The 121,896-nt window shown below is 42.9% G+C and overlaps 11 protein-coding genes across 20 annotated transcripts; 5 read left to right on the top strand and 6 right to left on the bottom strand.

The window, feature by feature from the left end:
- Positions 1-944: 944 nt before the first annotated feature.
- On the bottom strand, positions 945-22,361 carry map3k3 (mitogen-activated protein kinase kinase kinase 3). Its single transcript, XM_071900919.2, has 17 exons — positions 21,023-22,361; positions 16,048-16,124; positions 15,340-15,461; positions 14,503-14,543; positions 13,950-14,049; positions 13,256-13,369; positions 12,929-13,049; positions 11,863-11,996; positions 11,353-11,426; positions 10,759-10,826; positions 9,981-10,076; positions 9,654-9,815; positions 8,916-9,064; positions 7,297-7,428; positions 6,150-6,279; positions 5,765-5,942; positions 945-4,251 (listed from the first exon to the last, which is right to left on the bottom strand). The coding sequence occupies exons 2-17, from the start codon at positions 16,049-16,051 to the stop codon at positions 4,023-4,025; spliced, it is 1,854 nt and encodes a 617-aa protein (XP_071757020.1). The 5' UTR covers positions 16,052-16,124; positions 21,023-22,361; the 3' UTR covers positions 945-4,022.
- A 1,265-nt stretch (positions 22,362-23,626) lies between these two features.
- Positions 23,627-36,712, bottom strand: limd2 (LIM domain containing 2). The gene is made up of 4 exons (XM_071900904.2): positions 36,561-36,712; positions 27,312-27,356; positions 26,897-27,033; positions 23,627-26,797 (listed from the first exon to the last, which is right to left on the bottom strand). Exons 1-4 carry the CDS (start codon positions 36,561-36,563, stop codon positions 26,638-26,640), a joined length of 345 nt encoding a protein of 114 aa, XP_071757005.1. The 5' UTR covers positions 36,564-36,712; the 3' UTR covers positions 23,627-26,637.
- Positions 36,713-39,071: 2,359 nt separating this feature from the next.
- ddx42 (DEAD (Asp-Glu-Ala-Asp) box helicase 42) lies at positions 39,072-49,017 on the bottom strand. Of its 3 annotated transcripts, none has more exons than XM_071900911.2 (18): positions 48,956-49,017; positions 47,455-47,674; positions 47,166-47,316; positions 47,006-47,067; positions 46,523-46,559; positions 45,971-46,123; positions 45,746-45,850; positions 45,179-45,298; positions 44,902-45,078; positions 44,628-44,756; positions 44,387-44,486; positions 44,247-44,294; positions 44,048-44,145; positions 42,749-43,025; positions 41,810-42,036; positions 41,590-41,700; positions 41,068-41,175; positions 39,072-40,671 (listed from the first exon to the last, which is right to left on the bottom strand). In XM_071900911.2, exons 2-18 carry the CDS (start codon positions 47,670-47,672, stop codon positions 40,015-40,017), a joined length of 2,778 nt encoding a protein of 925 aa, XP_071757012.2. In that variant the 5' UTR covers positions 47,673-47,674; positions 48,956-49,017; the 3' UTR covers positions 39,072-40,014. The 3 variants fall into 3 exon arrangements, with proteins under 3 accessions (XP_071757012.2, XP_071757011.2, XP_071757013.2); XM_071900910.2 differs by having other exon boundaries at positions 47,455-47,679; positions 48,956-49,013; XM_071900912.2 differs by lacking the exons at positions 46,523-46,559; positions 47,455-47,674; positions 48,956-49,017 and having other exon boundaries at positions 47,166-47,181.
- A 64-nt stretch (positions 49,018-49,081) lies between these two features.
- On the top strand, positions 49,082-59,550 carry strada (STE20 related adaptor alpha). 5 transcript variants are annotated; one of them, XM_071900906.2, is made up of 13 exons: positions 49,082-49,199; positions 49,941-50,007; positions 50,991-51,048; positions 52,728-52,756; positions 54,768-54,870; positions 55,235-55,356; positions 55,645-55,753; positions 55,882-56,005; positions 56,291-56,462; positions 56,725-56,829; positions 57,254-57,507; positions 57,611-57,653; positions 58,516-59,550. In XM_071900906.2, the coding sequence occupies exons 2-13, from the start codon at positions 49,996-49,998 to the stop codon at positions 58,669-58,671; spliced, it is 1,287 nt and encodes a 428-aa protein (XP_071757007.1). In that variant the 5' UTR covers positions 49,082-49,199; positions 49,941-49,995; the 3' UTR covers positions 58,672-59,550. The 5 variants fall into 5 exon arrangements, with proteins under 5 accessions (XP_071757007.1, XP_071757009.1, XP_078140808.1 ...); XM_071900908.2 differs by lacking the exon at positions 52,728-52,756; XM_078284682.1 differs by lacking the exons at positions 50,991-51,048; positions 52,728-52,756.
- A 37-nt stretch (positions 59,551-59,587) lies between these two features.
- Positions 59,588-63,259, bottom strand: rnf113a (ring finger protein 113A). The gene is made up of 10 exons (XM_071909807.2): positions 63,148-63,259; positions 62,686-62,765; positions 62,506-62,604; positions 61,287-61,394; positions 60,688-60,797; positions 60,483-60,589; positions 60,291-60,380; positions 60,103-60,196; positions 59,918-60,024; positions 59,588-59,759 (listed from the first exon to the last, which is right to left on the bottom strand). Exons 1-10 carry the CDS (start codon positions 63,251-63,253, stop codon positions 59,692-59,694), a joined length of 969 nt encoding a protein of 322 aa, XP_071765908.1. The 5' UTR covers positions 63,254-63,259; the 3' UTR covers positions 59,588-59,691.
- Positions 63,260-64,279: 1,020 nt separating this feature from the next.
- On the top strand, positions 64,280-79,536 carry rundc3aa (RUN domain containing 3Aa). 3 transcript variants are annotated; one of them, XM_071909799.2, is made up of 12 exons: positions 64,280-64,386; positions 73,672-73,799; positions 74,263-74,396; positions 74,507-74,592; positions 75,201-75,290; positions 75,924-76,004; positions 76,089-76,254; positions 76,395-76,552; positions 76,948-77,061; positions 77,686-77,788; positions 78,427-78,584; positions 78,632-79,536. In XM_071909799.2, exons 1-12 carry the CDS (start codon positions 64,280-64,282, stop codon positions 78,690-78,692), a joined length of 1,386 nt encoding a protein of 461 aa, XP_071765900.2. In that variant the 3' UTR covers positions 78,693-79,536. The 3 variants fall into 3 exon arrangements, with proteins under 3 accessions (XP_071765900.2, XP_071765903.1, XP_071765901.1); XM_071909802.2 differs by having other exon boundaries at positions 73,672-73,787; positions 77,686-77,792; positions 78,427-79,536; XM_071909800.2 differs by having other exon boundaries at positions 77,686-77,792; positions 78,427-79,536.
- LOC139919921 (uncharacterized) lies at positions 67,117-71,113 on the bottom strand. 2 transcript variants are annotated; one of them, XM_071909803.2, is made up of 2 exons: positions 70,613-71,113; positions 67,117-68,429 (listed from the first exon to the last, which is right to left on the bottom strand). In XM_071909803.2, exon 1 carries the CDS (start codon positions 71,069-71,071, stop codon positions 70,823-70,825), a length of 249 nt encoding a protein of 82 aa, XP_071765904.1. In that variant the 5' UTR covers positions 71,072-71,113; the 3' UTR covers positions 67,117-68,429; positions 70,613-70,822. The 2 variants fall into 2 exon arrangements, with proteins under 2 accessions (XP_071765904.1, XP_071765905.1); XM_071909804.2 differs by lacking the exon at positions 67,117-68,429 and adding an exon at positions 69,215-69,436.
- zwi (zwilling) lies at positions 71,895-73,054 on the bottom strand. The gene has a single exon (XM_078284884.1). It carries the CDS (start codon positions 73,052-73,054, stop codon positions 72,806-72,808), a length of 249 nt encoding a protein of 82 aa, XP_078141010.1. The 3' UTR covers positions 71,895-72,805.
- Positions 79,537-81,799: 2,263 nt separating the features above from the next.
- fam117aa (family with sequence similarity 117 member Aa) lies at positions 81,800-91,112 on the top strand. Its single transcript, XM_071909808.2, is given in 9 exon segments — positions 81,800-82,275; positions 83,279-83,424; positions 86,086-86,181; positions 86,417-86,530; positions 87,047-87,163; positions 87,817-88,042; positions 88,530-88,731; positions 89,440-89,621; positions 89,624-91,112. Coding segments are annotated over 9 exon segments (1,329 nt in total). The 5' UTR covers positions 81,800-82,157; the 3' UTR covers positions 89,752-91,112.
- Positions 91,113-91,610: 498 nt separating this feature from the next.
- On the top strand, positions 91,611-98,337 carry slc35b1 (solute carrier family 35 member B1). Its single transcript, XM_071909805.2, has 9 exons — positions 91,611-92,182; positions 93,333-93,436; positions 93,736-93,866; positions 93,992-94,022; positions 95,057-95,217; positions 95,316-95,442; positions 96,429-96,535; positions 96,724-96,877; positions 97,279-98,337. Exons 1-9 carry the CDS (start codon positions 92,058-92,060, stop codon positions 97,329-97,331), a joined length of 993 nt encoding a protein of 330 aa, XP_071765906.1. The 5' UTR covers positions 91,611-92,057; the 3' UTR covers positions 97,332-98,337.
- A 1,136-nt stretch (positions 98,338-99,473) lies between these two features.
- ndufa4a (NDUFA4 mitochondrial complex associated a) lies at positions 99,474-101,793 on the top strand. The gene is made up of 4 exons (XM_071909806.2): positions 99,474-99,617; positions 100,485-100,573; positions 100,883-100,943; positions 101,505-101,793. Exons 1-4 carry the CDS (start codon positions 99,576-99,578, stop codon positions 101,559-101,561), a joined length of 249 nt encoding a protein of 82 aa, XP_071765907.1. The 5' UTR covers positions 99,474-99,575; the 3' UTR covers positions 101,562-101,793.
- The last annotated feature ends 20,103 nt before the right edge of the window (positions 101,794-121,896 follow it).

Below are 121,896 nucleotides of genomic sequence, written 5' to 3'. Positions count from 1 at the left end.
GCAAATACCTCAAAATACTAACCCACACTGTCAACTAGGGTTCGACCGATATGGGTTTAGGAGGGCCGATACCGAATCTGCTGATAGACAATATTTTGTGCCGATATACAATTCTTTAAATTTGATGGATTTTGTGCTCAAAAATTACAAGGAATCTTTGTTTCCCCAAGAATTTTATTCTTGTCAAGGTGGAAAAAGCCTATGAAACATCATTTAGAGATACACTAAAATTCTTCATTGAAACCCATAATAATGAAATTCTTTTAAAGCAGCAGGGTGACCCATGACACCTATTCAATGGTAAGGGAAAATAACCATCTTTCCATCACTGTATGTGAAAACAGAGAGGCTGCACATACAGTGGAGCTGCTGAAATCTTATTGTGGAAGTCAATTAAGAAATTTGAGACCAAAAAATACAAAAATGCACCCTTGGTGTTTTCACCCTACATCCTAAAATCTTGTTACACTGTTGTATGTGTTGTTATTGTGTTCACAATCTCAAACTCTTGCTTGTGTGTCTGCACACACCGAGGGAGAAAGAGGGCGAGGGCAAGCTGGAATTAATCAATTAATAAAGGCAATAAAAGCCAAACCTGCCCGAACTAATCCATCTTTGTGTCACCCTGGCTCAAGAAAAGGGCCCTTTGTTTGATACAATCTGTTTTCCCAGATATGGTCGTAGAAATCTCTCCTTCCTGTGTCCGCTCCTGTTTTTCCTCACAGAAGAGAGAAAGAGAGAGGGTGAGAAAGAAAAGGATGAGGGAGAGAGAGAGGGGGAAAAAAACGAATGCATCAATCAAGCAGCTTCTTACGTCCAACAATGAGCTCAGTCTACTGTGGCCTTTTATTTACTGGACTCTCTGGTCTGGACGAGCCCGGTGCCTTGCAGATCCGTCCTCCTCCTGCATATAAACAAACTAACAAACCCATCCTGACATCAGAGAACCAAAACAATTTATTTGTTTTTGAGAGAAGGCATGATATATTTATATATATAAAAACACTGTCATTAAACATATTGTTCTTTTCTTACTGTAAAATAAATTTGATACACTAGACTTTGCACTGCAAGTCCTGTCATGGTACATAATCATACATTTACATATATAGATTTCTAAACAACTAGTTCGTATTCATTTGCTTACCCCAGGGTTCTTTTCTCACAGCTGGCTGTGTTTTTATTATAAGAACCACGTCATTTCCAATACTGAACTGACTTTAGCTGCCTTTAGCCTGTAGCAGCCCCAAAGAAAATTAATACATTAGAGTTAAGGCCTTAGCAAGCCTTTTGCCCAGACAATCGTTCAATACTGGTTGTCCGAACCCTGGGCTAAACAAAGTCGTCTTACTGGGTGGAACAGCGGACTCTGACATCTAGCACCGGGTCCAGTCCTGCTCATCTTTGGCTCACACACTCATCCTGTTCGAATAATACTGAGACCTCAACAGTTAAAAGATGTGTTTTCATTTTTTTCTTGTGTAACTTACGCCTTCGACACCTACAATGGTCTCATTCATAAGAGCTCAAAGACGTTTAACACAGCAGTATGGCCAAATGATGCAAAGTTTCCAATGCATAAGTTATCTGTCAGGTAATAAAGTTGTTTAAATGTATAGCTAGGAGTGTGGGGAAAGTCTTTTTTTTGCACTGGAACAAGAACTAGGCAGCCAGAGTTCGTTTTCCACCCATTTTTCATTTATAAACCCCAATTCTGTAATCTCTGCAAAACCAGCTGCTTTCAATGTACTACTTTTAACGACATTATGTCCTGAAAGTATCATTAGATTTGACACTGTCTATATATAAAAAATATATTTATACATATATATTTGCTTATAAAATCAAATTGAATGGACACGGGGATATAAATAAAAAGTGAAAGAATTTTCACATTTAAAGTAAAATAAAAAAGAAGAAATTTGGTAAGGAGAACAAAAACCCCACAACATTCATTTTATATCAAAGTGCATCTGATTTAAATGGATCCTTAATCCAAGGCTTCTCAGTCAGGGATGTTTGGCCCAGACACACGTTAACAGTATACTGTCAGGCAAAGGCAATGGAAAATCACTTTCAAATCAAGGCCTTTGGGTTGTATTTTCCAACCATACAAAGCATCATTTGCTTCTTCGTCACATATCACTGAAACAAACTCCATACTATAATCCTATGTCACCCCTCTTTGGCACAATCTAGGCGGAGAACACTTGTGATACTGAGGAGCTGCAAAAGAACGACGGCAGGTAGGAGGATAAGGCACACTGCTGTGGAAGGTAGCATTGGACTGGGGGGAGTCGTCGTAAAAAAAGATCTTCAAAGGAAAAATCCACCCTCAGATACTCTCACACTGTTAGATATCAATCTGTGATGTTCAGTGCATTCAAGGAGTTATTTTGTGATGAAGTGTTGTAATATACTTTTTTGGTGAACCCACTTTCCCTCAACCTGCCTCGTCTACTTACATTTCAGTTAGTTATTTCCTACATTTCCCTGAATGCATTTCAACAACCCCCAGAGAACGGACGCGAAGCTGTTGCATTCAGCTGTGGGTTATACATGTAGGTGGAGAGAGCAATACTGATAGTGATAGAAAAAGAGAGCGAGAGTTTTTCCGGTGGAGAAACAACTTCCTCAAAACTCAACCTGTCTTGTGGCTGCATTGCATTCTGGTCTATTGAAGCTACAGTCGGTGGAGAAATTGGCCTCTCTACGATGGATTTTCCCTGTGTGATTGTGGAACATTAGTGCTAAATGCTGAGTCTAGAAAGAAGCCCTCACTCTTTGAATGTGAGGGACTGACACCAAAACCTGATGTTTACCGTTGATGTTTTAGAAAGTTGAACATTGTTCTGCTATCATACTGCGTTGTAGCTGAGTTGAAAATATCTTGATGTGACGTCACGTTGTCTATGTTTGGCCAGTTATCAGTGGGAATAAGACAAACACAAAATACTATACTATTATTATACTATACTACACTACTAGCAGAGCCGACACGTCTGGCTGTTCTTTTCTGTTACTCATCTTGAGATGTAAATAAATATTGAAGAGTGCGGCCTGTGCATATAGTACTTTGTGGATTTCCTGGGGTCTCCGCACCAAGAAAAAGTTATTTACGGAAGCAGTCCCTCGAGTGAGCACATTTGTCTACTAAGCAAATAAGACAAAAACACACCACCAAACAACAAAATGGACCCAGCAATGAAAGGTACATCACCAATAGCTGTTTCTTAGCAGTGTTAAAGTGTATTAGGGTGGATTTTTCCTTTAAAAAAATGATCTTTGTCAAAAGGAAATTTAGGGACGGAGATAATCAGTATCACCAAAGGAACAAAAGAGCACAATCCTATCTTATTAACACTGTTTGTAGTGCACCAGGGGTGTACAACATGCCAGCCACTGCACTGGGCGAAGTTCAGCTGTAGGCGTGCTGCGGTTCGGACACGTTGCTCAGATTCGAGCCAAACACTGCAGGGCTGCAGGCATTTCTCGTAACGGCTCGGCGACTGAATGTAAACACAGGAGTGGATACTTAAGTATGTTTATAAGGACACGACTGGTGCATGACCCATGACTTGCATGAAGATGTCTTTGGAGTGCATCATTTTTTAAGTGTGTGTGTGTGTGTGTGTATTTGACCCTAGGTCTCACAAGGTCCCCCCAACCCACCAGGTACTTAATAATCTGCGTTTTGTTTCCCCCTGGTGGTGACTCTTGTAAGAACACGTACTGGCATTGGGTTTTCAAGGCATCACATCGACTGTGGTTGTCTAATGTTAAACAGCAATAACAGGTTTGCTCTCTGGAACTGTGTGACTGGAAACTGAATCTTCTTTGAAGCATCTGAATGGCAGCACAGGCTCAGCGGGTTTGAGGCGACATCTAGATGACCAGGTCCGTGTCCCGGAGAGCCTGGCTTTCTGCCGCAGGGTCGTGGAAGCTGCGGATGACCAAGACTACCGAGCAACACCGAGGTTTAAGTTCAGAAACCTGGTTTAAGTTCAGAGACCAGGCGGGTCTCAGCACAGGATCTGGGAGAAGGGATGTCGGAGCAGCTCCTCGGCGCTCGGCCGGTGCTTGGCCTCCACGAAGATGCGGCGGATGAAGTCCCGCGTCTGGTCGGAGGTGTGCGAGGGAAGCAGGGGGTTGGTGGGCTGGGTGGCTATCTTAAATATGGCCGCCATGGCCTCGTATTCGGCCCAGGGAGGCTTCTCCGTCAGCATCTCCACCACCGTGCAACCGAGGCTCCTGTGAAAAACACGCACGATCGGTTTTGCTTTTGCCGTTCATGAAACAATCCAACTTGTTTAATCTGTAATGAAATCAAACTCAACAAGCTGAAACAAATACCACATATTATGACTCCTCGCCTTAGGCTGACAGAGCCGCCGTCTCAGCTGCTCACCTCTAAAGCTCAGATGGAATATTTTGTGCTGAAACTTTTCCCCTGTTCGCACGATCAACAATAACTTTGCTGCAGCCGGCCGCAGTGGGCCTCCTCAGCACCAGACCCAGACAGGCCAGGAGACCGGGGGCTTTGGGAGGTAAGAGCTCTCCTGGGGAGCATTAACCCCCCCCACAAAAAAATACCAACCTCTGTTATGAGCTGTCTGGCTGGCCTTCAGCCAATCACATCTCTCGCCTGATGGGTAACCACCCAATCAGATTGCATAGGGGAATGCTTGGGCAGTAGGTAGATTTATCCCTGCTGTTGGCTCTGTGTGTGGGAGTGTGGTGGTTTTCTTCTTGGAACTGGGTTAAATATAGCAGGTTCCTTACTTTATTAAAATGGTTTTCCCTTTAGGAGCACAGTGTTTCTGACATTTTTAGATGCTGTTTTCCCTTCTTTCACATTCAAGTTGTCTAGCCAAGAGTCATCGTAGCGGGTAATTCAGTCAAAGAATGACCCTCCTTATTAGGGCAAAATGGCAACTCTGGGTGATTTGGGGTCATTTCCCCCGAGTCATGTAGCCTTTAGCCCTACTCAAACTGAATCAATTTTACTGGGAGACGTCCTGTAATGTAATTTTATATGCTATGTATGAATTACAAGAAGAGCGCACATAATTTCAGTGATTTCCTTCAAATTATTGCTTGTACCCCAGATGTAAAACATCATGATCTGCACATCTGCTTTTATGTGCACGCTGCGCAGTCAAACAAGTATTAGTTTCACTCCAGCACTATTACCAGCAATCATTTTCCTTCGCAGGAACAAAATGCTCCATTGTCTGTGACTGTCATTTTTACTCCTCCTAAATGCTGCCATACAAGAGACAAATCACATGAAGTTAAGAAATTTTGATCTCCAAAAGGATTTTATTTGTTTTATTCCTCCTTTGTATGTGTCTCCATGATGAAGTTTTATGGTTGATGCATTTGCACCGACATCAAAAATCTTCTGCACTACAGCCTCTACAAAGCTATGTGAGCTAGTATCTTGTTATGACAATCCGCCAGCTGCCAAAGCTGTAATGCATTATTACATTACGGAGATGTCAATTCCAATTGGACTGACATTATTAGATGACCAGGATTTTTTACTTTCTGGATTTGTAAAAATTATGGACATGGCAAATTCATACTGGATTAAAATTATGGATGCCATTGGTAATAATTACAATTAAAAAACCTCCCCAAGTAATACTAATGCAGCTTGAATGGGACTTTTGCCTAAGAGCTGAGACAAAGCAGCTTCTGACCATAAATAACACTGGTTTGATAAGATAGGATGAAACTGCTGTGTGTCTCCTGGTCTCACCAGACGTCGGCCTTCCTGCCGTAGCCCTCTCCACTGATCACCTCCGGACTCATCCAGTAGGGGGTGCCGGTCACAGAGCGGATGCCGGTGCCAGACATGCAGATGGTCTGAAGCCTCTTGCTGGCGCCGAAATCTCCCAGCTTCACGTTGCCCGCTGAATCCCGCAGGATGTTGGCACCTGAGGCCCGGAGTCGTCAGAGAACACATAAATATTATATTAAACCAATCACCTTCCACACGCTGAGAAACACAAACATCTATATATTAAGCCACTGTCAAAACATTTATCCTGTATCTGGATATATTTATCCAGTGTCTAAACAGAGTCTTAACTCATTTTGGTACAGTGCTAAGGCCTCTGTGGTGAGCTGTGGTACAGGACTACCTTTGATGTCCCTGTGCACGATCATGTTGCTGTGCAGATAGGACATGCCCTCCAGGATCTGTCTGGTGTACTTCCGGGTCACATTTTCTGTCAGAGCCCCATAGGCCTTCAGCTGGTCTTTGACTGAACCCTGAGAGGAAGGAAGCATATGGTTTACATTCCAACCCCCAAAAGACACCAGGACAACAACCCACAGGCAGTGAATACATCCAGGACTAAAGACCACAGATCCATCCTATCACCATCAAAGCTCTGAGCCAGCGACCCGGGGAGGGGGGAAATTAGTGAGGAGCCCGGCCAAAACCAGGCACCTGAAGGTGACTGTGATGCGTTCAAAGCCAGGGCGACGTAAGTGTTTCATTTTAAAAACATTGGGCATAAATTCAGGTGGGGATTGTGGGGACACGTCCCTCCCATTCCATTCTTTTTTATTAAAGTTGCACCTTTCGGGGTTCCTAGCCCATAAAGGTTTACAGGACACCATACATCCAGCAAGCATTCACTGAGTACAGCACTACCACTTTTCTAATGGACTAAAATTGTCCTTATCACCAATTTGATTCCATACACGTTCACACAAACTAGTTTCATTCACTCCACAAAGGGTTAACTCACTCATGTTCCAACTTGTCTAGGAACAAAAAATACCTTCATGCTCTTATGTGATTGGCTGAGTCGCTTGACTTTGACTGTGAAATTAGCTGCTGCAATAAATGCTGTAATAGCCTGATAGGAATATCAATTTGTATCTCCACCACTTTTTAAATCAAACTTATTCCCACAGTCAGCTGGAAACAGTCTCACAGTGGCAGAATAAATTCAATCACGTTACATTTTCATCACGCAAAAGTGGTGAAGACTAGCGAGTCAATCTCATAAGGCATTTTACACATATTTTTGTGTGAGACTGTTTTTTCTATTGGGGTTACGTGACTTGCAGCACAATGCAAGACAATCAGTGATACGGGACCAGCGGAGAATGTTGAAGGAATGTATCCACAAGGCTGACATATGATAACACAAAGACTGAGACAAGGGAATTGATTTGTCAGGGTTTTTTTTAAGGGGGGGTAGATCTGAGGAAGCCAGGTTTCTACTGCTACTACTGAGTTAAACCTGGATGGACATGAACGCTGCCAGGACTCACCCCTGGCATGTACTCCATGAAAATGGTGAGGGTCTTCTCATTGTGGTCCCTCAGACAGCCGTAGTACTGAACGATGCGATCGTGATGCAGATTCTTCAGCAGCTGGATCTCGCACTCCAAAGCGCTCACCTCCTGCAGAGACACAGCGAGACGCGGGGAAATGAAGCACCGACGATTTGAACTAAACAACGCTGCTCGGAAATGAACGGAAGAGGATAGCTGTCATATCCGAACCACACATCTTTGTTGATTTACTGTTTTCATTTGCAAACAAAGATGCATTTTTCAGGTATGACGGAGGCCCTGAGATGCAAAAAAAAATTTAACCATGAACACAGAGACAACAAACAGTGGTGAATGACTGCAGGTAAATGCTGCCAAAAGTGAAACTTAAAGCAGAGAATAAATGAGGGCCAACAGTTCAGTTCCTCAAAAGAAGTTCCTGTGTTTACCTCAGAGAATGTGGCCACAAAGGTCATATCACAGGGGACAGAGGAAAAGACAGAGAGAGAGAGAGAGAGAGAGAGAGACAGAGACACAGAGAGAGAGAGGTGGAAGAGGGGAAGGGAGAGACACACAAAGTAATCCCAAAGTCCCAACACAAAAGCCCGCTAAATAGATAGAAACAACAACAACTGATTCACATCCGCTACAGGCTGGGGGGGAGCAGCAGTGGGGGGGGGGGGGGGGGCTTTGGGGGGGTGATGGGAGGCCAAGGCAATGCTGACCCCCCCCCCCCCCCCAACGACACTCCACTCAGATACAGGAAGTGACAGTGCATGTTTTCTCTGCGGCAGACAGGAAAAGACATTAAAATGGGGATGGGGGGAGAAAGAGGAAAGAAAACCCCTTCGATACATTCCACTTCTTGAGTTGATTTGTTTCTTGCAGAAGTGTTTCATCACTGTGTCAGCAGTAAAATACATGGCTTAAATCCTGACCTCAGATCTCGAAACTGTAACGGAGCTGAATATAAGCGGGTTTATTCATTAGCCCAGCGCTCAGTCAGTCATGCTAACTACCTGCGTTCCAGCATAACGGCCTCAGCCGATTAACATGCAGGACATATGACCTCATTCTTGGCTGTGTTGCAGCTGAAAGGTGGCACAGACTCAAGATCAGTCATTAATCAACAAACTGAGGCTCAATTTAAAAAACACTGTGATGTTTAGAGGCATGAATGAATGCTATTTCCTAACTATGAGAGATGACTATTGAATGTGCAACCAGAATGTCGGACCTGGGCTGACCATGAGTAGGTCCAAATTGAGTTTAATCAGCAAATTTGGCATATACAGTGTATTAAAACATTGCTTATACAGTATGTTTTGTGGGCTGCACTAAACCACTGCAATGTCCGGAGAGCAATTTAATACTTTACATAAACATGACAGTAACAAAATAGTACATGGCAAAGAAATTGATACAAAAGCCTTATTTTAGGCATTTGTGTAGCAGCGACATCAATTAACAACTCTCAAAACTGCTACAATAGCAGGTCAGGGAATATTAGCGATAGTGGAATCAGTCTAAACAGAAACAAGAGTAGAAATTACAGAAAGAGAATGTAGGCAGGCTATCTACTGGCTGTCTGTGCTGCTTTATAACAAGCGTCTCACCTTGCTGGTCTCAGGACTGTCAGGGTCAAACTGGACCTGCTTAGCAGCCAGCTCCCTCCCTGTGTCCACATCGTAGCACAGATAAACTCTGCCGAACGCTCCCTGGCCCAGCAGCTTCCCCCGCCGCCACGTCACCGGAGCGCTGGGCGCTGTGAAAACACACACACTTTGCTGTCCAGTCGTGTCTCGCCACAGATCAACATAAAATATGCAATGTGTTGTCTTACATTTTACATAAAAGGTCAGTAAACAACCAGCGACATAAAAAAAACAACTATATTTTCGGAAAAACATTTTGATTGATTTATGCTTTCTTACCCAAGGCCCTAAACCCATATAATTTATGTTTGCTTACAGATTTATTGTAGAATTGATCAATACTACACTGGTTGTCTATGGGAAACCCTTAATCTGAATTGATTTTATTGAGACATTTTAGTGAGAGATCACATTCCATACAAGTATCCGTGAGTATGTTTTTTATACTTATTAGTTTATTATCTTGGGTTTCAATGGAGAGTTTTAGTGTCCCTTGGTTTAAATGCTGTTTCAGAGGCTTTTCCAAATTCTGGGGGAAACACTGTATACAAACATTGGCATCGGTGTCAGCCTCTGAACCCAAATGCCTGTTATCAATTTGTCTCATAAGGGTTTATGTCAACCTATAAAAAGGTGAGTGAAGTCTATTCTCCAAATAAAAACCTCGGTGTAAGTGAGTTTAGGTGGGTCAAGACTTACACTTATGGGCGACGGGGCGCTCCTGGGGGCGGAGCCTGCCCTGGGCGTCGACCAGCTGCCAGCTGCCCAGACTCTCCTCGCTGCCGTTGAGCGAGCGCCGCGAGGGCACCAGGGTGAACAGGTTCCCCTGGGGGCGCCGTATCCGCGGGAACGTCCTCCGACCTGGAGGACGAGGGGAAAAGAGGTGGGATGAGGAGAATATGAGATGATGGAGAGGAGAGAGAGGGGTTGGAAAAGGGTTTATATGTACAGAGAGTAAGGGACAGGCACATACTACATTGATAAAGGGAAATAAGAGATGTAGTAGAGATGGGGAATTCGTCTTACCTTCACTGTGGTCCTTATGATGCAGGGAGACGTGGTACCTGCGGGGATAGGTGCCTCCCTTCCCCACCACCCTGTCATACACATGATTCTCTCGGTCTGAAAGCAAACCAACAGCCAGAGGTCAAAAGTTAGCAGGATTACGGCGATTCAGCCGCAGTTTAGCTCAGTCACACACTCTGTCACACAGCATCCACGTGAGCTACTTTGTTTCTCTTTTTTGTTGCTTATGCTGCATTCATGTCACATGGGGAAGACGATAGATAAGAGCTTCCTACTTCAAAATACAGTTCATCAGAGCTTCCAGGTGGTAAATACTACTTGGTAAATTGGAGTTTGGTGATGCATTCTGACTTATATTCATAAAAAAAAACCCACAAACAATATGAATGATTTTCATTAAATAAATCATTTTGTGCTCACAACTTTTAAAATGCCATGGCAGGACTGTTTCGTTTTGTTTATGGCTGATATTGCAATGATTGATATGCTGTTAAACATGAACCTCAATGCTTCTCTCAATAAGTACATGAGTGTTAAGTGTGAAGATGCTGATCAGGAGCAACCAAAGTCTACAGAAAACTTTTATCATGTCGTCTTGACGGCTTCAAACAAGTTTGAATGTGTGAACACTCCCAAGTTGTTGCCTCCGGGCATCAAGTCATATCGATGATTAATCCCATTATTGCATTAGGACACTGAGAACACTGTTGCATTGTTACTGGCAGAGATGAGGTGGCTGGAGGTGCGTTGCTGCTCTTGGTGTTGTGACGGCGCTCACCTGAACACTCCTGCCGATTATCAGGATAGCTCTTGGCTCTGTGCATACGAGACTTCCTCAGCGAGGGGCTGGATGGGAGGGGAGGGAAAAGAACATTGAGAGATGCAGAGCGGCTTTCCAAACTAAACGTGACATTTCTTCATACTGGGTGTTAACGTGTAACTCAATAACACAATATTATTACAATAATGAATAGTGTAACTGATTGCTATTTCAATTTCAGTAATAATATTTAAAGAAATATGTTTGTTATTACCCCCTCTAAGTGTCAGATTTAAGTTGAATTATCCAAAAACTACATTCCACCAATTTGTCATCATCAGAATTAAAGTTCACTTTCTCTAGGTGGATGTATTCACATTACATTGATTTTATTGACCAAAAGGAAGAAAAGAACATTGTGCATGAATGATATTTCGTTCCGTGATCACTGACAGTAGTCACTGAGTTTTGAAAGTAAGAGAGGATGCAACCGCCAATTTTGTGGGTGTAAGGGAAACGTAATAAAACAAGTAGTGTAATGAATTACTGCTCCTGGGAAGTATTATGTAGTCACATTACTTTATAAATGAGGAGGCTTTGTCCTCTCCTCACCTGTCTGAGCTGCTGTCCAGCGACTGACAGCTTCCAGAAACAGAGTTTTCTGCACTGCTCCAGGGATCCAGCACCTATCACACGGGACAGTGAATCATGGACTTTGTGTATGCACATACTCTTTGTATACATATGTAATGTTTAATGGAGGAAAATCCATCCTAAAACAGAATTCATATTTGTGTATCAATATTTGTGACACATGTGGACTCACAGAATGTTTCTTTTTGACCTTTTATACCCAAATTAACTTTATTTCTTAGTAGTCCTACTTCATTCTTAACCAGAAAATATGCCTATAACCACAGAAAATCAGCCTGGGTACTGTCAAAGTGTCCACAATCAGCAGGACAGCTCCAGAAAATCGCCAAAAAAAGTCTTTGTTCTCTTGATTCAAGAGAAAGACTTGTTTATGTGCACAAATCTTAATTGTCTGAGATCATTAAATACACCATGTGAATTCTATTTTAGGGTGGATTTTTTCCCCTTTATTGTGAAGATATGACTCACACACTGATCGCTGGTCTCGGGGATGAACTCGCCCTCACTGTTTATGCTGGTGTATGAACCCTGGCGGGCGATCCTCTGCTGGCGTTCTGGCACATAGCCAGGCGGCGGGGAGCTACGCCCCGTGTTCTGAGAGCCTGGGATTAGACAGGAGTTATGAGGATAGAGAAAAACTTTACAAATATGAAAAATGATAAATTGAGAATTCTACAGCTGGACTTCGCTCAAGGCATGGAAATGTCAGGGGCTCATTTTGGTTTGATTACAAACGGCTGATTACATGATAATGAAGGAAACACATGCTCTCTATTGATTGTGGAAGCTAGAAGGCCCCGTCCCTCTCTCTTGAGGTTACATTTTTTTCATTTTCCACAGGAGTACAGGCAGTACAGCAACAAATAGTTGAGACCACAACCACACACTTCAGCCACACAATAACTGTTTTGATATCAGTCACCACTGTCAAAATATAAGAAAGACAAATATGCAAAAATTCCCTCTCTCTCTCTCTCTCTCTCCTGAGCCACAAAGAGGATGAATATGCTGATTGCTGCCATTCTGCCTGAACGTAGCTGTTGAGGACCTATTCCAGTTTTTACAGCTCCCATCATGGAGTCCTAATCTCAAGCCCCCCCGCTCCCCAAAACAACCAACATTTCTAAACCAGGCCATTGGCCCACCGCACTAATAGCATCCCGCAATCTGATTGGCTGCAGGCCAGCAGGCATTGTAGAGCAGCCAGTGATGGTGAACAGGAAAAGGAAGAGGACCCACTGCTAAGAGGGGAAGCCAGAGAAACAACAACCAGAGAGAGAGAGAGAGAGAGAGAGAGAGAGTGTGAGTGAGTGAGAGAAAGAGAGATACAGAGTGCAATGGAAATAAAAATAAAGTAAAAGCCGGAGAAGCTCCTCTGGCACTACGACATGACAGCAACCCATAATCCAATATCAACAAACGTTAAGGTCTCTGAGCAAAATGCCACTACTCTTCCCCTTCTGAATGTGTGTGTGAGCCAACTTGTTGCAGACAGATCAGAGAGGACGCTCAACGACAGCGGGGAGGTGTGTACCGGTCGATAGATGGCGCCCCCTGGGCTCCGAGGCCTGGTACGCCGTGCTGACGTCCCCGGTGGACTGAGAGGCCTTGATCCTCACCTGCTTACACACCGTGTGGTGGGAGGAGGGAGAGGCCTGCAGGCGGAGAGGGGAGGGGAGAGGAGGGGAGGGTTAAACATGGCTGCATGTTGGCAAACCAGCTTGTGTAATAGAAATGAATGAGGAACTTTGATTTTTCACAACATGGCCCATAGTGAGGAAACAATAATGGTGTAACGCTACGCTGTAAATGCACGCCTAGTGTGTGTGTGTGTGTGTGTGCGTGTGTGTGTAGGTCTCACATTGCTGTGTTCCTGTGTGAGCAGCAGGATCTTGATGCTCTTCATGTTGGAGCTTCGGTCCAGCAGGTCGATTGCCTTGTCCAGGTCATCCTGACCTCGCAGAGGGATGGACAGCTGCCAGGATACAACACACACACATTCAACAACACATATGCATGAATACATGCACAGACAGAAGCATACATACACCCACACATATGTGCACATATCGAGAAGACACACACACATGCTCGCACACATACATATACAGTATATGCAGACACACAGAAGCACACATATGCACACAAATACATATACATATATATATATATATATATGTATATATATATATATATATATATATATATATATATATATATATATATACATATATATATACACACACACAAAGACGTATGCTCAGACACACATACATACATGCAAAGATAAAGACACACGTACAAAAAATCCCATACAGGCAAAGAAACATGCGCACACACACACACACAAACACACATGGGCACACAAACATGAAAAGACATATGCAAACATACATGCCAAGACACACACACACACACAATAAACAATCAATGTCTACTACTTCTACTTTGACCGCGTCTAGACTCATTGATCTGGCGGGTCTAAGAGTGACAGAGTTGGAGAGAGAGGGGCGAGAGAGGACAGAATGAGTGGGGAGAGCGAGACTCCACTTTACCTCGTTGTTCATATAGTGCAAGTCTAGCAGCTGGCCAAAGACAGTCTTGACTTTCTGCTGGATTTCCTCGAACAGCACAGGCCGTCCAAACATCAGGATTCTACACGTGTAATCACACAGACAGACAGATCATGGGAGATTTATATCTGTTGGTCAGCAAACTGCTTTTGAACTACATGCATACAAAAAACAAACGCGGGTGAGCAAAACACACACACACACACACAGTCGTTTTTCAGTGAGTGCAGATTCCAGTACACCTTGCATAGTTGTGGTTTGTGCCGGCAGCCGCAGCCTAACCACAGTCCTTTCCCCTTCCATTCTCCAGTTCACATACCAAGTTAAGTGCTGGATTGTGTGTGTTTGTGCTGACTCCGGAGTGCACTCTGTTTCTCATGAACTGAGACATGTGACTGGAGAACGGCATGTGTGAGAGTGTGTGTTTATGTCTGTGTGTGTACGCTCACATATTCGCTTACTCACATATGGAAGTATATGTACAATACCTACACACACATGACATGCAGGGAAATAAGGAAGGAAACAAACTCACCTCCTCTCTCCTGAGAACTCAAACTTGATCCTGACGTCGTCCTGAGGGATAACGCAGGCAGGCCAGTCCAGGAGGGGTCAAAACGAGGTCATGAAGAGGTCATGAAAGGGTCATGAGGAAAAAATCAATTAGTCAGCAAGTAAGGTCTTGACTTCTCAGCTGAGTGTTGTTTATAGTGAACTGCGGGGCTGCAACAGTGGGGGATTTTGGGGCTGCTCTCATCCTGCTATTATTTTCAAAGTGATGCAACTGTGTGCAAAAGGATGGCTGAAGATTGAATGTATCACCCAGAAGACCGTCCACTGATCCAGCTTGCCACAGTCTGTGGGTTTATCCCCCCCTTACCGCCCGGCTGCCTCAACTCGCCTGCTTAGGACTGCTGTCATTTTATTTACATTTTCATCGTTAGGCATTTAGCAGGACGCTCTCATCCGGAGCGACTTGCAATGGAAGAGGTTCAGTATCTCGTTCAAGGACACTTCGATGAAACACATGGCTGTTCACTTTGGAAGTTGTGGAGATCGAACCTGTGAGCTTTTGGTTACAGGATTCTCTCGCTAACCACTACACCACGCTTCAGCACTAATTTCAATATATATAATTTTAAGAAAACAATTGTGCAATTGTGTTTGTACTCTGGGAACAAAATGATAGAGTTAGAGCTCACAGAGATGTCACAGGACATTTGGTTGTAATTGAATATTCTGATTTATGACTTTTGGGTAATAACAAAGCTATTAGCCTGCCACTCACTACTATTTCCATTAACTCACATTCAAATTCTGGATTATGGACAATTTTAAACAAGCCAGTTTTAGATTTTCCATTCTTCCGCACCTGTCTGTTGGCCTGGGCCGGTGTCTTGGGCTTGCCGGTGTCATAAGATGGCACAGGCTGGCGCCGCGTCATCTGGAGGGCAACCAGGTCCTTCATTATAGAGTGGAGAGCCTGTCTCTCATCTGGAGAGGATAATGGGATGGGGAAAATACACAATTACAGTGAGGATTGGAAGATGGATGCCTCGAGTGTGTGTGTGTGTGTGTGTGTGTGTGTGTGTGTGACAGACAGAGAGAGAGAGAGAGAGAGAGAGAGAGATAAGAGCCCCTAGCACTTAGCTTTGCACTAAAAGGTGTGTGCAGACAATTAGTCAGTCATCTTTAACTAAAGCCATATTGAGAGTATCCCATGACAGGGTATTAGAGGCAGGGAAAGGACTGCAGTGTTTTTGATATGCCTATTCCCATGTTTGATCTCAGGGCAAGCTCTGCCTCGGCTGTGTTAGCTCACGAAGGGAAAATATTCTCCTTGTGTAGCTTGGACAGACATCATACAGCCCCGGGGCAGCGGAGAGAACCAGACCCCCGTCTCCATAACACTGAAAACCGATCCTTCACCCGACAGCGTCTGGAGCACCAGCTAACACAGCCTTTGGCCTCAGGGACAGTGTTTGGTGTGAGTGTGTGTGTGTGTGTCTGTTTTTATCTCATGCTGTAAGGAAATCATGTAGCAAACGTCTGTCTAACATCAAGAACGTAGAGAACTTACTCATTTTGGCGATGTTTGCGTACGTCTATAAACCAATCTTCAGAAACTGGTGTCTTCGGTGCCAACCCACCCACAGCCTGCAGTGATAAACACCAATACCAATTAGTTATTAGAACAAAGCTTCTAATGACAGTCACAAGTGAGGTTGTCACTCTTGTCACTGTCATTCATTCAGTACAAGTCATTTCTTTTTGTTAAGATGACTTTTTTTTCCCCCTCATGGAGGCAGAGCAGAAAGATGTGAGACAGAGAGGAGCTGACATGTGACAAAGGCGATCAGCCAGACTCAAACACATTGTCAGGACGTGATGTGCACCTTCGCCCGCTGAGCCAGAGGGACGCTCACAAGACGTACTGAGCAGAAGAGGCCATGAGGAGAGGGAACCACAGTATTAAGTGAACTTGAAGGCCCGCATGATAAAGTGGCTGTACTGTACCCTAACTAAATAGTATGTAATTCATTTGCACGATGGGGTATTTTAATGTGACACTGGAGAGAAAACCTAATTTGTCCTCTACAGAGCAGGCTATTTCTCATGCTTGGTTCCTTGCAGGCATGTAAAAAAAAAACAAAAAAAAAAGAACAGAACGCAGACTAAAAGACTTTTCTGGTTGCAGGCCTGCGTGAATGGGAAAGTGTGCGCTGCACGTGAGAATGTGCGAGCGTGTTTTGCCCATGAGAAAGAATGACAATTGGAAAGGCTTGAAACTCAAGCTGCACTGGCACTGATCAATCTGGCACGATCCATATGGGAAGAAAGATTTTACGGGGAGCATTTTGCCATTCTAAATATCTGCCAGCTTTACACGTCTCAGATTGCACGAGCTGTAAAACACTTACTCAGCTGTGTCATAACTCTACTGTTGATGTTAAGAGGGCAATATTATTTTTTAAAGAGAAGGCTGCTTGGTGCCAGATACACATTTTTCAATGATCCGCCATATCCCTCAGCAAGGTACTGTATTAAAGAGCGGGCAATTTATTGACCAGGGTATCCAAGGCGACAACAGCATTATAAACTTAGGCATTTCCTTCAATGGAGTGGGTTCCCAAATCTGTAACAATACACCATGGGATTCAAACTAACTAATTCAACACAGAATACAAAAGGACTTTTGTGTTCTTGTGACTTGGAAGTCCTTAAACATGAACACATCTTTCACAAGTAGATGACAGGATGAATATAAGACTGTAAAGCAGACTGTTACCACTTTTAACACTTTAACACTTTTAATATCTAATTAAATTATAGGGACTAACAAATGAACAAACTCTACAATAACAATTGTTGTTAGGGCGCAATGTTTGCATGTTTTTATAGCGCAACAGACCAACAATTCCATGTTTGGTTTGAGCATGGACCACAGTGAACCACAGTGAGTCATATTAAAGAGTTTATATCTTTGTAAGGTACAATTATAACCCAAAGTACATCACTACCAACAAGATTAGCCTCTCAGGCCTCCCTGCCTAACGTCTCAGGCCTCTCAGATCAATAATTTCTTAAGATTGGCCCAAATAGACAAGCAGAAGAGATGGATATAAAGCAGAGTCCACTGTAAACAATCGCAATCGCTTCAGCCTGACCTGAGCTTCACCTTGAGCAGGAATATGCTGTAGCAAACATGAATGTTATGTTTAGGTGCCTGGTTAGCACAGAGAAATAATGACTAAAATTACAATACAACAGCTAATAAGAAAACAGCAGGATGGAGAAATACCAGAGACAGAGATGAACAGAGTCTGAGGATGTATAGAAGAGGCTGTAGCTGTCTGTCTGAAGCTGTACTGTAGAGTGAGGAGGCCGTCTGAGGAGAAAATGCGGACGGGGGAAACTATTGCTGTACATGAAGTGGGCAGCATCGGCACCTGAGGCAACTCAGTGGCTCTCTGGATTTCTGGGTAATAATCACCCACAGGAATGCCGGGCATGTCCGTCTGTGGTCGCCGGAGCGTTGCCACGTTGCTTTCAAGCTCCCTTACCACTCTCATGTTCCACTGCCAACACACGAGGTGCCAAAGACTTTTGTCCTTCAACCCTTCATGCCTTTGCCGTTTGCTTCCTCACTAAATAACATGGAGTTTATGAGGTGTGCAATTCCCACTGTTGCATGCATACAACTTTAGGAAACACCAAGCAATTATGGTCTCTCTACCTACAAAATGCTGCAGTGAGGGCACCTGAATTGGAAAGAAGAGCTCAAATCGTGCACCACCTTGTAGTTGATAACACAACAAATAACCTCTGTCCATCTCCCCGGCCGCTCCGCTCTCTCCCCTGACTTCTCCTGATTTTAATTACCTCCCAAGCGGAATGCGGGGAATTCAGTGGAGAGAGAGGCTGCTCTCGACCAGTCCAGTCAGCTGTGCCCGCTTTATTTTCCTTGTATCACATTTCCAGGACTAGCAGGATTTACATGGATTTTCCTCCCCCCCCTCTCCTCTCTGTCTGCTTAGAGAGGTGTTTAGTCTGAGGCTGTTTTTCCCAGCCACAGTCCTTGCTCTGTCTCAGGCTAGTGATGCATCTGGAGTCAGTGCCTTACAGCAAAATCCCCTGGCCTGACGTCTCTCCTCGCCGTAGGTGTTCGTGTGCTCTGGGTTCGGGACAACCCGCAACACTTGTACGTTCACATCTTGAACAGCTAGAGCCTGGCCACCTACGGTTATAATAAACGATACACTTTGCAAAGTTTTTGCAAACACATTCAAGCATTCATTTCAAACGATAACTGCATGTATAATCTGAATAAGATTTCTAAATAAGTAGACTGCCTGCCTTCCTAATACTGCAAAACTGTACAGCCATGTCAGCACTAATCTGCTCAGCCTCCACATTTCTGATTTCTACATTTTGCAAAGTTTTAACACACACAAACTCATTTCAAATGGTAAGTGCATACGCAATCTGAATAAGATTTCCGAAAACGTCGCTTGTCTTGGATATTCAGATGGCACCAACAACAATATTGCGTTAGTAAAGGTCTATAAAGGCTTTGTCCACAAAGGGCCAACATTCCTTTGTCCTTAAGATAAAGATAAAGCTTATTTTTCCCGTGGCAGTATCACATCAAGAGCCAAATTCAGATCAGTCAGTGTGGGGTGAGATGTTTCACTCCTCTATACCTGGGCAATATTAATCACAGTTTACTTTAGAAAGTAATTTTCGACAAATCATGCTTGTTCTTTCTTGAGCAGTATCTAATTAATGAAAGGAAGTAAAAGTTGTATTATTGTGAAAAGTTAACTTAAGTAGTCATCTTTAAACATTGGCTGTGAATTTTCACACAAATCCCACAATCCTCCTTGTGCATTCTGAATGAACTACACGTCATCACCACGAATGTGCCGCAGCACTGTACAGAATCTGGACTTGTTCATAGAAATAAAGAAAACACAAAGGCGACAGTCATGTTAGACAGAATAGGTGGAATTGTTAGGATGCAACAAAGCTGCCTCCATACATTCGATATGTATGGTGGGTGATTAATGCCACAGAGAAGAAGGAGAAGGACAAGGAGGAGAAGAGGGAGAGGCAACGTTGACACTATTTTGAATGGTTTTAATAGGACACACGTTTCCTTTGACTTGCGGTGACTTGCTGCCATGTCTTATATTGGTGGCAGCAGTTATGACGGCAGATTTTCCTTCTGTCTGAGATTATGTTGTGGCACATCACGTTCAGATTAGCGCGTGGATAACTGCCACCACCATGAGAAAAAGATGAAGTTTCTATTAAGCCTTGTCACTGTTGCTATTAAGCAGTTAAAAGGGCCATTAAAGAAACAGTCCATCCCAAAATAAAAATTCTATTATTATCTACATAATCTCTTTCGACTTCTATCTGCAACCAGTAGGAATTGCAACAACATTGAAATAACTTGCCTCCTCCTACACAAGTCTCTGGCAAAGCCCCTGCCCCTCTCTCCCCTCCTGTCCCCTTGAGTTACTATGGCCTGTAATTGGCACAAACAATTAAGTCACACTTTCACATTAGAGACAAGTAAACTAGAAGGTGGGGGGTGGAGGGGAGATCAGGAGTGACTTGACATTGCATTGGGTTGGGAGGTTTTGTGCCGAGTGAGTACCTGCAGAGAGCGAGTTTTGAAAGCTAGAAATCTCAGCACCTGGCAAAGTAATAATTGAGTCATTGACATTGATCAAAAACCCTATCAAGCCCCACAGATATATTATGGTTTACCAAGCTGTTCTTTCGCTCCTTCTTGTTCAATATAAACGTAACTCGACCACTTGAACACATATCCAATATTACACAATCTATATACTCACCAGGTAACAGATTTTATTTTTAGCCTACTTCATATCTAAACTAATCTAGCCTACATACACCAATAAGTTGTACCTCTTTTTCGATATCACTCACTTTCCAAGCCCAATCTTGGCTATGTTGGCAGCTGTGTTGACAAGCTAGTAGTTTAGTTTCCATGACAACGATGCTTCTCCTGCAACTACTTGGTGGCAAAATGCTGCACTCATGTCACATGGGAATAAGGAATAAACATAGGAATAACTTGATGGCTAAAAGCAATAGCTTGGAAGTGTTTACAAGTTTTAACTTGTGTGAAGCTGTCAAACACCATGAATAAAGACTTGGGTTGCTCCTGATCAGCTTAACAAATACACACTTAGTGAGTGTTACATTTGAGTTTATTAAAGCAATTTTAAAGCAAAATAAACATTGCAATGTAGTGTAGTGTCCCACATGACAATGTATGAGTTGTAAAGACAAAATGCCTTATGTCATGAATAAAATTAATGATGATGTTTTTTTTTTTGCTGGTGGCCTCAGAATTCAGGAAGTTGGAGATGAACTGTATCTGTAGTGTTTCCCACCTGAGAGCTGAGGTTAAATGCATTTTCAAGCAGAAAGCTAATTACCATCTTTCCCATGTGACCTGAATGCAGCATAAATCACGCCTCATACCTGTGATTCCTGTCACGTGCAACAGCCCTCACCTGTCGCCTTGACGACCTCGGTCGCGAGGACAAGGCTTCTCCTGTTTAGCAGCTGACTTCTGTCACCGGTGTCGCGCGGCAGAGATGACGCAGCCGGTTCAACCGTTCATCTCCGTCGTCTCTTCAGTCGGACCGGTACACCGAGGAGTGTGCGGGCGCCATGGCGGGGCTGACCCCCCAGGTAACGGGTCTCGTCTTCAACGGAAAGTTAGTAAAACACAAGCTAGTAAAAAATACAATGTCACATCAGATAGTTTGAGTTTTTCAGAGAGTATGTTCCAACGGAAAAGTCTACATCAGACTGCTCCAACTATAGCCCCGAGAGAAAGTCCTGCTCAACTGCCGCGACGGAGCTTTTGAAAACATTATTTTCCAAAACAACATTTTCCAACGGTCCCGCTGGATGTCAGCTCGTTGGGCCTGTGGGTCAGAGAGCCGTTTGATCGTGCTCAACGCGAACGGAAAGTTTTTCGTTCACAAAAGGTGTAACAATAACCGTGTGGCCTTTATGAAATCCATTTGTAACTAACAGCACACCAGAGAAAAAGACCATGCGATTTCCGTGATTTTGATGGCCTCTCTTCCTGCTAAGCTTGCAGATTTTCCCTCTTTGGGTTGCCAGTTTTTCACTTCAAAGTCAAAAGTATCCTCACTTTTGTGAATAACCGCATCGTCGTGAACTCTGAATTCGCCTCTGAACATATCTGTAGAAGAATCCATACAGGCCTATATATGGCCTATAACAAAAGTATGGGGGGAAACTGATTCAGTGCGCGACATGATGGAAGACGAGATAATTCAGACTTGTAGAAATAATGAAAGGACAATGGCAGCACAGCTTACTGACTGCACATTATCTGCACATAAACTTGCACCGATATGTTAAGCGAAGCAAAGTTTGGTCTCTTCCATCGACGCTACAATCCGCAGAGCATCGGACTGTTGCGATTCCTGCAGCATTCATGAGAAAGCCAAACAGTCATTAAAAGTGGAAAAAACGCTGTCTTTTGAGTACAACATAAATATTCACAAACTTGCCGAACGGCGACAGGAGCCAGCGATAGTACATAACTTTCCCCCAGCCAAAACAAAGTAAAAAATAATCTTTAATACGTCAAACTTCCTGACAGAAAAAAAAATATCGCCACCGGAACCCGCTTTTATGCTTCCAACAAAACATGAAAAGTGTACTCCGAGCTAGGATCCACGTTAGCCCGATGCCTTGACTGTTTGTGCTCCATATGTCGGTTGTAACATGGATTTAATCCCAGGAGTATTTCTGATTACTGTAACTAAATTAGCGCCGTGCAATCTCGGGGACGCGCTGTTACTCGGTCGATGTCTCTATCCTCAAGAGCGCGCACAGTATTATTAGTGGGGCGTACCAGCTGTGACGTAGAAATGCAAGTCAGGGCTTTTGCTGCCTTCAGATACTGCCGGAAAATCGGAATAAAAGATTTTAGAGCATCCCAATGCATTAAATTTCTTTGACACCCGAGTTGCTGAGATGTGACGTTTAGGGTCTGGAGCATGAAAGCCATCTCAACAGCTGATGGTGAAAGAGACGTTGGCTATTACACATCAACCTCCACCCTCATGCCTTGATTTTTTAAATAAAACAAAAGCTGCCAAAAAACTTTGGTCACGTTTGTTACTATTTCGGACTAAAAGCACTTACTTGCACTGATGTCAGAACTAAGAGGCAGATATTCTGAGGGGTACTTGAAGGCAGCATTTCACTTATTCTCGAATCAGGTTTATTTGTATGGCCCTTAATCACCGTTGCAGTCTCAAAGGGCTTCACAACGTCCACAGCATCAAACAAATGTAAACTACATCCCCAACCTCAGGCCCTCAATGAGAACAAGGAAAAACTCCCACTTATTTTAAATCTATACCCCCTACCACCTTTAACTAATTAACACACACACACACACACACACACACACACACACACACACAGACAGTTTTAGTGTTAAGACTTACCTGTCAACGTAGGACCTTTGAACTTCCAGTCTGAGTGATTGTTTCTGCCTGAGGCTTGGACACTGATCATAGGATGGGAACAGTATTTTAGGGTGAATTTTCCCTTTAATGTGACTGTGGCGGCAGGGGAAACAAGGGTTTCGGAGACAGATACTGATATTTTTTGGATTGAAGCTGCCGATAGCCAATACTTTGTGCTGAAATTCAATGACATTAAAACAAATTACTAGACTATTATTGAGTTTACCCCTTCAGTTTATTCTGTGCAGGGTGGAAAAGCCCCTGAAACAGCATTTGGACCAATGGGGCCCTACAGCTCTCCACTGAAACCCATGACTACCAGTGTAGTACTGACCAATTCCACAATAGATATGTAATCAAACAACTGGCCGATATCTGTGTGACCCAGTGAAAACCATGTAAAGGGGCATTTGAGGCAGGAAAGTAATTGTAAGACAGTGAAGTGATAGTATTTCAGGCATAGTGATCTAAAGAACTGGCATAAGGGTTTCTTCTAAACCAATCAAAACTATAAAGGCGTCCAACCATCAGTCTCCTGTGGGAATGAAAGCATTTATCTTTATTGAACGCTGTACAATAACAATGAACACAATTGCATTAAGTCAACACCAGCATTTTTATTTTTTTCCAAAAGCATGTAAAAAACAAAAATAAAAATAAAAAAAAAACCTAAAGAAAATGCACAAACATGATTGTGTGTGTTGTTGTAGAAAGAGGGCGCTTACATTTTAAAATTGCTGTACTTCCATATCACAACTGAGCTATCAGGGAAGGGAGAAGAGAGGAGAAAGACAGCAGACACAGCCCAAAGCGTCCTTTTGCTGTAAGGCCACCTCAATCCACAGGTCAAGTCTGTAATATAGGATACATTTTTAAAGATGCGTACATTTAAAACTTCCCAATGACAACAGTGACACCCGCACTGAAAACCAAAATTAAAAAGTCCACATCAAGTTCAGCACAAAATGAAATGACTCACAGACTAACAGATAAAAACGTCACACTGCTATCATTCACCTGAGCCTCTTGGCACCAGTGTAGAAAAGTGTACCTTCTCTTTTCTGTCGCACTTAAAAGACAAGTTGCAATTCACAGATTTTGCAGTTGTACCTTGGCGCACTGCTGACAGAGAATGACAAAGACAGTATGGACATGGTGCACTTTCTAAATACAACGCTATTGGTTTCAAAGGATTCTTGGAAGGAAAAAGGAAAACATAAAATACATTGTCACACACAGGATAATTAGAATTAATTTACACTATGTGGATATCAAGTGGGTAGATAAGAAAAATGGCTGCTGGTTGAATGAAGTCATCCTATGTTAAATAGTGGGACTCTGTAGAATAAGCAGTTCTGGTTTTGACAAGGCAAGATCAGGAGAGTTTTTTTTAAAACGGGATCTGTGCACTCAGCAAATGTCTTGTTTGAAAAAGCAATAAGGTCAGCTATTAATTTCTAAGGCTTCTCTTTTAAAAAAGTAGCAAATATCTTTCTCTTAAGTTTAGCTTTCTATTCTGCACAGCATGCTCAAATTCACAGTAAACCTTCAGTCACAAAAAGTATTTTGTGTCATTCAAGTGTCAGTCAAGTCAGTGGTATTTAGATATTTCCTAAAAAGGGATATTTGAATGGCTTTAGACTCATTCTTTGTGAAGAATAAAATGACATGGAAATCTTGTCTGACTGGATTAATTTCTCTTAGGTGTTGCAATTAAATGAGATCAAAATTAAAAGTGACTGGAGTGCAGTGGCTGCACTACAGACTGAGGCAACTTAATTATTCAAAACTTTGAATAAAAGCTATATAGAGACGTTCAAGGGTACAGTTGTTTTGTCTTTCTCTCATTCTATAAACACACTTCCCCAGCAGGGGGGGCTCTGCACTGAGCTTTGTGTGCAGCAGCACAACGGGGGACCAAAGCTCTGACAAGCCCTACATCAACAACCTATGTTCAATTCAATTCAATAATAAGGAATAGGTCCTGGTGCTAAGAAGCATTTAGCTAGTAAGACATGAGATGAGAACAGGAAGGCATTTAGTTAAAGGGGAAACGTGTCCATGCTTACTGGGGGAATCATACAAGAGTGATGGAAAAGACGATGTGATTTGATACCGAGTCTCCATAACAACTGTCCGGCTTAACGAACACACTCAAACACCGCACAGGGACAAAAAAAAAAATCATCACAAGAGGCCAACAATTGACAAGCATGGAATGATGAAGTGACAGAGTTTTGTGGTTTCCTGCGAGGCTTAAGCTCTGTCCAGAAACATCCCCAACTGTGACTCTTGTGGGTCAGAAAGAAATGTAGTTACGGTAACTGATCCAACCAACATTTTTCAGCTCTACTTAAACGTTTCACATCGGGGAGTAACGGATGTTACAGACAGGACCTTAGTTTCCCTGTGATTATCAACATCTTGCCTGGTGATCATGCGTGTTCATATGTGCAAGACAAGAGTATAATATAGTGTGGCATGTTCACTAATCACAAACTACAGCTCTATGTACAGATAGTATACAAATGACAATCTTAGAAACCCATTAACATTTCAACCATAAAAGCTCAGAGGATCAACTTATGCCATGACATCAATCAAATCCAGCAAACACACAGAGCAAGAAGTGCTTCTCAGAACTTTAAAAGTGATATGCTATGCATAAATGAAACGAGACACATTTAAATCATCCACAACACAGATTAATACAGTCATAAGATGATAAGGCTATTAAGACCCATTCATACCAATCCACATGCAAGGTTACAACCAAAGTCACACAGGTCATTAAAAAATAACGAACCATGGAATGAAATGGAAAACAACAATAAAACCAAAAAGAAAAACAAAGAAAACACGAGTGGTGAGCTATTGCCCATGTGTGCGGTTATTTTACAGTACGTTGTACCCTGTTTGTTCCCCAAATATTTCAAACCTGACAAAATGACAGAGTTGTCTCTGACAGCAAAGTCAAAATACTGAGGACTATTATCTTAATTTGTGTTTGTGTTAAAATGAGTGAAGCTAATGTAAAAAATGATTTAAAAAATCCTTGGATAACATTGCAATTGAAACCCCTCTGAAAATTGACCTGAGTGTATGCTCTACTGCAAAAAGTGGATGCTCTGTAGCCCCTCTACTGATATGTCTGCCTGAGCATACAGTGTTACTTATGCAGAAAAGAAAGGGTGCAAATTAAGAAAAAAAAAAAAAAAAACAAAACTAAAAGCAAATGTGATTATATTCCCCATACTGGAGAAGGCGTTTGGTCACAATCAACAACCAATTCCAACGAGGAAATTGGAAAATAAAATTAAGAAAATAAAGATATCAATAAAAATCAAAACATATCCCAAAAATTAATTTGAAGTAACATGGGATTACGACTGGCCAGTCATTTCCTAGGTGTTTGTGCATGTGTGTGTGTGTATCTGTTTTGATGGCGTGGAAAAAGCGAGTGAGCGCGTGGGAGATTTAAGAGCGCCCCCTCCCCCCCCAAAAAAACAAAATATGAGGCATGTGTTGATCATGATGTATAGGAGGTGTTAAGAGGAGGAAAGAGGAGGAGAAGAGGCGGGGCAGCGATGGGACACAGGCAGACACGATTATGCCGTCTTTGTTATGTTCTCTGTCTCCTTGGAGGCCCAAAGCTCCTTGTGCTGTTTGCGTCCGAAGCCCTCGTCGTAGTTTCCTTTGCTTTTGAAGAGCTGCTGGAAATGGGGTTTGCAGTAAAATTCACCCTGAAGAGCTGCGTAGGTGCCAAGGCTGCCGGGGAGAGTGGAGGGATTGAAGGGTCAGAACACAAACAAATGGAGTCAGGAAGACGAGGTAGAGAAAGAAAGTGAAGTAAAGGAGAAAAGTCACCTGAGTTTGGTGTTGCAGTGCTTGCAGCAGAAGCAGGTTGAATGGAAGATCAGGTTGTTGGCAACCAATCTCTCCATGGGGTAGACCGTCTTCTCACATGACGCACACACTTCCCTTTGAGTCTTAAAGCTGAAGGACTGAGCACATAAATATACTGTTTTACCACCAGGCTTACAAACGGGCGGCGATCCAGGCCGAGATCCTTACAAAGATGAAAGCTATAGCATTTACAAAAGATTCAAAAATGCGGGAAGACTTTCTTTGCTCTCCACTGAGATCAAAGGCTGATGGAAATGGAGGGACTAAGAGCAAGAGTAATGCAGACATGAATAAGGGGCCGTGAATTTGAAATGTAGTGAAAATGTAAATGTAAACAAAGTGCAGCAAATGGAGTAATTACAAGACACATATTTACCTTAGATCGCTGGACAGGTTTCTCTTCAGTGGTGTTTCTGGTGTCCTGGAAAAGAAAAGAAAAAACATTAGCTAACATTTACACACAATCATTTATTCAAATATACGCACAGACTCCACTAGATAGTGCAACTGAAAATAGTAATTGCAATGAACAGTATCAGTGCCTTTCCTATCAGATTACAAGCAATAGAAGCGCTCCGCATGGATGCAAGAAAAACAATCACCGATATATTTTTCCACTGTCCTCTTGTTACCTTTAGCAGTGCGTCAATATTGTCAATGTGATCTCTCCCCCCCTCTTTCCATTCTCTCCATCTGTCTCTCTGCACCCCTGAGAGAGGATCAGGTGCCTTCTGTCTAGTCATGTGAGCCGAGCTGTGGGACGCTCGGCATGGGGCCGCCCTCAACATTACAGCACAGAACCAGCCTTCAACATAATAACCTCACAGGGCAATATCACTTGTTAGTGAGCCATGTGTACACTACAGGCCTACAAGTATGAGATCCTCAAGTGAAATATTACTACGGTCGGCAGCGTTAGCGCCAGCTGAAAGTCTCTTTCATCTTCAAAATTAATAATGGGTTCTTGGTGAATACTTTGATGTGATTTTCATTGATGAAATGAACAGTAGGCCAGACAGAAGGGGAAACCAGGTGGAGTGAGGGGGATTTGCTGAACAGATGAAATTAATTACTTTGCAAGTTCATAACGCATATGAACCATCTCTATCACTCATCTCCTTGTCCATAGTCCTACAATCATGAGCCAACATAGGTTCACTTTTTACTTCTCTGGCCGCCCCATCACACAGGTCACCAAATTTCCCTGCGGCACACTGTAGGCCAACAAACACACGTTGTCAGCACATAACTGCAGTTGGGTCAAAAGTTCAAGTTGAGAGGAGCAGATGAAAAACCTCCCCAAGGCACCAAGGAGGTCAGGAAGAAAGAGAAGCTCCCTGGGTCTCCAGGTGTCACACTGAGGAGGATGTTACACTGTCCTAACGGCTGAATCTGCCCTCTGGACTGTGGCGGTCTCTCCCCAGCAGCGACATGCATGACCACGTCTTAAAGCAGGACTAACAGGTAATTGAAGTGGATAATAAGCAGACAGAGAGACACATTCAGACGTGTACATAGAAACGGCCACTGAAAAGCCAGTGTGCAGGGAAGAAGGGCCGCCTCTGTTTAGGCAGGGGAAAAGTCCACTGCGGACTTTGCTAAAACCCTGTTATGTAAGGCGGTTGGCTCGAGCTGGAGGAAGGGGGTGGGGGTGACGGGTGGGGGTGGGGGTGGGGGGTTGTCTACCAGAGTTGTAAAGAGAGGGAGAACTCCACATCAGAGACAACTGCTGATCTACACGTTTGCAGCTCTATAACTCTTTCATGGACTTGCGCAAGTGAATGGATCTACCATCAGTGGAATCAGTGGATCAGATGGAAACTAGTTGGAGAGGCTAGGCTAAGTGCACCCATCTCCCGCATTCAAAAATGTCGAGCTGTTAAAATCAGTTGAGATCAAAGCCCATGCAATCGACCATGATTCAATTATGTTGCACTCAAGGTTAATGCCACTGGGCCTGGAGGAACGGGGTGCAACACATCACCCCTTCGTACATCACGTAGAGATTACAGCAGCACTCTAATAAGCAAAACACAAAACAGCATGAATGTTGTGTATGCAGTTAACATCGGCTTATGTGAATCTGATTTATATTTTTCCTCATTTCCATATTATAATTGTCAAAACGATTCTTGAGCTTTTGCCTTAATGCACCGATGTACAATTGAGCAGGAGGAAAAGCGAGGGTGTTGTCTGCATTCGTGAGAACCGGAAGACATGCTTTTGAAATGATTGGCTCATCAACAGTGTGGCCATGCAGCTTCCTGTAGATGCAATCACCATCCAAAGTGTCCCTACTCCTCCTCATCCCTGGGTCCACTTCCGATCTGTTCGTATGCTAGCAAGACGGCTCTCACTTGGCTGGTTATCTCGCAGGCTGCATGCTAGACTGCATACAACCACCACTTCCTGTTGCTCTAACAAACAACTGCTGAGCCAACACGACTTTCCCCAACTCAAAATTATTTATTGACTTTGTGGAAAACTCGAGAGTCAATATGTAAAGTCCCGATATGTGTCTGGAAAAAGTCTGGCTCAGCGAGAGGCTATGAGGCCATGGAAATTAGGTCAATGAGGGCTTCGTCTTTGCATGTGAAATAAATTTAGCCAAAAAAGGCAACTTGCACTGCAGCAATGTTGATCTGAGTGAGGGCACAGAATTACCATGTCCTTCTAGTGAAAACAACGAAACAGGATTAGTTACCATGTCAGGGGTAGGCACGTATTCCCCACACACACACACACACACAATCCTGGAAGACTTCAGAATAGCTTGTGCCATCTGTCTTCTTTTGCCTTATTTGTACATGAGAATCTCACGATTGCCACCAAGGAGCTCAAATGTGGCAGGAAGTTGTGATGACACATCTGACTTCCTCTGTCTTGCAGAGTCCCAGCGGAGACGGCCTAACTGACTTCCATCCAATGAATGACTACTAACTAACATCACTGGGGGTGTACAAGTGTTTTAGCTGCTGACTGGAATAACTTAGAGAATTATGACCCATGTCTAGACCAAACAACTGACAAAAAAAACAACAAATTAGGGCAAGAGTACTCCTGACTGGCTAAAGAGATGATGCATACATGATTGCACAGACGAGGGGGGAATCGAGGACGTTTATCTGTATGGAACAAGGTGTTCACAATGTGAAGAAAACAAGGTTTAATGAAGAAGGTTTTGCAATGGTGAAATTAATTAGGTCTGCCACAGTTAACACTATAGTTCAACTGTGAAGCAATTTAACATACCAATGTATGTGAAGCTGGAGTGTCTTACCAAACAAAGAACACCTTCATACCAACAAGTGTGGAAATCAGTCTCTCGCTTTTGCAACAGAGGTTCAACTCTTACCCAATGGCATCAATCCCTCGCGCTCAGTCTTCTCTTTTCATTTTAAGAACACCTGCATGCATCCGGCTGTGTGTGTGTGTGTGTGTGTGTGCGTGCGCTCGCGCATGCTAAACGTGCAACCATCCGGCAGCTTTTTGCAGGACAGTGCCAGGTTCCCTTTTCTCTGTGGATTGGTTTGATTGGTAAAGGGCTAGTGTGCACAGATCAGGGTTTGACACTCATCTGCTGAGGATCCTCTAAAATCTCATTACTGTGACAAATCCCATTGCCTTCTCCCCCAGAGAACAGACCACCCATCTAACAGCAGAGCTCAGCCAGTGACCCCCGAGTCGACGCTTGCGCTTTCAAATCAGGGAATGAAGTAACGGGGTGGGAATGCTAGGCCGTAGTTTAGAAAGCATGTGTGCATTATCAGCATGCAACCTCAAAATGATGTGTGTGTGTATGGTAAGCCCTGAAGAGGTCACAGTGAAGTTTCACTGTTAAGACAAATAAAAGCTGTGGAAGTCAAAGCAGGCGCCAAAACTACAAACCAGACCCCTCTCGTCAAAATCACGGTGTTTACAAGAGATATCAGCTGACGTAAATCGCAGCCATTTAGAGCGGTTACAACAACACTGAGGAATATTATGAGGGTAAAGGGTCAATGTGTTCGTGAAGAGTGCAAAGAGGAAGAAGTCTCTTGTCTTTGTAGTGCTGCTGGACAGAGTTAACAAGGATAACTACCCCCCCCCCCCCCCATTTGCCTGTGTGACAGACAGACCGTTGAGAGCTCACTGTGGTTGTGGTGGTGCAGTTCATTGCAACTGGCCCTACAAGGAAAGAGATGCGTTATGTTAACAAACGTCTATGGTCATTAATTCAAGCAAGACTCCCACTCTCTCATCCCTTATTTTTAGAACTGTGATCATTGTCTGATCACTTGGGACGCCAGGGTGGAAAATCAACAAATCAAATGCGAAGCACCTCATCCTTCAAACACATCAAAACAGTGTTAATAAGCCCATATATATAAATATATTACGGCTACCCAACTTCAAAATACCTATAAAACAACATTTTCCAAATCGTGGAATGTTTCAAGTTGCAACATGACATGAGCATTAAGTTAAATATTTTGCAGATAGCACCTTGGATTAGGATCTCTGGTCTAGTCCTGCGAGCACTGGCACCAATCCCACAGTGAAAACAGCCGCTGCAGGGTAGATATACAGCCTTGCCCTGACAGTAATCTCCCATCTCTCACTCTGAACATGAAGAGGCCGAGCAAGTTATGTGAAAAACATACCTGGGGAGAAAAACATGCACCGACACAATCGAGACTGCTAAGGGACAAATAAAAATGTTGTTATGCAATAAACTGACTGGGAAAATAAGGATAAATTCAAAGTGAGGGTTTGACACTCGACTGGGTAAAGGGATGAAAACTCAGTCTGCAGATGAAGGCTCACCAGACTAGACTGCAGACTAATCACAATTGGTGATGTGTTGGAGCGTTTGGTCAACCAAGCTACTGCTCTTCCCTTTCTTAACTTCCTCTACTCAACGACAAAGTGATGAGGCATTTTTCTGTGCAATGTATAGTTTGTGTGCCATCTTTGGTCAGCTGACTGACACTTGTTTCTTCACTTCCTGTCTGGGGAGGCTACTTGCTGGGAGGATGAAGATGAAACCTCACAAGGGTTTACCCAAAAGATATCTTGAAGTAGGACAGCCAGCACTCAAAGACCGACTTTGATGCTTATTTTAATACAGAGCAATAGCACAAACTCCTGGTTCAAGATGGGTCAAGAGCCTGCACTGGGTGTGAAACAAGTTTCGAGATGATTAGTGAAATGCTCACATTCATCATTTTGTCTTACTCAAAGACAGAAAACCAGAAGTACTGACAAGACAGATAATTTTCAAAGTAACAGAAAGTTGACACAAAGGAGAACTGGAGTCTTTGGATGACGGAAAAACCTCATTCACATTTTCACACAGAAGTGGTATTTCTGAAAAGCAAACTGCCGTGTCAGATGGTGAGAGTGAAGTTTCACTTTCAATCTGCAGCACGCAACCTTTTGCTCCCAGGACTCCGCTCCTCACTGCAATATTTGTCTATCTATCCCTTCGCACGAATGGTTTCCCTTCGCACAATTACAACCTGGGATCCATATATCGTAGTAGTAGTATCGGAGATCGGTCCAATGTCAAACTAAAATATAGTGCTGGATAACTTCCCTAGTGGTAAAATCAGATAGTAAAGTCACAAATCAAAGCTAAGTGACTTCATGTCCTCCCTTGCCATACATAGAAAAATTGATTGTATCTCTAATTTCTGTCCAGTGAGCCCAAACTAATGGTCTCCATATCTATAATGTAATCGATGGTATTTTTACTCTGGGAAGCCGATCCTGAAGTTTAGAAGAGGAATGTGTTTATGCTCCCTTCACGAAATTACAAAGAACAAACCAGTGATGGCCTGTAAAAGAATGTGTTGAAGACCCAGAGCTTGTGTTGACTTGAACCTATGGGAACGCAGCGAGAGAGAGGCCGCTGATATCTGGCACCTGAAGGAACTGAAGAAACAGCCTTCAGCGCTACGACTGATCAGATGTTATCACAGACCCGGGAGGAGAGGGAGCATTTCACAACCAGAAGCCTGCTCAGGGATTGGAATTCAGGACAACATGCCCCATCCCGTCTAAAAAAAAAAAAAACTCACATGCAAATATATCTGCTCTGCTATTCCAGCCTATTTACATCAGACACTGAAGATTCCTTGACTGCGGATTGAAGACGCTCGCCCATCTTTACCTCAGGTTCCACTGGAGGAACGAAGGCAAAGGGACAATGAACATTTTAAACTTTATTCATAGTGCTTCTTGAGTAGCCATGTCCCAAGACTAAATGTGGGTGGTTTGAGTTATAGTAGGGAGACTTCGCACTAGGGCTGCAACTAACGATTATTTTCATTGTCGATTAATCTGTCGATTATTTTCTCGATTAATCGATTAGTTGTTTGGTCTATAAAATGTCAGAAAATAGTGAAAAATGTCAATCAGTGTTTCCCAAAGCCCAAGATGACGTCCTCAAATGTCTTGTTTTGTCCACAACCCAAAGATATTCAGTTTACTGTCATAGAGGAGTAAAGAAACCAGAAAATATTCACATTTAAGAAGCTGGAATCAGAGAATTTTGACTTATTTTTCTTAAAAAATTACTCAAACCAATTAATCGATTATCAAATAGTTGGCGATTAATTTAATAGTTGACAACTAATCGATTAATCGTTGCAGCTCTACTTCCCACAGCAAAATACGACTCTTTAGACGTCTCTGCAGCTGACTGTTGATGCTGAGGCCTGTGGGAAAAGTTTCACGTTGACTATTTTTCTGAACAGTGTGTCCTTAGGTCTTTTCAAAATGGACAGCCTACATTTGATCGGCGCCGACAGCCACAGAGAGGAAAAGCAATAATATATAAATAAATGGTTGTCGTCACAGTCCAAAGTACAGTTAATATTGAGCGATTTTACAACGAGCTGTAAAAGACACAATGCTATATTTGACAGGCTCCCATTCCATCCCACATTACATATACAAAAAGGCTGAGGAGTTTGGACTGTACTAACAGCCTGGATGAATCTGATACCGCCATGTGAATGAAGTCTCTTGTATTCCTCTACAGGAACAAATTGACAATCATTAAATTATGCCGTCTTACTGAGAATGATTCATTGCTGGGCTGGTAGTGTATTCGAACCTTTATTATACAACATTTTCTGAGATCTGATCTTCAGTAGAGTTGCATTGCAGTGTGTCAGAAAAATGACAACGGCCTTTTAAATGAGACAAATCAAAGTGAAAGGAATGTACAAAGTCATGGCCTTGAATGTCCGAGTCAGAGCGCTTAAATGCAGGTTTACAAAGAGTAACGCGAGAACAAAGCGCACTCACAAATCGTCTTTTTCTAGTCAACAGTTAATGCTTTTATGGGGTGAATTTGCGAGCACTCGACAATATGTGTGGAACTGACAATCAGACAATTGTTCAATGACTGGAAAATAATGACCTCTTCTTCACACAGCTGAATTGACAGGCTTGCATAGATGTGAGGGTATGATACAGTATTTGTGTCCATTCAGCAGCGACAGTGGGTGCTGTGTTCGCTGGGAAGAAAGCAAACAACTTCCAGTAAAGTTCATGTACAGCACACCTTGATAAACAACATAAAGGAAACAAAAAAAAAGACGCAAACACCAGCCCTCCCCCCAAAAAGACTAACCACATCTCTTTGAAGCATGAATACATCTTGAGAAACAACATCTAGTACATTTTTTTCTGGCCTGATTTCTGTCTGTCTTGCCTTTCACACAACCAGCCTGAAAAACCTTTCACTCATCATCAAAGCCGATCCTACAACCGCTATACAATAAAACAACATGGGGATTGGGGAAAGGAGGGGGTAGTCATGCAGGTAGTGGAAACCATTCATCTGAACATTTTTGTCTGCAACTCTGTGGCCTGGACCTGCTGGCGACCCATTTATTATTGTTGCGCACATCTGACTACTAGCAAGCACCCCCTCCCCAACATATGGCGCTTCTGACATGCCCAACAAATCAGGTTTTTGTGCCATTAATGATAATTGTTTGGCAGGAGAACATATGGCCACACAAAATAAATGCTATAAGTCCTCACTGCAGCTTTGTCTGGAGCCGCATGTATGCTTTTTTGGGGCGTGCAAGTCAGTCAAGTTGTAGTAGCCTCTCAAATCCGATAGAGTATTGACGAAAATCAGCCTAGAGACCAGGGTGTCAATCTGTGCTGTCAACGCTGGCTGAAATTACAGACAGCACACTAACAGATCCTTGGCTGTGCAGTGGCAGCAAATGAAAATGACCATATACTTACTTAAGCCTTGTCGCCATATGCCAGGGCTATAATTATACAGGCTGCTGTAGATGTGGTGTCTTGGATGGATAAAAAAGCGGTTTGACCAGACCGCAGAGAGGTTAGTAAACTGCTCAACATCACAAACACGGGGGAAGAAACGGGTCTAAAAAGCGAAATGCATGCTTTCTTTTTCCCCCAGTGTAGAGTTATAGCCTAATGCCGCTGTCATTCACTGAGAGGTTTAATCCAGTCATTCATTCACTCAGTATTACACTGGCAAACTCAGCAGTGGTCAGCGAGTTCACACACACCAGCGAGCACAGGCAGCAGCAATGCACAGAACATTTACAACAGGCTGGTGGTTCCCAAAGTGGGGCCTGGGGGCACACAGGGGCCCTTGAGGGGATTCCAGGTGGTCCGCAGCAAAAGGAGGAATAGTTTAATTTTATTATCATTTCATTTTAAGTTAGGAGAAAGAGAGATTGATATAGGAATGCCTATTTATTTTTGTATCAAAGGATGCTGTAAACATCCCACTTACAGTAGTGTAAACCATTGAGTAGTCCTGTTCCAAATCAGATCAGCAAATACAATCTCAGTTTGGGGGGGGGGGGTGCCGCAGACAAAATCTTATCAAATGGTGTCTGTGGCCTTATATGCATGTATTTAGCTAGGGGCCAGGAGGGGAACACATATGGGACTCCCTGCTATAGGCTACTTCCCTAGCTGTTGTATGGACCTGCTTTGCCACAGACCTTTATGTAACACTGTCTTAAGACCAAAGCAGGCTGTACACCAGGACAATCAGACTTCAGACTTATCAGCCAAGAACCACATTCAACTGTGATGGTTGGCAACTGCTACTCAGCCAAGGAAATCGGCAACACAATAAATCACGCCACGTATAACAGCACAAATCAATTGACAAATCTGTTGAGAGGGTGAAACAGATAAGGGGAAGAAAAAAATAAATTTCTTTCATAGAATTGGGGCTATTAATATTGGGGCGGATAATGAATCTTCCATATATGAGGCAGATTAAATCACCTTGTTTGATATTAATTAGCAAGCAAGCTAACTAATAGAGATTAAAACCAGAGGCGCGCTGCTAGCAAGCATTTTGAGGAACGTGTCGGCGGCGTTTAAATGCTCTTTAACGTAAAAACAAAAAAAACTTATTTTCTTCTACTTTGCCTAAACACTGCAGTTTACAGCTAATATTAATACCGTGGCTAAAAGCAAAGCGGCTCCTGGCGAGCTAACCTAGCTTTAACGTTAGCGAGTGGACCGACATCATCTCACCTCATCACAAAAAAAGCAGAGAGAGGAGAGGAGAGGGAGGGGAGGCTGCAGGAACAAACGGTCCAAACCGACGAGAAAAAACACTCACCATCTGTGCTTCTTGTCTGGGATAAACTGAATGACAACGCGGGGTCCGTTCACTCAATGCGTGGAGGCGGATATTTGCTCTCTCATTCGTTTCCCCCGTGGTTTTTCTGTGAGGCTTTGTTGTAGATTAGCTGCTTGCCACAGTGCCGGCGAGTTCCCCTCAGCTTGGCTCTATCTGCCTCCTCGTCTCGGTTTTCAACAGCCCGTTTTTTTCCTCAGCAGGATGTTGCACGCTATTGGTTCTTCTCGTCTCCTGATGCGTTCAAGGGCTGTCGGAAATATCGGAATTACGACTGGAACGCTTCTGAACAACCCCAGCAAAGATCAGCTAAGACAATAAGATAAGATGAGAAATTCATCAACTTTAATGAATCTGGGGCGCGCAGCGCGAGAAATTAATAGGGTACAACAAAGAAAAATAGATCATAAATAAAAAATATAACATATGGGGTATTTAAATGTAACGCAACTGAGAATTTCAACACTAGAGCGTGTTAAGTAGAAATGTATGAATGAAAATTATGTACAGCAATGAAAATGAACTACTCTGACGGTATGCAAAATAATAGCAGAGGGTACCGAGGTAAAGTAAAGAAATAACAATATGAATGTACAATATGAAAAAAATACCAACATTTGAAATGTATTCAGTATGAATAAAGTGAAAAATTAGAAAAATATCAAGAAATTAGAAGAATATGCGACTATACGACTGGGAAAGTGGAAATTTTCTGTGACATCGGTATACAACATCTTTTAATAAATTAATTACAAAAACATCAATTACATTAGTATTGCCTGATGAGCATTGAGCAAAATATATGTGTTTTATTATCACACGCTATTATTTGGCGTACTATGTAAATTATTCGTATTGTTGTATGTTTCTATTTTCAGTTATATTTCACTTTTAGTTGTCATGTCTCTAGGAATAGGAGCCTACGAGGAGCACTTGAAGGCAGCATCTACCCCCACCTCTCTCCTCCCTCTGCTGAAATACCAAGGTTTTCATTTTATTCAAGGCAAGGCCAACAATTTTTCTGTGCCATTCCATCATTAGAGCTACTGCATTGAAGAGTGAATAAATCATATTTTATTATTTATTTTCCCAATTTAATAATTCATAAAGACAATCACGACAAAAATAGTCCTGACCTAGTAGTGCAATATGCAGTCTCTCTCTCTCTCTCTCTCTCTCTCTCTCTCTCTCTCTCACACACACACACACACACACACACACACACACACACACACACACAGGGGAGAGTGCAGGAGCACTGTGGAAAATGGGGTTCACTGATTTTATACATTGATATTATATATTGAACCAGATCTTATAATTCTTTCATGTTTTGACATTTATTCAGACATCTAAATACAATAAATCAATTTTTCTCTACACTCTGAGCTATCCCAGTGTGTGAGCAACCCTTTTGCACTGTCGCAACAGTTTGTAAGAGCTCAATGCATGGATCTCTTAATCTTTAATTCCTCAGCAGCTCACTGCAACCTAGGCCACATTTACAGCATCTAGTCTGACATGCAAAACAAGATGCAACGTGTCTCCACAAAAGGTGTTTAGAGCTGTTCAGTGATCAGCTATGTCATTCAAACAGTGCATACAGTATGTAGGCCTGTTTGATATAACAACACAATGAGGAAAGTTGAGAATAGTAGTAGAGGTGTGCGTGAAATTCCTTCAGTTGTCTTAATCAATTGTGCTGCCTCCATAAGTTTATGTATGTAGCTGGGGGTGAACCCACCGTCCGCTAACTGAAAACAGATGTCAGATTCTCCCTTCACACTGAAACAGGAGTGGAGTGAGGTTGTGAATGGGGGATGGTGTTGGTGCTATCATGAGCTGGGGTGGAGCTCACTGAATGAAAATCCTCCTGTGTGTTGTGCATTGTAGTTTCACCTGCCAGGTAAACATAATAACAGGCAGGCGGGCAGCCAGGTATCGTTCCCTCTGGCTCTCAGTCTGAACTCGTATCTTCAAAGTGCTTCAGATAGAGGCTGCCAGCCAACTGTCTCAGCTTACTAGTGGCTGCATCTAGCCTTCAGCGGTTTATCAGCGGTGACGCTCACGAAGTAGCTGCCACCCAGGCCAAACCTCAATCCCATCTTCCCTTTGTGTCAGTGGACGATCTGTGAAACATGTTGCTTATTACGATTATTTTGATTCATAATTTAGTCTATAAAATGACAAAATTAATGCCATCACAAGTTACCAGAACCCAAAGAGATTCTTCAAATGGCTTAGTCCGACCAGCAGCCAAAAAAACCCCAAAGATTCATTTTATAGTGATATGAAACAGAGAAAAGCAGCAAATCTTAGCATTTGTGAAGCTGTAACCTGCAAATGTTTGGTATCGTTACTTGATTTATACTTGATTACTTGAGTTTTCTGTCAATCGACTAATCAATTAATCGTTTCAGCACTATCGCACATAATAGACAGGACAAGAAACTTAAACCAATCAAAACTAAATGTAGAAAATAACCAGATGAGAATAGGTGTTCCAGATTTATTTCATGATCAGAGAAAAACAAAATCTTTTTCCATATGAGTGCATTTAAACACTTAACTGAGCTCATGTTCAGTTAAACTAGCTGTGCAGATGCTTTTTCGGTGGGAAAATAGAATGAATAAAATAGTTGAAGAACGGCCATAGATAATAGATACAAAAATAGATGACAAGGGAGTCTTTTAATCAAAACTTCACATTATCCACTTGTGAACGAACACTTGAAATTCTTCTCATACAAACAGATGCAGCTTGACGAAAATAATTTCAAAAGCATAGAAACACTAAATGCCAAGGAAAGGCACTTCACTAAAACTTGAATACAAGACACAAAAATCTATCTTTTTTTTTGACATGTACATATCATGAATGTAATTTGCCATGGAGCGCCTTCAAAAATGAAACCGTTCTAACAAAGAGTTAGCATTGTAGATTAACAAAACACACACACACACACACACACACAGTTGTCAAAGATCCATTAGGAAAATACAGCATCAGTTTTGCAAGCACAAAAGCATGTAGGAGCTCAGTGAGAGAAAACAAGACGACAACCAACACATCCTAACTTGGGAGTGTTTACCGACATCAGAATCAATTACAGCTCTATTGCTCGATTCTATTGACTTGATAGAATAACAGTCTTGATGGTTTATGTACAGCGGCCGTCTCTGAACTGCATGTCTCGGTCTACCTGACGCCGGGGTCGAGCTCTGACCGAATCACAGAGCTCACCATCATAAATTCCTTAGCAGTCTGACAGCATCTTCAGTGCCTTTCCCTCCAAAGTCCACAAAATAAGCCCTAAATTCCTGTGCTTGTCGGCCTCCTCTGCTTTGCCCTGCCGTCGGCCTACAGAACAGACAAGCTCACCGAGGAGCAGTTGGTTGCAGATATTTTGCTATCGGTGTTTTTTTTTTTTTTTTTTTAGTTGTCCCACCTGCTCTTTTTACGTTTTGGTGGATCAGGGACGGCGAAGCTATCGTCCCCTCTGTCTCCTCTGTCCCCCCTCCCCTCCCCGCTCGCCCTCTCTCCCCCATCCCTCTCACTCCTCCACTCATCTCTGTCCCTTCTGCTTCCGTCTCCGTTGCGACTGTCGCCGTGGCGGCCGCCGCCGTGGCGATCTCGGTCCCCGTAGCGGTCGCGATCTCTGTCTCCGTGGCGTTCCCGGTCCCCGTGCCGGTCCCCGCCGCCGTGCCGGTCGCTCCTGTCGCTCCTGTCCCCGTAGCGGTCGCGATCTCTGTCTCCGTGGCGACCTCTGTCCTCTCCGTGCCTGTCCCGGGAGCTGTCCCTCAGAGAGGGCGGGGCGGCGGGGGGGTAGCTGTGCTGCGAGCCGGTTTGACTGGCGGACACTGTGCTCAGGGAGCCGGCGCTGGCAAAGCCGGCCATCTTTGTCCCGATGCTGAGAGGCGGTGGAGGGGCCATGGACGCGACGGCTCCCCGGGAGCGATCGGAGCTGTCGGCGGCCTCTGTCGGCACGGAGCTCAGACTGCCGGCGCTGGTCCAGCCTGACGAGCTGCTGGACTTGGTGGTGAGCTTCGGGGAGACGCTGGACGCAGCCACAAAGTGGTTCTTATACTGGGCCTGGGGACGAGGAGACATGCAGAGGAAGAGATTAGAGAGGAGACAAAAACATGATGAGATGAAACTTTAAAGGCGCAATTAGTAAGATTTTTACTGGCCCATAGCACACAATGATCATAATCTGTCTGTAGGGAGTTGAAAGGGTTATTGATCAACACCAATGACCCAACCATTACTTTGCCAGGTGCTGAGATTTCGGTCTTTCAAAACACTTCCTGGCCAATACTCTTCTTTGGAATAAACACTCCCCACCCACTGGAGTGGGAGAACATTTCCCAACAAATATATGCAGTATGAAAATAAAGTGAAATTATAACAATAAACTTATCTGCAATATATAACAAATGAGAAAATATTAACATATTTGTTTCAAGTTGGAGGTGAAGAGAGGGCTACCTGGAAGGCTTGTTTCATGGCTGACATGCGGTCTCCCATCGCCCCGGTGGCTGGTTTGCTGTAGCCTTCGTAGCTAGTGGAGGAAGACAGCAACCCGCTGCTGCGTTCCTGGAAAGAAAACCGAGTGTTACTGACATCAAGAGGCTCTGAAGTTCCTTCATCAACTAATACCAATACTAGAAAATCGCCTCAGTCTCTATGTCTATCTCCAGCTCTCTGTACGGACGCATAGTCTTTGTACCTTCTTTTGTGACACATCTGAAAACAAATTTAATAGGGAGCTAATAGTGGGCCTTCAAATCTATAATGTTACTGTGTGAATTATGTATTGTTTTGACATTACTGTTATAGTCTAGTGCCATTTCAATTCTTCAGAGTGGACCTTAATGGAGCCTGCAGTGCATATCTTTCCTACATTATAGCTAATGGTTTGTTCCTTTCATTTTATACAGTCATCACTATGATTATGACCACATTACAAAAATACATAGAACAGATTTACACTTTTAATTTTTAACTCACAGAGCTTTCAGCCCCCAAGCCCGGCCTCTCTCTGTACCCCAGACCGCCTCCTCCGATGTTCAGCTTCTTTCCTTTACCACCCTTGAATCGGGATTTCCTGAACCAGGGATTCTGGGAAAAATATAAATTGAACAAGGTTAAAAACATTCACTCCTAAAAAGCAATGTGTATAGGAAAGCTGTTTTAGGGCCGTTCTAATTTATCAATGTATTTAGTTCACCTGCATGGCTAAATCCATCAGTTCTTTGGTAACGCTTTGATTGGCTCCCTCCAGATTCCGGACGAGATCACCAGCGAATGAGGTGTCTTTGTTGGTTAGAAGGGTGTAAGCCACGCCCTTTTCTCCAGCACGACCTGTTCGGCCGATCCTGTGTGTGTGTGTGTCGATGTCTCTCGCCACATCATAATTCACCACTGTGCGAATGGATGGGATATCCAGACCACGAGCTGGGAAGAACAGACACAGGAGGCAAGAAAGGTTTAAATGACTATTGATAAAACAGGTAGTTTTGGTCCTCAGTTCTGATTGGCTGACAGCTGTCTGAAGCTGTTGTAAAATACCCAATTAACGCACACCTTTGACTACCGAAATATCAGTTTGTTGATTTATCAGGCTGATTTTGGCCTTCTCTTAAAAACTGGATTCAGCCAATCAGTGCCGTCAATGTCCAATGTGATGGATATGATGCAGTTTGTTTGGTTACATATTTATTGTAGAATTTATCAATATTACACTGGTACAACTGATTCTAATGCAACATTTTGATCAGATCAGAACATCATCATCATCAACATCCTCATTATCACCACCATGGGTTTTAGTGTCCAACGGTGTTGGTGTCAAATGCTGTTCTCAGGCTTTTCCACCCTGCTAAAAATAAGATTCTGGGGGAAACACTAAACACTTGGCATGAAAATTGTCAAATTTGACGATATTTAATATTGGCACAAAGTATTGGCTATCGGCAGCTTCAATCCAAAAATATTGGTATCAGCCTTCAAAAACTTGAACCCTAACTGTTATCGATTAAAAATAAAAGTTTTTTTTTAACATTTGTGTTCTTGCTACTGTTGTTTTATAAAACCAATAAGCCACAAAAGTCTGTGCTTTACAGTGATTTTTAAAACAGCTCAAACAGTCACCTTCATGTGTGCTCACCTGCTACATCAGTGGCCACCAGAATGGGCAGATTCTTCTTCTTGAAGTCAGCGATGACCTTGTTCCTCTCGCTCTGGTCCATGTCTCCGTGCAGGAGGCCCAGGCTGTGGCCCTCCTGGGTCAGGTTAGCGGCCAGCTCCTCGCTGTTGGCCTTCTTGGTGACGAAGATGAGGACCGAGCCGGACGAGGTGAACTCAACCAGCCGCCGGGTCAACCACGTCCATTTATCTGCCCCGCTGAGCAGCAGCTCCACCACCTGGGTCACATCCTCATTGGCCTGGTGAAGGAGGAGGATAGGAAAAACACAGCGTCCACAGGTTTCAGCAAAGTAAATTTAAGATTTTTTTAAACCGTTTAATGCCAGTTTGAATAAACTCAGGAACATTTTTGCCACAAAATTAAACAAGAGAAGTGATTAAAGTAGACTCAGTGTGACTGAGATAATACAAAAATGTTAATTCCAAAATGAGATATCCACCATTTGAAAAAACAATAACAAAAACTACTGCTCGACATAAATGTAAAGCATGCTACAGGTTACTATTAAAAGGTGCTATGTGTAGCATTTTTAAGCATCAATATTTCATTGTCAAATAAATTGTGAGACCACGGTGTCAAAATTAATATCCGTAAACAAAAAAAGACCATGGTCGACCCAACTGGTAGCCTTCATCTCACACCAGTGGTATTGTTAGTGCTAGTGTTTCTCAAAATGAAGACCACATTTCCTATAAACCCTATTGCTTCCTGTCACAAAGATGATGTTGCCATTTTTTACTTCTTCAGTCTTCTGTCTTTTCTGAAGAGGATAAACATGTTGGAAGTTATTTTTCCATCAGCCTTTCACTTCTTCCACCATTTGTCATTGCGAAAAACTCTGAAAGCTTTAGCTCAGTTTGCTGGTAGAACAATGCCCTCTTCCTGTTTTGTGCCATAAAGCAATCCTGCAGATTTCCCGCCAAAACCGACCCAGTGACACACAATGTAGAATACAGTGTAGAGGCTGGTAGAGGGTGGCAATCTTCCCTACGATAGTCTCATTTGTTTACAGTATATATATTATATATACTATTTGTATACAGCATATTCATATCTATATTAATGTATTAGAATTAATGCAGTACTGATTTATTGATTAAAATGCTACATTTAGCACCTTAATGTTAGGAATAATCTTAAGACCTTTGCTTGCACAATAGTTCAAAATAGTTTTTGAGGATAGAATCATCTCTGTTTTTGAAATATTGTCAGAGACATTTTCATGTAGCTACAGTGTTGAAGATGAGTGAGGCCACATACCTCTCCAATGTCTCCCTGCACCACACGAATGGGATCTATCAAGATGTCTCTGGCCAGCCTCTCTATCTTCTTTCGGAAAGTGGCGCTGAACAGAAGGGCTGCGAGGGCAATCATGTTTAGATGTACAGAAAATGCTTTGTAGTCCAGCTACTCATGAAAACAAAAAAGACAGTCATAAGACTTGTGGAGAGCCACTTACTCTGTCTGTCTGGGCGGACGTGGCTGGCAATAGATCTCACTTGGTATTCTAAGAAAGAAAAGGGAAAAAAACAGTAAAAAATAAAACAGCTACAGTGCAAAAGTTAAGTTTTTGTTGCAGAATTTATGATGCCAACCCACCGAAGCCCATATCGAACATGCGATCTGCCTCGTCAAACACCAGGTACGTCACTCTCTGCAGAGACGTGGCCTTCTTTTTCACGTGGTCAATCAGACGACCCTGTGTGCACACACATAAAATCAGTATAACTCACATTTGTGGCAGTGGTAGAGCGTGAATATTCTTCTTCTGTGGCAGGTTAAAGAACTGAAAAAGTCAAAGATACGTCATCCACAGAGAACTGGACCTCTCCCTTCTTACCGGAGTGCACACCACAATCTCTGCTCCCTCCTGAAGAGCCTTGGCCTGCTCCCACATGCTGCCTCCTCCATACACCGCCACAGAGCGCAACGAGTAGGCTTTCCCGAAACGCTTACACTCTGCATGGATCTGGGAAACATTTACAGTGATACGCTTTAGTGACTTTCTTTAAAAAAAAAAACCTCTTCTTCACATATATATAGTCTTGGTGGTATTACAGCAAATGTCTTCTATACTTTCACCAAATCTGATCCCATCGCTCTCCATTTCGTACCTGCTGACAAAGCTCCCTGGTGGGGCACACTATGACTGCGATGGGCCCCTCTCCGGTCTCCAGCTCCTTCTGGTCCATGATGTGAACTAGCATGGGCCAGATAAAAGCTGCCGTTTTGCCGCTGCCAGTTTTCGCGATACCAATCATGTCACGTCCAGACAGGGCGATGGGCACTCCCTAAATCCCAGACAGAGGACACGAACAGTATGGCATTATTCAGAAAGGTTTATGGTATCATTCAGTTATGCTGCAGCCTTGAGACGGTCTTGCACTGTACCTGGCACTGAATCGGTGTGGGCTGAGTGTACTCAGACTTGCGGATCTGGTGCATTAGCTGCTCGTCAAAACCGAAGTGGGCAAAGCTGGTGCAAGGTTTGGGAGGGGCAGCACCAGACACCTGAGGATGAGGAAAAGAAGAAAAAGGAGCATGAAACAAAGGACATTCAGGACTGATGTTGTTGATGATGGTAACAGTTCACATGATAAAGGCCTATGCCTCCAAAGAGCATTTCTCCATAGCCGCTGCTGCAGGAAAATGACTACCACTGCAAGAAAAATTGTTAAATAAAAAATTTAATTATATTTTACCTAACCCCACCAAAAGTAAGATCATGTTTACAAATCATGTTTTTTTATCTTAGCAAAAAATATTGTAGTGCTAAAATGTACACCAGAACCTAAAATGGGAGCCAAACATAAAGGGACTTGGGACCAAAACAAAATTACTCAATCACCACTAAAAAAAAATTACTGTACCACACTGCAGTACTGTGGTATTATGTGTATGAATTCCAGGTAAACCACATTTGGATACCGATGTGTGACACATGTGTCATGGTCTTACCCGCAAATTGAGTTTGTGTCTCAACTCCAACACTTGAGTTGCTGTCAGGTTGTTCAGCTCTTCATGCTCATTGTAGAAGTTCTTCTCAAAGGGGGGATAATCAATCTGCAAAAAGATGACAAAAAAGGCAACAAAATCACAACAAAATCCCTAACATTACCCACAATAAAAAAAGCAGATCCATGGTTAAGACAAGTCTCAGCTCTGTGTGTTTCTCAGCCGTACCTCAGTGTGGTCGATGGGAGGAAGGGGCATGATGATTTTCTTGGTGGTAGGGGCAATCGGGTTCCCATCACTGTCATAGTCGATGTTCTCGTCCTCTTCCTCCAGCGTCAGCCCAGCTGTGGGATTCTCTGCCATGTAGCGGAAGTAGGCTTCCTGCAAACAGCACAGCATTACATGTGAACCACCGAGCCGGTTTGCTGCTTAACACAGCATCCAGGCACCAGCAGCAGAGAGACACACAAATACCCAACGAGACATTCAGTTTTATAATGAAGGGCAAAATTATTTTTCACATTCTCATATTAAATGCTCTGTCACTCGCCGAAGTAAATCAACAGCTGAACATGCTTTTTTTGTCCCATTGCTAAACAACAAGAATAACATATGCAAGAAAAATAACTCCATCATGATGATGCTAAATGTGCAACCTGCAGTGTTAGATAGAGGGGTGGGAGGGGGAGGGGGGCATTGTAAGATCTGAAAGGGTAGAGGGAATGGTTGGTCTGGAGATCAGCGATGTAGTGGATTAAGAACTTTGGAGGGCTCACTCACTTGTTCATCTTCTTCTTCAATGTCATCACGAATACCCCTGAAATGACAAGCGGAGAAAAAAAACTTCCCTGCGGCTCGTTCATACACTCAAGGTAGCCCACATCCCACTATGACTAAGGTCACTTATCTGATGATATCTAGTGAGCCAGCAAGAAACATTGCTGGATGTGTCACTTGTTGTGCCAGTCAATTGGAGATATTCAAGAAACGATTACTGTATAAAGCCACATCATTACAAAGTAAGCCCTGTCTTAAAGTAGTGAATGCCTATTGCAGTTATCTACCTGATAACACAATGAAAATGGCAAATTAGTGGCCTTATACTGTAGCTCACAAAATCTGTGGGAGATATTTTTTCTAATTCTGGTCAAATAATTTTTCAAATGCATGGTTTCAATTTGAGCACCTGCATAAGGACCTTAGATGAGACTAAAAAACAAACAAACAATTTAACAAAAAAATACATGCAATTGCAAGTCTTACTTGGCAGATTTCTTCTCCTTTTCCTTTTCCTCTAATTTCCTCATGTCTTTGGCTGCTTGGCTCTGGAACAGGAAAAGAAGATTTGTTAGGGAAAACAGCTGGGAAAGCATTTGAATGTGTATTCTATTTTGTCTCTGCTTAACTCTAATTCTCTTCTCACCTCAACCTCTGCCATGAAGGCATCCAGTGGATCATCCTCACTGTCCGAGCCGCCGCCAGACTTCATCTGTTGTCGTGTGGGTGAGTTCTCAGCTGGGATGTATGGCAGATCCACGCTGCTGCTGGACTCCTCTTCATCATCTTCAAAATACCTGGACCAAAACAACAAAGACCAGGGATTGAGAAAGCAATGATTATCACATGAATATTTACACAGTGGTAGTCCTACATTGATCAAACTATATTTTACTCAGATGTTGAATTCTGTGCATATAAAGGTCTATACTCACGCATTTTCTTCATCAAAATTGGCTCTTTTTGTTCCTATCTTGTAGAATGAAGGGAGCTGCTGGTTCTTTCCATATCCTCCAGCTGATCCCGTGGGCCCAAAAGATGTGTGAGATTTCTGAGTCAGGCGGGGTTCTTCTTTCTTCCCTGCACCTCCAAGGGAAAATCCTCCAAACCCAAAACCTCGCTTACCACCTGGGCCACCTTTGTTCCAATTCATAGCTGTGCTGTAGAAACAGCGGGGAAACAACTCAACTACTGGTCTTGCATAGCCCTGATACATGACATGTTGTCACACCAAATACATAAAAAAATCTGTCAATTTAACGTCTGCCTTGCTTATTGGCAAACATGTACCATATAAAATATGACTTGAGGCCATTTCTGAATTGTTAGAAGCCTCTCTTCAATTCGGTACACGAAGAATCACTTTTTTCAGTAAAATTTCAGCTTTTAGATTGGTTTATACTGCTCGTCTTCACTCTCCATGGTCTATTTTGGTGGAAGAAGATAGTGGGAATAACAGGAGAACCAATCCTAACAGTTAAAATTCTATTGAAATAAAGTGCTTGGCGGATTATTCGCATGCCAAATTGAAGATTGGCCACTAACGGTTCATTGAATAGAGTTTCTCTACTATGGAAACAACGGTCCTTTCAACCCAAGATTACCACAGCGAAAGCAGCACAAATTGATACGACCGGCCGTTGCGGGTCAGGTAGAGGAGTAGCCTCATCTCCTGCTGTGAGCTCAATTCAGAAATCTTGCAATTTAATGTGCCGTTTGACAAACATACATACATCGTATCGTAAGATTCCGCGGATAAATTCGGGATACATATAATTTACCAAGCAGTTTTAAATTCAATAAAATTCCAACCTTTAGAACGATTCGCGTGTTATTCAAGCAATCTTCCTCCACCAAAATACACCGTGGTGGGCAGTAGCAAGCAGCGTAAACCAAGTTGGAATGTAACTGAAATACAGTTACATTTCGGTTAGCGGATCATATTCAAAACAAAAATGTCAGTGGACACTATCCGTTCGTAATAAGTCTTAATTCATGTTCTACGTTTGCCGCAAGGCTACCTTTAATTGATAGATTTTTGAGTGGAGTTTGGCGTGACGTTCTTTCCATACAAGATAACTGTAGTAGCTGGGATGAGGGTGAGAGAGGCACGTAACGAGGCTAGCAAGCAGCTAGCTAGCGACTTGCTAAATACCTTCCTGGAAAGGCAGCGAGAGCCTAGGGCTAGCTTGGGTTCGGACTGACTACTTATAAAGTTATCAGTTTGACAACACTTCTTAAAAATCGGGCGTCTAATAAGTAGCTCAAGGCCGCAAAACAGGGCCACGATGTGGGTGTGCGAGGTGACGCTCGACGACTTGCAGTAAATGTTGTTTAGTTAGGGTGCCCTCCAAAAACACAGGCAGTCTATCATAAGTTATTTATGAACTGTGTGTATCGATAATTCCGTTATAGTGATTATCAAGCCGTATTTACCTGTTTACTGATGCTAGTGAGAGCTCCTGTTTTCACAGTTGGACCTCAGCGGTGCTTGTGTCATCAGTGCGCGCAATTTTTTTTACGTGTGTGTCGTCGTTTGTGTGCGACAGGGTGCCTCTCAACCAACCGTAGCGGAGAGCTGTCAAAAACACCCCACTGGAAAGGATGGCTAGCTAACTAAGTTATCCAAAAAACTAGAATTTTACTCTAACCAGACATTGCTGGTCAAAGCACTATACAGGTAAGTTATTAAGGCATTCGTAAATTACTTTCTGATATGATTATTAACGTGAGTCAGGAGGATAGCTAGCTAACGGTAACGTTAGCTTCTAAGCTTGTTCCCTCCATCATGGCAAAATTCGGAGTCGTCCTCAAAATACCGTTAGCTCTGGTAATGACGAAACTGCTCTAAGGTAATTGTTTTACTGTAGCTACTATTGTCCAGTTAACTAGGCAACTGTTCTGTAATTTCCTTGGGCTGTTGAAGGGAAGCTGATGTCGAAAACAGCACACTGACATCGCAGAGCGAGGCACATAACTAACTAGCTAATGTTGATTGGTTTTAACCACAGAATCAGCACTGCTAGGACTGGGGTATTACCATCACCATTCAAATCAACGTTGTTGAATGATATTGACTGGCTGGTAAACTCTAGGTTACCACAGATTGTTTGATAATATTGTCATAGGAATAAGTATTCATATCGTATCGTAAGACAAAGAAAGCTGATGTGTTGGCCACCGTAGAAAAAACACAATTGATACAATTTCACATAATCAAACTTCTGAGTATCATTTAGGGTCTACAGATGAAAATGTGCACATTTTCATGATATTATTAGTATTCTGTCAGCCATCTGGTGTAGTAGCGGTGATGAGCATGATCAACCAACCAGAAGCGACTTTTCAATGGTCCCAGCAGAAGGTGACCAAGAAAGCCCTCCATCCTCCTCTTTCACAGTGGTTCTGCTTTTCTCCACAGATATTCCCTGGATGTTTTTTTTTTTTTATTATAGGTTACCCATTCAACAGGATCCATGTCTTTTCTTGTAAGTGATTGTCAAGCACTACTTACGGCCATTATTTTAGACATATACTCCATCACTGATTGTAGGACAGCTTTCTTAGCTCAGATTGCAATCAGCCAGGCACAGCATTTAGCATCACTATCTGACAATAATGTGGAGATATATTTATAAAGCTTCTTGTAATATATATGTGCTTAGCAGGGGCCAGGTTGCCTTTTCACCAACTGATGTTTGTATATGGTGAGTGCTGATATGTGCCATTCTCTCTTGTGTGGAGATAACATCATGCAAAGCTCCATTCAGAAATCTGGCAGTCTAATGTGGCCTTGCATATCAGCAAACGTTCATACTTCTCATACCTTTTATGAATTGTTAAGGTCCACTGGTAAATTTGGCGTACATATGATCCATCCAGCAGCACTTATTTAAAAAAAAATTTAACTTTAGAATTGGCTCACATGCTTTCTACGGCCTACCTTGGTGTATTTTCGTGCTTGTGGGAATGACAGGAGAGGCAATTTGAATTTAGGCTAACAATTCAGAAAAGGACGTTGCCATTTTCTAAGCGATATGTATGACAATAATAATAATGATAATAATAAACTTGATTTATATAGCACTTTTCAAAACAAGGTTACAAAGTGCTTTACAAAACAAGATAAAATCACCAACAGAGTTTAAAAAAATGTCATAAAACATAAGAGTAAAAGTAGGACTAAAAAGTAAAAAAAAAAAAAAAAAAAAAGCTAGTGGACCCTATAAGGGCCACATTGAGTTGTCAGATTTTTGAATGGAGCTTGCAAAAGGATTAGTGGCTGAACGAGATCAGCAATCCCATTTAAGAAACTTTTAAACACAGCCACACAAGTTAGATAGCCGTTAGAATGAACCATCATTATTCAGAAGCTTCACATGTGATCATGTTGCTGTGGAACCTTTCCTTATTCTCCTTGCATTTCTCTCTTTTTTTTCCATGTCTGTAATTAACCCTCTGTGTCTGTCAGCGTTGGGTATCAGAGAAATTGAGTGTGGAGAGCCTGCGGGATTTGGAGTTATTTGGAGGTGAGGTCCGAGGCAAGCCAGGTTACACTGAAAGGGTTCAACATTCCCAAATCTCTGCTTACACATTAGGCCCTTCATCAGCTGTATGACTGTCTGGCACAAACAAAAAAAACATTCAGTTCCAATTGAAGCTTTGCTCTCAACGAGTGATTGCTTTGCTCTGCTTCTAACACATCATCCTTGAATTACAATTTGAAATTTTTCTATTCAGTCTGTCCGCTATGTATTCCCTGTCTTTCAGTGTGCGTTAGCTTCATTGTTTCTGTGTGCTGCAAAAATTTATCAGAGTACAGAATTTATTAGAGACAAAATCAGTCGCGTGTTAATGTGTCCTGTGGTCTTGTCACACAGAGAGTCTGTGCCATCGTAACTAATGCTTCTTCTGGCTGTGTAAAAAGTGTAAAAAAAAAAAAAGGTTGTGTGATATTGATTGTTTGTGGCTGTTAAGGCATCACGAATTGCGGAAGTGTGTGAACACAGGCGGTAAACACTGCAGCGAATCCACTGATGTCGGAAATCCAAGAGTCTGCAGGTTTTCCTTGCAACCAACCACTACAGCAGCTGATTTCACTGATTAGCACACCTTCAAGCAGAGAGGGAGCAGATTATTAGTGAAATCACCTGGTGCAGTGATTGGTTGGAAGGAAAACCTGCAGACTGTTGGCCCTCCATGGCACATGATTGGACGCCGCTGGGTTATGTTGCTAATTTTGTTTGCGAGAGAAGGACTATTGTCCACAAACTGCTGACTTGAAGCTGTTGTTCATACACGTACTGACTGTGAAATCAGCGTGAGACTACTGAGTGAAGTCACTAAACCTTTTGCACATTGCCTGTCTGTTCAATTCAAGCGACTGGGATCTTATCTGACTGTAACAGTTACAACACATACAATTATTCATCCCTGCAATCTCACACCTATTCCATTCCAAGAGGCACGATGGCAGGAAATGTAGGACGATAATTCTTGTCACACCATGACTCAACATTTATAACATATTATTCTGATATAATATTTCTGGCAGAGAGATTATTGAATGTCAGGTGTTAATAGAAAGGATCTGGGGTGGTTTAAGCTTTGTTTGCAAGCTTCGCCTCATCTTCATTTTCTTGCTGGCCTATCATTGCATAATATTGCATGTTTGTTCAACTGTATAATTTTTGTTTTGGCTGTGCTCTGGTCTCATTGCATTACATAATATTCTGAAAGAACATGCATAGGGTCGCTGGTTTTTAGCTAGATTGTTTTTCATTTCTACATGAATCTAAAGTTTTGCTTTGCAAATATTTCATCAAGGCTTTTATGCAGAAGAGAGCAATTTATGAGGTCAGGTAGAATTCATTTTTATGGCCGCAAACGAGGGAGAGGGAAGTAATGCAGTTTAATCACATTGATTTGACTGCCATGGCGAGTTAATGCCAAAACTGTCTGTATTGATAATGCTGTATCCCTTTGTGGATCGTCACCTTAAAGACTGAACTGCTGGTTTAGACAAATCCTATTAGTGATTGAGGGAGGCCAGGCAAAGGCCATCTATCACAGTCAGTCTGCAGCAAGCTCCCAAGACGAGACGCTGCACCTCCCAGTTGAAGAGCTGCTCTAAACACAGATCCTTCTCTTGTTGTGTGTGTGTGTGTGTATGTGTTTTTATGTCATTGATGTGGTTTTTCTACCCCAGAGCAAGCTCAGGGACTCTCTCACAGGAAAGTAAGTGTGGTACTCCTGTCACTGCTTTATCATCCCCCATGTGCCTTTTGTGTGTGTGCGTGCATGTGTGTGTGTGCGCACATTGCGAGATTATATGTATATATGTGAAAGAATTCACCGGCCCTGAGGCTTTGCACTTTTAATGCATGAGCTTCCGGTTCATGACACCGCTGCACATGCTTATCGCTCAGAAGGCCATCCCACTCACCTCACTTCTGTTTCTGTTGGGGAGGATGGGGAAACGGTAGAGCGTACAGTCATGATGATAATATCCCAGGAGGAAGACAGAGAAAGGGGATTGACACGGGGCTTCCTCACAGTGATATGAGAAATATCACTATTTTTATTACTGGGATTGTACCTCTACCTGTAGTTTTCTTTCTAAGAGAGAGCACATAATCCTCTCGTACAGCCTGTCTAAACCGTCCTGTCTGAATCCTCAGTGTGCGGTTAACACGCTCTGCTCCAGGTAACCTGCACTGTTTTGGTTCGTGGCGTCTTTAGTCCCTCACTAAAAGTCTTGACTAATTTTTGATTAAACCGTTCTGTGTTGTGAGTACTGAGCGTTTGCCTTGCGACACTCCCTGTCTGTGTCTACGGCCTGTTGTCGAATTGTTGGTGGTTTGGTAATGTCACACTTTGCAGATGGATGGAATGGATGGAGTTCCATGTGTTCAGCTTTGGCAATGCATGGCAACCCCGTCTGAGCCTGATCATCATGGCAACTTCTGCACTACCCACACAATTAGGATGGGAAGCCTTGTTAAAATCAGCGTTGATGAATGTTCACTTGACCGGTGTACTTCAGATGGCTTCCACAGCATGTCTGACAGTGCCGCTGTGCCAAGTTATAATGTAAAGTGCATAACTTTACTCAGAAAGCCGATGTGTTGCCATGGCGAAGGCATCATTTGGCTGAACATCCCACCTTTCTGAGTCTCATGCACTGTCCACTCATGAAACAACTCTTGCTTTTATCTGTGACAATGTTCTCAGAGTTGAACGCGTCATCTTAGGCTAAAATTATGCTCCTGGACTGCACTATGTGCACTGTCTATACACTAATTCTTTGAATGCGCTTCTCCACACTGGTCACCATGGAAACACCCCAAATGCTCATACAGCTTGCTTTCTTTTTTGCACCAAGGAAATAAAATGCTATTGCTACTGCCGCCTGCCCATTTCCATCATTTGAATGGCTGTAATTTGATGGAATTCAGGAGTCCTCACAGCCAAGAATAATATGTTTTCCTACACACGAGTGTGGGCCCTAAAAGAATTTACAACTAAACGCATAAAAGCAAAGGCTATTCATAGGCCATACTCGGTGATTACAGTTTTATTTTATATTTCTTCGATTTCTGCACATGGACAACAAAACCTACTATTTGTAATGGAAATAATGCTTCTTTTAAGAATTAACAATGTTATTCCTCCAAAAATACTAATTTAACTATTTTGGGCCATAGGAATAACATGCAAATTCTTATATTGAGTTGTATTCTCCTTGGAATGGACAGGGTGTTGGAATATGTTTTGATCACTAGGCCTAGATACTCACTTGTATTTGCTATGATGAAGCATTTTGCCAGTGATGGTTTGATTGACAGTACGGTTTTGTGTTACTATTGTCTACTACTACTATTGTCTAATTCCTGTTGTTTCTTTGGAAAGTGCAGTGTGTCATGCTAACACACCTTGTTTGGGTGTCTTTTAAAGGGCACAGAAATCACTGCATGTGTCTAGACAGACTCTAATCTCACGTGTGCACTGGCATTCAGTGGCTTACATCAACAAAGTCTGATTTACGGGTGACATGAGTGAGTGATAAATAGGATAGTCGACAACGTCCACTCTCCAGTAATCCACTCAGGCCCACATAGCCCGTCCTTGGCTGATCTTGCATCAGTCATCACGCGTATGACCAAGCCTCCGGTAGTCACTCTCACAAGCCCTTTACACGTGTCACAGCCAATCTTCATCCACTCTGTCTCCTCCCCTCCACCTCCAGGCCCATGAGGACAGCCAGGAGAGCCTGACCTCCCTCCCACGCCGGGACACCATGGGCAGCTTCCTCCCTGACAGCAGCGCCTACGAGCTCCTCACCGTTATCGGTCAGTGAAGTCCAGAGACACGCCCCGACTTTAAGCCAGCCGTGACTTGGCTGCTCGTATCGATGCAAGACACAGATGTTTTATTCAGTTTTGATAAGCAGTAAACCATGAGAGGCTGTGGATTACAGTCATTTTTAGAACAGCTAAGAGGTGATGTTAGGCTTAAAACCCTCTTAGCTCTTCTAAAATCACATTTAAGTGCAGACTTTAAGTGCAGGTCCCGGTATAATTGATTTATCAACAGCTTTTAACATTATTAAGCCAATCAGAACTGAGGGCCAGAAAATAACTGTTTCATAATGACTGGTGTTCAGTTAATTTGACTTGAAAGTGTTTTATAATGAAATATGTGTCTGTGTGTTAGGCCGGGGCCTGGAGGACTTGATGACTGTGAACCTGGCCCGGTACAGACCCACAGGGGAGCATGTAGCCATCCGCCGGATCGACCTGGAGTCCTGTACTAATGACATGGTCACATACCTGCAGGTCTGCATCGTTCTTCCATCATCCCTCTGTCATCCCTCTGTCCCATCAGTCTGTGTCATTCAGCCTCCTATGAGTCTTTACCTCTGTGTTGTCAGGGGACAGAAAGCTCTCCTCTCATCTCATTACTTCACATTTGGGACTAGTTATGTAACCCTCGTGTCCGTTCTCTGATTAACTTTCCTGTCTGCCTGCTCACCCTTCTATGCCTAATTAGATTCAATATCATCGGATCTTTTTCTCAGTCAGCTTGACTTAACACGGTGTAATTTCCCTCCCTCTGCCTCCCAGGGCGAACTTCATGTGTCCAAGCTGTTCCACCACCCCAGTATTCTGCCCTATAGGAGCATCTTTATAGCTGAAAATGAGCTGTGGGTCATCACCCCCTTCATGGCTTATGGTAAGGAAGAGACCTAAACCAACACAGTGACGTATTTTACCAAACAAATGTACGTGAACAACAACAGAAATGCCTTCATCCTTAGACCATAGCTTTCTCACCATCATCTGTGTGTGATAATCTTCCAGGTTCAGCCAGAGACTTGATCAGCACCCATTTCACTGATGGTATGAGTGAACTGGCCATCGCATACATTCTGCTGGGCATGCTCAAAGCTCTTGAGTACATCCACCACATGGGATATGTGCACCGGTAAGGCACACATATATACCCCTAAATAGGGTTAGACTGATATGGGTTTTTGAAGGCAGAAACCAATATTTTTTGTATTGAAGCTGCAATATTTTGTGCCAATTATTTCAGTATATTCAGTGTAGTATTGATCTCTTGGCTGTTGAATCAGGGAGGCATCTCTCTAAAAGGCCAATATCGACAAACCAGTATATCAGTCTAACCTTACTTGTAAGCACAAGTTTAACCTGATATTCTGTGACGATCTGGACTGGAAGTTGTCTAATTGTCTGTGGTTGCATGCAGGAGTGTGAAGGCCAGCCACGTATTGATCTCAGCAGACGGACAGGTCTGCATGTCGGGTCTGCGGAGCATCTTCAGTCTGATCCGTCACGGCCAGAGGGCCAAAGTTGTCCACGACTTCCCCCAGTACAGCGTCAAGGTGCTGCCCTGGCTCAGCCCAGAGGTGCTGCAGCAGGTACTGAGATCACCCACATCCCAGCTTTATACCATGCTGGATTAACACTGTGTCATCCCCAGATCAATATTAACATTAATATTAATTAATGTTAATATTAATTAACATATTAATTAATACTCTGTTTTGCAACAGAGTTCTTACGTTTATATTTCTTCATGCTACATTTAGCAGCAGAATAAACTGAAGCATGAAGTAGAAGTGAAGCAGTGGTAGAAAAAAAGTTAGGTGTAATTTCAGATGTGATTTTTGTCTTTCTCAGAACCTGCAGGGCTACGACTCTCGGTCAGACATCTACAGCCTCGGCATCACAGCCTGTGAACTGGCTAACGGACACGTTCCCTTCAAAGACATGCCAGCCACACAGGTGAGCAGACACCTATTGACTCCCTACCTGTTCTGCTATCCCTCATCATCTGCTGAAAATCATTTATTTATCTGCACTCATATTGAAGAGTACTGGGGGAAAATTGCTGGAAAACAAAGTTGATTTTTGGTACTCTGCTTGAAAAAGATCCTCAGCCTTCATATTAAAGGTTCCCGCCAAATAAAGTTGTTTAGTGTCCTGACCTTTGCTGCTTGCAAAAATATTTTGCTTAAATGAATCGATGATAAACCTTCCCCAGTATCTGGATGGCACAAGATAATATTTTGGCGTCTGTTGTCATCACTTAACAGCTAAGTTGACCAAGATGATATAAATATTTATGGCAAAAATTCATAGTATACATCATAGTAAGTAGCATGTATATGGGTGACCTGGCCTATCTAATCCCCCCTCCCTTCCACAGATGCTGCTGGAGAAGCTGAACGGGACAGTGCCGTGTTTGCTGGACACCACCACTATCCCACCGGAGGAGCTGTCCATGAAGCCGTCCCGCTCCGGCGCCGACTCCGGGATCTGCGAGGGCCCCGGGGCCGGAGGGGCGCGCCACTCCAACGGAGAGCCCTCCTCCTCGTCGGCGGGACACCCCTACAGCCGGACGTTCTCCCCACACTTCCACGCCTTCGTAGAGCTGTGTCTGCAGAGAGACCCGGAGAAGAGGTGGGCCAAGCTCCGGCTGCATGTTCAGCATTACACTGGACATCATGAAGAATCCCCCATTGAGGATCAAGTCATTAATTTGTTTCCCTTTTTTCTCCTTCAGACCGTCTGCCGCCGCTCTCATAGGCCATTCCTTCTTCAAACAGGTGTGTAGGATATTTAAGTAATCCTGACATCACTTATGAAACCATCATACATAAGACAAGTGTGGGAGGCGGTTCTATACTGAATTTGTATGTAGTTGGCATCACACGCAGCCATGAGGACCACTGAATGCGTGCCCTTGTAGCTGAAATAATCGCTCCCAGCAGATGCCGGTGCACAGTTTGGGTAATTCCCCACCCTCAAAAACTCCCTCGAAATCTCCTCCCACCCAGAACGTGAAGGAACAGAAACCGTCTTGCTTCAAAGCCTTCCACATTGCCTCGTATATTTCAGTCAGAATGAGTAACACTGTTGTTGTTCCCAGCCTGTAACTGGCTGCTTCATTCTGCTGAGATGACCCAGATGCTAGGATCCGTAGAGCCACAACCAATCTCCCTGACACTCCAATGGGGTTCATGTGGGTGTTTTGGTGGTGAACATATGGTGCGATCCGATGTAGGAGGTCAAACCTGATTTGGTGACATCTGAAAATAATGAAAGTGCTGCCTCTCATCTGTCTAAATAGGAGGTATTCACCTGTTCCTCTCTAGTCTGGTTTATCGGGCGCACATACCACAATCTTTTTCTCTTCCGCAGTAAAAGTACATTTAAAATGTCCTCTGTCAAATCAATATCACAGTATTGCAATATCGCAGTATCCAGTAGCCATCTTTCCTAAACACACAAAACAGCCAGAAGTATCCAGCTGGTTACCATGGAGATGACCACTGACAGCTTGTGTCACAAGCATCTCCCAATACTTTGAGCATGAACTTTTCCTAAGACACCTGCCGACACTTGTCTTATAACCATAGAATGTGTTTTCAGAGGTGAATACTCCAAATGTTTGTTTTTTGGTCTCAGATCAAGCGCCGGCCCTCGGACGCCCTGCCGGAGCTGTTCCGGCCGGTGTCGCCCATCACCAGCTTTGAGAGCTCCCAGCCGCAGGACTCTCCGTCTGGCCTGGCCAGCCTGGAGTCCGGTCTCAGCCACCTGGATGTGGACGACTGGGACTTCTGACAGTGGAGGAAGCGTCGGGCAGACACTAGAGAAGGATTTTGACGGGAAATGCTCTGAGGAGACCGGGGACTGGGTTTGTTTTTTGTAATGGCTCCCTTGTAAATAATTCAAATCTCAAACTAAAAGGAGTTGCTCCTCTCGGACAGACAGAGTTTAAAAGCCAGCAGCCATCTTGCCTCTTTGATGTCTCTCACAAGCTTTCGCTCTTCTATAGATATGCACAAACTCTTGCACTGACTGCCTCTTTGTCTCTCACACACACACACCCCCGTCTTCAGATTGTACTCACTCATTACAAGCCCCTTGGAGCCAAAGCAGGACAGGACTCCTCTATCCCTCTTGCTGAGGTGTTAGAGGACAGTTCATGGATGTAGATGCAGCTTTGTTATGAAGATTCTCATGAAAGGGATCAGTGGGAAGCTGCTAAATCCTCAGAGGGGATACTCTACCTCGTTTGATGTGGCCTGTCTGCTCAGTGAGACCACCATAAGGGGACACAACTCACCCAGGCCGACCCAATTAGCCTTGTCTACACCAGATGGAAGGTAACAGAAGTTTGTCTCGAGGGACGACTTGTGGACAGCATGTGTACGCATTTCTTAGAAGCTCTCTGCCCGTGTTGCATCGTGCGCTACATCTCATGCTTTAAGCATCACTTTTGTTGCACAGGAGTTAAATATAACATCTGTTTATTTGAACCTTCAGAACATAGACTGTGTATTTCCTGGACTTTACTCTGGGCAGTGTTACATTACAGTGAATGTTACAATGGTGCTTGTTTCGTCTGGTTGCATGTAGATTTGAGAGAAAGGGCAGAAGAAAGTGTTGCAAATGTTAAAGTTGACTATTTTACTTGACAATAAACATTGTTCACTTTAATGTCTCGAGTCAATGACACCAAGCAATGAGGCAGTAACAATCTAAAAAAGTTATTTTATTCAAAAATTTTTTTCACTGACAAAGGTGATGTACTGACAACACAAACACAAAAGGGAAGGGTGGGAAAGGGTTCAAATTCACTTAATCATCCTCATCTGAGGGTGGCTGGTCTGTCATGGCCTGTTGTTTCTGCATCTTGGCCATCAACTCTGAAATAAAGGAAAAAAATAATCAAGAACATTCAAGGGAATCTTGAAGTTGGATTTATAACATGAATTTTCCAGAAATAGTTTATTTCCCCATTCAACCTCCCTCTTCCCCCTCTAAAGGTCTTCAAGAGATGCATCCTAAAAAAGGCTTCTGTTACCTTTAGCGGGGTTGAAGACACCGTTGGTCTGGGTGTTGCACACATAGCAACGCTTGGACTTGCGGTAATGCTGAAGGGCGCAGGTCTCACAAAAATAGTGCCTGCACCTGGGAGACATTTGTCTGGTTAACACATGGGTAACTGGTAGCAGAAGAAGAAGACATCCCGAAGAAACGGAGGCTTACTTTGTGATGATGGGATTCTTGAAGGAGCTCCTGCAGATGAAGCACTTAAAGGGCAAGTCCTCCTCGTCACTGCTCACCTCGTAGTTCTCCTCATCTAGATATTAAAAGCACAGCAGTGTTTGGGGGGGGTACAGGAGATATGGATGCAGACACGGGAAAAGACTCGTGCGTCCCCCTCTGGAACTCACCGTTGGCTCCGTATCGGCCCTCGTCCAGCTCCCTCTCGATCTGCCAGCCGTGCTTGTAGTCCGATCGGTCGTGGAGGAACTTGCAGCTGTCTGATGGTGAAGAACACAGAAGGGAAAAGTCAAAATATATACAGCTTTCACTCTTCAAGGTAAATATTATTCAACAGGAGACTTATAATCTTTTGTACCCACCTCCAAACCCACAGAACCCGGTCTCTTTATAGTCTTTGCAGATGTCCGGCTGGTAGTCCCACCTGACTGTGGCTCTCAGGTGTTCAGGGGCCCGGATCGGTCCTTTCCTGTTATAAAAAAGTGATGTATATGTTAATAAAGCGCTAATATTAACTGTCAGAATTCGTCCAGGAAGCACATGATGAATATGAACTCCTGCACCCACCTGACCATGCCAGACGATGCGTTGCCCATGGTGGTGTCTTTCGGCTTGATGAACTTTTGGTAGTTGTTGATGCCGCGGTAGATTTTATCGTCCTCTTTGCCCGTCAGCTCCTGGTGAGAGGAAGACAGTTCATCCAGCAAAGAGGAAACTAGCTGCCAAATTATCTGGCAGCTCTGGAAAATGGCAAAATGGCATCTGTGTGTTTGCACCCAGAGCATCTGCTGTTTCAGAAGAGGGGGATGGAAGTGCATGAAAAGAGCAAATATCTACTATTTCCCTAGAGCTGCCAGGATTGATGTTTTCAAATTCTGCAAAGCAACTGACGCACTAGTGCTGATTTTATTTTTTTCCACCAAGACTGACGTGACTGCCGGATCCATCTTGGTAAACAAGTCCCAACCGAGAGAGCACTAACTTTGGCCAAATTAACTGTGTGGGGTAAATGTTAAATTGCAAAATCCAGATGGTTAAACAATTAGAGAATTTGCCCAGATTCATGATAAAGTCTCACAAATATAAATGAGATCACCACAGCCCTTTTTGTATAGAGATGACTTCTAGAATACAATGAATGAAAAACACAGCATCTAATCTCTTACCTCCTGGATTTTCTGACTCCTCTCAAAGATGGCCTGGGCGTCCTTGTCTCTCTCGGTGTCCAGCTCATACACAGCCGTCGCTCCCATGTCTTCCGGCCCCTCGGGTTTCTTTCAAGACAGCGAGCAGGAGACGGGGAGAAGAAGGTGAACGAGGTATTTGAATATTAACAAGCCTTTAAAACATGCCGGAGTATGAATGTACAAAACAAATAGACAACATAGCAAGGGCCAGCAGTCAGACAAAATAAAACAGAGACAGAAAATAATTTTAGACAGATTCCCAACACAACCGCTGATAGTTTATGGTACTGGTGTATTTTTAACCTCAATCATCTAGGCAGTTGGGGGTTAAGTGCCTTGCTCATGGGCACTTTGACAGTAGTTGCTGAAGGAAGGGGAGAGTGTTAAAGTCACAGGGAAACGGCATTTCGATGGTGTTTTACGTTTGTAATTCCACCAGAAGTGTGACCAAGTCCACTTTGCTTGAGTCCCAAGTCAGTCACAATTCTTGAGGCACAAGTCTCAAGTGTAAATGTAGAACACCAAGTCAAGTCAGAACAAATCAAGAGTCCAGTATCAATTTAATAAGACAAAAGTATCTTTGTTGACTTTTCAATGCAATATCATTTTAACAGGATAAAAACTTGGCAAGTGAATCATGAGTTTGATTTCTATAATCAGATTCAACCTAAAAAAATTAAATCAAAATTTAAATTCAGTCGTCTGGTGGAACAAAGCTTTTACACAAAGTCATTTACACAAACAGAAGATCTTTGGTCAAGACTTTAGAAACATTTTCAAGTCATCAAACTAAAAGTCCCAAGTCAAGTCTCAAGTAACTAAGACTAAAAAGTCTAAACGTCTGACTTGAGTACAAGTCGTGACTCGAGTCCCTACCTCTGAATTTGACACATTTCTGGTTGAAACGGGATGCTGGATTCATACACAACAAAAAACTGTTTTCCATTAAGCAAAAGTAATGGGATTTTAATATAAAAATATGAGGACAGAAAAATGTTGCTATATTTTTTGCCATTTCATGTTAAATAGGTTTATGTTATGATATGAAGAAGTAGCTAACAAGGTGAAAAAATCATTTTTCATTTCATTGTGACTTTAATCATTCACTTTCCCCAAACCAGCTGGGATTCAAACCAGCATCCCTCCTGCTTCTCTACAGCCTCCCCACTAAAATATGACATAAGGAGTCTGAACTCACTGCTGACCGTGTGGACTTGTAGGCAACTGTGATCTTCTTGTCCTCTTTGTCCTCTTCACTTTCACTGGAAGACACAGCCTCCTTCTCCACTTTCCTGGACTGGACAGGGGAAAGGTGAGTCAGGCTTATACTTCCAAATAAATGCCTTAAAGAATACCTTAAAAAACATAACAAAATTACCCTCTGAATCATAGGATTGACTTTAATGTCTTTCTTTTGTTTTCTGACCACAGATTTGTGGTCCTCGTCGCTGTTGCCATCTGAAAAAGAAATCAACGGCTGGTAAGGAACTACAAAGATGCAAAGGACACACACACACACGTTTGAATAACTATACTTACTTATACCTAACCTAAACCCTTAACCTAAGTACTAACGTTAACCCTAAACCACGCCCCTTGTGGAAGTGAGGACCGTCAAAATGTCCTCACTTTGGAATATCTCCCCCACCAGATGTCCTTGATGCTAGTTTTAGTCCTTATAAGAATATAAAAAGTACCAAAACACACACTTGCACCCGATCAAGCTAACTGTTAGCTAGTTCTACTTCAGGACCGACAATACAGCCGAGAGGTAAACAACAGCGAAGCAGCCCGGGGAGTTAAAATGATGAGAAATCATAAACATTAGTTACATTTCTACCTTTATCGCTGTCGCTCGCCTTTCTCTTTCGTCCGGAGAATTTTTTTGTTGATTTTTTGAAGAGGAAAGTGCAAGTAGCAGCTTTGGGCTCCTCTGACTCCGCCATCTTCCCACCGATGTGTAAATATAACCGATGTTATCACGGCGCCCTCTGGTGGCTTGGAGCCGGTATCTGTGAAGGACACGGTCCGCCGCCTGCTGGTCACCGAGAGAATTACCGATGCCTTTAACGCATTGATTCTATCGATTCTTATTTCCTATTTAGTCAAGACATTGCATTTCTCGCTCATGTCATTACAAACACCTCTTGAGATATTTTCTCTAAACATTAAATGGATTGGAGAGCGGCGGTCAGCATCTTCTCGTAGAGGACACCAGGTATTTTATGCTGCCTTCAGGTGCTGTCGGAAATATTTTTATTACGATTTGAGTGTACTGTACGACGTGTTCTTGGAGAAAAGGGAACGTACAGTATGGAAGCCGTGTCAGCGAGGGATTGTAAAAGTGGTGTATTTTATTTGTAGCCTATTCTATTAAATACATTGCATTTCTGTACGATTTTAGTTGGCGCACATACGCAACAAATTTTGGCTGACAAATTAATTGAAAACATCAATTAGCCTACATGCCTGATGCACATATTTTCCCTCTTCATTCTGTCTGCAGCACAAAGTAGCTCTGTGCCACTTGATGTCTAAAACAAAACAACAGCCAACAAGAAAACTAGCCTACTTTTGTTACATGATCATTTTTTATAATATTTCCGACGGGGCATATTTAAGACTTCATAGCTAGGAACGTGGAGCACCTGAAGGCAGCATTTACACTCGGTCTCTCAGCTGCGTCAAGTGCACAGACATAACCAGAATAAGACCGGAAATCAAAGGCGAAAGAAAAGTATCACCATTATTCAACGCATCTTCGTCAATAAGGTGTTTTATTTTGAAAGTTATATCCGGGAAGTTCTTAGTTTCATTGTGTCTAGCTTGACGCGGGTCGCTCCTCTCCTCCAGCAGCAGCAGCATCCCTGGCTCCTCGCAGAGGACAGCGGGTGTTTATAGGACACAGGGGCCGCGGAGGGAGGGGTCCTGGTGCCGGCAGGGATCCCGACAGGCTCCGGGGCCGCCGCTGGATGGAGTCGGGCTGCATGCACACAGCAATGGCTATGGGTCTGACATCGAAAAAGGCGTCTACTCGGAGCGTCGGCGTGGAGCGAAAAAACCTCATCACGGTCTGCAGGTATATCACGACACCGACGACATTCTGGATTATTTTCAAATGCCAATCCCTGCATGCTTCTGCCCACAGTTTCCACTGACTGGCCATTAGGCTATGCAAGATGCCCTATCAGCAGTGCATCGCTGCGCAGTATGATTTAGGTGAAATAATGGCAATGGGGTAAAAAAAAAAAATGATGCAAAACAATGTTTTTATTTTTCTCAAGGCCAGAGTAATGCTGGGGATGAAGAGGCAGGTGCGTTTTCACCTTCAGGTGCCCCGCATCACATCCGCCCGTGCACTCTGAGAAAAATCCCTAAATATTCCTATAATATTCCTATATGGACTTTTAGTGCGTCTGTGATACAAAATAGTGCGTTTATAGTAATCTTATCGTGCTTAATTGTATTTTCTATTCTCTCATGCATCATAATATCCATATAATATTCCTCCAGAGGCTTGTAGTTTGTATAGTATCCTTCTGAAATGTATTAGTCGCTCTTTTCTATAATGGTGAGCTTAATTGGATCAGTCACCCGTTGGCTATATTGGAAAATGTAGCTTCAATGGGGAAAAAACACGGAGAAGTGGGTTAATACTGATGATCCAAGGACAGAGCAGGAAAGAAAACACAGCAGCAGTAGGGTTTTTCCTCCATCATTAACAAGTGAGGTTCCCATGGCCGGGGCCTTTAGGGGACAAGGGCATTTGAAGCGTTGAATGGATGGATTCCCCCATTCGCGGTGAACAATAAATTACTATCGGACACAGTGGCCAGAGAGATTAGGAGTTCCTGAGTATCAGAGACTTCGCCATCCAACACTAAACTGTCTTTATCTGAGATGAAAGCCTTTATCTGCCAGAGCCTTATACTTCACCTGACGAAGAGTCTCCATCTTCATCTTTGCAACGTGTTCAGTCGATCGTGCAGAATGCAACCAGCATCCATATAATTCACATTATATGGATGGATGTTTCTGTTCCCTGTAGGATCCAGTGGTTAAATGTTACTGGGCAAAAGTGCTAGAAGTAGGCAGCCTGAACAGTGACGTCATATCGTCATGTTTATGCAGAAATAAACATGAATATTATAAACGTAATCATGATATTTACATCTTCCCTTGTGTATCTCAGTATAAAGTTGATCTATATGTGAATTGTGCTTTTTTTCCCCTTAACCTAAAATCACTATATTATTCCTATAATATTCCTATAGGGAATTATAGAGTTGTATTCAATAGTGAGTTTATAATGGCCTTATCCCACTTATGGTACTTTTTTGTTGATCTCCCATGGTATCACTATAATATTCTCATAATTTAACTTTGGGTCTTATAGGAATATTGTTGTTTTGCTGTAATATTTGTAGTATCCCTCTGAAATTTATTATATAATCACTGTAGTTCTTAAATTACAAATTAACTAAATGGAACTCCAGAAAGTAGAGAGACATAATTGTTGTCTTAGAGACATGTAGTACCTTCCTATTATATTTAATGATATATATTTTTTCCTCTCCTACAATATCACCATAATATTCCTGTAATATTCCTATAGGGGCTTAAAATAGTGAGTCTATAGTGACCTTATCCTTGCTATATCCTAGAATTTTCCTGTAGGGGCTTGTGGGAAAATTACAGCTTTGCTTTGATATTTTTTATAGCGTCCTTGTAAAAAATTATGATTGCTACGGGTCTTGAATTGCAAATGAGGCGCAGTTATAAATGGTGTTCCAGAAAGTAACAGGGACATAACTGTTGTCTCAGACTCATGTGGGTTCAGGCGTTTGTGGCCTGTGAATGTTTGATGTGTGGCCGGTGCTGGCATGTATCTGCGTCCAGTGTGCCGCCGCTATAGGAGAAGTCAGGCTGTTTATTGTCCATCTGTCGCCCGAGGGAGATAATGTCCAACAACTGACAAGCAGCAGTGACGTCATGCCTCCAGATCTCTCTCTCTCTCTGTCTAAATGATTTTACACTTTATTTCCCTCCCACCGGCCTCGTTACGGAGCCCAGACAGCCTACATCTTCGCATCTGTGAATGTATGTGTTGTTGGAGACTGAATAAACACACAAATACAGGAAAAACACAATCTGCAGACTCTGTAATAGACACACAATCAAGCACGTTTTTTTTATTCCAGTACCTTCCTTTGTTTTTTTTTGTTTTTTTCTACAAGGTTCTGTCTGCCTTTTAGTGACACGTACAGTATAACAAAACACACAACATCACACACAGAGCATGCCTCAAAAGAAAGAAAGTTCTCACAACAGACTTAAGACACCGAGAAAAGATTAGCGAGGGCACAAAAAACACAAAAACACTTTCAGTTTTCTGGGGGCCTTCTTTCCCCACTGACTCACCGCTGCTGCTAAGACCGTTTTTTAATCCAAACACTCAAAGACGAAACACACAAGACGAGAGAGAGAGACTGAAATAAATATCAGTAACGCTTATTACACAATTTCTTTCCATTTCCTAATGAGTGACATGACGTTGATTAGGTTCAGTTGGAGGGCAACTTCTCCCAGGCTTTTGGATAAACAGAGTGAAAACATCTGTATCGCTGTCAGTTGTTGACCTTTTTCCCCTCTTCTTCTTCTTCTTCTTCTTCTTCTTCTTTATGTCCAACCATATTCCGGTCACAGTGGATTCAAGTAGTTTAAAGGTTGTGTGTGTGTGTGATCTTACAGTCTTTAATGCAGAGAGAGATCCTGAATCTGCGGGCTTGTCTTGTTCATGCAGGACACAGAGACACAGCTACTTCCACATCTTTAACCCACCTGGCTGGCTGAGCCGGGGTTAGTTGCTGGGTTAGTACACCAGCGCAAGCCTCTTGTTTTTTTTTGTATTTTTTACTAATACATATGTGTATAGATATATATATATATGTATAAAGTCTGACCTCTTTTCCCCTCACTATCACATCGTACACGTTTAACATACAATCAACACACACAGAGATTAACATTTATGAATTCCCGACAGTTCGTATGATGAAGTTCTGTCTTTTTTGCGGGACTTCAGAAAGGGTGGGGTGGGGGGGGATGCTTTGTAGGTTTTTCTATCAGGAGATGCAGTCTATCGTTGGGGTTTCATAGCAAAGACAAACTGGCATCACAGTCCCATTAAAAGTTCTGTTTAGTTGGTCTGGCATACCAATAGTTTTACCGGTTTCTCCTGTCAGAGGCGCAGGAGCTTACCGAACTTCCAATGAGTGTTTCAGTGTCTTCTCCACTATGTCATGCTTAACAGAATGAGCCTGTTTTGATGAGACGTACGTGTACAGCAATAGACATTTGTGTATAATAAAGGAAAAACCTGCTCAAACGTTTGCACCACCGCAGGGAACATTTTCTATGAGGCCTGTGTCAAGGGTTTCGACTGTAAAATACGGACAGTTTCATGGTGTTTATGATAAAACAAACTGAAACCAAGACTTCAGAATAGAAAAAGAATAATAGTAAAACACGTGGCTGCTGTCGGGTGAAAACCTTGCATCTCCAAAATGTCGACATTTCAGGAATGAAGAAAAGAAGCCTTGTTTTTAGCTTGACCAGCATTGCATTTTGGAGTTGATGTAACTGATTTTAAAAGGGTTTCATCGGCCCAATGGTGGTGAAACCCATAAAGGAGCGTGTAATCCTGAAGATAAAACACAAAAATCACCAAAATTGGAGTTGCGAGGTTTTCATCTGACAGCAACAATATCTGTTTTGGCTGAGAAGAGACTTGGTGATATTTATCATGTCCACAGCAATGGCAGTTTCATTATGATCTCCCACCTCTGTGCTGTTGCTACTGGCAACAGGTTTTATCTTAACATGGCAGGGCCGAGGCGTACCGCTGCAATCTGTGGGAATTCACATGCAACTCTCAATTAACTTTCCTCTGCCGCGTGGAACTCGGCTAAACCTGGGGAGATCAGCAGTCACAAGGGGATCTGTTTACAGGCCACACGCTGTACTGTAACGTTTACTGTCTTGCTGCATTATTCTGACTAACAGCTCTCATGCCGAGGTCCACGACTGGATGAACAGTGTTGGTGTCGACACACGGCGAACCTAAGAAAACATAGATAAGATGAGTGAGACTTCACAGGTCTGATAGAAGGTTTTACCCCTTCTGTTGCCTCCTGTGAACAAAAGGGAGAGGATGAGAAAGGAGGGAACGGTTGATGTGTTGCGTCTTACAGCTGAGGTTTCAGGTTTTTCCTGGGCGTGGCTCTGGAGTAGAGAATCAAATGTGACACAGCTGCATATTCACATCGCTTATGTTTTTTATTCTGAACAATAGTAAAGGGTGACAGTGGCTTCACTCAGTGCCACTTTCCACCTTTCTCAAGATCTCCCCCTCCCCCCTTCCCTTCCAGGAGAGGCAAAATAGGAGACATCAAAATTTGAATTGAACTCTTTGAACTTGCATGGAATAACATCGTTTTGCCGCTTAAATTTCTGCGTTTCCCCTCATTTCTGACGCCACTCTCGAACTTTAAACCTCTAAGATCAAGTACGTGAAATTACAGCATAGTGTGGTGTACGTTTGGATACAAATTTTGGCGTCTCTCGTCGGCCGGGCATCGCCTATTCTCCCACCATATCCCAGTATTTCACTGTGGCACGCTGCTGTTCTCCATATCAACCCCCTGTCAGGTTCACACTTCTGATTTACACTCTCAGTTCTTCCCAGCCCGTCGCCCTTTTTGTCCTTCTTGCACGCTGATCCCTTTACACCTCCGCTGACCATGAAACACTTTGCCCGGACGCTCGCTCACAGGGGGTGGAGAGGGGTGGGGGTGGGGGTGGGGGGGGCACACCCTACAGTACTTATATATCGTCTTTCAGTCTATTTGGATAAAGCCCAGAAATCATCACTATTGCTTGCAAGATCAAGTTTTCATCAGAGCACAAGGCATGCATTTTCTCTGGCTGTTTGTGCTGATCCAGTACAGGACGGGACCTCTCCTCCCCCACAGTCCGGGATGTTAAACACACCGTCGGCCGGTGTTTCACAATGCTGTGGCCAGTGAGGAGTCCGCCTGTGTCAGCTGATCCTGCTGGTTATGCCAAGACTAGGGAAAGAGAAAGATGAAGAAAGAGAAAGAGAAAGAGAGAAAGGAGTCAGGGAAAGGTTTATGGGGGAATGGGGGAAAAAAAAGTCACAAAAGTGAGAGGGAGTTAGTTTGAAGCTTTGTGTATTTGGGTTAATGGCGTCATTGCTGACAAATGGAGTATTGGTTATCCTAGGTGGCGGATCAAACACAGTTGTGTAAGTACAGTAGAGGAGTGAGAGAGGAGAACAAGGGGGCATTTGAAGAGAGCTGAGAGTGGGCTTGGCGGGGATCCAGGCCGAGTGAGAGGGGGCAACAAAAGAAGCTTGTCAGAAGGGCCTGCAGTTGTTTTTCAGTGTCAAATCGTACCAAGAGCATGTTGCTATTCCACTCCATCCATTTGCATTTGAGGCATGCCAGCAATTCCCGCACTTTCACTCCCCTTCAGATCGGAGGACCTCAGTTCATTTCTAATCGTCCCGCCATGACATTCCATTTGAGATAACGTTGCCTTTATACCGGGTCAGAAATGCTTCTTACCACATTAGACTTTCCTCTGTTATGATCTGAAAGGCTTTCTGAAACTCAACCCCAATACGCATTAACAAACTGGTAGCTTAGCCACAAATGAGTGGTTCCCAAACTGGGGTCTGGGGATCACCAGGGGCCCTTGAGGGGTTTCCAGAGGGTCGGCCCCATGCATAGTGAGGAATTGTTTGATTTCATCATTATTTTACTAGCTAGAAGTCAACAAGAGAATGCATAAGGATGACTACTTGTCCAGAAGTTTCACTCTGCCCACTGTTACCTCCCCACCTACACTGTAGACAGTTTGGTAATCCTGTATAAAGTCGTGTCTAACAAAACATCTTCTCAGATGGGGTTCCGTAGCGCCAAATCATATCAAATGGGAGTCTATGATCTAAGGCAAATCTATTTTGGGGGTCCTTGGTATGGAAAATATTGGGAACCCCCTGCCCTAGAATATTTAGCAAACTGGCATTGACTGCCAAGTGGATGTATGGTAACACAGAGTTTGTGGGTCACGGTGGAGTGCAGTACATACTGGCAGCTCCCTAGTTAACACACTGGAAGTGTATTATACATATGTATGACTGCGGAAACCTCAACCCAACAGGACTGACCTACTTGGTCTTCACAGAATACATTATTGGAGAGAATTCAGATGCCACTGACCTGTTTCCTTGATAAATCCTGCATGATAAAAAAAAAATCAAAGTTCCAAAAGAAAATGTAATCCAGTTTCCGCTGTCAATTTGGATAGACCCTCTGCAGGTGCTGTAGCGGCGTCCGTATGTTCCCTGTGATGGTGCTGCTCTGTTTTGTCTTTTTGTGTTGTGGAGATAAGCGCCGGTCCCCCCACCCGGCGACCACGTCCCCTCTCATCTAGAGGGTCTTGCGTTTGGGGAAGAAGGCCTTCCGAAACGAGGTGGTGGTGGTGCCTCTGCTGAAGGAGGCGCTGCCCAGGGAGATCTTGGTCTTCCCGCTGGTGATGGTGGAGGAGCCCAGAGATGTGGTGCTCTTGCCCCTGGTGATGGAGGAGCTGCCCATGGCGATCTTGGTCTTTCCCCTCTTGATGCTGGTGCTGCCCAGGGAGAGGGCCGTCTTCCCCTCGGTGATGCTGGTGTTGCCCATTGAGGAGAAGGTCGTCTTCCTGGCCCAGATGCGACGGCAGATTTCGGGGCTCACTCGACACAAAGCATCGCACACTCATGCAGCACACCCTGCTCTGCAAGCCCTTGGGGGTGATAGTAACTGTAAGCTACAATCCAGAGCAGACCAGAATGCTAAGCGTGGATAACGCTACCCCCGTGTCGCATAATGCCTTCGTTGAGCTGGTAGACGTGGGCTCTGGAAGGCCACATACCACCCATGTGTCCCTGTGAATGGACAGAGGCAGCCGTAGGTGGCCACAGCCTATCTGGGGGGACTGGGACAGTGGAACGATTGTCCCATCGCCACGACGACACCGGGCGGCTGAAGGAGACATTGTTGCAAAAGGGGACAATCTGTGGTGACATCACTTTCTTCTGAGCCATTGTTCCCTATAGCCTCTGATTATAAGACATTGCCTCTGTGTAAAGCTGTATATACCATATGTGACATGAGATGCAGAGTTGTCAGACTTGACAAATGAAAGCTTCATATTTTCCACAGTCGAAGCTTTAATCTCACCCCTCCTATCTTTGCGTGTTTTGCCTTCCATTTGAAATATGGGTGTGGCTCCTTGAGTTGCAGTTTATTATCCTTTTGTGTCCTTGTGGAATTGTGTGCACCGTGCCAAAGTCATTACAGCATTTGAGTCTTTATTTTCTTCCACCTTATGTCATTTGGGTTTTATAGGATTACATTAAAAAAGTCAGATTTATACAAAACAAAAACAATCAAGCCAAGCAGTGTTTAAGCACGGTTACTTTTATAAGCACTGTTACATCAATCAACCTTTACAGTCGTCTAGTTCAAAGCTAAAGCTGCAGAGTTCAAAATATAGACCAATATTATCAGCATGCACAATAGAACATGCTTTTATACCAACGATGTAGACATTTCGATTTCTGTACATGCACAATATACAGGACGAGGTTCTGAGGAGAACAGTGCTGACGACACACACTCTCTTGTGTCTCCACATACATCACACACAGCTGTTTCACACTTCCCCTCCCTGCCAACACACCACAAACCATCATCTCATCACTGTCACATGTGAATAATGCGATCAGCGTGGCTCCGGAAAATCTCTCTCCTTTGACTGCAAGCCCATTAGACTTGCAACTCACTTAGCACTTTCCCATTTGGGAATCCGCTCTCAGAGTCGGATATACCTTGTACAAAATAGGTGATAAATGAATAATGTCATGCCTCATTGACATAGAACTCCTGATACACATGGATCACAAACGTAGCGATTGGTTTTATATTGACTTATATTGCTACTGACCTGCTACAACTGACCAGATAGAGATATCCCCGGGTTTTTGAGTGTGTGTACAGTATTCACATGTGAAAATCCCAGTAGATGTTGCTGTGAGTTTTTTTGCCCCTAGTGAGGGTGGTTTTGACCACGGACACAGACTTGGTCCCATGGGTGCAGGTCAGAGTGGCGAGAGAGCTGGTGGTCTCGCCTCGTGTGACAGAGGTTTTGCCCACCGCTACGGTGGTGTTGCCCAGGGTTACGGTAGTTCTGCTCCAGGAGATGGAGGATTTACCCCAGGAGATAGCGTACTTAGTCTTCAGGATCGAAACCCTGCCTTTAGTGAAGGAGGTCTTGCTCGACAAGAATGCGGTTTTCCACTCATCGTTAGAGTCTCTTTTTGACTGCTTGGCTGCTTTGGGAGTCTTTGCCCTGGCTTCTGGAGTCCTGTCCATCTAGGTGGTCCTGCGCTTGGGCATCAACGCTTTGCGGAAGGAGGTGGTGGTGGTTCCTCGGGTGAAGCTGGCTCGTCCCAGAGCTACAGTCGTCTTTTCCCTCTGGATGGTGGAGTCTCCCATGGAGGTGGTGGTCACTCCCCTGAAGATGGAGGAGTTGCCCAAGGAGACGGTAGTCTTTCCCCTGGCTATAGAGGTCTTGCCCACTGCCAGGGCAGTCTTGCCCTCGGTGATGCTAGTGTTGCCCATGGAAGCGGAGGCAGTCAGCCCCTAGCGTGTGCCTGGACGCCGGCTCCTAACATGCACTCCGCATAGCCGCCCGCCCGTAGTGCAGCAGGGTGAGCGTGCGAGGTCAAAAGCCAAACTAAGGCTGTGGCAGCGGCTGCCCTAAATAGATCAGACCACAATGTATGGAGGAGGGGGAGCGAGTGATTTGATCATTCTTTGATGCTGGCCGGTCCTTTAGAGAGACGAGACCCAAAGGGACCTGGAAGCCCAGTGTGGACAAAGGCTGCAAAGACAGGGGGTTAATTGTATTGTTGTCATGACAACGCGGCCAGAGGACTGAAGGGGTACATTGTGTAATACACAAGACAATTGGGGTGACCTCAGTGTGATAAGATGGCGTGGTTCCCAAAAAAAAAAACCCTCCTTCCTGCTATTGTTGCTAGGTTCAAATACAGTAGTACATTTGTCTGCGTTGTTACAGTACACGTTCACATTTCATCGGCTTGCACGGCTCGCAACCAGCCGAAAGTTCACATTCTTCACATTCATGCCATACAAATACTACAAAATTTTTGCAAACCTTGTGTACCTTGTGTTTTTTTAATTTCTCCGTCTGTGTCTCTGCGCTTCTCTTCCAGATTCTCTGTAAAGACTCTCCTAGAAAAGTACACAGCAGAGCCAATAGATGACTCATCCGAGGAGTTTGTTAACTTCGCTGCCATTTTGGAACACATCCTCAGCCACCGCTTCAAAGGTAACACAGCAGGTAACATATATCACAGGAATAGATGGACAAGTACAGTGATTGGTTGACTGGATTTATTCGATAATCTTAAAAACAAGTACATGAATAGGATACAGCCAGAAAAATATCTTCACACATGGTTTAAAAAATCCTCAAGGATAACACAATAAAGGGCAAGGGCTTATTTCCATTGTAGTCCTCAAATACAAATGTCTTTGAACACATATGTCACAAATACAGTACATATGTCTTTGAGCATGTAAAATATAAAATATAAGATTGAATGTACCACTTAATGTAATAGTACTGTACAGAATACATTATAGACCTTAACCTAGGAAATGGAATGATTTTATTAACAAGAAACGAAGAGCATAGGTGATCACTATGAATACAGTGAGCTGTACACACTGTTGGTGTGGCTGCATGTTAACTGCGTGGGCTTCTGATATGAGTCATTCGCTGTGTTTTAACATTGGCCCAGGTTCAGGAAGCTGGTTCAGCTCAGATGGACAGCGCAGTTTCTGGGAGTATATCCGGCTGGCGTGCAGCAAGGTGCAGAACAACTGCATCGCCAGCATAGAGAACATTGAAAACATCAGCACATCACGAGCCAAGGCAAGGATATTTGTGTGTGCGAGTGTGTGTGTGTGAGACCGAGAGAGAGAGACAGAGAAAGAGAGTGCCAAAGAAATCCTTCTGTGCTCACTGACCTCTCATGTCTGCAGGGCCGGGCCTGGATTCGAGTGGCTCTGATGGAGAAGCGTCTGTCTGAGTATGTGGCCACCGCCCTGAGGGACACCAGAACAACCAGGTCAGACTGACCAGTTCAATGAGTTATAGTGGTGAATTCCTTGTTTGTTGTTTATTTTGTATCTTTGTCACTAAGCGCTCATTGCTGTGGTGTTTCTGCACTGCACTTCCCAGAGATCACCTGTCAATCAAACCTTGTCCAGTACCTTGACTTTTCCTTGGATTTTCTGTTGATGAAGTTTGAGTTTCTCTTTTCTTTCTCGGTTCAGCCATGGTGGCTATCGCTGCTCATGCTAACTACCCAGATCTTCCTCTATTTATGCCAAACAAACTGGAAACGTAAAATGCATCACTTCCTGTGCACCAGAGGATTTTTCCCACTAAAGACCTAACAGACACCGGGTGTTTAGAACAGCAGATGTAAAACCTTTCATGAACTGGCTATCGGTTGGATCACTATATCAGTCGGTGATAAAGAGTAGCAAAATGTTTATTTATATTAAAGTGCTGCGGATTATTACTTGTATGTACTCATCTGATCATGACACACTCATAAATATATGTTTCACTTCCCAGTGACAATGTATCTAATAGTTTCTTATTTACAGTTAGTAAATCTTAAAGTTCACACTGAGTGCTCAGAGGTAATCACACCTCTTCACATGGCAGGAGGTTTTACGATGATGGAGCCATTATGCTGAGAGAGGAGGCCACAGTCCTGACCGGCATGCTGATCGGACTCAGCGCCATTGACTTCAGGTGAAGACCAGTTTTGTACTTGAGAGCATCAGACCCAAATTTAGCAAATTTAGTCTGACTGTTGCAACCAAGGTTCAATAAAATATAGTAGTACTGTTTTTACCCATATGCAAAAATAGACCATATACAAGGCCATATACACCACAGAGTCTGACATATATTTCAAAGTACAAGTAGATATATTTAGGACTAATATATCCAGGCAAGCTATTTCTAAATGAATATATGTATGTATAATGTATCCTTGGATGAGCACATATATTTCAGAATAGCAGTGAATATACTCATGAATAATATATCCTGGGATAAAATATACTTAAATATATCCTATGTTAAATGTATTTCTGTACCAAGTATGTAAATGCATGTAAAAGCATGTTGAACACACATATGAAGGTGGACATTTTTGCAATTTTGACATATACAGTATTTCCTACTTATATTGTACATGTACAATATAAGGAGGATGTACAAATGTATATACATCATAAAAAGATTTGTCACACATTTTGGGTCCTGTCTCATATTTTAATTAACTCCATTCTAAAGTTAAATCATTAGCTCTATCCTAAACAAGGATTTTCCTAAACAGCAGTCTAAAGAGATTTTCTCTCTCTCTCTCTCTCTCTGCAGTTTTTGCTTGAAGGGGGAAGTTCTGGATGGGAAATCCCCAGCTGTGATTGACTACACCCCGTACCTGAAGTTCACTCAGAGGTGAGACCCATTGAGGACCCCCTGAACCATTAGCATTGCATGTGTGTGTTGTTGTGACACTCTCTTGCGTCTTCTGGTGCGTAGCTACGACTACCTGAGTGATGAGGAGGACCGGCGCAGCGTGGACAGCAGTAACAGTGAAGAGAGCGTCCCGGAGCATCCCTACATCCCCCTGGTCACCGACGAGGAAAGCTGGAGCAACAAGTGTCGCAAGATGGAGCAGAGGTTTAAGATCGTCTATGCCCAGAAGGTGATTTCACAGCCTCTAAAACCTGACACTTTTTGGCTAAGATCCGTCAGAGAGTGTAGTTGTTGCTGTTTTAAATGATTGTTCCTCACTGTGTGCTCCTACGTACAAACGTCCCAAATCCATGTGTGCGCGCTGTGCAGGGTTACCTGGAGGAGCTAGTGCGCCTGCGGGAGTCCCAGCTGAAGAACGTGGAGACGGAGAACAAGCGCCTGAGATCCAGGGTGGAGGAGCTGACGGTCCAGAGCCAGCAGGAGAAGAAGGAGCTGGAGGCCGTCGTGCTGGAGCTGCAGGCACAACTGTGAGAGTGCACACACACACACACACACACACACACACACACACACATACACTCTGTTAATTACATTCTTTAATTTGCTCTTCCACTTATAAGCACACATCAGCACTCCAACAATATATGTGCATGTTCAACAGAGGTGGAAAGAGTACCAAAATTTTGTAGAAGTAAAATTACGAGTCTAAAAATCTACTATGCAATACTAAATATTAAGGTAAGAGTAAGTTAAAAAAATACAAAAAAAAGTGCAATTACACAAAAACAGTACAGTAAAAATAGTAATTGTAATTTGTTACTTCCACCCTTGATGTTCAGGTATATATTCGCACACCTAAATGAAGAGTTATCACTTCTGAATTGATGTTTAGAATGAATCATTTCTACTGTGCTTCCTCTAGCTCCGCCCTCATCCCCTGTGACTCCTCCCACCTGGCGAAAGACCTCTCCATCCCCCTGGTCAACCAGTGGTCCACCATTAAAGACAGCCAGGGCGATGTCAAGCTGTTCCGCAGGTAAACCTACATGTGCATGTTAATGTTTTATTTTTATTTGTTTGTATTCATTGTTTTTGTGTGATGCATGAAAATAATGCATGTAAGATGAGATGGAACTTTATCTGACTTTGTTCATGATCCCTATTGAGAAATTGAGCCGTTGCAGCGGCAAATTGTAAATGGATATAACAAAGAAAATAGAACATAAATAAGAATAGAGCAAACGGGGCGTATTTAAACATCACCCAACTGACAGTTACAACACTAGAATGTGTTAAATAGAAATATATGAATGAAAAGTATGAAAATGTATGAATGTGTGCAAAATAACAGCAGCGAAACATACGAGGCAAAGAAAAAAGAATAAAAAATTTGAATGAAATGAAATGAAAATATACCAAAAATATGAGACATATACACTGAAATTAGAAAAATATGAGAATATGAAGAAAACAAATATGTGAATTTACAGTTTATATACAGGATGTGCAAAATGTGCATCACATTAACATGAACAAATCTACAGAGGCTATACATATGTGCAGAAAATGTACAGGAGTGTAGATGGAGTGTTCATTCTATCAATATAGTCAAATTACAAGGATTTTTATGCATGTGTCATGATGTTATTGATCCACTCAGGAGGAGTTTCCACAGTTTGGAGCAGCTTTCTGCCGAAGTCAGCCTGAACTCCGAGTCCCAGAAGACTGACGAGAGACAGAACGGAGACGCTGCCTGGTCCTCAGCAGGTAGAGAGACTTATACTGCGCTGTTACATGCAACATGATATATTCACTGCAGCATGTAAAATATGCAGGGATCCATACTGCTGACATTGAGCACACAGTCCCTCCGTATTTCACAGGCAGACTCACAAACACAACACCACCATAAAATCGAGGGTGGAACTACAAATCCAAATTACATTTACTCTTGTTACTGTGATTAAGTAGCTTTTTTTTATGTACTTTCACTTCTTTTAAGTATTTTTTAAAATCAGTAATTTCATGTAATAATATACTGTTTTTTTAAGCAACCAACTTTTACTCTGAGTACATTTTAAATGAGCTATATTTAGCTTTTTTTATATTTATATTTTGATTTTTTCTTACATCAGTAGTTCTACTTCTGCGTAAGTAAAATGTCATCATAGTAACAGTACTTCTAGTTGATATATCAATACTCTTTCCACTATTGCATGAAAGCCTTTCAGAGGCATCCAGGCATGCACATGTACACGCTCGTACAAAGCCACGCTTCATGCCTGCTGGTGGTGTGTTTTTGTGTGTGGGCGGCTGAAGCTATGCAGGATCAGAAGCTTGCTTTAGGGGACAGAGCTTTATTGTGTTTTTTTTTTTTGCTCTGTTTTATTCCTCCCTCCAGGAAAAGACTGCACCCCCTCCATGCTGGGTCTGTGCGGCTCGCTGGCCTCTTTACCGAGCTCCAAGTCGCTGGCCAGCCTCAAGTCCAGCGAGTGTCTGGTCAACATCAGCACTGAGCCAAGTCCTGCGCTCTCTCCCAGCTAGGAGCTACAGAACCACAACAACAACAACAACAACAACAACAACGACAACAACAGCGCTGTGAGCAGTGCCGAGCCTACAGCCAACCCGATCCCCCAGCCTGTCTGCCTGGTGATGCTGCGTTGACCATGACCAACCACCCAGCCGCAACCCCCCCCGCTACCATCAACAGCTCCATGGGAATTCAACGGGAAAGCCTCGTCGCCCATATCTGGATTTTTGTACGGACGGATGGATGGACGTGTTAGTTATGATGAAGCTGAGCCCGCTCTACTCTTCGCTCGCACTCTCCTCCCACCGCCAGTTCATAGTATCTGTGAATCCCTTCCTTCAACATCATGCAATACCTCTGGAACCTTTGATTTTCAGACCTTTCTAAAGCATCCGTTTATCTCTTTAAACTGTTCTCCTGTCCTGCTCCTCCTCTGAATGTTATTATTCTGTCCATTGCATCGTCCGTGTGTTAGTGTGCCCTCGCTGTTGGCCTGTTTTACTCTATTTCCCGTCAAAATGTAACCAAAACAGCAGCTACAGCTCTTCGGATGCAGTCAGAGCATTTGCCAAGAGAGATGTGATGATCATATTCAGAGGTACACATTATCCATATAGAGGATGGGATTCTACAGACTGTCCTGACAGTAACTGGATGCTGATGGAGAGTGTTCCTAGAGTAGCATTAAGAGGTGTGTTTGATGAGTGTGACTGAATCATATCAGCATCAAAGTCTGGGGTCCCCTGACCCTGAAATGCCATATCATCACCTTGCTTGAGTAATCAAACATTACTGTTACAGTATGTGTAAATCTGTGCAGCAATTTATTGATTCTATCAAATCTTATGCTCCCACCTCTGTTAATTTATCTTATTTTTATCCAGTCTAGCTATATGTTCTTTTTACATGTATACATTTGGTTATTTTTTCTTTGATGCCGGCTGTTTTTTGTTGCAATAAACTGCCTTTTTTCCGTTATGTCTGTCTCTGACTGTCTGTGTTGGCTGCTCCCTGCTGCGGAGATTGATTACTGGGTTTCTAGTTACAAGGAAAGACATCAAAATGGTTAAAAAAAAACAAAAAACAGGAGGTTTATGGAGTGAACAACCTGTTGCATGGGATAAACATGCTAGTGTACAATGTTATGGTTAACTCATACAATGTGTAACCTACCATAAATATACTGAATTGTAACTATTTCCTAAAAACAACCACGATAAACATATTCAGTACGTATTCTTGACAGGAATGTAGATAATTTATAACAATCACATTACTTATTTTACCAGCAAGTCCACATGTGTGTGGACAGTGTCTTAATTCAAGCGATGCCTGTAGATGGATCAAAATATCCCTTGACTGACTGCAGCCATAGAACTCCAATGAACAGTGAGTAAGACATTTATTTAATTGAAATCACTGGTGTAACAATAAATGTGCTCAAGGAAGTGCTTTTATACCAATAGCACAGAGCCGTGGAGATGGAGTGGACTGAGCAGTCAGCAGGTTAAAGAGACGGTCCATTAATTAACCTGGAGGACCTGGGTTCATGTCCTGATGTCAGCAAGCATCCACCCTGCTGAAGTGTCCTTGTGCAAGACACTGAATCCCTACCAGCTCCAGAGGTACTGCTCTGTAGCTGACCTCTGACCTCTGACCTCCCTGTCTGAGAGCAAGAGAAAAGAGAATTTCCCTGTGGGGATCAATAAAATATCACATCATTATTATGATTTGTTACAGAATCAGGAACTATTTGTCTTTTTATTCAGAGGTCCATTCAAATTAATGTGAGCTGCAGTTGGTGCTGATTGGTCATGATTCTTCCTTCTTCAGGGAGATTCCTTCAGAGAGCGCCGCTTCCCTCAGCAGTCACAGAGCGGCAGACTGGAGTGGGTGAGCTCCGTTCACCCCACCCAAACTGTTTTATAATGAAATTCAGTAGATATCAAAAGTCAACACACCCTCTGGATTCAGATTTTCTCATCTGATTTCCCCTGATGATATCTTCCAGTACACATCCGCTCAATTTCCTTCAGGAGTACAGCCTCAGTACTCATCATGCACGAAGGTCTCAGAGTCTGTTATTCAGTGTCATTATGGAGCCCAACAGCAAGCTTTCTGTAGTCTAAATACTGTAGTTGGTGGCATTCCACTGACCTCCAGTGACATGTGTGAGTAATGCATGAGTTCAGTTCATCCGGCCCCAGTAAAAGCCCTGAAGCCTGATGGGAGGACATGCACGTGCTATTACAGTTTCGTTTTAAGACATGGGGCTTGGTGGGGGAAAATATATTCTGTTCATGCCGTTCAGTGATGATGTCGCTTAGTAAACATCCATCCAGCTACAGTATTATCAGTTTGTGTTAGTCTGGTTGTTTCCCACCAAGTTTTCTAGCCTTACTAACTAGCTGGATAGCTTAGTAGCAAAAGAAACATCAAAATGTATAAGTGTTATTGAATAACGGAGAAGGGTTTTTGCTCTTGTTTTGAGTTGTTTTTATCACAGATCAAATAATGACATGAATATAAGTGAAGTGCTGCTCATGCATCATAAGTGCATTATAAGCTCATTGTGAGTGTGTGAGTAATTATTATAACTACAGAATGATATAACAAACAATGTGCAAATTAGGAGATTGGATCATTTATGGGCCAACTGTAAAGTTAATGGCGTGATATTAAATTGAATGTAATTCTCTGGTATTTGATGATTATATTGTAAGAAAAGTTTATGCTTATGGATTTCTAATCTACTTGTAATGCAGTCCAACGTATTTTAAGTGTGACAGTGAACATTCCTGTGTCATTCTTTTACTGCCCCATATCCAAATAAAATAATAGTGAAAATAAACTAGTCCTCATTTTGCTGGGGGACTCCGTGAGCCACTTCAAGGACCCCTGGACAAACCCCAATTTGGGGACCACACACACACACACACACACACACACACACACACACACACACACACACACACACACACACTGAATAGACCAGGGGAGGAGGGGAAGGGCCATGCCCCGCATAGTGGTGGAAAGAATCTCAACAAAGTGGGTGGGAACTTGAAGTTTTTGCGGGGCTTTCCCTTCAGAGACAGACACGTCAGATGACCAATAAGCACTCAGTAGTATTCTGCAGGAGCCAACCAGACGGAGATTTGGCCCCTTGGCATCATACACTACACGAGATAGTTGCACAGGTTGAGCTGTTGTGTTGTCACTTCGCACACAAGGGAAATAAGCAACGATGTGCGAGGAGCGCGCAGCCAGAAGCCTACAGATTTTATCCTCTGCTCTTAAGATGAAGGATAACTCGGGATCTGTGATGTGTTAAACCGCAAAACTCACTCAGCTCAGGCTCCTGGCTCTTCAATCCGAAACAGAAGCTGAAAGGAAAACCATGGTCATCACAAAAGAAAGCTCAAGCTGGGTGCCTAACGAGAGGCCCGAGCACAGTTTTGGGTGATCACTGATTATTAACTGGATGCGATCAGAAAAAGCCTGCGCTGAGCACAAGTCCGCTGAAAGACGACAGAAGAAAAAAGCAAAGCAGCGTGTTTTTCCCATACATTTATTTCGCCTGGTGAAGAAGAGAGTGGGGGATGTCGTGCAGAAGTGGAGCGCCTCGGGGGGGCAACAACCCCAACCTGCAGCCCCTCAGAGCCACTGTCCCGTACCAGCTCCAGAGGAATAAACCTCTGCTCTGCAGGGATGTCAAGGGTAAATACACACAAAAGAGAGGCTGTTTAAGTCATCCGTTATGTCCATGTGTTCCACTGCTGAGAAGTTGGTTTAGTGTTAGTTTGTCCATCATCATCCTCAGTAATGATGATATTTGATACTTTATTATTATGGTATAATTTACACATTGTAACACATTATGGCACATTATCATAATTACATATACATCCATCCGTCATTTTACTTGATCTGTGAACTAGAAAGTACAAATATAACATGCTACAAGACTGTTGAGTCAGTAATGTAGGCCATGTATGTATGTCATGAGGGATAATTTGGACACTCGTCACCCCGCCTGCACTCTGACCTCTCTCTCTGGTGCCATACACACACAGCAGCAGCTTCACAGGCCTCTTGTTTGTTCTGGGTGTCCTGTTCATCATGTGTTTGACTGTAGCCATGAAACTCAAGTGTGTATGTGGCGGTGTTTATTTATACATTGTCTGCCCTGCGAAGCGGGGTGATGGGAACCTGTGTGTGGTGTGTGTGTGTGTGTGTGTGTGAGTGTGTTTGGGTTGGGGGTAGACAGAGTGGCCTGTAGGAACTGTTGCCAGTCTTGTGTCTTTGGACGGCTTTGCTCCTAGCTCAGTGGCATGGTCCACACCTGCCAGAGATTACATAGAGCACACACACACACACACACACACACACACACACACCTACATCCACTGCATGCTTACCACCAGGCCCTTTGAGCAAAGTAGTGGGGGAGGCAGCCTGGGAGCTATTCTGTGAACAACTGCCACTGCTGTTAGAATAGTGTTGAGCCTCTTAAAGGGTGTTAGGAGAGTTTTTATATAAATGTCTTTATTCTGTTTGCAGTGTTGCTGCAAGCTAAACATGATCGCACATGCATGAGTTTGCAGTACTTCTGCAAGACACAAAATGTTTTGACAGGTACCGAGTTAAGCCTTACCCAATCCCATCCTCGAGCAACAACATAACCAATTGACCTAATGTGTTTTATGTGTGTTCCCGCCAGCTGACAGGACCACGTCTCGACCACCCAAACCCACCATCCGCCGAACCCTGTCCCTGGACGCCATCGTGGGGCCCTACCTGCAGGGACAGTGGCCCAAGGAGGCAGAGAGCCCAGGCGTTACCTGCCTCAATGACAAAGCCACACAGGTGGGTTCATCTTAAAGGTGATATGTGTATCATTTTTACACATCAATATATCATGTCAAATTCATTGTCATACCTTGGTATAATTACTGTAAACAAAACATTGTTGAAGCTATTGGTAGCCTCTATATCACGCCAGCAGTATTGTTATTGGTAGTGTTTCTCAAAATTAAGACCACATTTCCCATAAACCCCCTTGCTTTCAGTCACAAAGAGGATGTTGCTGTTTGTTTTCTCTTTGGCTTTACTGAAGAGGATAAACATGTTGGAAGTTATTACTTCAGCTCTGTTTACACTGGAAGCACAGCGGCCTCTTCCTGTTTTGTGCCATAAAGCAATATCGCTTTGTGCCATAAAGCAATACAGCAGATTTCCCTCCAAATCTGACCCGGTGTCACACAATGTAAAATGAAGAGTAGAGGCTGGTAGAGGCTGACAGTCTTCTCAGCGATGGTCTTGTTCGTTTGCAGTAATTATACTAATGTTTCAAAATGAATGTGGTAATGATTTATTGCTGTTAAAATGCTACACATAGCACCTTTCAACCCAGAGGTATAAAAATACCATTATTATTACTTGATATAATACATGCTGGAGGCTATTTTGTATTTCTCAGGCTAATCACAGATGGACCTCCGCTAGAAAGAATTGACCGTCATCTGAAAGCAGGTTACTCGGTAGAAAACAAACGTTGCTCTGCTTTTTATTCATGTAAATGATTGCTATAGAGGGCAAGATATGTGAAGTTGGTTCTGCAGGTGTCTAGTGGTTCCAGTTTGACGCTGTGGGTGGAAGGCAGCCAACTGGAAATAGTTGTTTTTGTTCTTCCCAACCTCTGCTGCTCTTCCCTCGTGCCCCCCTCCACTGTATCTGCCCTCAACTAGTGCACAAAGCCTCAGCTAACATTACCAAGCTGCTCCGCTACGTCTTCGTTCTTGACACAGTTTAAACCCGAACAAACCCCTTTGCCTCCATTGTGAAGAACAGACCCCTCCTGACCTCATTATACAGACACCCCATCCCCCAGCACCCTCCTCAACCACACACACACACACACACACAAACCACCGGCACCCCTCCCAGCACCTCTCATACCCTCCCCCTGGCATAGTTCCTCCGCATTACTTCAGATGATATAACTGATTGTTCGCCATTATTTCATTCTTCTTTAGGCATTACAGTTTCTCACTCAACCACTTTTGCAAGTTTGTAGTGGGAGTTGGAGGTAGAATGACAGACTGGTAGAGATACTCAGATTCCAATATTATTTGATTATGAAATCTATTTTGGCTACATTGTGAATGTACAGATATGTGTATATGTATTTTCTATCATGTTAACAGTGAGAATTAACTTATTTTAGACTGTCAAACATGAGGCTGAGTTGTCCACACTGGAAACATTAGCCATGCCACAGCAAATGCTCTGCCTATGAGTCTTTTTATAGGTTTGTGTCCCATGATATCCCCGTTCATGTTTTGAGGTGGTGGTGGTGGGGGGGGCGGGGGGGCATTTGGGTGGTGGAAGCTGTAACTCTACACCGACGTCACTGTATAACTGACTCGTGTTGCTCTCTGACTTATTTAGCCAGGCGATCTGACTATGAGTCCACTAGGTAGGGCAGAAGATGGCGTCAGTGTTTTATACTTACAGATTATAACTCCCCTCTGCAGTGAGATATGGCATCAGCTTGGAGCGCAGTAAGATGTCTCTGAGCGGCGAGGACAGAGGACAGCTGTGAGGGCCGGGACCCAACAGAGCAGGCAGGACAGGACGAGCGAGAGCTAAACTGCTTTGTGTAATGCTAGCTGAGATTGGCTTATGAATGATATGGACGACGGTGAGCGAAACAGATTGTTTGCAAGCTGAGTGCGTGAAGCAGCTGACTCGGAGCGTGGAGGGACCAGAGTTGAGAGAGCCTGAATCTGTGGTTCAGCTGAGACCGGGATTTACCTGGTGATGATGATGAACCGCCATTCACCCGCTCCCACCCAGCAGCCAGCAGCGGTCACCCCGGCGCCCGCTGCCAGAGGATCAAGAGTCAATGTGAAGAAGTCGGTATGGACATTCCACTGCTAGGTGTGGCTTCTCAGCCCGCTTAGGACTGAAAAGTAGGAGGATATTGAGTTATGATTGACAAAGTGCACAGAAATTCATCTAGTTGGCTGTTTGTGTGAGCAGTTCCCCTCTACGGTACATGGCTTTGTGAATAACAGGGTTTCCGTATGTGTGCACTGGGGTGTTGAGCTACGCTGATAGTTGCACTGTATTTATGGCCTTTACGATGATGTGGTTTGGATGTTTTCTTTGTGTGTGGAAACGGGGTTGTTTTGCAGCTAGAGCGGTTTTCTCATTGCCTTCCTTTGCACAGCTGTTGCGGGGCAGGTGTGCAAGACAGCTGTGGGGCTCCACTTCTGTCTTATATTCAAAGTCTTAGTGTTGCTTGGAGTTCACCGGGTTTAACAGAAAATGGTTTTACTCTGTAACGGGCCTCCAAAAGGTCAGCCCAGCTGACAGACAGAATTATCGCGAATGGCATGAAGCCATTTTCTACCAAAAGCCCCAAAGGTTCAATAGCTAAAACACATGACTCATTATGTTTATTCAACAGCATATTTTTGTGGTAAGTATGCCTCTAGAGAACGTATCTGTTTTTCTCCAAAGACACCAAGCTCTTGGGCAGAGGAGACCCGGGGAAGGAGAAGTGTCGGCGGACACAAGCGCTCGGCATCATGGGGCAGCGCAGAACACTTGAGGGAGGCAAGTGTTTCAGTTTAGCTATCATCACCTTATAAGTTCATTTATGCATTAATCAGCATTTTTCTCTCTCTATGAATCACACACACACCCTTTACTCCTCAGCTGTTACTCCTCAGTGATAAGATAAAATGAAACATTAATGATCACTGTGGGGAAATTGGGTAATCTTTCCTCTAACCCTTTCAAAAAGAACTGCAGTGACTCCTAACCCAGTTTCTCTCTCCTCTGCCCTCAGGTGGCCAAGCTGAGGCACCAGCTGCAGAAACGCTCCCGCCATGCCCCTCCCCCCGCGGGATACGAGCTCCCCCACCACCCCCTACCTGCCGGCCATGCTGCAGGCATCACTCAGGTAGCCTATGCAACATGGCAAACTTAGGACTTGCCACTTACTGTTACTATAGTAGGTAAAATATCCCAGCACACTATGAAGATTAAAGCCTGACTATGGTTATCTGGTAACTGTGTCACCTTAGGGAAAAATAATGTAAAACAAATGTTTAATGAGAAGTGAGATAAAGACACAAAGTTTTCATGAATACTGCTGATGCCAAACTGTCTTTCCCAGGCAGACTAGGCAGAAGCTAGCAACAGGGATATAAAAAAAACGGTGGGGCTTTTCTTAGGAGCTGCTGTCATCGAACCTGCTGCGCTGCTGCCATGCTAACACAGAAAGACAATTTGAAACCAACATACCATACTGTACAATTCAGGCACAACCAGTATAGAGTCACAGAGCCGGCCCTGGGTGCATAATTTTAACAACACTCCAAAACACAAACAGTGCATATTTGAGCACATAATCAGGCACACACACACACACACACTACACCTGCCTCAGTCTGTTGTTTACTTGGTCTTTCCCCAGACAATGCCCCTGATGCCGCTGAACAGACTCGCCCCCCGGCTGAGGCGTAGTGTTGAAGGTCTCAACCTCGAGCTGGAGGAGGTGTTCGTGACTGAGAAACCTGACGATCAACACGAGGTTAGGCTACTGAGCTAATGGTTACAACCAGTGATGTGGCAGCAAATTAAAAGATCGGCAAACCACCAGTATGAACAAAAATCAGTTATATTTTCAGAAGAGCATTAATTTATGCTTTTTCTCCCTTAAAAGACCCAATCCTCATATAATTTGCATTCATTTGTTGCTACTTACTATGTTACACTATCAGTCAAAGGTTTGGACACATGTATTTTTCTTTGTTTTTACTATTTTTCACATTTTAGAATAATTGTAAAGACATCAAAACTCTAAAACACAAATGGAATTATGCAGTTCTCTGCAGATTCTTTAAAGTAGCCGCCCTTTGCCTTGATGGAAAGGCAAAGGCTTTGGAAGGAAATTCATACATAGGCATCAACTTCACTATTTATATTTGTCTAAGAAACACATTTCAAGCATTTAAGCATAAGCCTTTAGATCAAAATAGCTTTAAGAGAATGAAAAACAGCATATTCAATCAGGTGTGTCCAAACTTTTGACTGGTAGTGTATATACTGTGATTTTACGGCGGGTATGTTGAGTTCAGGTGGGTTTACCCTTCACTACATCCCTTTGGCCATTCTTATCCTGCTCTCTTGTTTCCTTAGCTACTTTCTCTGACCCGTCCACCTGTTTCCTCCTGGATGTTCCAGATTCTGGACGTCCCAGACGGCCACAGGGCCCCAGTCCCTGCCCAGAGATGCAGCAGTGGCTCCCAAAGCGAGCCGTCCCCGGCCCCTCCGGATCCTTCCCTCCTCTCTCCATCTCAGTCCCCCTGTCCCCTCGACCCATCGCTCCTGACGCCTTCACAGTCCCCCTGTCACTTGAATCCGTCTCTTCTGTCTCCGTCACAGTCTCCCTGTCCCATGGGAGAGCCAGGTGAGACTACTGTGCATTTTATTGGCTTGGTTTGTGGTGTAATCTCAGCCTGTAACCTGGCGTATTAAAGTGAAAGGTACTGCTTTATTTGGATAGTCCAATATTGATACTCAACTATCAGGTGACAAAAATGGATATTCAACAAAGTATCACTTGCTTATTTGGTGCATCTCCACAGACTATGTAACCCTAACCTGACCCTATTTTTAAACATAAACCCAACCCTAAGATTAACCTCGGCCCGACATTGGATATCTATAGACTACTTTTCACACAATTATGAGTATCACTTGAAACGCAGTAGTTCTTTTTAGTGAAACATTATAGTCACTTGTTAGGAAGTCGAGCATTAACATTGGACTATTCAAATAAAGTGTGACCAAGTGAAATATCATTGTATATTTTGACCCAACGATTCTCTTTCAGTTGATCTCTGTTTATCGAGGTATTACTGGTTAAAGTTTGCATGTTTCTGTCCCTGGTGCAGAGCCGGTGGAGTGTGAGACCCTCTGCCCTTCTCCGTCGACGTCGCTCCCTCCGTTTGCTCTGGATCCTCCTCTGCTGCAGCCCCCCTCCTCCTCCTCCTCCTCCTCCACCTCCTCCACCTCCCCCCGTCCCAACAAAACCTGCTCCTTCCAGAGGGAGCCGCCTGAAGGCTGTGAGCGAGTTCGTGTGTGCGAAGAGGCGATGTAAGTAACATTTTTAACGACCAGAACTTCATATATAGATCATAGGGATGGGACGATATATCGAAATTCAATATATCGCGATACAAAAATGTGACAGAAAATACGTATCGTGGGGCAGAGAAATGAATTGCGATATTAGCTACATTTTATTCTGCTGTAGTAATCACAAATGAGACGGCTTGACCATCACAATTTCACAAGCTCTCCATTGAAACTATATTATTTTCACTTTGTAATGACATTTTTAAGTTGTTGTTTACATTCTAGCAGGCCAATGCTAGAAAGATTTGTGGCTCAGAAATAAACACAATCCTGCACAGTTATACTTTGTCGTCATTTAACTTTTATTTATCACATTGTATCGTGGTTGTATCCATGCATATGTAATTCATTCACACTTTTGTTTGTTTGAGCTTGCCCTTGGCCTTTTGATATATAAGAATCATCGTTTACTGTACAAATGTGTTTTATCTTATTAATATTTCTGCTTGTCTTTCATGCCAACGTGGGCCTAATTTGTTATTTTATCGTATCCTGTTTTTAAACATTGTGCATTATGTTTTGGATGTATATTGTGTTTTAGTGGGACCCCAGGAAGAATAGCTGACACCCTTGTGCACAGCTAAAGGGGATCCTTATCAATAAACAAATAAAAAAAGCATTCTCAAGCGTCTTTCTCCCCCTCTCTCTCTCTCTCTCCTCCTGCAGGTCTGCCTGTCAGGGCGAGCCTCTCCTCCAGCCGTCCTGCCCTGACCCCAATAAAGTCAACTTCACCCCCCACGGAGGCTCGGCCTTCTGCCCCGTCAGTCTGCTGAAGCCCCTCCTGCCCTCCATGGACCTGCTGTTCCGCGGCCTGTCGGTTTCTCCCGTCACGGGCTGCCCGGGCCAGGCCTCCCCCACCAGGCAGCTGGGCATGCAGTAGGCGGATACCGAGCGGACTCTATCGGGGCTCTATCAGGACTCGACCGCACTGCGAACACCGCCGGGGGGGGGATTCTTCTGGAACTGGAGGAGAAGTGAAGACGTTTTATATGTACGACGACAGCGGATCCCTGTCGTCGTCTCGTCCATCTCTGCTGTAACACGCCGTCTCGTCAGTCTGATCAGAATCAACGCCTGACAATAAACATTTGTTACTGTTATACTTCAGATTAACTCTGCTCTAAAAAGTCCTTCTTGACTGATTTACTGATTGTTCCCGCCTGCAGGGAGCTTGGACTCACAGCTGATAATTACTTGATCGGCACTTAAATTGTTCCACAATTGCCCCGTGGTGCCTTTCTTTTTTTTTTCAAGGATGTCTGAACTTTTGACATGGTTCTCCTCTGATAAATTTGAATGGCGTTTTAGTTATCGTTTCAGCGTATTAGAGTCTGCATTCTGCCCGGTATGTTTTCATTTGATGTCAGAATTTCATGTGAATTCAGTGTCAAAACCAGAAGCACTTAGTACACATGTTGAAATGGGTATTACTATCTTACTATCCATTACTATTGATTACTATCCCAGTAAAGTGTCATTACGTTTAGATAAACTTAATTTGATAGACTTCACTGGTGAAAGAGGGGCAGAAGTACTTGATGAATTTGTTCTTGAAATGTCAGATAAACTATTGGTTGAAGAGAGATGTTTTCCCAGTATTTTCATAGGGCCCATTCATAGTTTATGGTGCTTTTCTACAGATGTATTTCTAAGGAGTTTTCAACTTTTTTTTGTATTTTTGGAAGAAGTAAGGAAGCTGGTGATATTGTTTTTGTATTCATATAAGAAATGGGCTCATCGGTTCATGATGATGGACCTTTCTGTTTACACTTCAATCGTTTAAAGTTACTTATGAGCAGGGATGGACATTTTATTAGCCTTACTAGCCAACAGAGGGTGTTATTTTCTCCAGACTGTTGCAAACTTCACTCAGCAGAATTTGAATGGGTCAAATTGAGTTTGTTGTGATTTAGTGGTTTAATAAGCACTCAATTATCAGGTATTCCCCCCCATAATAAGAGAGAACAGTTAACACTTCAGTCCCATTTCTGCTTGAGTGTAGCTTTGGTCACACTGTGCCAGTGTTTTAAGTATTCACTTTGATTTGGCATAATTTGATTTCCCTCTGCTTGAATAGCCTATTATTGTTCATATTGACAATGAACTGTTTGTCCGTATGATCCTATGCATCATTGAATTAAAAAAAAAAAAAACCCCAAAAAAACATGTTCTATAAAAATGTCACAGCAGAAGCAGAAGTAGATGCAAATGGACAATCAGTATCATTTGTATAGCTGTATTTTTCAGGGTTGGGTCAGACCTGGGTGTGCAACCTCCTTTTACTTTTTTCAGGTGAATATAGTTTAAAACGTTTATTGTGACGTTGATATTTTAATGAAAATAAAATCCCAAACAACTTTTGTGGACGCCGGGATTCCTTTCAATAGTCGCATACTGACAAGGTTTCGGGTGGTTTTCTTTGTTGTCATCTGTGCCTTTGACACGTGGATTTGCGGTTTTTGAGTTGAAGCACCGCCTTTTTTCTAAACTCCGCTTTGCGATTGGCCGAAAGTGGCTCACTATTGCCTTATATGGCCCAATGAGATTCATCCACATCCTAGGACGACAAAAGGGCACGCGACATTTTCAAGGAAGGCCCTCATACATTTTAATAGTAGCCTTTATAACTGCCATGGTACACAATCCGACCAAACTAAATCAGTTATAATAACACTGTAAGGGCTTACTCGTAGTGTATTTGACTATGAATTGATGCTGCTATCGTTTACCCACCATCTCGCTTTTGTGTTCGAGATTAAATTTATAAATTATATCTAACAGTCCAGGCTTTTGTTGAGACGACTGAGGTCCTTTTACTAACCCGTTTCTTGATGCGTCTTCCCCCTTCATAATCTATCTTTCCTCTCAATGAAAACACGGTTACTTTGCATATCTGACAGTACATTTTCACCCTTACTTGGGTGTGAATGGGATGCTTTTGATTTTACATCTGTCCTGGAGGGGAGGTCCAGACAGTCGGAGGAGGTATAGGCAGGTGATAAGTCGGAATAATAAAAGCTAAACAATGATGACATGACAGCTGCCTGCATGTCTGTGCAGCTCCAGACACCTCAGGGAAACGTTAGCCGGCTTTAGCGAGCTTTGTGGCCGAAAGGGTCGGAGGAAGATCGACGAGTTGAAACTGTGACCCCGTTACGTTGGGGCTAAAAGCGGGCACCATTTCCGGACTCGTGACATCGGCTATAGTGGAGCGGGACGTCGGCCTGAGGGGCAGCGGGAGCGGAGCGGTATCGGTTTCCATACCCGGACTGGTCGAGGACAGCATGGCTGCGGGGAAAGGAGCTGGGAAGCCCGCCTCGCTGTTGCAGAACGAGCGGATACGGTTCATCGTCTGTTTCTTCGGAGTCTTCGTTTGTTATTTCTACTACGGCATATTGCAAGAGACTATGTAAGTAACCTACACAGGTGCAGATACAGGTGCTGTTCTTGTGGAGCTCGTGTGGAGAGAACCTATCACCAAACTCTATTCAAAAATGTGTTATTTGCTTATCGGTGTATATAGGCTACGTCGTAAAACACGATTTAAGACCTTTCCGAATTGATAGGAGCTACTCTTCAATTCGGCATACAGACGATCCACCAAGCAGCACTCATTTAAATATAGTTTCAATTTTTAAAACTCGTTCGCCTGTGATTCCCACATTTGTCTTCCACGGTAGCGAGCAATGCGAATCAATTTGAGTTGAGATTTTATTGAAATAAGTGCTGCTTGGTGGAGCATATGTATGTCGAATTTACAGGTGGCCCCTAACGATTCCTTAAAGATGTTATGTCATGTTCCACCAGGTATTTAGCTATGCTAATAAAAAGTAAACATTAAATTGCCATATTTTTGAATGGAGTTTGGCCTGACATTATGTACATACAAGAGAACAGAATGTATCGGGCCTAGGTCGTCTCTATTTCCACTTCAATGGTGTCATGTCCCTATCACTCATAAACTGATTAAAGCCCTTGCCATCCCACCACAGCTAACATTATCTTATCCTTTAATGACTTAACATTTCAAACTTTGATATGCATCTGTAAACAAATAAGTAACAATGCTCATTCATGGTTCTCTAGTGAGGGTGAATAAAGTAGGTGCAGCTGAGCCTCAATTGCATATCACATACAGAGTCATGACACACATGGTATGTTGTTGCCTAAGTCACTAGAGGGAGAGAGATCATATCTGGTTTCAAAAGGATGACTCGAAACTGGTGGCTCATCCAGGCCCACTTCCTCATAAAGTTGAATGATTTTCTTTCATTTCATATGGTACAACATTGAAGCCACTGTCTCTTATGTGTTTTGAACTCCTTGATTACAACTGTCTGTTGTCACCAACAAGCAAGGGTGCTGCTAGAAATTCTGTGTCCCCCTGCAAGATACCCCACTGGGCCCCCCACCCTGTCACATGTAACTTAGTACAGTGTCGCCTCTCCTTTCTGAAGGGCCTTTTCCAGCTTGGGGTCTCATGAAAGTACCCCCCCCCCCCTTGTCAGCGTCTGTGTTGTACTGCACTCAACACTCTGCTGTTTCTCTGATTTCTCCAGCACTCGAGGCGAATATGGTCAGGGGGAAAAGAAGGAGACGTTTCGATTCGCCCAGACGCTGGTCTTCATCCAGTGCATCATCAATGCTGTGTTTGCTCAGATCTGTAAGTAAATGGTGTAAAGAATAGGCACATCTGAAAAAAAATCATTATGAACTGGAGGGGCTGCACCCTAACTACATTTTTGAGATTGGGGTGCAGCCAGATAACATCTTAGAAAAGTTATGAAATCATTTTTTCTACACCAATCTTTTAAATTTGCATTGGACAACTTATTTGGGACTACATGTAAATCCTATAATCAATTCTTATAGTAAGATTCTACCTTAAGTTACCTAAAAAGCTGTTTAAAGTTTGCAATTATATCTCCTTTTTCTTTCCCAATTTCTCCCCTTCACCATCAGTGATCCAGTTTTTTGAGGGCTCCAGACCGGATCACACCAAGAGCTGGCTCTATGGCTTGTGTTCCCTCTCTTACCTCGGAGCCATGGTGTCCAGTAACTCTGCCCTCCAGTATGTGAACTACCCCACACAGGCGAGTCTGTTCTTTTTAGATATGTAAAGTTAGTTGGTTAACATGAATCCTCTGGACGGTGTATCCTCATTCCTTGAAGAGTGTTGGTGTTATCGTATCCTAAAACAGTCTCTTTCTTGTGATAGGTGTTGGGGAAGTCCTGCAAGCCCATACCAGGTATATTTGATTACTCTTATCAGCTTTCTGCTCTCTGCCCTGCAAACCACCCACAGAACATGTCTGAATGATAGAAGGAATATTAGCTGCAGTTACCATGACCTCTCTTAAGAGGCTAGTTGATAACATATCTACTGGAAATGACAAGCATTTCATAAAGAATAGAATAGAGTAGAATACAACTTTATTGTCCCGCCAAGGCAGGGAAATTGTTTTTGGTCTCGCCAATTAAAACACAACATCACATCAGTAAAACAAATTACATCACATCAATGAAAACAAATCGCATCACATCAATAAAACAAAAACATCACATCAGTGAGAGAAGGAGATGATATGAGATATGAGATCGAATCCCTTAAAGTGTTGATTTATGCTAAAAAAAAAACTAAAAAAACGTAAAGATGCACTCAATCTGTTCGTAACGTTCAAATCACTATAAGGTGAAGTCAAATACTTCTCATTCTTTGGGACTATTCAATACTACTAATCACTGGAGCACTAGAAGAGCACTGAAGACTAGGGATATGGTGGCTCTCAGTGAAAAGATTTGAGAGGGGATTCATTTACATTTACTGTTATCATATTTTAACACTTGGCCTTTCAGCTATGCCCTCTCAGCTATGCCCTGCCAGGCCTTACACACTAATATACATCATATTTACCAAGTCAAATTACCTGCGCACCCATTGTACTTGGCAAATAAAAGAGATTCTGATATCATACCATTATTTATAAACTGACCAGTAAGGAACTCCCTTACAAACCTGTAGCTTTCCATATGGAGAGCATACGTGGCAGGTCTCATGCTACAGTATCAGTATGTTCTGTTTGCACATGAAGGTTACTTCTTGCCCCACACGGATTGGTTATCTCGTTACACACACACACACACACACACACACACACACACACTTTCACCATCCATATGTTCCACTCTCAAGGGTGATGGCCTGACGTGTTATCTATGGTGAACTGAGCCCAAAACACAGCGATGACCCTATGCTATACATCGTATTGTTGTGTTGTTGCAGTGATGATCCTCGGTGTGACAATACTGAGGAAGAAATACCCGCTGGCTAAATACCTGTGTGTGCTGTTGATTGTGAGCGGTGTGGCTCTGTTCCTCTACAAACCCAACAAGAGCTCGGCCACCGCAGAAGACCACGTTTTTGGGTTCGGGGAGATTCTGTTGGTGAGTGCAGATGAAATCACTCATAATTACTGTGACATACCCATGACATTTGTTTCAAGGATTGTTGGTGTAACACTCTCTCTCTCCCTGCATCGTAGCTGCTCTCTCTGACGATGGACGGTTTGACCGGTGTGGCCCAGGACCACATGAGGGCTCGCTTCCAGACGAGCGCCTACCACATGATGCTGAACATCAACATGTGGTCCACCCTGGTGCTGGGACTAGGTGAGTCAACTGTGATCCCTACCAAACACGGAGAAAGTCACAACTTGATAGCGCTCTCACTCATAACCAGATATGGAGCTATTCTGCTACTGTCGTTTATGTTTACATGCCCACCAATGCCCCTTTATTATATGGGATACTTGAGTATTATTCTTTCGCACATATAGACATCATGTCCCATTTACAGCATGGTATCTGCGGGTCCTTGAAAAGTCTGAAAAAGTCTTACATCTTCTGAACTGAAGGCTTAAAAAGGAATAATGCATCTTAAATCCAGTTAGTAGAGGTCTTATTTTTTCACTATGCAATGACTGATTTCTTTGAGCTGCATGTTCCCTTTTAAATGAACACAGAGCAGGGTTAGTAAGACAATATACAAAACATATTAACAATTAATTTGCTGTTGCTCTTTTTCCATACTGCCCATTTATAGTTTCAGAACTTTCATGAGCTGTGTTAAATAGGAAATAGTCTGGTTTTGCCAGATTTATTTCTTCATTTAGGTTTTTAAATTGGTGTTAAATTTGATTCCAGGCAGCATTAAAAAGTATAAAATTAGGCTTTCGGAAACCTTTAGATAACCTGTACAGCAATGCTTTTTGTCATTATAATAAACCTACATTAGATACCTTGGATATAATATTAACCAGGATACTAAGATATGTTCACACCTCCACTCATTCACAATTCCACGAAGGTATGGTTTTTCCACAAATTGTTTTCATCTAACTGTTGTTACTGTATTTCACCACTTGGTAGTGCTCTATGCCCACACTTTGAAACCAAATCTAATTTTCTCAGCAAATTTGAGTCAACAACAACACCGCTACACTAGGAAAGAGAATATGACAATGTGGCCAAAGGAAAAGGGATTAGAGAAAAAGAGATTATCAGAATGGAATAAATTATGGGTGCTTTGTTTTTTTCTCCCGTGTTGTCAGATTTACATTAATTCCTGTTGATGCTTTCTTCCCGTCTGCTCTCAGCTGTTTTGTGGACCGGGGAGGTTTGGGAGTTCCTGAGTTTTACTGAGCGTCACCCCAGCATCTTCTACAATATTCTTCTGTTTGGACTCACCAGTGCTTTGGGCCAGGTGGGTGGATGGATGGATGGAAGGGTTGGTATGGTGGGTGTAGCTGTATGACAGGAGGGGTAAAGTTTTATTGTGAGAAGGATACTTTGAGAAATGTCTTGGGGAGAATGCTATGACAAGACTACCTTCCTGGCAGTGGGTATCCATGATTACAATCCTTTATTTATTTATTTTTTATCCTCTGCCAGACCTTCATCTTCATGACGGTGGTGTACTTCGGGCCGCTGACCTGCTCCATCGTCACCACCACTAGGAAGTTCTTCACCATCCTCGGCTCTGTTATTCTGTTTGGCAACGTTATAAGTACCATGCAGTGGTTTGGAACCGTCCTGGTGTTCCTTGGTGAGAATTAATACTGACTTAAACTCTTTCTTTCTGGTTTTAATGTCACTGTTTCAGTTTGTCCCTCTATCTTTTTCTCTCCATCTTTTGCTCCTGGACATGTAGAATTTTCTTATTAATATATCACTGTGAAATTAGTCCTGATGACAGATTATATTGATTATAATGCTAGCAAAAAATATGGTTGAAGCCATCCCATGTGTGGTCCTAGACAGCTATCTGTTTGGTTCTTTATGTGGTCCAATTCGGGAATACTGTCCCTTGAAATTGGCTTAATTTCCCTTGAAAACCTTTTGGTTGACTGGAAAGTTCTGCGTCCATATGGGCATATCTCAATAAATCGTTACAGTGACATATTTGGAGAATTTGGAGATTAATCGCACTGTGTTTTCTCGTTTAAGGTCTCGGATTGGATGCCAAATTCGGCAAGACCCCCAAGAAGACGACGCACTAAAACATCTGGAATACGCGATAGGCAGAAAAATAGCAGGCCAAATGGACAGAACTCTATAGCCAGTATCTTATTTTCTTAAGACATCTTGTACAGGCGTCTGTGCCTATGATTTGTCCGAGTACAGTTTTATTTTTAACTTAACTGTGTTGAAAAGAGAAGCCCTGTAGTTTCCACTCTGACTTGTGTTGTGTACTTTTGATATGTTGGAAAGACATCTTCTACTTGGGATCAAGGCCTGACTGAAGGGTCAGGAGGCATTAACATCTACTTTGACCACAAGATATCATGCTTTTGTTGGAGGATTTGGGACTGGATGAAAGAAACGGGTTGAGAAAAAAAATCTAAGCTAAATCCTTATTGTTTTTGAAGCCAGCACTTTTTTTGGATGGACGTTGAACCAAACAAGGCCTAAGAAATACATTTCCAGCATTTAACTCATGAACTTATCACCAAGGAATGCCTGGTTTACAAAACATGTGCAAGTTTTACATCGACACAAAACCAGCTACAGAAAATGTAAAGGAGTTGACACTAAATTGTCAATTGCTAGAAAATGTATAATTATCACGTATGTAGTTTATTTCTTGGCAATCAATGAGCCAAGTGTCATGTCATTTATAAAATATAAACGGTTGTCTGTAGCCAGTTGTGTTATGTCCAATCTTACTATTGAATTGTTTTTACTTTTTTTTTTTTTCTACAAGTGGAAAATGGCTCGCCATAAAAGGGAAATTGTGATATTTCAGACCAACCTGCACAACTGTTGTTGGTGATTTTCTTTTTTCTTTTCCCCATTACACACACAGCTCATTCATATCATTGATTATAAAAACAGATAGTTGCAGTCCCCATCTCTGAATCGATGGCTGCATCACGTTCAAAGCTGCTGTAAAATGACCAGTGATTCAATATTAATGACCAGTGGAAATCATCATCAATAGCCTAGGATTAAAAGTCTCTGCCCACGCAAACACCTTTTTTTTTTAAGCTAGCCTACTGTTCACTGTATTGATTTTTTATTGAAAAATTCTTTAACATTCGCATTCCTTTTTATTACAATAGTGTATTACCACCATTTTGTGTTACTCCGATCTTGACAACAAGGCCTCCAAACTTTTTTTTTTTAATTGATAATTGACAAACTATTAACAGAACACCCCAGCAATTTATAATATAGATCATTCTGTGTTTGCACTGAATGATCTATGATTTTTTTTTTTCTAATCAAAGTAATATTTACATAGCCTCCTTAAACATTTGTTTTAACCAGGATTCATAAAAATATTTACAGTAAGAACCTTCTGATAGTGGGAGTGTATTTCAGTACTATTTATGAAGGTAACATTTACCCAAATAGCACAATAATTTCAGAGTAGGCTACCAACCGAAAGAAAACAAAGCATTTTCTGAAATATAAATTAGTTTGTCGAGGCACGTGAAAATCATCAAAGACGATCAGTCAAGAAAGAATTGAAGAGACAGCAGTTAGAAAACAGGTGGCATGTTCACACACAGGCACTGCGAGTCGTTTCCCTCAGATGAAGCACAACAGCGACACCTGCTGTCATGTTGACAGTTAACCAGCTCACACCTGTGAGTAAACACAGCGAGTAAACTCTATTTCTGGCATCTCGGCCAGTAGGATCAGTGGTTTAAAGCGACATGTCATTCATTAGTTGGCAATATAGGCAAAACATTAATATGAAAGATGCGTAAAATTGTATTTCTGGAAAGAGGAGTAAAGCAACATGAGATAGAGTTAGTGATACAGATTATAATATGGTTAATAGGATTAAAACAGCCTTTTGGATTGTAGAGCATAAACGATTAATGAAATAAAGATCAACAGTCATAACGATTGGTAGCCTATTGATTACCAAAATACGTTTTGGAAATTAGAAATTGTGGCATCTCGTTAGCAACCACAACGGCATATGCCAGAAGAAAATGCAGTAAGGAAATAAAAATTTACACTGCAGAGCAGCAAACTGATGAAATAGTGCAAAATTATTTGCAAAATTATTATTTGTCAAATACGGTATGACATAAACGTACTCATAATAATTTATAAGAGTGTGTTTTGAAATACTGACAGTCAGGCAGTAAATCAAGCACCTAACTTGTGTTTTCCTCGGCCTTTCCTCCGCCTGTTTCCGCAGATTAACCTGCGCTCTGCTGGCAAGACTGCTCTAAATCCGGTTATTTCTGTACAGTTTGGGAGAAGTAAACCCTACAGACGCCAGAATGCTAAGTACAGTCAGCAAACAACTCAGAAACCACCCAGCAGTAAGTACAATCTTATTACATTTGAGAAACACTCGCGTTAGCAGGCCAAATCTGAATTGGCAAAATCTGTGGATTTTTGGGGCTAACGTAGCTAAACTAGTTAGCGTGGCTAGCTTTAGCAAGCTAGCGTTAATGTCACGTTAACCGTGACTTCAAAATAACCTGCTACATGTATGTGGATGGCTCATTGTTAGTTTTATTAGTTGATATTTATCGACTAATACGTATTTTCAATGTTGTCACTTTTGCCGAGACTTATGGCAGATGATGCCTCGGAGTCAAACCAGGTCAAGCCTTCACTGACGTTAGCAGCTCGTTAGCCGGGAAGGGGCCTGCTGTAGTAAACAGCAACTACTGGTTAGCAACTTAGCTGGCTAGGAGACGTTAGCATTGCGAGCTAACTGTTCCCGTTACCCTCTTAAACAGAAATTTCTGAGTCACAGTTATGTTATTTCTGTAGATCTGGTGTTTTTTGACTTGTGTAACCAACGCCATATATGTAGACGGTTATGTTAGACAGCAAGTTGGCTCAGAAAGGCCCATTTCGTCACATTATGGCTATCTGTGATCCTCAAGGACAAGACGGGTACAGTGAGGACACAGTGTATTGGCACACTGTTAAAATCACCCACGTTACCCTTTTTATTTTTTTAGAGAACACCAAGTTACCAAGCTATTTTATTTACGTGCTTTAGCGAGTTGTGCAGTACACTGTTTGCAATACGCACTACCTTTCAATGTTTATGTGATTGTAATGTTCTCACTACTACTTTACTTTTTACTGTTAGTTTTGCCTTAGCTGTCACTGTCCCTCATTAATTGCTAACCCTAATAAGGCTTCTTACCCATCCTGTCTGTTGCCCACAGTTGATCCCCCTGTTCATCTTCATCGGTGGAGGGGCTGCCATGTCCATGATGTACCTCGCTCGTCTGGGCCTGAGAAACCCTGATGTCTGGTAAGGACTTCAGTGATGTCTCAGGAACTGGAAGTCTTCCTTGTGTCATCTACATGCTTCTACCTTTACCTACCCCTCTTTTTTAAAGTGGGTGTGGGGGGTATATATGTCTCTATATGTGATAGGATTTGGAGGCAAGAAAGGATGCAAGGAAGCAGACATTACATTACATGCACAATGTTGTGATGATCTCAGTAAATCAGTGATTACACTCCTATGTTCACTTGTAAGCTCCTCCAAATGACAGTTACTGGTGTAGTATCTTGTCAATATACATTACAAACTGTACCTTTTGTCCCCTCTCTACAGCTGGGACCGCAAGAACAACCCAGAGCCCTGGAACAAGATGGCCCCAACTGATCAGTACAAGGTGTGGCTCAGTCACTTCTCAGTCGTAACATAATCATCATATTTTGCCAAATTCTGACTGTACCATGCTCTGCTCTGAAGAGTTTAGGTAGTCGGGCACATTCAGGGATTATGTAGTATGGACTTGTGCCAGACATGTTGCTGAGCTCTTGAGTAATCCCTGGATTGAATGAATCAAACTACATAATCTGGTTAACATTAACCTGCGGTAACAAATCTGATCAAGCAATTAACTGCTTAGGCTCCTCAGAAATAAGAGTAGGAGTTTCCAGGGAGCTCCAGATATATCAGTTTGGAGTAAACAGCCACAAATCGGTTACCAGACAAAATTTACAAAGGAGTTTTTTTAAGAACATAATTTGATAGAACACCTTTGGGATTGCATTAGTGCTTTGACATGTATTAAATTCTGTAACATGGGGTGGGGGGGTGGGGGGGGGTTACACATTATGCTGTGCCACGCACCCTAAAACACCATTTATCTGCTATATCTATCTTCCTAAGTGTGTAGTAATGGGTCCTGAAATGTCTGAGCTTAAAGTTGTTTTATGTATTTTCACAGTTCTACGCAGTTAACATGGACTACAGCAAGCTGAAGAAGAATGGCCCTGACTTCTAAGATCCAAACTGCTCGACCAAAGGCTTGAAAATATCAGCTGATCCGCACAGCACCACATGAACTTCCTCCCTAAAACCCAATGGATGCAAAGAGGCTAACACCGCACAATGTTTCCTATCTGTTTGAGTTTTCCAACTCGCATCCCATCGACTCGTTCAAACCGCGTCCCTTTTTTCCTCATTGTTGATGGTTGTCAATAAAGTGAAGGAGTCTTTTCTCCTCCATACAGAGAAAAGAATCGGTCTCATTTCTTGTAACTCAGTAGTTGTGGACATCTTCGTTTGTTTTTCCATGTCCTTGATCTCGGGTCATATTTTTGACTCATATTTTTTCACTGTCAAAGATATCCTATAAATACCTGTCTGCATTACCATGCAGACAACCTTCCACACATGTTCAGTTATGTCATGCTCTGCACTCTGCTCTAACTATAAGGGGTCGGCTCTCACCTCATGTCGCCTTCGTCCTGCCTTAACCCAGCTGTCACTGCGTTACATGGCACAGTATTCCTGGCTGCGGTCCAGAGACTTATCGGTATGGAAGAGGCATACTTGAGCCTGGTTACTTCACAACACTGAGCTCCCTCTGGTGGCAGCTGTGACAGTCCAGATGACTCGGTAATGCAGCCTTGCCAGTCTTTAGTCCAGTTTACAAGGCCTAACCATCTGCCCAGTGCTGTGCTGCAGCATTAGTCCCCAAGCTGTCAGGAGATGCTTTAGTTGCAGACTTAAAACGGGAAGAGCGAGAGTGAAAGACAACATTGCACTCTGTCTGCAAAGGTTGATTTATATTTGATGAATAAAGCAATAACTTGTTCATGTGTTCCACTGAGCAGTGGCAGCAGGACTCAGAGGGACGTGCAGAGGTGTTTCTCCTTATAGAATGCCATCGCTCTCCGCCAGATGAGTTTGTAAATGTCAACAGGTCATGCTGTTCATCTCTGCAGCTCGGAAAAATGCGACAAGGATGAGCAGCCAACGCAGTGCAGAAAATGTCAAGGAGACCTTCATATTTGAATAGAAACCCACGTCTGAAACTTCACCTACCCTCTCAGAGGCTGAGCTTTTCTCAGCCGAGTTAAAAGTTAACTTGTGGCACAGTGTGTAACGCAATGTTTCACTTTGGAACAACATTTACATTTTCCAGCACGTTCACCCTGGCTTGACTCTGAACACTCAGGCTTTTTAAGAATTCCAAATTACTGCTATTAGCTCAAATAACTTCTTGAAAATGACAAGAACACAAAAAACCCTGCGTTTCCCCATGTTCTTTCAGTTATTTTTTCAAGCAGGCCATGATTTTCATCTTAATGGAAGCGAAATGAAAGCGACACAGTGACACACTGTGTCACTGGGCAGCCAGTATTGGTGGCTGAATGTTGAGGAACCCTTCAGAGTTACAAAAACCAAACACTGAAGTAAATCATCACTTGGATGGTACTTTGAAATTAGGAAAAACAAATGTTTTTCAGAAGCGTTTTCTCATTTCATACTGCCACTCGAACTGTAGGAAACACATCTCATGACACTAGATCTGGATTTTATCAATCTATGTCATTGGTAGAGATTAAACACTATTTGAGTTTAGCATAGCAAAACAGTTCACACTTGGACTTTTTGGTATGCACATATCCAAAGTGAACAGATGTCAAATTACAGAGCTGTAGGGCAAGAGAAAAATTAACAAAAGCTGCACTTGATATAAATGAACAGTTAAATTGCATAAAGGTATCCATTTAGATTAGATCCATTTTGGAAGAAACTTATCTCAACTTTACCGTTTCATATCTTTACAATACAGAGGATCAAGTCTGTGAAAGTCATTTTGCAAACCAAGGAGTTTAGGTACTGTTACCTTTAAAAAAATAGATAACTTGACTTTTAACTTTAAATTTTGCATCATTAACCATATTGTAACTAGAGATATCGCTTTGATCTGAAGAATACAATCTAAAAGAATCCCAAGTAAGTAGCTAGTGATAGTAATGAATGTTCAAGGTCTAGACAAGAGCTATCACATAACAATCTTATGATTAACCAACTTAAAACTTTATTCCACAAGTGCTTTGTGCTTTATTAGACGGTGAAAATGGACGTCCAGTGACACCTTGTTGTGTCAGTATACTCTGGCTAATAGATAATGGCTCAGGATAATGTTTGTAACGGAATGTGGAGAGCATCATCGATTTTCTTCCTAATTATTCATGTTTAATGTTTTGTGTCCCGTAGTCCATTATGACGGGGTGAGGATCTTTTCCTAATCATTCGCCTTCCCACCTACCAGATAAGGGACAGGCTTTGAGTGACAGCCGCAGGGTTCAGAGGTCAAACGGCTCCGTGGCAGTGAATTCTCAGAGGATGTTGGCCGAACACGACTGTAGAACCGATCTGACCCGCGTCTTTGCCCTCCTCCTCCCGACCCTCGACCCCTGTGTTGAATCCAGACTTTTCTTCCTCGCTGCCCTGCAAGGTACACCGGTGAAAAAAAAATAATGAGGGGAAAATAACACGAGGCGAATGCTGCTGCTGCTGCAAATTGTCTTGTGAAGGCCACGCCAGAGGTCACGCCGTCCACGACCAGGGAAGAGCAGGAAATCACGCAGCGTTCATACATAACATAATGCTTCTATGCTAACATGTATTTAGAACCTGCATGAGTTTCATTGGGTGTGTGTGTGTGTGTGTGTGAGTGAGAGAGAGAGGGAATGATGACCAACACACATGATGCACCTGTTGGTATTTCTGTTTTACAACTGCATGTCCATATACATGCACAGATAGCTTGGTAATATGCATTGATTTTTGTTTTGTTTTTGATTTTCATTTTGAGTTTTAAGTGTCACGGCCAAGCAGGATATGGCAGAAGTGGCTGTTTTTTTTCTGTTCTATAATATGAAAAAGAAATCCACATGTAGCTTAGACATTGTTGGAGAATCACCTCAAAAAATGCATATATTATAACAATAAAACTAAACAATTATATATGGTAATGATAGCAATTGTGCAACTTTATTCAGTTCACTCTTATATTCCTGTCATTTGGGCTTTCACCAAAACTAAAAAAAACTAAAAAAATAACTTTTTATTTGATTTTTGTTTTTTTCCATTGAGTTTTTGAGCTATAATTTAATTCATTTCATTTCATTTCAGAATGGTTTCATTTCTCCACACATTAAAGTGTTTTATCAGTTTATGAAGTTATTTCCGTGTCTGTAGCTTGGTTTTAGTCAGCCTTGACACACACACACACACACACACACACACACACACGCACAGACACACACACACACACACACACACACACACACACACACACGCACAGACACACACACACACACACACACACACACACACACACGCACAGACACACACACACACGCACACACACACACACACACACACACTACAGTGCGTGGAGGACTGTACTGTAATCTTCTCCTCACCAGTAGATAACTGGTACAGGCCCAGATGGTCTACTGGTATGTTCCTCTGTAGCAGGAGTGTCATCTGAGCAAATGGTCATGAATACTGAATAACTGCTATCCTCCTGTCTTCTCTTTTCAACTATTTTATCCTCAGTGTTTTCTTGTCTCTTTTGCCTCGTGCCTCTTTTCATCGCCGTGTGATCATGCACGTTCAGCAACTGACATTACTCAGAAATAAACATGACATTTAGCTCGCTGAAATTAATGTTTGTTTTCTTTTTAATTTGTGAAATTATAACCTTCGCTGAAAAGAAAGTCGAGCAGATCGCAGCGGTGATGTTGCTGACCATGTTTCTGCTGCTTAAAGGGAGCTGCATTCTGTAATAGTGTTGATTATGCTTGTGTCGTTTCTTGTTTTTTTAAATTTCATTTTATGTATTCATTTTATTTTAGACAATTTTCTTTTGAATGTTTTATTTTTTATTGTTTTTCTGTTTGTTTTTATACCAAAAACACATTGTAAACTCTGCTTTTAGATGAATTCTATATAAATCAAATTATTATTATTATTATTACTATTATTACTATTGTTATTGTTATTAGTTATGCACTAGAAAATGTCCCTTTGTCCCTAGAAAATCCCCCTGGGTGCTATGACTGCTAACTTTACCATCTTTCCCCGATTTATCCTGGAGATTTTCCATCTTGATGACACTGTAGGTTCAAGTCTTAGTTCTCTCGCCTCTTTTTTGGGAGACTTTTTTAAATTGTTGAGTTTGGTGGTACTTCCTATTTTAATAGGAAATAAATCAGAGATTACCTAAATGATATATTCACATTTTCTAGTTTCTAGTTCACTCAGTCATGAAAAGTGTCACAGGATGCGAAAGAGGAAATTGGCTGTTGATTGGGATGCAGTTTTATCATTTAATTGAGTTGAATTGTTCATGTTCTCTCTACCAGGATGACTCTGAGGAAACATCAAACACCCAGACTGGTCCCAGAACTATTCTCTGTTGCTCATTCCTCCCCTTCCTCACGTCCATTCAATTACAACAATTTCCCCCAGGGTTCATTAAAGGGATCATTAAAGTTTCATCTCATCCCGTCTCATTTCATTCCTCTGGCGCCAGGAAGCAGCTTGGAGGATTAAGGTCAGTAAGCAGACTTGAACCTGTGATGCTGCATGCACATGGGATGAATCCCAGCCCGATTCTCCACAGAGAGCTCTTTAGCATTTTTTTTTTTTTACTGTCAGGGAGGGGGGAGTAGTGGAGCAAGAAAAAATTATGGAAAAATGACTTGACTGAAACTTGTTTGAGGGAGAAAGACTAAAAAGTGGCAAGATAGAATTCTAATTAAAGAAAGGATTGGGAGTTTACATTTGCTTAAGTTGTTAAACATAAAAATATATATTTGAATAGATTTTTTTTTTTTTTGCCCTAACTGGAGAAATGAAATCACACATCTACCAACTCTCTGTCTGCCACTCTCCCTTTTCACTCAACCCCTCACTACCTACAGACATCATAGACTGAACACACACACACACACACACACACACACACGCCATATACACTGGGCTGTTACAGTTTTTTACGATCGCTAGCAAGCGTTTTTCAATACTTATAATACTTTTTCTAAACTCTTCACACACCAACTCACCTACAACACACAGTTGGCAAAACAGTTAATTTTATGGTCAAAATCACATATTGTAAACTAAACACCAACACTAATTTTCAAAATGCAAGAATACTTTGTCAAAATACACTAACTCTACCAAAACACTGCAAACATGTCTCAAAATCAAATAATTCTTTCAAAACTCTAGCACATGTTTTCTTCCAACAGGAACATTTAGTCAATCACAGCACAATGACATACAAAATACTAACAGTAGATGATATTACAGACAATGCATCACTTTACATGTGTCAGTTCTACCTTTATACAATAGACAGTATATTGATAGTCAATTGTTTTTCGCACTGCAGTTTCTTTTGAAGTCACTCTACATTTTTCTTTTGTTGAGTGTAGTAAATGTATGCATTTTTATCTTCTTTTTTGCAAACATTCTATATCAAAAGTGAATGACTCATCTTTACTTTATAGAATGTACAGTATATGAAAAAGGAATAAGTGACAGAATTGCTGCAGTAAAGGCTTTACAGTATTTGCAATAGGAAATTACTGCAAGAGATCAACAAAAATCTGCAATATAGCTGCTGGTTACAGTTGTGTAAAAATAAAATATACAAAAAGAGAAAGGCACAGAAGAAAAAAAAAATAAAATACACAGTCCTTTTCTAATCTACCCGGTCTTCTGCATTTGGCCACATGTTCTCGTCCACATCACTCCTTATATTTTCTCTGGCTATGCACCATGGGAAGTATCTTTTGGCGTGCCTTATCCACCCCTGGCAGTGTTCAGCTGTGATTGGTCTATTTGCATAACTTCAATCAGCTGTTTCTTACGTAATAGCAATAAAAAAATATAGGACATATATTTGTGTTTCAATGTACAATGTGAACTGCTGTTCACTTCAACTGTAGCCTATAAGTTAGGTTTAGAACATGAGGTTATCTGTTCTGACATACAGTGTGAAAGCAATTGTAAATTTGGCAGTAAAAATCCATAGTTTTGGTCTTGGTTGAGCTTGTGTGTAAAAGAAATTCAAGAGTTTTTAAAATGTGTTCACTGAATGCATTTTGTGTCAAAGGAACAAGAAATGTGTTAATGGTATGGCCCACAACAGACCGATGTTGTGCTAACTGTGTTAAGAGTTATGAAAATGTGACTACAGAACTGATAAAAGGTTGCTAGCAATCGTAAAAAACTGTAAAACCAGTGGTATCTCTTCCAACACACTTAACATTTCTTCTCGTCTAAAAGCACTGACAGTTTGTCACCTTATCTCTCCGACGCCTATGTTCACTATGTATCTACCACAGAGTTGAAGAACACAAATTTTCTTCAATATGTTCTGTGCCAATCAAACACACACTATAGCAAAGTCCAATGTGTCTGCAGTGGGCACACACACACACAAAAAACACACTTTTCATTTATTCATTCCACAGATATTTCAAACAGAATCACGTCAAGCAGAAATGTGAGCTGGCTGTGTCTCAGTATCCCAAGAGAATAAACAGTGATGTGTGTGATCTACATTTATCTCTGTGGCAATATTGCCCCCATAGTGCCTTAGTTACCTCTCAATTACCTCTCTTTTTTCACTCTCTCAGACACACACACACACACTCACAGATGTGTTAACTGAAGGGATAAACTGTTTACTCATCCCCGCTGTGAGCCGTGTTCAGTGACGACTGAATGCTTTTCTCCCTCTGATTCTGCCTCTCATTCTTTTTTTTTTTTTTTTTTACCATTTGGTCTTCAGCCCAAAGTTGCTTTCTTTATCCTCCTTCTCTTTTCTTCTTTCTCTTCCTCCCTGTCTCTCTCACTCTTCCCCATTCCTCTCTTTTACAGAGTTTCCCTGTTTCACTCTCATGTAACCCAAACATGGACATGAACACACACATGCACACGCACACACACACACACACACACACACACACACACACAGAGAGGGAGTCCATCTATAGATGTTTTATTCCAACACAATCACACTGATCCTTGAGCTTGCTCACTCAGGGTGACAAAGTGCCATTTGCAGCAGACGCACAAAAAGGTCAGGGTTGTCGATGTATTTTTGAGTGAGGGATTGAGTAAGGACACCGCAATTTAACAGCCATTTCAAGAAGAATATCACTGGAATTAATCTTCCCAGATATCTCAGGGACAAAAAGGGAGTGTGTGCATGCTTTATGTGATGTTTCTGAGCATGCATCACTCACTTTGGAGCCGCCTCAGCGGCCCGCTGGCCTAGTCGTTAAAGAGACTGTCTCAGTGAGAGACAAGGTCTAGAGTTTTATCCCTGCAGCAACCAAGAGCCCAACTGTTGAAGTGTCCTTGAGCAACACACTGAACCCCTACCTGGTTGCTCATTGTAAGCCACTCTGGAAAAGAGTGTCAGCTAAATGCCTGAAATGTAAAAAAGGGAATGTACCTCCTGATTAAGTTGAATAGCAACAATTTTCTGCATGGTACTCTTCTCTCAACACTCTTATTCGGATGGAAAGGCATGGAGAATGATGACAAAAACCAGCAGACACACCAATTCCAAGTTCCCATCATCCTTGGCATCTGTGTTTTGATTAAATCTATTTTTTTTCTTTTTGCATCCATGGTAGGAAAGCAGGTCAAAATTTAAATAGCTGAAAATAGAACATCTGGCTGGGCCTTGTCAGTCAGCAGTGCGTAATGAAATATGGAAATTGGGGCGCTCTTCAAAGAGATCCGGGCCTCTCGGTGCCGTCCTGGGTCTCCAGCAGGCCCCTCGACAGCCCCGGTGGAGCCCCGCCCCTCTGAAACGTGTGCTACATTTCCAGGTGCTGCCGCCGCGGCCCGAGCCGCCGCCGGTGCCAGCTCGTTAGTGCTCACAGCCTGGCGGAGCTGGCAGCTGGCATCATTAAACTTCAAACCGGCTTCCGACCCGGGGTGCCGCCGCGGGGAGAGACCGCCCGCTCATCCGCTTGCCAGCAGCTGATTAGAGCCACGCTGACACCAGCAACCACACTCCATCCACACACTATCCAAACAGCAGATCCAGACACCACCAACCAGCCACTGTCTCCACACACTATCCAAACACCACCCACACACCCATCCAAACACCCATCCCAACATCCATCTAACAACCATCCAAACATCACCCACACTCCCATCCAAACACCCATCCCAACATCCATCTAACAACCATCCAAACATCACCCACACTCCCATCCAAACACCCATCCCAACATCCATCTAACAACTATCTAACAACCATCCAAACACCATCCAAACACCACCCACACACCCATCCAAACACCCATCCCAACATCCATCTAACAACTATCTAACAACCATCCAAACACCATCCAAACACCACCCACACACCCATCCAAACACCCATCCCAACATCCATCTAACAACTATCTAACAACCATCCAAACACTATCCAAACACCACCCACACACCCATCCAAACACCCATCCCAACATCCATCTAACAACCATCTAACAACTATCCAAACACCACCCACACACCCATCCAAACACCCATCCCAACATCCATCTAACAACTAGGGATGCACCGATCCGATACTGATATCGGATATCGGTCCGATACTGACTCAAATAGCTGGATCGGGTATCGGTGACAATGGGGCCGATCTATTCAATTCAATTCTGTGTTTATGTCTACGTGCGCATACTACGTCATGCGTCAGCAGCGCGCCGGTAGACCCGGCCATTTGCCTTCGGTCCGTCTGGTGGCTCCTCCGGTCCAGCAGCTCCGGAGGATCCCGCCTGCCGCGCGCAGCGTCTCCCGCACTGAATTCTCGCTCGTGGGGCGCGAGCCTCCCGCAGCTAGCATCCAGGCTAACAAGCTAACCTGGCGCCCAACCCTCATAACAGAGCCGGGGTCGGGGTGAGCTGACCGGGGGTCGGGGTGAGGTCACCGGGGGTCGGTGCTGATGCTCGGTAGTTAAAAACACACCTGCATGAATACTTTGTCTCGGTTATATGTTTAAACTCTCCCGGGTCACCGCGCGGCCGAGCAGGCTGCCATTTAACCTGCGAGGTAAAGTAGTTTTCCACCAATTATACAATCGGCGCGTCCAGCCAGACTCCATTCATAAATCCAAGGTTTACAGGGACTCGGCTGTAGGTCAACGTTGTTTCCTGCCACAACACGATTTAAAGTGTTTTCCGTGTTCGTCAGGTACTGCTGCTCCATTCGGCCGACACATAGTCAGACTAACATACCTTGATTTTTTTTCTGAGGGCTGTTTCATAAAGCAAGATTACCAGTTAAGCCAGAGTTATTTCAGTAATTTAGGCTTATTCTGCATATTTTGAATGTTTTGTTTTTACCAAGTTACTTGTTTATACTACTTGTGTGAATTGTGATTTAATTTATCAAGTTTGTTTGCACTAGTTTGTGACTTAATTGTGATTTAATGTTTACATTTTGTTCTCATTTGATGCAGTTGTATTGTTTTATACTGGAATTTTAATTCCTGACCAATTTGTTGCTGCATTTAAAAGGTTTACACTTGAATTGTAATTCCTGTTAATTTTGAAGATGTTTTACCAAGTTGCTGGAGCATGATTAGTTATTATTTTAATAATAAATAACAATTGAGTACATTTATATCTATGTATTTATTTGTTACATTTTGTTTTACAAAGTTAGGAAAGCAATGTTAAAGTCAAGAATGACCCCAGTCTCTTCCACACAGTGAGGCATAGCCTACAGTTTATTAATTAAACACTGGTATCGGATCGGTACTCGGTATCGGCCGATACCCAAAGCCCAGTTATCGGTATCGGTATCTGGACTGAAAAAGTCGGATCGGTGCATCCCTACTAACAACCATCTAACAACTATCCAAACACCACCCATACTCCCATCCAAACATTCATCCCAACATCCATCTAACAACCATCCAAACACTATCCAAACACCACCCACACACCCATCCCAACATCCATCTAACAACCATCTAACAACCATCCAAACACTATCAAAACACCATCCAAACACCACCCACACTCCCATCCAAACACCCATCTCAACATCCATCTAACAGCCATCCAAACACCATGCAAACACCATCCACACACCCATCCCAACAACCATCTAACAACCATCCAAACACCACCCACACTCCCATCCAAACACCCATCCCAACATCCATCTAACAGCCATCCAAACACCATCCAAACACCATGCAAACACCACCAATTCCCCATCCAAACACCCATCTAACATCCATCCAAACACCATCCACACTCTCATCCAAACACTAACCAAACATCCATCCAAATACCCATCTAACAAACACCCATCTAACATCCATCCAAACACCATCCACACTCTCATCCAAACACTAACCAAACATCCATCCAAATACCCATCTAACAAACACCCATCAACATTCTTCCAATTACCATCTATACACCCTCCAAACACCATACAAACATCCATCCAAACACCTTCCAAACACCATCCACACTCCACCTCAACAAGCCTTTCCTTGACCACCAATAGCAGCCCCTACACAAACTGCAAACTGGTTCACAAACAACATTATTGATGTCACCAGTCTATCCCATGAGCATCAAGTGGGTATGGCAAGGTGTGGGAACTTGCCATACCTTAGCCTAAGTGAGTCCAATTTTTATTTTATAGGTTCAATCTTTATAAAGGACTGCAAAGATCAAGCAACAAATGTGGAAAATTTATTCATATCAAGCCATATCTGAAAAACCCCGTCCCATTCAAACCCACTGTCCCTTCTAAACTGTGTGTAACAAGAAAGGTTGGTGACCTGGCAGGGAGGCCGAGTAGTGGACAGACCTTCCTGTAACCAGAAGGTCCCAGGTTCAAGCCCAGCAACAGTCCATACTGTGTCCATCTACAGTCACTTGTCCTGCTGAAGTGTCCTTGAGCAAGACCCTGAACCACTACCTGCTCATTGTAAGTTGCTCTGGATAAGCATATCAGCCACATGCCTGTATTAAAACTTACCTAGATCAAATAATTTATCACAGTGAACAAATGATAATATCTCATCAGTCACATTTAGCTGATAAAAGCAGGTTTGGAAGTTTTGGTGACCAATAATATTAGATGCAGGTTTCAGTGAATTGATGCCCCTGTTCTCCTCCCTCCGTCACCTCCCAGCACCACAAACCCACTTTCCTTGGCCACCAACACCAGTCCCAAACTGGTTCAAACAACATTTGTTCATGCCACCAGTCTGTTTGCCCCTTTTGTTTCCTCGTGCGTCACTCTCTCAGGGGGGGCGTCACTTCACAAAACTCAAAGCTTTGGCAAAAGTCCCTGCCTTAGATTAGCATTTGTCACCCAGACTTCCAAACCTACTTATATCAATTTAATCTCTAGGGACAAAGTGGAACAATGACTGATAAGATATTATTGTTTGGTCAGTGTGATAAATTATTTAGCTCACCAAGTGTGCACAGCTTACAGGGAACATTGGTCCTAAATTCTCTGTTGATGTGATTTTCTTTAGACATGGCCTCCAAATAGATTGTTGTCCTTTTTTGCTTGGTCTTTACTATAATGAGAAAAATTACACGATTTAATTTGGACTGAGGCTCAGGTATGGCAGAGTGCCCAAACCTTGCCATACTCCACTCATCCCAACAGAGCCGCTCGTCCCAACAGAGCCACAAACTGGATATTATTATCATGCCACCAGTCTGTCTGCCCTTTTGTTTCCTCACATGTCACTCTCTTCTCTTCTGTTGGGCACCAGCAGAGCCTCCTGGTAATTTCCACTGTGATTGAGTCATGAATGATAATGGCTTGATTATTTGCCGAAAATTGGTCTCTTTAGATTCATTTCATGTTCGGTGATAACTGAGAGAGGCTTTGTCTGTCTAGATAATACTAAACTGTTTGACTGACTGCCTTTACACATCCCCCGGTTTTCATATTTTCACTGCTGAATTATTTGGGCCAATAGATTACCTATTTCATTTTTCATGCAGTGGGAGTAGTCTCTAGATATTTTCCATTAAACCAATGTATTACCATACCAGAAGGTTCAGAGAGAACAAGCCTAAAAGCCAATTCAAGAAACCTCTGAGTCGATATCCCCCATGTCTTCAGATGCCACCAGGCTCAGTCCTCCCATGATACACTGCAGTGCCTCAGAGAGTTGTCAAGGAGCGCTGGCTCTCCCATTGCGCTCCAGGTCCTTTCTGAATCGTTCACTCAGTCAGTCTTTAGAGCTACAGCCTGAAGGAGGGCACTGTCACTGTATATAGTGAATCACCAGATCCAAGAAGTCTGGTATTTAAATATCAATAACTGGCATGGGAGTTGGGCCTATTTCTTTAGTGCTGAGAGGAAGCTTTTGCTACAACTATAACTTTCCTCCTGAATAGCAGAGGATCCATTAATGTGCTCTAAAGGCACCTCTGGGAGCAGCGTGGGCTGCTGGGAGGAGAAACAACCCAGTTATGCTGCTGGAGGAGAGCGGACCTTAGTCATAATTCAGCTCTGCTGTTAATGAACACAGACACCCACACTACCAAGGCTGACTGTGGTGAAACCAGAACGGGGCAGAATTTATACATCTGCACAGACAAAACAGAGAGCAGATGTCAGGATTTGGGGAACCTCTGCCGTGACGGAATTTCTGATTTTTGTCCTTCGAGAAATGCAATGCTTTTTATTTAGTCCACCTCCCTTTTTAATTAATCTGTTCCACTGCCAGTAATTAGAGCCGTGGGTGTCGGTACAAACAAACAGGAGCAGGAGGTTAATAGGAGGTCCAGCAGAGCAACTGACTTAGGTGTCTTACTCCTTAAAGGATCCCTCATGGGATCTCTGTGTTTCTGTAGAGACTCTGTGCATTGATTTGCCACAGGACCAGTGGCACAGAGGTCACCAAGCCACCCGGTGATGGACTTCACTACTTTGGGATTTTGACATGACCCTGTGACCCCCCCCCCCACCCTGCATCACGACTGGCTCCTCATCATGCTGTCACACAGTTCGCATGACATATACATCCGAAGCACTCCTCAGGGATAATACAATTTCACATCAATATGTACGACATCACCGTTTCTGTCTCTCTGTCTCTCCCCCTCTCTCTCTCTATTCCTCTCGCAGCTCTCACTCTTCAGTGAGTTTCAGTGGAGCGAGTTTGAAAAATGAGCAGGCCGACATGTAGCCTCCAGTCTTGATAATTTCAAAGCTAGCATCCTTGAGAGACCTTGGGAGGGCATATTTTGCCTGAATAAAGAAATGCCTTCGCTCAGCCAGGACATCAGAGCGGAAATGTAGTTTCCTCTTTCATCCACGGGGAGGCAGCAGAGGGTTTGTGGGAGAAGAGGCGGCGGGGCGACCCCTCTCTGTAAGCAGTTGACCCTCGCGGCCGGGTTGGGTCCCCATGTCCCCCTGGCTCGCCGCCCTCGCGTCGGGGCGGCCCGAGACGGACAGACCGGAGGAGCAGCGCCGGGACCCGAGCAGAACCTTCGGACTCCATCTGTCGCTTTCTCCACAGCAGAGGAAAGGGAGACGGGGAGAGCCAGAGACAGGTGGGCCCACCCCCCACCAGCTGGCACGGCAACCAGCATCTGCCCACAGCCAAGGCAACTTTCCTCTCTCCTCGTCGTCTCCGGTCAGACAGCCCACAGCCACCGTTCCTCCTAGTTCCCTCCCTTCTCAGCCCTTTTCATCCCTCCATCCCTCCATCCCTCTACTTTCAGGGGTTTAGATCAGTGGTTTTCAAAGTGCGGTCCAGGGACGCCCAGGGGTTCCTTGAGGGCGTTAAATGATTAATAGTTTAGTTTTACTACAATTCACCAGAAATCATCCCATTTAGAGATTATGTAAGAATGACTATTCAGAAACATAGATTTGACTCTCTCTGCATGAGTAGACAGTTCTTGCAATTCAACACTAAATCAACAACGACAGAAATTGGCCCATTATAGGTCCATGGGATAAAATATTATCAATTGGGCGTCTGTGGTCTAATGTGTGTCTATTTAGGGGTTCCTGACATGAAAATGTTTGAGAACCCCTGGTCAGGCAATATCATGACAGAAAATAATTTACTGTGTTTTATTTGACAAATTAGTGGAATACATTGATGGGTTATAAACTGAATGTACAAAATATTAGGGACACTTTGCTCTTTACATGAAGTCCACTAATGAGGTGAATCCAGTTAAAATCCATTGTCCCTTATTGATTTCCCTCATTAAATCTAAACCAATCACAAAGGAGAAGATGTAGATAAAGAGAAGCAGAGACAAGAGAAGCTTTCAGAAAAGAAAGATGTGGACTGTGCAAAATGGGTTGCAACTCAATATCAGGAAGATGTCCCTAATATTTTACATTAAGTGTGTGGTACAGAGGGGAATGTGATGCAGAAGTTGGATGTGTATTACAGGAAGCTTGGCCTAGGGGGCGGTATAGCCTCTCCGAACGTGTCAGCTACAGTGTTAAAATAATGCAGGACCACAGTGCTGTTGAAGCATGTAGAGCCGGTATAACATCACGCAGGATCCAGTATTTACCGAAGCTCTTTTGCTTCTGAATCACATGTGATACACTGTGTAGTATTCACTGTAGCAGATACTGATGTGCTGGGATGGCTGCCCCTCCTCTTCCCCTGCCTAACTCTGCTACATCTCTAGTGGACTGGGCTAATTTAGTTGAAAATTGATACAAGGATGGGGATAAAATGTTAAGCAAGACAATCCAGCAAGTCTGATTAGGCAGTATGTAGCCAATTAGGCCTACTGGATCCCATCTGCAGCCGAGCAGGTAGCAACACAGACCGATTAGCCTACTGAAGAGCTTTTGCTCTGTCCCATAACATAATTATGTCCACGCTGTTATATTTAATCAAATTAATGTCAGCTCTAATGCTCATTTTAAAGTCGATGCAGACAAACAGTAAAAACAAAGGGGCAAAACACAGCTTGTAGATCTATAATCTGAGTGAGAAAATCATAACAGGAATATTTGTTACCTGTATTGTACTGCAGCTCTGATCCTTGCACTCCTTACTGTTGGTTGCTTGTAATGTTTGCAGTCAAGAAGTAAGTTTATTCTACTGTTGCACCCATTGTGATAAAGGTGTCACCTAAATGCCAAAAATGTAGATGTAATGGCTTATGAACTAATGTGCACATACAAAACAATGGTTCAGGTGCAATGGAGGAAAAAGTCAAATTTCAGCAGAAGAAAACACTGCAGATTATTCTTGTATAGAAGAACTCTGCCCTAAAAAGGCAAACATCAACAACCACTTTTTATGAGGTTTAAAGGTTGAAGGTTGAGAGTTTAGATTTCATTTGAACAAAACTTAAACCTGTCAATGCTGCTAAACAACACACAGTTCACTTTTGGAAGAAAAGGAGATAAACGTTTTATTCATTTTTCTCAGTTTCACTCCTCACACGGTTGCTGCTCTTTGACATTTTAGGGCAGAACAAAGCAAGAACAGGATTTAAACTGTATGGAATGATCTTTTGTTGAAATGTACAGTACAAGGCAACGTGACAGAGGCAGGTAGCTATATGTTGCTTAACTGACAATGTGGTTAAACTCATTTCAGACCAGATATCTCCTTCATCTTGAAGGCATTCCACTGAAGGTTGGTTTTGTTTATAGTCTTTACCACTACTTTCCCTGTAAATAGCATCCCTTGAGTTTTAATCCCTTCAAAAGAAGAGCGCTGCACATTAAAAGCTTGCTCTATATTTGGTGTAAATAAATAAAATGCAAATGCAATTCTATATAGCCTATCATTTTCATAAAATCATATGAAATGCAAACTTGATTTCTCAACACGACTGGAAAACTTAACAATGACAATATTTCCTTAATGTTTTTATTTAGAGTCCACACATTGTGGTCTTTGTTACCTCCGCCTGCGTTATAAACAACTTGACTTTGCAAATGTGAACTCATCACCTGAAAACACCACCGGTCACGTAAAGAGACAAACTTGTGGTCAGGACAAAAATAATATTGCCTCTGATTTGTTTGTGCCTGTGTATTAGCCGCAGTGCCACGTACTGTTTGTCTCTGCTGCCTGCTGGGTTTAATCTCAGCTCTTCGCGGACCCCAATGTCCATCTATTCAGGGTGATTAGCCATAATAGATGTGCAGTTGGGTTCTATTCAGTGACCCAGGTTGTTTGTTGACAAAGCCTTGATACACTGCCTTATGAAATGCATTAAGCTGCAATGGGGATGGACTACTTTGATGATGGTTTACGCCAAACAAAACCCACACAGTCACTATGAGGGAACTGGAAGGGCTGTGTGTGTATGAGTGTGTCCGACTCACATTTAAAACCCACATATGAAGTTAATACAACTTATTACAATGCCTAATACAGCAGTGTAATAAGCTTTTATTAACCAGATTAATAGCTACCTAGGGATGATTCAAATTTGGTGCCAAAAGATGTTCAAGATCCGAAGGTTTCACATCTTTTGTATTGCAGTGTGTTACAGCAACTACCATTCATAATAAAGAAGAAAGAATATATGGACCACTTACCATGACAGAATGTACAATACTTAATTAAACATGTATGTAAATGGGCATAAATAAAATAATAAAAAACACTCTGATTCATTTTCACAATTATCCTGAAGACCTTCAAAAACTTTGGATGATATTCAGTAATAAATGATTTGTGACGGTTGCATCTTGAAAACAGTGAGGCTGAAAACAATGAAGTTAAATGTTAATCTAGATTTCAAGGTAGTTCATCGATTTCTCCCACAGGCAACAGAAAACATAGAACGAACAAATAGTTTAGACAGGAGAAGGTGAAAATAGGCAAACTATTAGGGAGAAGGTCAGGTCCAAGACCCTGACTGAGCATTTCATGAGATAAATATGTAATGAAAGACAGCAAGCTTCTGTTTTCAACAAAACCAAATATATGCACATTGGAGGCTCATACGGATCTCAAAACTGCAGCCAACATCAGTTTAGATTAAAGGATTGAGTGAAAAGGTGAAAGATTAGTTGAAAAATTGATGTAGAAGCCAGAAATAAGGTGACTCGGAATCAGATTATTATTTATAGCTGGATACTTTGGATTGATAAATGATGGGCATGCCCTTTTTATTGGACAATCATCCAATAGACCGTAGATTAATGACAGTATTAATAGAGTACAGATTTTATTGTGATTAAGATGAATGACTGAAAGATCACAGGTCAAAGCTTAAAAGCTAACGATGGGATATTGTCAGTCTGCTTTCAGATTGTTATTTGAGATTGAAAATACAATACAAGTCTAATAGACATACAGTGTACAGGGATATTGTCAGATGAATCTGGCCTGGCCCATTAAAAACAGTCTCACTTACTGTCACTGCACTGCCATATTTGCACAATAGTGGAGGAGACAAATGTCCCAAATCTCCCTCTTTCACACTTTTATAAGAGGTCTAATCCCATTGCTAGTTATTGCCTTCATTTGTCTCCGGTGTTATCATTACTAGAGGTGATTGACACTCCCGCGAGATGCTTTTTGGCGGGCTCACCTTCCACTCCTCGCTTGAAATGTGCGAGCCCGGCGTGATGGAGGTGCCTCTCGGCGCCGCAATGTGCCTATCTTCTGATCATCTGTTATCTCTGACTGAACATATTGGATTATTGATTTGGAGAGAGAATGTGGTTTTGTGAGCCTTCAAAGACCCGCGTTTGTCTGTAGCAGCCTGACATGCTCATTGTAGTCTAACTGTGAACCAATGAAATGCTTAATGAAAGAAAAAAAAACACTCTCATTCATTAATACCAATTCCTTTCTAGGCCTCTATATGCCAAATGTCATATACTGGAGCTGTCCTTGGTGCTGAATCTGATATTTTTCCATTGGAGAGTGAAAGCAGCGAAGTGAAATTGTGTTTGGGTTTGAGTGTTAACACACCGCTACACATGCAGTGAGACTGTTTTATTTTGAGCTGTTACACACCATGCCCTTGTGTAACCAACTCCCGGGTAATTTTCCTCACACAGAGGTCCAAACAGAAAAGCTTAAGCTACGTTGAGGAGAAGAGACAGTGAGGAATTACAAAGGAATGTGCAAACACACACCCTCCACACATACACACACAAATACACACACTCACACTCACACACACACACACACACACACACACACACACACACACACACACACAATATACACACAAGGCGCGACCATCTGGGAGCAGGATTAATTACTGGACTGTTACTCAACCTCCAGTATCCACAGGCAGTCCTTGCACCAAATGTGTAAGTGTGTGTGTGTGTGTGTGTGTGTGTGTGTGTGTGTGTGTGTGTGTGTGTGTACGTGTGTGTATGTACGTGTGCATATGACGGGGTAAAATGAGTGGGTAAAGCTGGAGAGAGAACACAAGTGTGATACAGTAGCTAGGTACCACTTTGAAGGTTTCTCAGGAGAATCCATGAATTAGGACAGTCTGAAGATCAGCAAGAGAAAGGAGGAGTCTGTCAACAGGAGGAGAGCAGAGGGGGAATACGTGGCAATGTGGCAACGCATTTTATTGATATTTCTCTTGCTGTGTGTGTGTGTGTGAGAAAGAGAGAGAGAGAGAGAGAGAAAGTGTGAGAGTGAGAGTGAGAATCAATTAGAGATTGACCAAAGACACCGGCCTGCTCAGCTGCCAAATTGCATTAATTGTATAGCAGTACCTGGCATTATATAGCCAACCAGCAGCATATCTGGCTTCTGCTTCAAGTAACCTGTGGCCAGTGATCACTATGATTATTTCTGAATGGGCCCCTAATGACAGAGCATCCAGTCTGTCTTTCTGTCTTTGGAAGCTAATTATGGTTTCAGTGCTTGTACATGTGTTTGCTCACTCAAGTGTCACTCACGCTTAAGGACGATAGTTTTATTAGAGTTGATTCAAATGAACTAAAGTGGTAATCTGTGCGTTCCTTGTTTTGTTTATTTGTCTCCTGCTTAGCGCTCATCGCTGTGGTGTTTCTGCACTGCTCTTCCAGGAGATCACCTGGCTGTCAATCAAACAGTGTGTCCAGTACTGTGACGTCTTTTTCCTTGGATTTTCTGCTGGTGAAGTTTGAAATTTCTGTGGGCGGCGCTCTTTTCTTTGCCTGTTCAACAACCCAGTTCTTCTTCTATTAATTCCAAACATGGGCGGAGATTGCGGGGCGGTCAGGGGGGCTGAAAGATTACTACAACTACCCTTAATTAAAGCTTATTTGAACCTCTATTTGATCTTTGAGGTCTTAGCTGAAGCTCTGATGGTTCAGTATACAAGAGAAGCAATAGATAGTTCTCACTTCCGACTACGTCCGTCTTCACTGAAAACACCGTTAGGCAAACTGAACCGCTTCTTTTTTTGACTGGGAGTCAACGAGAGAGTCTCACATCACAGACCAATATCTTTTTTTCCTGCAAGAGGCTTATTTGATTCAGGCAAACTAGCGTAAAGTTTAAGGTCATGGTAAGCTTCGCATAGCGGCGTCTTTAAATGAGTAAAAAACAACTTTGTTTAGCGGGAGCTCTCGTTTCACGCACGCGTAGTGCGGTGAAATGTGACATCAGCGGTGAATATTCTTCATTAATCTTCTATAATGATTATAAATATTACAAATATAATCGTTATCATTCATTAATATTGTAAGTGTAGACAGCTAGCCTATAAAAGATATTACGCAGGGGAAAAAGAGGCATTTACTGCTGCATTAGTGTGTTTATTTTAAGTTTGTGTGTGTGTGTGTGTGTGTTCAGTTGGAATGTATCAGGAGGTTTTGCTCAGTATTGTTATGGTTACTTTTTCCTCTGGTCTACTGGCGACTGATCTATTTTCCCACTACTTAATTACTTTGCGCCGTATGGTATTGAATTATGCAAGCCTGGGCCTGGATGTGTTCGTCGGTTGCTGTCTACTTTTAATTTGTTGCGTTGTGTAGTCGGTTGGCTACAAGTCGTCTATTTTGGCGTTGTGTGCGGTGTGGTGCAGCGTGGTTGGGAATTGAGACAGGGAGGGATATAATCGTTTTTTCTTTTGATGCCCCCGCCAGAATAAAAGTCAAACTCCGCCTGTGATTCCAAACAAACCGCTGTTGCTGCTGCTGGAAACACAAAGCGCATCACTTCCTGTGCGGCAGAGGATTTTTCCCGGGAAAGTCCTACCAGACAGCGGATGTTTGGAAGAGTAAATGTATATTCATGAAGTGGCTATAGGTTGAGTCACTACTGTGTTATATCAATCAGCGATACAGAGAAGCAAAATGGACATTTA

The sequence above is a fragment of the Centroberyx gerrardi genome, chromosome 7 (assembly GCF_048128805.1).
Source record: "Centroberyx gerrardi isolate f3 chromosome 7, fCenGer3.hap1.cur.20231027, whole genome shotgun sequence".
Classification (NCBI taxonomy): Eukaryota; Metazoa; Chordata; class Actinopteri; order Beryciformes; family Berycidae; genus Centroberyx; species Centroberyx gerrardi.
This window is presented reverse-complemented; position numbering and strand designations above follow the sequence as displayed.

Coding starts and splice junctions, on each gene's coding strand:
- rundc3aa (XM_071909799.2), top strand. CDS start 64,280: ATGGAGTCGGGCTGCATGCACACAGCAATGGCTATGGGTCTGACATCG. Junction 64,387..73,671: donor AACCTCATCACGGTCTGCAG/GTATATCACGAC, acceptor CTTCTCTTCCAG/ATTCTCTGTAAAGACTCTCC. Junction 75,291..75,923: donor CTCAGCGCCATTGACTTCAG/GTGAAGACCAGT, acceptor CTCTCTCTGCAG/TTTTTGCTTGAAGGGGGAAG.
- strada (XM_071900906.2), top strand. Junction 56,463..56,724: donor GCCCAGAGGTGCTGCAGCAG/GTACTGAGATCA, acceptor TGTCTTTCTCAG/AACCTGCAGGGCTACGACTC. Junction 57,508..57,610: donor CAGAGAGACCCGGAGAAGAG/GTGGGCCAAGCT, acceptor TTTCTCCTTCAG/ACCGTCTGCCGCCGCTCTCA.
- slc35b1 (XM_071909805.2), top strand. CDS start 92,058: ATGGCTGCGGGGAAAGGAGCTGGGAAGCCCGCCTCGCTGTTGCAGAAC. Junction 94,023..95,056: donor GTCCTGCAAGCCCATACCAG/GTATATTTGATT, acceptor GTGTTGTTGCAG/TGATGATCCTCGGTGTGACA. Junction 95,218..95,315: donor GGTTCGGGGAGATTCTGTTG/GTGAGTGCAGAT, acceptor CCTGCATCGTAG/CTGCTCTCTCTGACGATGGA.
- ddx42 (XM_071900911.2), bottom strand. CDS start 47,672: ATGAATTGGAACAAAGGTGGCCCAGGTGGTAAGCGAGGTTTTGGGTTT. Junction 45,079..45,178: donor CCACACCGATTCAGTGCCAG/GTACAGTGCAAG, acceptor TCTGGGATTTAG/GGAGTGCCCATCGCCCTGTC. Junction 42,037..42,748: donor GGTGGCCACTGATGTAGCAG/GTGAGCACACAT, acceptor TGTTCTTCCCAG/CTCGTGGTCTGGATATCCCA.
- rnf113a (XM_071909807.2), bottom strand. CDS start 63,253: ATGGCGGAGTCAGAGGAGCCCAAAGCTGCTACTTGCACTTTCCTCTTC. Junction 62,605..62,685: donor TCAATCCTATGATTCAGAGG/GTAATTTTGTTA, acceptor TCCCCTGTCCAG/TCCAGGAAAGTGGAGAAGGA. Junction 60,197..60,290: donor GGGCCGATACGGAGCCAACG/GTGAGTTCCAGA, acceptor TTTAATATCTAG/ATGAGGAGAACTACGAGGTG.
- LOC139919921 (XM_071909803.2), bottom strand. CDS start 71,071: ATGGGCAACACCAGCATCACCGAGGGGAAGACGGCCCTCTCCCTGGGC.
- ndufa4a (XM_071909806.2), top strand. CDS start 99,576: ATGCTAAGTACAGTCAGCAAACAACTCAGAAACCACCCAGCA. Junction 99,618..100,484: donor AACTCAGAAACCACCCAGCA/GTAAGTACAATC, acceptor TGTTGCCCACAG/TTGATCCCCCTGTTCATCTT. Junction 100,944..101,504: donor CCCCAACTGATCAGTACAAG/GTGTGGCTCAGT, acceptor GTATTTTCACAG/TTCTACGCAGTTAACATGGA.
- zwi (XM_078284884.1), bottom strand. CDS start 73,054: ATGGGCAACACTAGCATCACCGAGGGCAAGACTGCCCTGGCAGTGGGC.
- map3k3 (XM_071900919.2), bottom strand. Junction 11,997..12,928: donor GGGGCGCCATCTATCGACCG/GTACACACCTCC, acceptor GTCTAATCCCAG/GCTCTCAGAACACGGGGCGT. Junction 10,827..11,352: donor CTGGACAGCAGCTCAGACAG/GTGAGGAGAGGA, acceptor CCTCCCATCCAG/CCCCTCGCTGAGGAAGTCTC.
- limd2 (XM_071900904.2), bottom strand. Junction 27,034..27,311: donor AACCTGTCCAGCGATCTAAG/GTAAATATGTGT, acceptor TTATGTGCTCAG/TCCTTCAGCTTTAAGACTCA. Junction 26,798..26,896: donor CACTGCAACACCAAACTCAG/GTGACTTTTCTC, acceptor TCTCCCCGGCAG/CCTTGGCACCTACGCAGCTC.